Here is a 114969-nt window from a genome sequence, read left to right as displayed (position 1 = left end):
TTACAAGTGTAATATAAGCATACTTGCATGACATTTCAATCTGTCATAGATAACAATAACGTGAAAAAGAAAAAAAAAAGGAAAGAAAATAATCAAACATATAAAAATTTTGAAAACAAAGTCATGCTGGTAGTAACCAAATAAATGCAAGTTAGTTTGATTGAGAACTTTGGAGTCAGGTTGGACCTGTCCCAATTGGTCTTTTACCCGGGCAAAAAAAAGAGCTAATTAAAAATAAAGCTTCTGACTTGCGTCTGCCGGGAGTCGAACCCGGGTCTATTGCTTGGAAGGCAATTATCCTAACCGTTGGACTACAAACGCTTCGTATTGGTGATGCAACTAGTAAATATACATTTCTAGATTCTTTGAAGTTGATGCACCTTATGAGCTTCTGAGCTTGAACTTTTACATGTTTGTGGCTCCCCTCATCATGGCACATAGAATGGCACTAAAACTACCTCCCAGCTATTTCCTAGGAGAGGAAATAATTAGGTGGGCCTGGCTCTGCAAATGATAGGTACATGCATGCTTTGTTAGCTATCATCATAGATATTAATGATACTTATCTTCTAACTTTAGGTACAATATCATGGTATGAATTAAATATAAATTATAGACAACTCTATGGGCATGTTTGGCTTGGGGAAGTTGGGCTTTGGAATGAGAATGAAAATGAGTAACTTCCGTTCCAACTATTTGGTTGGAGAAAATCCTATTTCGATTCTAATTCCATGGGGAATCAGTATGCCCCAATTCTCAAAACCCAACCAAACTCTCCTCTTTTATTCAATTCCGATTCTGGTTTTCATTCCAATTCTTTCTAATTCTAATTCCAATCAATAACCAAATGGATCCTAAATCTTATTGATGCGAAAGTGAATCAAGCTGATAGGAACAATCTTCACTTAGAGCCAACCGTACTTCAAGTTAAAACAAAACAACAGGGTTCCAAATGCGACATAAATTTAGACTATGTCAGAGACGAACAGATCTAAATGGACTCATCTAAACCCAATAAAAATACCCAAAATCTACCTTTAAAGGCAAATTAAAAATAGCCAACCTATAAAAAGAGAATGATCGGATCTTCAATCACATCAGAGCCAAATTGGTCTCAGCACCAGCGCAACTCATTTGCAATTTCACATGCATTGCATGCATAGCATATGAACAAAGTTCTTGTCATAATCAATAAACAGTACATTAGGCTAAAAATTTGAAAAACTTTCATCTTGATCTAAATTTTAACCTACAAATGTGTCTATCATGGCCCTTCAAGGATGCAAACGTATCATTCATTCACCGACACGCAAAGCAGCGAATAATTTACTTCCCATCGAGCAATCGAACGGCATAACACAGCTAGAAACATACTCAACAATGATCTTTCCACCTCTTTAATATTGATCCATGGATCATCATCTTAGTGGCATCAATTAGTAGGGAAATTTTTCTAGTTGTGCGTTCATATCTTCATTAAAGAGTGCCATATGGTCACACTTGGAAGAGATGCCAAAGTGTAGTCTTGGAATTATTCTCTGATTCACATGGGCATCGTCGTATAATATCCGGCGCCACCCGTAGTTGACGATTCCTACTCCGACAAACCCACCACTTGTCTTTAGCTTGAGTTCCACAAGACCCCTTCAACACAAGCTGGATATTGATGACTAACTTGGCCATTTCCACAATTTTAGTGCTCCACAACACCTAACTCCTACCTTTTTTTTCTCTTTTCCACACGCCATGGCAGCTACCTCCGCATTCTTAGTATACCTAACTTTTTTGGATGGACATTATCTTCCATTCCAACTATTTGGTTGGAGAAAGTTAGGTTTCTATTTCAATTCCAAACAGGAATGGAAATGCTTCAATTCTTCAAATTCAATTCCTACTCTTCTTCAATATTCTATTCAGAACTATTCTGATTCTCGTTCTAATTTATTTTGATTTCGATTTCAGCTGCAAATTAGATGTGCTTTAAATTTTCTGATCAGTCAATTGGAGCAAGGATTGGATTGCGATACACAAACAATTAAGATTTTCATATGAAGCATTTCCATTTCAATTCCAAACAAAAATGGAAATGCTTCAATTCTTCAAATTCAATTCATACCCTTCTTTAATATTCAAATTTTATTCTACTGAGAATACGACTATTCTGATTTTCATTCTAATTTATTTTGATTTCGATTTCAGTTGCAAATTAGATGTGTTTTAAAATTTCTGATCGGTCAATTGGAACAATGATTGGATTGCGACATACACAAATAATTAAGATTTTCAATTGGATTGTGGGATAATGCAAGTAAAATCATTCATGTGGTTACCTACTTCTACTATTTGAAGTAACTACTGGAGGCCTCCTCCCTCTGCAAATGAATGCCGGAAACTGTTCAGAAAAGACACTAGATACCAAATGGATCCCAAAGGCCAGCTATTTGTGTACCAAAAAAAAGAAAAAAAAGGCCAGCTATTTGTGTACCAAAAAAAAGAAAAAAGAAGGCCAGCTATTCTGCTTGTACTACTTTTGGGTAATTATTGGGACTCTTGGCTCGGCATCCATCGCGTGTAGTGATGCGGGTCATACCTTCCACCTTTAATGTTAAAGAAGTGGCATAAGTAATGCTACTAAAATGAAAAGAATGTGGCATAAGTAAACACTTGTTGATGAAATAATATAGTTATGTATTTATCCATATAAAGCTCTCTCATGCCGACATTAAAGTTGAAGAGGAATAACGAAGGAAGAGAATTATATTTCTATCTAGGTTTACAATGTACATGAGCAGTCTTTATATAGAATAGGAGGCCGATGAAATTTAGTAAGGCCAACTAAGTTTGGCACAATGTTCTACAATGATTCTAACAATTAACATCATTCTTGTATGATTAGATGGTTGCAACTAAATAGCCATCTAGAAATTATCTATTGAGCCAACCTGATCAAGTATAGTTTAAGTTCTTAATCTTAAAATTTATAATATATATCATTGTAAATATAATTTATTGCATTTTTATACATTGAAAATTATCCTATTTGCATGTATACTTCTCAAATCATTTTATTCTTGCATGAATACTGCTTCCATTATATTTTGATAGATGGTGTTAATGAATTGCTATTTTAAATATTACATAATTTCATTATGTTTGCATTAATATACTTGATAAAATCATATAAAATACAGCACACACTTTTTAGTATAAATTGAATGTTAAATTTTTCATAGGCATGATGCAAAAGGGTAATAATGCAAATGGAACTCAAAATAATTATTTGTAAGACCGCTGGCCAAAAAACTAATAGTAGAAGCATTTGTGCAAAAATAGGATGAATTTAAGGTATATATGCATAAATATGTGATAAGCTATATTTGTAAGATTATATATACCAAAAGAAAAAAAAAACTCAAGAATACCATGTAATATGGACATCTTTTATTGCTTTATTTTTGAAGTAATAATGTAGAATTTTAGTTATTTTTATTTTAGTATAGTCTCTTATCAACTCTCTAAAGGGAGAGAAGGGGAGATCATGTGACTGGTAAGGCCAACATTATAACATTTCTAATATAGCATCTTATTTATTTATTTAAACATGGGCATGTAGCAAGTGGTCATCAAATTATAGTAGCCATGCAAAGGTTAATATTTAGCAGTATTATGTAATAAACCATCTTTACATGAGACATGAATATGACATCTAATTGTAAAATTTAGGTATATCTATTAATTCGGTCATATGTTAGAACCATGAATTTTTATATTTGCAAGCTGGATATAAACAATTGTGAAATTAGATGTTTAGTAGGTATTTGCAAGTTTTTTCCTATATATAATCAACTAAGGCAGATGCTTCTGATGCCCTCATGAAAAATAAGCCTTGGCTATTGGATATGTCTCTATTGATATAAAATTGTTTCTTTTTTATGAAAAAAAGATCATGTTGTGGCAAGAACCTTAACTAAGCTACAACTAAGTTCAAACTCTCCTACAATGTTCTTGGATGTCCATCAACCAAAAATTGACATCCCCAGGAATAAGTCCTTTCTTAAATTTTAGTCCATTCTCCAATAAATTTATTTCCTTAAGAGGCTAGGATGATGTTGAATATTATGAGCTTTGTGCCTTTTCTATCCTATAAATATTTTCCTCGCAGAATATTGTTCATAAATGGAATCTATATTTATTCCTAACACTAATATTTATTTCTAATTTTACCTAATATTAATTGGAGTACTAAAAATAGATGACCTATTAAAAAGAAATTAAGTTGTATGCCGTTGTTGTTTGTTTATACTCAATAAAAATTTGGCTACACGAAGTCCTCTTGTATTGATATTTGCATCCAAAATGATCCTCTAATTTTCTGTGGAATCACTAAAGGGCTCATTTGGTTCGCGGGAAAAGAAGGGGGAAAAGTGTGGTTAACGGGAAGATAATGGGATGCCTCTTGTTTGGTTGGAGTTTTCAAAGGAGAGAGAAAGGAAAGTTATATTCCCATGGGAATATGATTCCTACATTTCATAGGAAAAACTTTCTCATGAGAAACATGGGAAAAGGCGAGAATCACTCCATTTTTATTTTTTCCCAAAAAGTCCCTTCAGTATTAAAGAAGCATTAAAGAGGCATTAAAAATCTAATTTTTATTAAGAATATAATAGGAATTATACATAACTTTCTTAGAAAAGTGGATGGCCAACCAAACATAAGCAATTTGAAAAATTGTCACTTCCTCATGGTCAACCAAACATGCCAAAAGTACTTTTCTAGGCATCCTTTTCCTAAGAATTTGTTTTCCAGGAATCATATTCGTAGGACGAAAAATGTTTTCCGCGAACCAAATGAGTCCTAAGTAAATGTAACTTATTTTTTATTTTAGAAAATGATTTAACATTCTTAATTCCCTAAAGTTATTTATTTTAATAATGATAATCTGGGACCTTAGTTATTTTTATTCTAGTTTCTTGTCAGCTTCCACCGGGAGAGAGTAGTATCCAATGGCTTTTAAGCCCAATATTATTACATTCTAAAACGTACCATGAAAGTAAGACAATGTTTACTTTCTTCAAAGATTTACAAGTAGAAGTTGGCCACCAAGCTGTAGAAGCCATGCCTTGCGTTCCACAAGGCTTTATCTTTGCTTAGCCAATGCGAGAAAACCAGCTTCAAATGTGATAAGAACGTGACGTGCAGTCATCACTCACTTCGACAAATTTGAGCTATTCTATTAACTAGAGCCAAATTAATTACTCTAACTTTCCTTCGAGCTTTGAGCCATGAATTTTCATAAGGACTGAGCCATGAATTTTTAAGTCTGCAAGTTGGACGTGAGCACACGTCTCGAGTTATGAGAGTATAAAAGTCTGGTAGATACTAATAAGTTTTTTCCTGTATACTTGATTAAGTGATGTAAATGCTTTAAGTGCTTTGGATATGCCTCCCTTGATATAAAATTTGTTTCAGAATATATAAATTATGTACTTATTTCAAAAAAGATAATAATTAGATATTGATTTGATTTATGATAGCACAAACTTAATCAACGTAGGACTAAATCTTGAGCACTCACCAAACTCTTGGAAGTCTATGAAACAAAATTTGGCGTGACATATTCATACCTAAGTGCTAGTGCGTCCATTAAAAAAAGATTTCTCGAAAGAAAGATACTTGACCTTCTTGCTGTTATTTCTTGTACATGTTATCCATGAATGGAATTTGTATCTATTATTAGCATTAATTTTTTTTTCTTTGCAAGTTTTCTAGTATCAGTGCTTGAAATAGATGGTCTATGAAAGAGGAATCAAGTTGAAAGGTAAAAATTATGGCTCTTTTAGCAGTTGGGTTATATATTGGAAGCTTGAGGAGAATAAGTTGCCTTAGAAGCATTAGATTACAATTATGGCTCTTTTCTAAATAGTATGAAAGAAGCATGGGATGTTTCCAATGGGGTGATTTATTGCCCTTTTCTTATCTTTGTGGGTCGCTATTAAGTAGGAGGACTACATTTTCCATCTCTTTCATCCAATCTCGGCGTATTAAATTATCTTCTAGTGCAATGATTCTATTTCTACACTATGAAGGAAACTTTCAAAGTAATTCTATATATACAAGCTATCTTTATGTCAAAAGAAGCATAATCATTTGTCTGGTCAAAAGAAAATCTTAGAGAGAAAAATTGATTTTTTCCGCGAAAAGAAAAATATTTTTTCAGCAAGTAGAACAAACTTTTCAAAATAAATTTTTATTGAATGAACAAATAAATAAAAGAAATTATCTAAGTGGAAATACAAGTTTTCTAAGCAGATGGATCCTTAATACAATCCTAAGTCAAGTATACCTCTATGTATTTGAAGTTATCATGTTTTGAAGTATATAAACATGAAAATTGCACTCTTTCTACCAATCATCTCAAGTACTCTTTTCCCTAGATTATGTCTTGAAAAGAATAAACAAAAGAAATGCTTCCAGTAAAAACCGAACAAAAATCATCCCCTCCCTTTCTGTTGAGCTAATCATACACATCTCATTTATCTGATGTTTAGTCACAACTACATTGCATGGGCTTATAGTTTTCTAGATTATTAAAAGGATGTTGGCGAAGAATAAGTCATTCCCATAGAAATTGGTTGTCACATTCTCTTACGTTTAATCTTAAATTATTTCAAATTACTTGACTTCAAACCAACCAGTCGTGCAACATTCGAAAAGGTCCATTAAAATTAAAATCGAACCCTAAGTTCCTCCAATAATAAAAGTCTCCCAAATGTAAGTTTAGATGTCAAAAGTTAATGCATAATATTTAAGTAATGCACTATTCCCAATAAGATGAGATTGTATCATACACATCCAAAAAAAATTTAACTTTCTTCGCAAAAATCCATCTTTAAATTGCCCAACAGCCACTTCGAGATCTATGCAAATAATTAAAAAAATAATTAAATTGCTTTAAGATTTGTATGGAACACGATTCAATAGTTTATGTTGTGGAAAAAGAAAAGATCAACCGCTCTTTCGCACGAAAGATTCAATCGAAAGCCATCCAAATGTGCCTAAAAATTAGTTTTTTTAATCCTAATTTAAGTTTTAAAAAAAATGTTAGTTCCCTGCTTGAAGTCAAATAATAATAAAAAAAAAACATGTAACAAACGTCAAGCGACTTGGTCCTCGTCAAACTCCAACCCGTGTGGAAACAAGCCTCGCCTTTCTCTCTCCCAAAACCATACCACTAGCAAGACTCTTTCTATTCGCTGCGGATCTATCAAATGGACGTTTCAGATTAAAAAGCCAAATCTAACATTATATCACTACCGTCCATCATCGAGAAATAACTCATGGTATCTACTTTTGGAGCTCATCCGATCCCCGGGTCGGCAGGATATTAAAGAAAAAAAAAAAAAGCAGTTGTCATAACGTTTTTGGACACCACGTGTCCCTTCTTCATTTTAACTAGTGGCATCTGTCAACGTAAGGTGGGTCCCACGTGAAATCCGTGTTCAAAATTGGGTGCCCGGGTGCCCAGGAAGCGAGAATTTGGACTCGGGAGTCCTGGATCACAACCAATGCCTAGCGGACCATCAGTTTCCCGACACATCACTAGTCGTCCATTACGTGATGTACGAGGGACATCGCACCGAACCATCGAACACTCCGTTAAGCGCGTTCAAGGAACCCAGCTCATTCCAGCGAAAATTTTTTTTGGCGCACGTGTAAGGATACTAAAGTAGAAGTACGGAATAAGATTTAAATGGTTCCTTGCAGCGAATCCCGGGAGTCCCTCGGTCCCACCCCGCCAAATCTCCAACGCGGTGGTCTTGCCTCCCCAAGTTCTTAGATCTAGTGACCCACCCCGCTTCGCCTTTCACTTGTTCTCCGCCTCTTCTTATCCCCCCCGTCTGCTTCGCTTCCGATCCCATCAGGGTTTCGATCTGACCCAAGGAGCCGATCCGATCCGATCCCTAGATCGATCGACAGAGAAACAGCGGCTGCGGCCGGAGGAGCTAGCGTCGGCGGCGGCGGCGGAGGAGAAATGGGACGGGAGGGCGGCGGCGGCGGCGGCGGCGGAGGAGGAGGAGGAGGAGGGATGAGCGAGGGGCTGGTGAGGAAGGTCCTCCTCTCCTACTTCTACGTCGCGGTCTGGATCTTCCTCAGCTTTACCGTGATCGTCTTCAACAAGTATATCCTCGATCCGAAGATGTACAACTGGCCCTTCCCCATCTCCCTCACCATGGTCCATATGGCCTTCTGCTCCACCCTCGCCATCATCCTCGTCCGCGGCCTCCGCCTCGTGGAGCCACCCACCTCCCCTGCCATGACCCGCGACCTCTACGTCGGCTCCGTCGTCCCCATCGGTGCCCTCTACGCCTTCTCCCTCTGGTTCTCCAACTCCGCCTACATCTACCTCTCCGTCTCCTTCATCCAGATGCTCAAAGCCCTCATGCCCGTCGCCGTCTATTCGATCGGAGTCCTCTTCAAGAAAGAGAACTTTAAGAGCGACACCCTGCTCAACATGCTCTCCATCTCCTTCGGCGTCGCCATCGCCGCCTACGGCGAGGCCCGCTTCAACGCCTGGGGCGTCATGCTCCAGCTCGCCGCCGTCGCCTTCGAAGCTACCCGCCTCGTCCTCATCCAGATCCTCCTCACCTCCAAAGGCATCTCTTTGAACCCCATCACCTCCCTCTACTACGTCGCCCCCTGCTGCCTCGGCTTCCTCCTCATCCCCTGGTTCGTCGTCGAGTTCCCCGTCCTCCGCGCCACCTCCTCCTTCCGCCCCGACTTCCTCATCTTCGGTAGCAACTCCTTCTGCGCCTTCGCGCTCAACCTCGCCGTCTTCCTCCTCGTCGGCAAGACCTCCGCCCTCACCATGAACGTCGCCGGCGTAGTCAAGGACTGGCTCCTCATCGCCTTTTCGTGGTCGGTCATTCGAGACACCGTCACCACCGTCAACCTCATCGGCTACGGCATTGCCTTCCTTGGAGTCGCGTACTACAACCACGTCAAGCTGCAGGCGCTCAAGGCCAAGGAGGCCCAGAAGAAGATCACGCAGGCTGACGAAGAGAACGCCCAGCTCCTCGTGGAGAGGGATGGCGACCGGAAGAACGACTCCCAGGCTTGATCTCTCTGCTTTCGTCCTCGGTTTCTCTCAATTCTCCATCAATCTGATCTCATCTGATTTCTTCCATAGCTTGCTTATCTCTCTGTTTAGGTTACAGAGGGGAAGAATTATTTCTTGAAAAAAAGCTAAAAAAAAATAGCCTTTTTTGCGTTCCTTTTTTTTTTATATTTATATGCGGGATGAATTGGATTAGGGCTTCGAATCTGCTTGATCTGTTGGAGATTGATGCAGATGGAGGATTGCTGATCTGTGTATGTCTAGATCTATCATCTTGATCACATGGATTCGATACGGAGCTGGAATGTATGGTTTGGACGCTGCTTTTGCAATTGGAAGGGGAGATGATGGATTATCATTGAACTCTGTTCTTTAGTTGCATTTTTATTATCCGTCTTTTTTTCCCTTTTTTATGGAAATTTATTTGTTGGGCCATCGTAGGAGCTTTCCTCTTCCTTTTAGAGGAAATTAAAACTTGATGTTTTAATTAGTGGTACAACGATATATATTTAGTTCAGATTCTTATCTACCTGTGTTTGTTTCGAATGCTATTCTTTTATCTGATTGATGTTGATCATATTTGAATCGAAGTTGGATCTATCTTTCTATGGTACATGTGTATGCTAATGCACTGTCGACTTCACATTTGATATGTAGTATACTTTGTCACAGGTGCAGTTTATACTATGCTATGTTTTTGTGTTCCAAAATGATTATATTTGAATGAGTTTGTGACAAATGTTGCATAGTTTACATGCAAATTGCTTCCACTGGTTACAGACGTGAAGGAATCATTTTCTTCTCTCAGAATTTGAAACGTTCCGTTCTCCGCTATAAAAAAAAAATGTATGAGGAATTTAATATTTGTTCCATATGATATTTTGCCTCTTGCAGCTGATATTCAGTTTGTTTAGTTTACTCTCCGTTTCTCTCATTTGCTTTTCTTCGTTTATATTGTCTTTCTGAGACATGGCATTGGCAATTTTGGATATTTGTTGTTGAAGGTGAAAGTGATGTGTATGGTGTAAAATATATGCATGATGTTTGTAGATTTTGCGTGATGATACAACCAAAAACTTATGGCTGAACAGATATTCATATCAGAAGATTATGCTGCACATGAGAACTCCAGCATTATAAAAAATTAGTCCACCTTAAAAGAAATATTGTGTAGGCAAGTTCGGGTTGTATATTTCCTGCTGTTGACCATTGGATCACTTCCTACGTAGATCTCAAAAAGTACTCCGGATATCTTCATATATTCTCTTACATAGATCTCAAAGCAACTATTGCATGATCCAATGGTAGATTTGTGCGGAGGAAGGTGAATTTTTTTTCATGCTAAAGATACAACCCTTGCCTATCTCTCAATTAGGAAGATTAGTTATGAGTAACACAAGTATTGTACACTTGATGTGCATGTGAGAGCTAGAGACGGGTAAAGGGGTTCATGAGTCATGTGGCAGACCTCAAGAAAATCGGTCTATTGCGAGAATTGAGTTGATATATATAGTATGAACTGAAAAAAAATGTTGAGCAACAACTGTAGTCTAAATTGAGAGTGATCTAGGTGAATGATTGTGGTCTGACAATGGGAGGCAAAAAAATAATGAGGTGGACCAATGTTACATCACCTGACATCTGTTTTTGTTTCCTCCGAATGATTTCTCTCTCTCTCTCTCTCTCTTCGGGATTGCAAAATATGGTATGCCATGCCGGTCTGAATCGGACGGCATGATGCGTATCATACTGGTTTGGTATCGGAATCTGATATGGTTGGCGTACCGATATTCAGTACATCAAAAAAATTTTGTACCATACTGTACTGTATTGATACTGTGCTAGTATGGCACTGGTATGGCTTCGGTACCGAAATGGTAAATCTTGTTGCAAAGTAAGGACATATTTGGTCAATAAAATGTACAAGGGCTTGGCGTGGGGCTGTGGTTTTAAGTAAATGCGTGCAGTTGTAAACCATGATTGCTCTATGGGGGAGGACTTGTTCCAAATGATGGTAGAGTAAATTGACACTATTGATGCATTTGATGCATGCCAAGTAAGCACTAGATCTTAAGATTGCCTTTTTATTTTTCGAACAATAAAGGTCAGCAAGTAACAGTTTCAGTTCACCAAAATGCACATACTGGTGTGGGTCTCCACCATTTGTTGCATTTGTGACCAGTATTCTGACACAAATGCACAAGGACCAGTGGCAAAACTTGATGCCCCCATATCTTGGATCCATTTGAAAGGACTCTTTAGTGAACTACTTCCCATCACTTATATTTTCTTCCACAACATAATGAAAAATTGCTCCTCAGAAATCTACTGATAAGATTGTACTACAATATGCATTTGAACTCTCCTATTTATGTGGCAATAATGGTCACAGGGTTAAAAGGGGTGTATGCATGGCATGGCCCTAAGGTCAACTAATAGGCAACCTCATTCTATGCCAATGATGATCTAATTTTTTTGGGTCTAAATTGCCTTCATATTCATAATCTTGTCATTATTTTTCCTATCTATTATATCATACTATCAAATTGGGAATGGTAGCGGTACGCAGGAGGGGTAAAATTTCCATGCTATTTGTCAAAGAACAATATCACGTATTTCTTTGTATGTGCTTTCTCAGATTTAGATTAGAATTCAATCCCACATATTGTTAGGGGAAAAAAAAAAGAAGTTGCCCAAGCAGTTGCAAAAAAAAAATATATATATGTTGATACTTGTATGTAAGGAGCGAGACTTAAGCCATTTTCCATGCATTACATGTGGGCATTTCTGTCGAGGAAAGGAAAAGGGCTCTTAATCACTTAACTATCATCTTTTCAACCAAATGCCAGTTAAAGTTGTGCAGGGTGGCTGCTCTTTAGCATCCAAACACAATCCAAAAATATATTTTTGTTTTGCTTCTTCTCTTAAATTAAATATTTTCTGACAAAAAAAATGATGAATTAAATTTTCTAGCTTCTTCAAAGTTATGTATAGATTAGATTATTTATAACAACTCTTGATAACTTTATCAATTGCACCATCGACACTCTCCACATTTTGTTTTTATAAAAACAGTTCCTGAATACTTTTACCAAATACTTGTTTTTATTTAACAAGTATGTCCATTTAAAAGCAAAGTAATTTTTTTTAAGTGGCACTAAACATATCCTAATAATCAAAGTAATTAGAAAGCGACTCAAGGTGTGATTTAGATCTATACCAAAATAAAAAATTTATTTCTTCTCGATAAAAATTTTATTTACAATATAGTCTTGCCTATAATACATGATGGATGTTTTTTTTTACTGAAGCAGATGCATCATATATATCGAATACGAATACATCTAAAAAAAAATAAAAAATAATAAATTTTGGAGTACACCGGATAATCTCCTCTTCTCTAACCATAGATCCTCGTGGCTACCAATTGCATGCAAATACACAATGTTTTGATGTGAAAATTCAGTTTTGAGTACTTCAGTTTTGTGATCAAATCGACGGTCAGGATTAGTTGCGTGACGCCGATCGGACGGTTCCTGTCAGCGCGGGCCAAATAAAAGCTATCCGCGAGAAGAACGGACCCAAGGGGTCAGTGTTCTCTCAAATGGCTCTGGCGGGCTTCTCCCGCTTCCATCGTCCTCCTCCTCCTCCTCCTCTCCATCTCCGACGTCCTTCGGCCTCCGCTCGTGCTTCCGCTCCCTCTGTCTCTCCCCTTCCAAGGGCCCTAATCGAGATTGAGAGATCCCGGGTCATCGCGTGCCTCCGCGCCTCAGAGTAACGACAATTCTCCCCTCTATTCTTTTCCTCTTTTTTTTCCGGTTTTTGAGAGGAGGAATCCAAGGTTAAGTTCTCTGCACTTAAATTGATGTGTGAAACGAAATCACGTTAAAATTACTGGTACCAAATCTGATTTCCTCCCTTTTCCAATGAAAGCCATTAGTTTTGGGATCCAAGATTTAAGTTTTGGTTTGTTCTCATCGAATTTTGATGTCATTTTCTCTTTTTTGTGACTTGATGTGGGAAATTAAATTACTCTGTGATTATTGTTAAAAAATTTTCTTTACAATGAAGCTTTAGAGAGCTAATTTTATATGCGACCTTTGTCATACACGGTGAACACAAAATTTATGCCAGTTGAGTTATTTTGTAGTGGCAAGCTGGCAATGGAAGCTGCTTGTGCTGCCCTGAGCGGTGGCATCTCTGTTGTGAGTCTCATTGCACAATTTGTTTATTTTTCGATACAAAAAAGTTTCTTTTTTTCTTATTTTGGTCAGAGATTTTTGGGATTACTAATATGCCTGTCGTTTTTAAATGTGTAGCTGGAGATTGTGATGAGCACTCCAGGTGTGTTGGAGGTTGGTCCATGCAGTTGATGTCGATGCAGTGCTTCTAATTGGCAACCAGCCCGTGATCTCATGTGTTTTCTTCTTGCAGGTGATAAAGGGACTTCAGAAAGATCATCCTTCATCAGTTATAGGAGTAGGTACCTCAATCATTGAGACATTTCAAGTGTCCTCGTCACAGAATATGTCCATCTTATTTTTTATGTTATCTTGTTTATAACCTGATCGGAACCATACATGATGAAAGTAAATATATGTCTATAATATCTCAGTCCTTATCCGGAAAGTACTTATTTGCAGGGTGTATAGGACAAGAAAGTGAATTCATTGAATAGCCATTTAGTGGGAAAAATGAATTCATCTGCCAAATGTGTGCGTGTTTTTTTTAACTCTTTTCTACATGTTATTTTTGCTTTCTGTCTGTTAAAACACCTCATGATACCGTACAATTTATCTGTTTATTGGCCTTGTTGAACCTAATTAAGTTTGATATTCTTCGGCATCTATTGGGTAATGATGGATCTTCCAAAAAAGGATAGCTAGTTTTATACCATTATATGTTTTTCTTTTAAATGTTGGAACTTAGGAGCTGGAAACTCTTACATACGGTGCCACACCTACTTTGGAATCTCTCCTGAACTAACTTCGGCACTTGCTTCCTAAGAACTTCCTTCATATAACATTTTTTTGAGAGATCCACCTACATGCATCAATACCCTTCCACTCCTCCACGTGCTTTCAGTTTGATTACCTAATGTTTGGAAAACAACTGGTACTTTTTTATGCTTACATGATATACAATCACTCATAAAATGATTCATTTTCTTAGATAAGAAATTTGTCCTATTGTAGTTGCCTTATTGTTCTTGATGTGCTGCTCATTAGAAGTTGGTTCCTGAAGGGTGTTAGATGTAAGTTGCCAAAGGGACTAGTATCAAGTCTTGGAAGGACTTATGATGGATGACTTTTGCTTGTTCAATATATTATCTAGCTTCGCTACGTTGGCTAGAATGATTTCGACTTTCTAGTCATAAGTAGATAAATAATAATTGAAAATATGTTTTATCCATGCATTGAAGCAAAGTTTACTAGAGGATGAGATTAGTAAGTTGTTTAATTTCTTTAATGGGGAAAGAGGACATATGATTTCCATGCAAAGGAGCCTTTTGAGGGCAGGCCTTGGTGCAACAATGAGGTTCCTCCATCGTAACTTTGGTTTCACGGATTCGAAATACGGAAACAGTCCTTCTGCATGCAAGAGTAAGGCTGCATACATTTGACCCTTCCTAGACCTGCAGTGGCAGAAGCCTTATGCATTGCGTCGCCCTTTCTTTATGCAAAGGAGTTTTCTTTGTGACATGTGCACTCTTTTACCAAGAATTAAAGATGTCATCTAGCACAGAAGAGTGTGTGATACTTGTTCATATTTGATTGTACCAATTGTGCCAGCTGCATGTTGGTGCCTGCAATAGCATTTGCATGTGCAATAGCATGTATCGGCTAGTGACTGGTGTAGATATTGTCTCTAGCTTTTAAAAACTTGCTTTGCACACAGGAATGTAAAGCCATAACCCACTATGAGTTTTGCCACTCCAATAAACCTTTTCTTGGAGGTTAGCTTTAAAAATCTATCTCAGTTCCTATCTTGTGAGATACTAGGTCAAACAATTTATTGAAGCTAATAGGTGTTACTTTTAATGCATATATACAACTACTAGTAGCACCACACATATTTGTTCTATTGTGCTACACTTATTGTCATTATGACCACTAAAGTGCATGCATATGGACACAAGCTATAGATACGATGCTATAGGATAGACTGAAGATGGAAAATCTTGAAAAGCATTATACGAATATACAATTTTGTTAGCATATGATTATGAACATATATATTTATTATATTGATATCACAAGCTCCAAACAAATCATTCATCATTAATAGGTCAACATTCATACAAAAAGTAAAAAAGAAAGCCCTTCCTCTCATCCTTAAAAGTATCGAGGAAGTAGCTCTGGTTTATTTGGGAAGTTTCTTTTTTTTTTTTTAAAGAAAAAAGAAAATTAAGATACTTCAGAAATAAATCAAAACATGTCTTCTAGAAGTATCTGACAAGTGTTGTTACCTATTATTAGATACAACATGCAATTTGAAGTATTGTACTTATTAAGTGCACCACTATAGTATGCGTACATGTATTTGGCTATTGTTTATACTATAAGATGCTATAGCATTCTTCTTCCAAACTATTACTCTCATGAAAGCATAGTACTAGAGCCTGTCACAAGACAAATGACAGAATTTTAAATGTTCTCTTAGATATTCATCACATTTTTTTTATGCTCTCACCAAAACACAGCTAGAGTTTATTGGCATAAGCATCACTGGTGTCAAATATTTTCCAGAATTCCAGAGAAACCTTGAGTCACTTGTAGACCATGTTCAAGGAAGCCCAATTGGTCAAGAAAGCTTTTTTAGTTGGTAATTTGAAACCATCCCCAGAGGTTCTTTTCACCTTATCACCCATTTCTTGTGAAGTTTTTATTTCTTTTTAAATAATACATTTGGAAAGTTTTTCGTTCATCTTTTTCATCAATTTTTATAAGCCTTGTCTTGAGCTTCTTTTTGATCATTTTTAAGTGCTACTCCAAGCTAGTTTACATGGTTCTATATTTATTTTCAATTCCTTAGTTGCTTCCCAAGCTTTTTCGAGGACATCAAAGCTTGTTGATATCTATCTGAAGAATCTTTGAAACTGTCATTTTGGTCTATACAAGGTATGATGTACCAGCCTGAACTAGGTTGTACGAGTGTACGGGGCATACCGTACCGGTTCGGTACCGGTATCCGGTACGGGTGGCGTATCGACACTCGATATCCCAAAAAAATTTCGTGCCATACCGAACCGGCACTATGCTAGTGTGGCACCGGTACAGGGCCCGGTACCGAGATGAGGAACATTGGGTGTATGTCTCTAAAGCTTGCAAGGATACTATCTTATTTACCTAGTTTGGGGTAAGGTGGTGGAATGGGGAAGCAGAGATCCCTGCATATACAGAAGATCTTGAAACAAATATTCTGTTGGAAAACTGAAGCAAGATTCTGTTGTGATCCTGATTGTGGGTGCAAGATTCTGTTGGAAATCTGAAGCAAGTTTGGACCATATGCAGAATATTTTCAGAACAAAGCACAGTGTGTAATGTCCGGGCCCAATACAGACCGGGCCCAATACTGTAGGGGGATTGGGCCAGAGTGAGGGGTTAACAGCCTTGCAGGCCCAGGAAGAACAGAATGCCATCTTCCCCGATGGCTGAAAAGACAGGACCACCAGATGGCCAACGAAGAGACCCCCACAAGCATGCACAACCAGAGCCCGCCGCCTCCTCCTCCTTGGCAGCTGAACCCTGAGCTGGCCTGAAGGGAGGGGCAGATGGTGGCTCCCGGGGCACTGAGGAAGGAGAGAATGCCACCTCTCCTTGGGGTCAAATCCTAAGCCAAGCTTTTATAGCCCAAAGCCTGCAAACCCCTCCGAAACCTTGCATCTACCCTCCCTAACCTCTAACCCCCTGGAATTGCTGTACCAGGAAGCTAGGCCCAGGAGCTGGAGGTAGAAGGTACCCGCAGCCCCAGGAGAGGAAGGAGGGACTGTGAACCGAGGTGATACCCCACAGCTTCAACCGACCACAAAAAGGTAAGGCTCAGTAAGTAGGTCTCTAGGCAAGGACAGGGTGGAGGTACCCCTCTGTGGGGTATTCTCTCCTCTGTTTCACTGATGAAACAGAGGGGAGGAGACCGGCACAGAGAGGAGGAGACCGGCACGGGAGAGAGAGACAGGAGGAGGGCCGCGGGCCGGACCCACGGGCTGCGGGCTGGACCTACAGGCCGCGGGCCGGCCTGAGAACGGCCCAAGCCGAGCCCAACGCCACCCGGGCCGAGCCCAGCCGGACTCGGCCTGCAGGTGACAGGCCCCGGCCATGGCTGCCCTAGGGCTGAGGGGCAGCCAAGGGCCGCCGGGTCTGCCGTGCCGGCGACCAACGCGGCCTCAAGGCCGCCAGCCAAGGCCGAGCCCCACCTCTCCGCCGACCGAGAGGTGGTGGCGCGACTTCCACAAGAAAAAGGGGAAAAAGGGAGAAGAAGAAAACAGAAGAGGAAGAAGAAAAAAAAAAAAATAAGTACTTACCCCGGACCACGGCCTTACCTAGCCGTGGTCGGAACCGGTGAAGACCCCCGGAGAAGGCCCGGCCTCGACATCACCTCCCGGCCTTCCCCCTCTTCTCCGGCATCACTTCGGAGAAGGGGAGAAAGGAGACCGGCCTCCCGCCGCCGCTGCCCCGAGGGAGGAGCCCCGCTTCGGCCGGTGGATCGGAGGGCCCGCCATCTCTCCGACCGCCGGCGAAGGAAGGGGGTGAGCCGGAAGACCAAAGGGAACCGGGGGAAAGGGAGATCGGGATGATGGAGACCGGAGAGAGGAGAAGGGGGGGGGGCGAACGAAGAGGCCGAAGCCTCTGGAAGCCCCCAGAAGGACCCTTAACGGGTCTGCCTAGCGGGTCGGATCCGAGTCCGGGTCCGAAACCCGTTAGGCCCAAATGGTTCAAATCGATTGGGTGAGCCCAAATGAAGGGTCGATCCAAGCCCAATCAGATTGAATGGGTCAATTAGGCCTAATTGGTGTTGGGTCTGAATCCGACCAAGCCTGAATGAACCCAAATTAAGCAAATTGGGCTAAATCCGAACCCAATTAAACCCAATTCAGCTGGGTCCGAACCATGTTCATAACATGTTGACCCCAGCAAGCCCAATTAGCCCTAAATCAAGCCCATACCAGGCCCAATTAAATTGGCAGAAGGCCAAATTGGCTAGGAAAAGTGGACTTAACCACAAATCAGGCCCAACCTTTCCCTTAGAGGCCCAATTAGGCCTGGTAGACTCAAATTTACTTTAATTGGGCTAAAATTTATGATAAATAGAGGATAATGTGAGTCTTATAAAATGGTTCTAGGAATTAAAGACTCGTCGTCCAGACTCAAAGAATTGATAATAACTTATCATAAGTAATCTGTTCTAATCCTACGTTGGATCATGTCATGATATTAATATTTTTTTCTAAGTGTTATTCAAGTACATACTTCATGAATGTTATGTTATGAAAAATAAGTAATCTAATTTAATCTTATTACGAATCATATGAGTACTATGTTTGTTAAGTTTTTAAAGTGTTATTCATGCATGATATGTTATGATGGATAAGTAACTTGCCTGATCTAATAAACTATGGCCATGTATGCACCATGATTATGCTGATATTTTAATCATGCAAGCAAGTTAGTATAACGAAATACTATCTAGCCAAGAGGCACTATAATGGGCTCAAAGATGCTACTGAGAGTGACTGAGCCTGCCCCGCCAGTGGCTGAATAGTAACTGAGCCTGCCCCGCCAGTGGCTGAATAATAACTGAGCTAGCCCCGCCAGTGGCCGAGACTGACTTCGCAGTAGCATCCGAGAGAATGGACCACGGCATGCCGGGGGCACGGTTTCATATGCATATCTTATGAAAATTTTTGTGACTTGCACTACTGCTTTGTTTAATTTGCATACATATTATGCCATGATGATTATTAGATAAATATGCATGTCAGCTTCTCAAACCCTGATATACATGTTTAGCCTACTAGTTGATCCGGTAGGATTATGCAGGATTACTTACTGAGCCGTGTAGCTCACGTCTGTTTATGCTTCGTTTTTTTTCAGATCTTCACCAGTGATCGCCATCAGATATATTTTTATTTTGTTACAGAGCTTCGTTATTTTTGGAGAAGCTTATATACTTTTGTACATTTGAATAGCATAGAAGTTCTGTATTTTTGGTATCGAACTTCAAGGTTGTACTGCAAATATTTTAATATATGAAAGTTTGAATCCTTTTGGCTACCTGTTACCCCTGTATGAGGCTGCGTGCTACTGTGGGCGATAGTCGGCAATAGCACGGCCGTGTCACGGATCCGGGTCCGGGGCGTGACATCTTGTGGTATCAGAGCCTTAGGGTAAACAATAGAATAACCATAAAATGCCTGAGGAAAGGGGTAGTTAAGAATGTCACCGTCATGGAAAATGTTATAATATGCTAGTTTATCATAATCTCACTTCAAAAATTTTGACTGCTAGGCAATCATTTGAAAGACATGGACGACGACAGGAGACCACCCTCCCCGGAGCCCAGCGAGCAGTCAGTTCCCCCGGATACTCCACGGTCTGCAGCAGGTCAGGCAGGCCTAGCCGGAGTATATCAGCTTATGGCACAAGTGCTGCAACAGCAACAGATGATGCAGCTGGCCGCTATGCCATCAGCAGACTCCTGCTATGAGAGGTTCCGCCGACTGAACCCCCCAACCTTTGAGGGTGGGCCTGACCCCATGGCGGCAGAGACATGGATCCGGGAGATGGAGAAGATGTTCCGAGCCCTCCATTTTCCTGATGAGGTGACAGTCCGACTGGCGACCTCTATGCTGACAGGGAACGCCGAGTACTGGTGGACGGCCATGGAGACGGCTTATGCCGTTGACGGACTCACCTGGAGGGACTTCAAGAGGCTGTTTTACAACCAATATTTTCCGGACTCAGTCCACCAGGCGAAGCAGAATGAATTCTTGACGCTGACCCAAACCGACCAGATGTCCGTTCTGGAGTACGCTAATAAATTCAACGAGCTGGGACGATTCTGCCCCCAGTTCATGGAGGAGGAGAGAAGTAAGGTAAACAGGTTCGAGCAGGGGTTGAGGTACAGAATTCGGTCCCGAATATCCTCCCATCTGTTCTCAAGCTACAAGGATGTACTGGACCGAGCCTTGAAGGTTGAGGCTGACCTGATACGGTCCGGGAGAGAGAGGGAGGACCTGAAGAGGACTCGGTCGTCGGGAGCATGGAGCAGTGGGTCCGGAGGCAGCAAGGGGTCTGTGTCCAAGAAGAGACAGAGCAGAGGCTGCCCCACCTGTAGCGGAAACCACAATGGTACCTGCTTGAAGAAGACCGGGGGTTGTTATTCTTGCGGGCAGACAGGACACATTGCCCGCGACTGCCCTAGCCGAAAAAGGGATGAGCCCAGGCATACTGCACCGGAGGACCAGAGGTCGAGGGGTAACCCTCGGGTTTTCGCACTGACCCATCAGGATGCCAGTGCTAGCGATCAGGTGGTGACAGGTACACTTCCAGTCAACTCGGCCCCTGCCCTCATTCTATTTGATTCTGGTTCTACGCATTCTTTCGTGTCAGTTAGCTTTTCCAGACAATTACATAGCACATCTGAGAAATTAGTGGAACCATGGCATGTTGCTACACCCCTTCAGAAAACCGTAATTGTTGACACTAAATATAGAGATTGCATAATTCAGATAGGAAAAAAAGAATTAGAGACAAATCTTCTACAGCTTGACATGCAAGACTTTGATATTATCTTGGGCATGGACTGGATGTCACAGTATCACGCCCACATTGATTGTTACCATAAAAGGGTGGTATTTCGGATACCTGGGGAGCAAGAATTTTTCTTTCAGGGCGACATACCCCTTCAGGGTGCTCCTACACTGCACTTCATTTCCGCTTTAAAAGCTGGAAAGGCTCTGAAAAAGGGGTGTATGGCCTATCTGGCCTGTGTAACGAATACTCAAAAAGAGATCAAACTGGAAGATATTCCAGTAGTCAGAGAATATTCGGATGTCTTTCCGGAGGAATTACCGGGATTACCCCCAGACCGAGAGATTGAATTCACTATCGACCTTGCACCAGGAGAGGGACCAGTCTCCAAGGCTCCTTATCGGATGGCCCCTGCTGAGTTAAGAGAATTGAAGATACAACTACAAGAACTCCTGGACAAAAAATTCATCCAGCCCAGTGCGTCGCCATGGGGAGCTCCTGTCCTGTTTGTGAAAAAGAAAGACGGGAGTATGCGGCTATGCATCGATTACCGGGAATTGAACAAGATAACCATAAAGAACAAATATCCCCTACACCGGATCGATGACCTGTTTGATCAGCTGCAGGGCGCCCAAGTCTTCTCCAAGATAGATTTGCGGTCTGGTTACCATCAGTTGAAGATTAAAGCTAATGATGTGCCAAAAACTGCATTTCGAACCAGGTATGGGCACTATGAATTTCTGGTTATGCCTTTTGGACTGACCAATGCTCCGGCTGCATTTATGGACTTGATGAATAGAGTCTTTAGGCAATACTTGGATCAGTTTGTGATAGTTTTTATCGACAACATCCTAATCTACTCAAGGAGCAGAAAGGAGCATGAAGACCATTTGAGGGTGGTGCTACAAACCCTTCGAGAGAAAAGGCTGTACGCCAAGCTGAACAAATGTGAGTTCTGGCTGGATAGTGTGGCGTTTCTCGGCCATGTGGTCTCCAAGGAAGGAGTATCAGTGGACCTCAAGAAGATAGAAGCGGTGGTGGATTGGCCTCGTCCTACCAACGCCAAAGAAATTAGAAGCTTTTTGGGATTAGCCGGGTATTACCGGCGATTTGTAGAAGGATTCTCCAAAATAGCTACTCCCTTGACCCAATTGACTAAGAAACGGGCCAAGTTTATCTGGGACGACAAGTGTGAGAGAAGCTTTCAGGAGCTTAAACAAAGGTTAGTTTCTGCCCCAATTTTAACATTGCTGTCCTTAACTGGAGAATTTACCATCTATAGTGATGCTTCCAAGAACGGGCTAGGCTGTGTGCTGATGCAAGATGGCAAGGTGGTAGCCTATGCCTCAAGACAGCTGAAACCCTATGAACAGAATTACCCGGCACATGACTTGGAGCTGGCCGCAGTGGTGTTCGCCTTGAAGCTTTGGAGACATTATTTGTATGGCGAACACTGTGAGGTGTACACGGACCACAAGAGCCTAAAGTATATATTCACCCAGAAGGAATTGAATATGAGGCAAAGAAGGTGGTTGGAACTCCTGAAGGATTATGACCTGAGTATTAAGTACCACCCAGGAAAGGCCAACGTGGTGGCTGATGCCCTAAGTAGGAAGTCAGTAGTGGGCTCCGCCGCATTACTCACCACTCAACCACAGATTCGGAAGGATCTCGATAAACTGCAGGTTGAGGTGGTTACTCGAACTGCAAGAAGTCTACTGGCCACTTTGAGTATACAACCCACATTGATTGACAGAATAAAAGTTGCCCAGCAGTCTGATGAGCATACCTGTCAGCTTAAGGATAAAGTGGAGAAGGGGTTACGACCCGAGCTCCAAATCCACCTAGATGGCACCCTGAGGTTTGGCCACCGATTGTGTGTTCCGGCAGATGTTGACCTAAAAAGGGAAATCATGGAAGAGGCCCACCAATCCCGTTTCTCTATTCACCCAGGCAGTACTAAAATGTACCGGGACCTTCGAGAACATTACTGGTGGAAGGGGATGAAGAGAGAGATAGCTGAGTTTGTGGCCCGATGTTTGACCTGTCAGCTAGTAAAAGCAGAGCACCAGAGGCCAGCAGGGCTACTGGAACCAATAGAAATCCCAGAATGGAAGTGGGAGCACATCACGATGGATTTTGTTACAGGACTCCCCAAAACGGTAAGAAAGAATGATGCAGTATGGGTGATTGTTGATCGCCTCACAAAATCGGCTCATTTCCTACCTTTCAGAATTGGAACCCCTTTGGACAAGCTGGCCAAATTATACATCGACGAGATTGTACGCCTGCACGGAGTGCCAGTGAGCATCATCTCCGATCGCGACCCCCGATTCGTATCCAGATTCTGGGGAAGCTTTCAGAAGGCTATGGGTACCGGACTGAGGCTCAGTACAGCATACCACCCCCAGACTGACGGCCAATCAGAGCGGACAATCCAAACTCTGGAAGACATGTTGAGGGCATGCACTGTGGACTTAGGTGGAAATTGGGATAGTCATATACCACTGGTGGAATTTGCTTATAACAATAGTTACCATTCCAGCATCCAGATGGCTCCATATGAAGCTCTCTATGGGAGAAAATGCCGATCCCCCTTACATTGGGATGATGTCGGGGAGCGAAAAATGTTGGGCCCCGAACTGGTCCAACACACTAGAGACAAAGTGCTCCTGATTAAGCAAAGGCTTCAGGCTGCCCAAGACAGACAGAAAAGATGGGCTGACAGAGGAAGAAGGGCCTTGAAATTTTTGGAGGGAAACTTTGTCTTCCTAAAAATTTCTCCATCGAAGGGTATCACCCGATTCGGAAGACACAGCAAGCTAAGTCCTCGCTACATCGGCCCATTCGAGATTCTTGCCAGGATAGGCAACGTTGCCTACAAATTGGCCCTACCCCCGAAGCTATCAGGCGTACACGACGTCTTCCATGTCTCACTACTGCGGAGGTACGTCCCGGATCTTAGCCATGTGGTGCCACATGAGCCTCTGCAATTAAATAAAGATTTAACCTATGAGGAGACTCCCCTGCGCATCATAGACAGAAAAGAGCAAATCCTCCGAAGGCGCACCATTCCCTACGTTAAAGCCCAGTGGACCAACCACACTGAAAGGGAAGCTACCTGGGAATTGGAGGAAGAGATGCGACAATGCTACCCTCAGCTCTTCGAGAATCGAGGTATGCTTAATTTCGAGGACGAAATTTATTTAAGGGGGGAAGGATGTAATGTCCGGACCCAATACAGACCGAGCCCAATACTGTAGGGCCCAGTTGAAGGGATTGGGCCAGGGTGAGGGGTTAACAGCCTTACAGGCCCAGGAAGAACAGAATGCCATCTTCCCCGATGGCTGAAAAGACAGGACCACCAGATGGCCAACGAAGAGACCCCCACAAGCATGCACAACCAGAGCCCGCCACCTCCTCCTCCTCGGCAGCTGAACCCTTAGCTGGCCTGAAGGGAGGGGCAGATGGTGGCTCCCGGGGCACTGAGGAAGGAGAGAATGCCACCTCTCCTTGGGGTCAAATCCTAAGCCAAGCTTTTATAGCCCAAAGCCTGCAAACCCCCCCGAAATCTTGCATCTACCCTCCCTAACCTCTAACCCCCTGGAATTGCTGTACCAGGAAGCTAGGCCCAGGAGCTGGAGGTAGAAGGTACCCGCAGCCCCAGGAGAGGAAGGAGGGACTGTGAACCGAGGTGATACCCCACAGCTTCAACCGACCACAAAAAGGTAAGGCTCAGTAAGTAGGTCTCTAGGCAAGGACAGGATGGAGGTACCCCTCTGTGGGGTATTCTCCCCTCTGTTTCACTGATGAAACAGAGGGGAGGAGACCGGCACGGGAGAGAGAGATAGGAGGAGGGCCGTGGGCCGGACCCACGGGCTGCGGGCTGGACCTACAGGCCGCAGGCCGGCCTGAGAACGGCCTAAGCCGAGCCCAACGCCACCCGGGCCGAGCCCAGCCGGACTCGGCCTGCAGGTGACAGGCCCCGACCATGGCTGCCCTAGGGCTGAGGGGCAGCCAAGGGCCGCCGGGTCTGCCGTGCCGGCGACCAACGCGGCCTCAAGGCCGCCAGCCAAGGCCGAGCCCCACCTCTCCGCCGACCGAGAGGTGGTGGCGCGACTTCCACAAGAAAAAGGGGAAAAAGGAAGAAGAAGAAAACAGAAGAGGAAGAAGAAAAAAAAATTAAGTACTTACCCCGGACCACGGCCTTACCTAGCCGTGGTCGGAACCGGTGAAGACCCCCGGAGAAGGCCCGGCCTCGACATCACCTCCCGGCCTTCCCCCTCTTCTCCGGCATCACTTCGGAGAAGGGAAGAAAGGAGACCGGCCTCCCGCCGCCGCTGCCCCGAGGGAGGAGCCCTGCTTCGGCCGGTGGATCGGAGGGCCCTCCATCTCTCCGACCGCCGGCGAAGGAAGGGGGTGAGCCGGAAGACCAAAGGGAACCGGGGGAAAGGGAGATCGGGATGATGGAGACCGGAGAGAGGAGAAGGGGGGGTCGAACGAAGAGGCCGAAGCCTCTGGAAGCCCCCAGAAGGACCCTTAATGGGTCTGCCTAGCGGGTCGGATCCGAGTCCGGGTCCGAAACCCGTTAGGCCCAAATGGTTCAAATCGATTGGGTGAGCCCAAATGAAGGGTCGATCCAAGCCCAATCAGATTGAATGGGTCAATTAGGCCTAATTGGTGTTGGGTCTGAATCCGACCAAGCCTGAATGAACCCAAATTAAGCAAATTGGGCTAAATCCGAACCCAATTAAACCCAATTCAGCTGGGTCCGAACCATGTTCATAACATGTTGACCCCAGCAAGCCCAATTAGCCCTAAATCAAGCCCATACCAGGCCCAATTAAATTGGCAGAAGGCCAAATTGGCTAGAAAAAGTGGACTTAACCACAAATCAGGCCCAACCTTTCCCTTAGAGGCCCAATTAGGCCTGGTAGACTCAAATTTACTTTAATTGGGCTAAAATTTATGATAAATAGAGGATAATGTGAGTCTTATAAAATGGTTCTAGGAATTAAAGACTCGTCGTCCGGACTCAAAGAATTGATAACAACTTATCGTAAGTAACCTGTTCTAATCCTACGTTGGATCATGTCATGATATTAATATTTTTTTTCTAAGTGTTATTCAAGTACATACTTCATGAATGTTATGTTATGAAAAATAAGTAATCTAATTTAATCTTATTACGAATCATATGAGTACTATGTTTGTTAAGTTTTTAAAGTGTTATTCATGCATGATATGTTATGATGGATAAGTAACTTGCCTGATCTAATAAACTATGGCCATGTATGCACCATGATTATGCTGATATTTTAATCATGCAAGCAAGTTAGTATAACGAAATACTATCTAGCCAAGAGGCACTATAATGGGCTCAAAGATGCTACTGAGAGTGACTGAGCCTGCCCCGCCAGTGGCTGAATAGTAACTGAGCCTGCCCCGCCAGTGGCTGAATAATAACTGAGCTGGCCCCGCCAGTGGCCGAGACTGACTTCGCAGTAGCATCCGAGAGAATGGACCACGGCATGCCGGGGGCACGGTTTCATATGCATATCTTATGAAAATTTTTGTGACTTGCACTACTGCTTTGTTTAATTTGCATACATGTTATGCCATGATGATTATTAGATAAATATGCATGTCAGCTTCTCAAACCCTGATATACATGTTTAGCCTACTAGTTGATCCGGTAGGATTATGCAGGATTACTTACTGAGCCGTGTAGCTCACGTCTGTTTATGCTTCGTTTTCTTTCAGATCCTCACCAGTGATCGCCATCAGATATATTTTTATTTTGTTACAGAGCTTCGTTATTTTTGGAGAAGCTTATATACTTTTGTACATTTGAATAGCATAGAAGTTCTGTATTTTTGGTATCGAACTTCAAGGTTGTACTGCAAATATTTTAATATATGAAAGTTTGAATCCTTTTGGCTACCTGTTACCCCTGTATGAGGCTGCGTGCTACTGTGGGCGATAGTCGGCAATAGCACGGCCGTGTCACGGATCCGGGTCCGGGGCGTGACACAGTGTGTGTAGATATATTGATAAATATGATATTAACCAACCTTCTAGGAATGAGGAGCCTTAGGGAGTATCCAGATCTGATGTAATGCAAGACACAGGGTTGATAAGAGAGGCCAGCACAGGAATACTGAATTGATTGCATCATTCTTGTAAATAAGCCACTTATTACAACCAAAAAGGTTGAATTTGACAACCTGAGCAAGTGTCCACATAATTTATAGAACATTACCTGAGTTAACCAATGACCCACTGATCAAGCTTGATGAATATCCTAGCGAGCCTATGTCGCCAATCCATTTGCAAAGCAGATAACTTGCCAATTGGGACTGAGAAAATCCCAAATCTTACCTAAGGAACATTAATCTCCTCGGCAATGGAATATTGATAGCCTCTTGGTATATTTATTGTTTAAGAAAGGACTGGATGGCAGCAGAAAGCAAAGGAATCTCATAAAGACTATGTGTGAGTGGTAATCGTGAAAAATGGTACCTTTCGAGTTCATGGTGATCAATGATCAAGATGGGCAATTGGAAGAATTTTCCTTTTTAAAGAAGCAAAAGAAAATAAGGGGAGATGGGTCCAAGAATACATATCCATAAAACATATTAGCGCTACAGCACCAACAGAGTTCTAAAAGGTGTTCAAGTGTTCAAAGCAAAATTGAAGCTTAAGCATCAAAATAAATGAAAAGGCACGAAGCTCATGAGAACCCACGCCAACATTTTGTGGAAAGCTTTCCAGGAATTTCTTTTTAATGATGTGAAACTCAGAAGTCTCAAAACCCATGAGACCTTATGAAGATGTAGTATTGGTATGATCAAATATCAGTTCTTTGATAAATATTTTTTTCTTAGAAGATCTAATATTACTTATCATTAATATCTGGGAAAGGATTGCGTTGATTATTAGTTTGTCTTCCATGTAGCCAACTCATATTGGAAACAGAATGCAGTCAGATACTTTTATTACCAATATATATGTGTGCATGTATACTTATCTCTATATGAATGTATGTAATGTATGTATATAGTAGATCAGATGTTAAGGTTATTATGTAGCATCTTTTTAAATGTTTTTAAATGTTCATCCAACTGCACAAATGATTATGTAGGTTGGGACCGTCTTAAATGCTGAGGATGCTAGAAAAGCAGCAAAAGCTGGAGCCCAGTTTCTCATGAGTCCTTGTACAGTCATGGTGAGTTTAAAGTGCTTAAGATTTTATTGTTTTTCTCCTTTACAAAACCATTTAATGCCCAATTTCTCGTGAGTCCTTGTACAGTCAGGGTGAGTTCAAAGTGCTTTAGATTTTATTGTTTTTCCCCTTTACAAAACCATTTAATCTTTTTGTATTGAATTTATTTATATGTCCTTTCACTATAAAAAGGTCCTCTTATAAATTCATATGAATCTTCTGTACCCCTTGTAGAAGTGATGCAGTCACTGTTTTGCTTAGTGTCATGAGTCATCTTTTTTTTTTGCTGTTTCCAATAAACTGGAGAATTATGCCTCCTTACTTGGCTAAATTTAATTAAACACTATAAGGAAACTAGGATTGTCACTAAGACCTACAAAACCATACCTAATTTGGACTTGACGTGGACTTAATCTGAACAATAATAGGACTTCTGACCGTTTTGAAACCCTGTAAATAGTTAATAGTGCAGCAAGAAATAATTTCATTGGCATGGAAGTACTTCAAGGGCACCCGTAATTGCTTCCAGCAATGAGAGGGGCTCAAATAAATGCCGTTAGCTCCTTTGTTTTGCACATAGTAAGAACCTGTTTCAGTGACCATTGACTAAAACGGGAAATTGGGTCCATACCCAAGCCTTTGGTACAAACCGAGGTGCAGCAAAGCTCCAAATAGGGAAGCTTTTTTTTGGAAGTTCACGGTTCATGCTACAGTAACAGTGACCAGTGTGTGCTTATTTTTCTTGTTTTCTGAAGTCCTAATTGGATTCATATGGTTAATCTTATAGTTGGTTATTAATCTATATAAGTGAGCTATTGCTGGCAGTTTTCGAAGTTCTTTGTGTTGTTTCTCAATAGAAAATAAAGCTGAGGCCTGGTACTGCTGTTTTCTTATTTCTCTGCTATTTCTTCTTCTCCTCTCCCTCTCTCTCCCTCCTTCTCCCCCCCTCCCTCCCTCCCTCTCCCTCCTTCTCCCCATTTTCCTCTTTTTCTTTGTCATTTACTGCTACATTTCTCTATAACTGCTGGAATTATTGCATTACGCCCTTAATTTATGATAGATACATTAATGTTCTTCAGTCTGAAAAATCTGTGTAGAAACCTTTAAAACTTTAATACCAATCATGTTATATTTCAACGATTAAAACTTTGGAGAGCTAATCCTCCTCTCCTTTTCCCTTTAATAGGAAAGAGTTCAGATCTGTCATCTTTCCTGTTCAGGATGGCAAACACCTACTTTCAATAAAGTCCTATCAGATCCTCCTTCCTTTGGCCTACCATTTCTTACACACAGCCCTAAACTCGAGGGTGCTGCATCACAAAGAGCATCCAAGTTTCTCAGATTTGGTTTCAGGAACTTCGTGCATCTTTCTTTGTTCCATCCTCATCCTACAATGTGAAGGATTAAGCAGCCTAGTCTGTAGTTTGACTTTTTTTTTTTTTTTGATAAGTGGTACTAGCAAGTATATGAAGCTGTGGCATAAGTCAGCATTTACCTATGTGATCTGGTGCTTGGTAGCACTAGAGGAGCTGCTTATGTTTCTTTTTTTGTTTTGTTTTCTTTGTTGGGTAAACAGAGGAGCTACTGTTTCAAATTAGCAAACAAATCAGCTCCCACTCTCTCGCTTCAGAATAGCTGAATGAGACCTTGTGAATTTGTGACTAAGCAGTGGGCTGAGCATGGCCCTGCAATGACTAAGAATATAATTATATGCTGGACAACTAGATGCATCAGTACTGAATTTTGATGGCACTCTGTTATAGTCTGAATACTAAACATACAAGATTCCCTGGCAGATATCATCTGGCTTCTCTGGGCAGATGTCAATTATGACGAAAAGGAGTGCAGCAGAACACAACTTTAGGATCTTAATGTTATAACGGATGTCTTCCTTGGAACCAGATATCAGATAATTAAGATCTGTTCTCGATACTGTGCAAACTTCCTACCTTGCCACTTAACATGGTCTCTCACGGGGTTCACTATTCTATTTTGACTTTCTTCAAAGGTGTCTTATACTAGATTATGGACATTTGATATCTAACCAATTGAATGACAGCTCTCTGTGCAACCAATGGTAACATTTAAGGATGGACTGCATTAAATAAGTAAACAAAATGTTCCACTTGTTTTTGCCATATAGTTGATATTATTATATATGGTTGTTTAAAAGAAAATTTGAACTTTTGGCATCAACATGATGCTGCAGATTGCATTAAAAACTTGGGTGGATAAAAACCAAATTAGCCCAATATAATGTATAGTATAAATGGTACCTAGTAGTCCATCTTGACTTTATTATTCACGAACAGTTCAGTTTTGTTCATGCTTATTGTGTCAGCTTTGGCTTTGGATATAGGATTTAAGTTCTTGTTGATTTAAATTTGACATGATCAGATTTGAACCTGGTAATCAATAAAAGAGAAAAATATTTAACAAGCATATAATGAAGTATTATGCAATAATATATAAGATGCTATATGGAATGGAAGTAGAGAGTGGCATAAGAGTATAGTAATAGAAAGCAGGAAGAGGATAAGAAAGAAATGTGTCCTTTGTTCAGTTGCATTATTTCCTTTTTCATTCTGCTGCATCCATTTCCAGTATTAGTGATTAAAAATGTTTCATCAATTTTGATTTTCTATTGGCTGAAGAGAATTGTGTTAAGTTTCTCTTTCATAAAAAAGGAAATGCATTTTCAACAGTTTCTAAGACAGGATTTAGGCCTAACTCAGTGCTGATGGCCTTATCACACTTTATATGAACTATTTGTGGTAGCACATTAGTTTTTTATTTCAATAGCAATTAGAGCGAACTAACCTGTATGTTTAATAATTTAATCGTATACCAGTAATAGTTCTAAGGCGTATTGCCCAGGCAAAGTGTACAAATTACTTTTTTTAAATAATAATCGTTTATAGATTGTTGCAATGACAATAAATTGTAATGGCTTGTTTTCTAGGAAATATTAGTTGATATTCAAGATAATGAAGTTCTTTATATTCCAGGAGTCATGACACCAACAGAAGTAAGTATATTTTTCATGTTAATATAACCATGCATGGTCTCCAACAATTTTTTGTTCTCGATATAAATGGTGGTTTTGTCCAGATCATTTTCTTTTAATTTTTTGTGTCTATTTAACCTGAACTCTTTTCTTTTCACATGTTTATCGCAGTTGTTTTGAAACTATCCACATCTCCAAGTTTTAGAACGTTTTATTTTCATTCTCTCTCTGGAAGCTGATCCCTCATTTTATACAGTGAATTATATAAATCCTGTTACAACTTGCAGGTGTTGTTTGCATATAATGCTGGTGCAAGAATTGTCAAGGTTAGCCTCATAACTTACTTTTAGTATGCCAAATAATACACTAGTGTCCAAAGACTCCAAACAAAATGTATGTGCATGTGCTTACATATATATATGTGTACACACACGCACACACAAATAAACACCCTCCCCCGGAAAAAACAAACAAACTGAAAAATTCAATTTTAACCACCTTGTGGTATATTTATTTCCATTTTCATTTTGCACCAGATTCTAGAATTTTTTCTGCATCAGTGTATCTATATTCCACCATTCAAATATAGCTTGGTGTTCTTATTTATAATTCCTTGAACTAATGACAAGCCATTATGACACGAGCCACTAAAAGTTTCTTTTCTCTTTTTGTTTCTTTCTTCAATTTTCTATTGATAATCTGATGTTACTCTTCATAGTAATGAGTTACTAAGCAATTAATTTTGGTACCATAAGATTTATTTGTTTCAATTCTTGTTTCTCCAATCTTTCTTCTGATAATTTCTAATTGATGAAAAGCACCAAGGTTCTAATTTTCATTAATAGAAACGGTAGTTTTGTTTCTCTAACATAAAATGGTTGTAGAAAATATATGTTTTCCTACTCCAAATAATGGAAGGGAAAACTATCTCAGTCTCTTATTGGAGCACAAATGAATAGATGAGGCTTGCCTGCGGAGAAATCAACCTTTTCCCTGCTTTTTCCCCTCTTCATTAAGCTTTAGGAGGCTACCTTAAAGAGGGAGAAAGGACAAGAATAGCCCTCTAAAGCTAATCCCCTCTCCTCTGATGGCTTCCCAAATTCAAACCCTGAATCTATTTTGCACATAAATTTTATGGATGTTATAATCGATGCATCTTAAGTGCATGTGGAGTGTAGACAGATAGATTGTTTACCTGTCTCTGGGATGAATTTGGGTTTAATTTGTATGGTTGGGTTGAAACATGCTATTCTTCTTTGTTACTAAATCTATTATGTACCACTGATGTTGACTGGCATTTTCTCCTGGATCACATACTAAATGATTGAAGGCTCCTTTATAATCTATATTGGTGCAACTAATGTGATGTATGATGACATTTTGCATTTATAGGTGTGCACGAATTGAAATCTGGTTTAAAATATATGCAGTTTTTCAGCAGTCCATATCAGCTGATTCATATTTTAGTTTTGTAGGTTTATCCAGTCTCGATGTTAGGCGGATATAAATACATATCAGCTCTCAAAAAACCATTTCCTCATATTCCAATGGTTGCTTCCCAAGGCATTGCAACAGGTTGACAACTTTAACTGCATGGACTTACTCTAAATTTCTAATATTCATTATATTGGAAAGTTACATCAAAATCAATCATCCATTTATAAGCAAACTTTTATCAGCGTGGAAATTTGTTGACTACTTTCAAGGCCTTCTATTTTCTGGTCATTTAACCTTAGTAGAAGCTAACTTTAAGTGCTCCAAATAACAGGCCAATATCTGAAGCCACCTTTTATTCAAACCCAAAAACTAAGGAGAAAAAGGCTGAATACCTCTGACTAAGGCATATTTTGTATCAGTAATTTTGATTGTAGTTCTGAAGCTTAGGTGCTCATCCTCTAGATGTATGGGTGATGTTGCATTTTCATTTTTTAAAGAAGTTATTCTGCATGCCTTTAATTTCTCAATTACAAGTATTAGGTTGACTTTGAAACCAGATATCTGACATATGCTCATATTTATGGTTTCATCCAACCATATAATGCATGCATGGTAGTCATAGTTAACACAGCTACTGCTTGAAAATGACAAAACCAGAAGCATACGAAGCTAAAGCCCACAGGCTGCATAGTCTCATGGTAGTCATTCTTAAATCTATATTACAATTTGTTTTGCTGTATATACTTATTAATGTGAGGTTATCCAATTCCTACTATGATATGCATCTATGGGCAGACATTATTTCCACAGGGAACACTCACATAATTATTAGCTCTTTTAGTGTATTGTTCAATTGTATTTGGAATATAGCCAACTTCTACTATCATGCAATGTATCTAAAAGAAAACTTTGCAGTTTTAATGTGGAATATGCTGTAGCTAATTTAGCTTATTTCTTCATATGTTAAATTGCACTTTGCTCATTTACAGATTCAATAGAGGGATACATTGGAGGAGGGGCTTCAGCAGTGGTACTATCGGATGCTATATTTGAAAAAGAGGCAATGAGACAAAGGAATTTTGATGAAATACAAAGACTTGCGTATCTTGCCACTTTGCTTGCTGATCGAGCTAGAAGACCACGAGGACAAGGTGATTCTTTTTCCCCCATAGTTGAATATACAATTTAATCTCAATACGCTGCCAAAAAAAATTGATTCATGCTCTGGAGTTGCTATATGGAGTAATGCCATCATTAGTCTTTATTGTGATTTTACTCTTTATGCTAATGATCTGCTTCTGTGCAGGTTATATAGCTTGATTTCATTAAATAAGCATAAGCTACAAATGGTCAGGATGTATACTTGAGTTCACTGAGGCATCTTTTGGGTCTTCATAAATAGAGGAACCTCCAAAGAGCTTGAGGTAAAACATTGCCCTTTCTTATTGTTTATTTGATACATTTATTAATGTTTACATTGTATTCACTCAGCATTTCTTTTTATGACCTGTTCGACTGCTCCAAGTGGTTCCAATGACAGTCTAAAGTACATGCTGCCCGAAGTACATCAGAATTCACTAAATCATCATTTTACCTTATAGATAGACATGCTCATCACTGTTAATCTACTCTTTGAGCATCCTGAAGGATGCTCGGTGCATGATCCAGCAGGCCAACAGTTGAGCTGTATTAATGGTCAGAGAAAATCAAGAGACACTGCTTGCTAGACAACAAAACTTTTGGACATTTCTTTTAAAGGTCTTGCGCTGATTAAATTTCTTCTGTGGTAGTTTTTTTTGAACAATTTTTCATCTTTCTATGAATTAATGCTCTTGTAGCATAACCCACGTTAAACCACAAGCAGAAAAAAATGCACTATCTTTCTGCTCCATATCGTTTTTTCAGAAAATTGCTACTCCATATCTTAATTACTAAATTATAAAATTTCATTGGTGGAGGTTTTAAGGATAGCTGACAGCTACATGTATGATCATACTGTTGAAGAAATTTGTTAAGATTTTTTGCTTATATACCTGTGTAAATATAGCTTATTACATATTCAATATTTACATTCTATTAATTTCCCTTGTCTTTTTTTTTTTTTTTTTTTTTTTTTTTGCGGTACAACCCGTCTATTGGTTTACGTTATCTGCATGTGCATGCACTGTAAAGGAAATTTTTCAGACATGCAAGTGATAATAGAATTGTAGGCTTGATCTTTGATTAACTTAAATTCTTTCTTAAACATATTGTGCACGTTTTTCACTAATCATGATTAAAAACTTGACAAATTTGGGCATTTAATCTTTAGACACTTAAATATGGAGTAGAGAGGTGTGTTCTACTGGTGTGTATATGTTTAACGTGGGAAGAACTTTTGGGGCACCAACCCTGCTTTCTTTAGGGGGATCAAGAGGATTGTTTGCTAATTTAGTGTTTGTACATAAAATATTGGCAGGAGAAGAATTGTGACAGGGCATCGTGGTGCTCCAGCCTCCACTTGGCAGAGGAAACTCATCTCATGACATTAAAAAGTCATCATCGACCAAAGCAAGAGTTAGACACATTGCAAAGAGGTGCTAAAATTTAGGACTTTATCCAAAATGGCTAGCTGGAAGATATTATTTGGATTATTTGATCCTGTATAAGTATCTAAAATCTATTCTGCAAATAATCGATATGAGATTAAATACACACCTATCCAGGTCATCACATACTTTCCCAAAAGTCACCATTGACCAGAGCAGGAGTTGGCACATCGCAAAGAGTGCTAATAATTTAGGATTTTATCCAAAATGGCTAGCCAAAAGGTATTTTTTGGATTTCTTGATTCTGTATAAGTGCTTAAGATTTATTCAGCGAATAATCGATATGAAACTAAATACACACTGCACCGGTCATCACATACTCCTCCGTTTAAGCTCTGGCATTCTTGTCAGGCTAAGAATCCAAATCCATTCAAATTCAATCACAAACATCACGATCAACTTGTGGTCAGTTTAAATATATCCATACTACAATATTCTTTAATCCATATAAGTCATGGATATGATTCGCTCTTAGATCATTTGTAACAATCTATGAAGTAGCTAGTCAAAAAATATTATTTAATTTTTTTAATTTTATATAAGTATTTATTCAACAAATAATTAATATAGAACTAGATATACGTGGTTACGGGTGGCTGGGGATGATGTCCGCCCCATCCATATCCATAACGTTGCGGTCCTCGGATCTCGATTCTTATGCGCAGAGAGCAAAACTTCTCAACTAACTATTTGTACTGGCCGAGTTACAGATTCGAACTCCTTATGGTTTAAAACACCTGCTTCCATAAATGCTCGTGCATGGCCCCGGGTTACATTGGAGAGCAGAGGATGTGCAGACATGGAATTTCAGATGTAATCATGGATGGTGAATTGGGGATGCCTTTGCAAATGATGAGCACCATCTTAGCCTTGCAAAGGTGACGAAGTCGGACCCTCTTGTAGAGCACAAGGCATGTAGGTGATCAGTTACGATTAAGACTAGATTAATTCTAAATGTTTTGCTAAGTTTTGCAAGACTTTCCCCCTCTCAACATCCGGACAACCACCATCTACTCTCTTTGGTTACAATCGAATACATCCAGGAGTAATATGTATGAGCGTGTGCAAAGCTTGCTTCTACATATAGCTATTGTATGTACAGGTAAGTAGAATTAAATAACTTTATTTTCTGTTTTATCTTTATTAGCAGCTCAATTTGTTGCTTGTCTATACTTCTTGTTCAGAATTTTACAGCTCAAAAACTTCAGATTACTCTAAGACAAGCATGGTCAATGGTTTAAAATTGCCACAGGCTCTTCAGCATGTCAACAAGAGCAGAGCAACTATGATGGTTTGTTCCATGGCTTCTCCTTCTTGCAAAAAGGAGGCACAAGTTTTGGTTTATTCCTTTTCTCTGCAAGACATCAGCTGATATTTTCGATTATGCCCAGAACCAAATCAAAGGAAATCAGAAAACATACTTCTGATTCCAGTCCGGTAAATGCTAGAAGCCATTAGACAGCTACAATCAGTTGAAATCTAGCAAACAAATGGGAGGTGGTTGAAATGCCAGGTACTTTTATCAAGGGGCAACAGTTGATTTCTCAAAAACTTCACAGTAGTTAAACAGTTGCAGATTCCAGTTTCTCAGCCGTGCCTATGCATCCAGACTTACATGAAGCAGACCCCCGTATTAACAAAAGAAGAATGTATTCTTCTGAAAAAACAAAAGGATAATGTATGTTTGACCGTCTGAAGGAATTGTAATGTATATTTAATACAGGCCTACTTCAGTTTTTATCAAAGAGTTAGAATGAATAATTCCTTATTATCTTTCATTGTTAAAGATGCAGGCTCTTTCTTCACTAATGATCTCTATGGCACATCAAATTAAGCTTAAACTATGTTTTTCTCGGTTATGAATAGGAGTTAAATATGTTTCTGAGAAAAATGGGCATACCATAAGGCAGCTGAACAAATTAAAAAATAACTTTGTAAGTTGGCATAGAAATTTGGAGTTCAAAAATATTATTTTGTTCAGTTGGAGAGTGAAAATGTTAAATAGCAGTTGTCTTTCTCATACTATAATGTTTTTTATAGCTTAATAATGGCTAAACATGCAATGGACATCAATTAATCCCCAATTATAACATTAATATATATGTACATTACATGAAAGCAAAGACTCCATAACTTTTATCCAATGTCAGTTCTGGTTTTCAACGTTAACACAACTCTGCTGAAATTTAAGAAGGGGTCTAATATTCAACAACTATAAAAGAAGAAACATCAATCAATAACCAGAACATTCACATATGAAAATAAACATATATTCCAAAAATCTATCTATTCTAATACTAAATGAAAACACCGAACTTTGCATGTTATTTCCTTTCCATGTTATTTCCTGAGAAACTAAACCATTGCTAGTTGGGTCGCTGGCGTGCTGGATCGAGCAATCAGTCAATGAGTTCGGTCTTTTCAGGAGACAGGATTTGACTCTACCTCAACTTGAGGACTTCACGATATCTGATACATGATGTGAAATATATACCGATAAAAGCAAGAAGGAAAGTATTAACTCACAAGTAAGAGAAACAATCAATAGGATTGATTAAAATTAAGTATAAACAAGGTGTTCTCCAGGAAGGAATGGTCATCACGCTAAAGAACTGGTATGCAGATGGTTCGTTGATGCTTATATGGAGGCTCGATGCTGATAACAAAATATAATTGCTGGATGTATTGAAAGTGTCTTTGGTTGTGGCTCCGACTCTTCTTTGAAAGATCATCTCCAGCCGCGCAATTCGTCCATTGTACATGCCCAATATTAGTAGTATTAAATGTTGCTATGCCGGTAATCTCAAAATCTAAACGATGGTCCTCGAAAAAAGAAAAAGAAAAAAAAGATTGTTGCAATGCTTTGAAGGCTATTATTAGGGGCTCCAAGTTTTGCTCATAATGAAAATTCAAATAATAATCATTATATGGTTGCCATCCCATTGTGATGCTTGTGCGCTAAAATAAGATAATATGTTAAGACTCAAAATGTTTGTACACAAGGTTTGAAAAGGATTGGTGGACAATAATTTTGGCAAATAATATTGCAATTTTTGAGGTACGGATTGTTATTCTTGTTATAATAATCATAACGGTAACAATCATTACATTTATTCTCAGATAATTCATTGATCACTAACCAGTCCAAAGCAGACCTGGTCAAATAATTACCTTTGCGAGCATTAAACGGTCAATAACGGTTTAACCGGGAGGCCTCATAACGGCAGGGATTACGGCGCCCGCCTGCTGACCAAATAAACTCAGGTGTCCATCGCGACCGTTATATCCGTTTAAATAAAAAAAGAAAAAAACCACGTCTCCGGCGACCATATTTATCTCCGGCCCTGCTTAAACACCCCGACTGGCCGGCGGTGTGATTAGAGGAAGGAGGAGGAGGAGGAGATGATCGCTACCTCGAGCCTCGACCGTGTGGTCGAGGCGATGGCGCCACTCTACGCCGCCATGACCCTTGGCTACGCCGCCGCCCGGTGGTGGCACGCCCTCACCCCCGACCAATGCGCCGGCATAAACCGCTTTGTCTCCGTCTTCGCCATCCCGCTCCTCACCTTCCAACTCCTCTCCTCCAACGACCCCTACGCCATGAACCCCCGCTTCCTCGCCGCCGACTCCTTCCAAAAGCTTCTCCTCCTCACCATCCTCTTCATCTGGGCCCGCCTCCGCCGCCGCCCCGCCTCCGGCGGCTCCTCCTCCTCCCTCCCCTGGGTCATCACCATCTTCTCCCTCGCCACGCTCCCTAACACTGTCATCATGGGCATCCCCCTCCTCCGCGGCATGTATGGACCTCAGACCGATTCCCTCATGGTTCAGATCGTCGTCCTCCAAGCCGCCGTATGGTACAATCTTGTCATCTTCCTTTACGAGTACATGGCCGCCCGCTGCGCTGCAACGGAAGGATGCCAAACGAATGCTTCGGTCCCGACGACCCTACCGGTCTCGGAGAAAGAGGCTGCTATTGCTGCCGCCAATGGGTCGGTGGAAGGAGGAGAAGGGGAGACGAAGCCGCCACCATCCCCGCCGTCGATGTGGCGTATCCTTACGGTGGCTGGGAGGAAGCTTTGTAGGATCCCAAACACTCACGCCAGCTTTCTTGGCCTCATCTGGTCTTTCATCGCTTTCGGGTATGCGAATGTAACTCATCAACTTTGATGCTCATCCTGAAAATTTTGAATCTTATTTTCTTCTAGTTTACAATCTTTTTTCTTGTTTTTTTTTTTTTTTTTTGGCTGTAGGTTTGGAATCAGAATGCCTAAAATTATTCATGACTCGGTAACAATACTATCTAGCACGGCCATCGGATTGAGCATGTTCAGCATCGGTATGTATCCTCATGACCATTCTTGCCATGAATGTCTAATAACTTTTTTTCTCCCTTTTTTTTTGTTAATAAACATTTCAATTCAGCCATTCATGCTGATACTGGAGATGCATTTTATGTTCATTTTGTTTGCTCTTCTCTCGAAATGAGTTTCTAAGCAGCTTTTGGTTGAATTGATTTAGGAAGTTCATTGGAATATTTTTGCGATACCGATTGAATTGACTCATGAACATTCACTAAATAATTATTTCATTTCAATTCAAATAGACTAGCAGCATGGATTGCATCTGTATAACAAGTATAGAATGGGGAAGCTCCATCGTCCGAACTGAATGTTATGTTTTCTAACTTATATTTCTTCTACAAAGTTGCCTAAATGCGCTTACACTATGGTGATGATCATTTACATAAAAATAATTTAAAAATTTAACACAGAATTCTTGTGGATATACAGGCACATTTATGGCTAGACAGACAAGATTTATATCATGTGGCTATTCTGTTGCAGCCTTTGCCATGGTTGTCAAATTCCTTGTTGGTCCTTCTATCATGATTGCAACTTCACTTTCTGTTGGACTACAAGGTCTGCTTCTACGAGTAGCTATTATCCAGGTATTTAGATTAAGTACTTTTATCGACAATTCCTCCGTTAACATCCTATATTTTTGCTTCCCTAGCTTTCTCTGGCCAAAAATTTTATAATTTAATGGTAAAAGATGCCTTAGGCATGCAATTTTGGCTTGGGGCAAATGAACATGTATTCTGAAACTGCTAAAGGACAAATTTTTTGGCAACTTGTTATGGAACACTATTGGATTCCATAGTCTGGTGTCATGAGAACTCAATAACTCATGAATGATTGACAGCATGCATGTTTTGATGTTCTTGCTTGACTTGTATGTGTATAATATTGTGCATTCTTAAGATATGGTCTTTTTCTGATTTTGTGTCCTTAAAATTACAGGCTGCTCTTCCCCTTGCAGTTCTTTCATTTGTTTACGCCAAGGAGTACAATGTGCATCCAGAAGTCATGAGCACTGCGTTGGAGCTTGAAACTCTTAGCTTCATAGTTCATTGTTATCATTGTCCTACACTTGCAATTTATAATTTTCTGTTTCATAATGCAGGGTTATTCTCGGGATATTATCATCTGTTCCTATCACAATCCTCTATTACATGATATTAGGGTTATGGAAGTGAAGAGAGAGAAACTCATCACCACCTTGCAACAATCCTGAGGTTAATTTTGGTGTTTCTTAGAGTCAAGACATGACCCATTAATTTTTTCTTATTTAAAACTCTTATCTAGATTCGAGATCTTTTGTTAGGGTTATATTGGTTGTTAAAAGGATATAAAGAAAAATAAAAGGTTTTGATGATAATCTAGGGAAAATTATAAGCATGAACATTGTACTTATAGTAAGTTTTATCTTTTATTTCATTTCATAAATCTATTGTATTATTACAACATACACAATATACTTTTTTATGTATTTTTTTTTAAAAAAAATAATTTTTTGAGTAGTATGTGAAGTCCCAAAGTATAATGAGGCATGGTTATGTACAATTGTTACATTTCTCTTGGCTATGAAAAACTTGTTAAATCCTGTGTCTAAATCATGGTTCACTGATAATATCTTATATGAGAGTCCAACATATAGATGCCTCCACCTTTTATGGATGCAGGAAGTGTGACAGTGCGGTATTCAGGCTATCTATCCATTCAGTTCTGATTTGAGACGCTCCTTTTCTGTTATTCTGGTTTTTTCTCATCTTACTCATCAATTAACAACCAAACATGGTTATGTTCTTGTGATGTTGGCTAGGAATTTATTACCAGTGGTTTATTCAAGAACTCGATCTCAGTCATGCTTCAAAATTCCATATACCTTCTTTAGTTTGTGGATTGTCCATACCATGGTGAAAGGTTGAGTTTTTAAAGCTTTAATTTCAATCAGTTCGAACGTTTGTAATTGCAGATATCAGTTTCTCAAATCAAATCTAGATTGCAGTTGGCGCCCTCAAATAACATCTTACTTTTATTCGCTATCCACGGGGTAAAAGATTTTGCATAGCTTATAATGCAGGCTCTTGCTTCACTTTTGGTAGATCAATGACATGTTAGCCGATTAAGTGCCAATTAACATATATGAATTGAAGGACTATAGTTGTGAATGGAAAACCACGGAAGATTGAATAATTTTGAATTTTGGTTTGAATGAATCTATGCCACTAATTTGTTTCACTCGTATAATTCGAAAAGCAACAATTATTCTAGAGGAGTTTGAATTTAATCTTCTACGCTATTCCACTGTCAAGGACTCCCTAATTGCGAATTCGCATGAGTAATAAATTTAGATTTTCATATTGTTTCCTTTGATGAATTCTATTGTCATATCTGATACAAGCATGGACTGGTTAACAAGTGTAATAACTTTGGGCTCGTTTGATTCGCGGAAAAAGAAGGGGGAAAATGTGGTCAACGGTGAAGTAATAATATGGCTCTTGTTTGGTTGGAGTTTTCAAAGGAAAGGGACGGAAAAGTTGTATTCTCATGGAAATATAATTCCCATATTTCATGGGAAAGACTTTCTCATGAGAAACATAAAAAAGTTACTTTCCATGAGACGGGAATCACTCCATTTTTTATTTTTTCCAAAAAAACCCTTCAGCATTAAAGAAGCATTAAAGAGGCATTAAAGACCTAATTTTTATTAAGGGTATAATAGAAATTATGCATAACTTTTTCAAAAAAGTGGATGGTCAACCAAATATAACCACTTTTAAAATTTGTCACTTTTCTATGATTAACCAAATATGCCAAAAATACTTTTCTAGGTATGCTCTTTCTAAAAATTTGTTTTCCATAAATTATATTTTTAGAAGAAAAAATACTTTCTGCGAACCAAACGAGCCCAAAGTGTTTTTCAGCCGAAAGGATTTATGTTTCTTCTGTTTAGATTCAACTTAGCCAACAATTGTTAGCCCACTTGCCCTTAAATGTCTAGGATTCAACACCCAAAACATTACTCTAAATAAACAAACAAATAAAGGGAAAGGACACCTTTGAAATGGCTTTATCGTATCAGAATGTCTGCTAGATATTTTGCAATTTAGTGCATGCAGGCCTTTTCTTTTTCTCAATGCTCATCATGACCTCTGTGTGTCATATATTACAGGGAACTGAAAGTCCTTTTTAAACCGTTGAAGTGACGTTAACTTAGCTCACAGTAAGAGTAGAATTTTTTTCACACACAGTAGTTTATAAGTAGAGTGTACCTTTGATGAAATTTTTGGTTGGACCAGCCCACCAACTCGGCGGTGCACCATATACCACAAACGACACGCACAGGACGCCTAAATGTGACGCGTGTTGCTTTTTTTTTTTTCCTTCCTCTATCCGTTTGTGGATGGGCTGGTCCACTGCTGAGCTGGTGGACCTGGTTTAACCATAAATTATGTTTTGCCCATAAATTCTTGGACGTCACCGTCAACCGGTAAAATCTAAAGGACTTTGAAGTAAACGCGGCCCAAAATAATATCAAACCCCCACCAACGCTACTCTTTCACCCTTTCTCTGTTCCCGATCCCCGAGATGGCGGCGAAGGCGGAGGAAATCCTGCCACCCCTCGCCGCCGTCGCAGGCGGCGCCTCCGAGGGGCCCCCTCTGGAGGAGGCTGAGAATAGAGAAGGAGCTCGGCTGGCGAAGAGGCGGCGGACTTTCTCGGCGACTCTGGAGACGCTGTCTTCTCCGGCCGCGGAGGGCGAGGAATTAGGGGAATCGGAGCGAGGGGGGTTCTCGTTCTCCTTCGACGCGAGGAGCGTGGCGCCGATCGAGACGACCCCCAAGTTCGGGTCTTTCCGCCGCTTGGCTTCGGATCTGGGGTCGGGGGAGTCTTCTCTGAAGGCGAAGAGGCGGCGAACGTCCCCGCCGGCTCTGGAGACGCGGTCCTCCCCGGCAGCTGCGGAGGAGGACGACGACGACGAGGAGGAGGAGGAGGAATCAGGCGGGTCGGCGCTAGGGGGGTTCTCGTTCTCCTTCGACGCGAGGAGCGTGGGAACGGCCGAGGCGAACCCCAAGTTCGGATCTTTCCGGTGCGCGGCGGCGGATCTGGGGTCGGGAAAGGCGGAGGAGGTGGAGGAGGGTGGAGCGGATGGCGGCGGCGGTAAGGGCAAAATCGGAATTTCAGATTTTTCTTGATTCAGGCTTCTTAGCCCCTTTTCTGTGTTTTTTTTTTTAATTTCTCGTAGTTGTAAGCTTAAGTAAGAAAATAAGAGTGATCAATGGTGACCACTTGTGAATTAACTGCCGGAATTTTCTTTTTTTTGCCTGTTTGTTTCTTTTTGGATCGACCATTGTCCATGACGGCGGGTTCAAGCATTCGAGAAAATCTAATTAGATTCTGGTGGCCTGGGAAGCATACTCCGACAAATACTGCCATGGACTTGGTCGTCGGTGGGCATATCTTAGCTAGCTTGGGGTTGTATCTTTCGCGGGAAAGAAAGATTCACCTCCCTTATCTCGTTTGGAGTGCTTTGAGATCTGTTTAAGGTGCGATCCAAGGGACGATGTCGCGAAAGAAAATCCATCGCTTTCGCGCCAAATACACAACCCGAGCTGGGTATTTTATACGTTGATCTACGCGGTTTGCGTTGTACGTGCTCGCTTGGACTTCCCATGGTTTCCTTGTGGTTTCTCTGATTCTTCCGGATGTTTACATGATTATTCTCTGTGTATTGCTTTCTTTCGCCATACAGTAACATGCAACCTTGTATATAAAATTTTTTACAGATTGGTCGCCCCTACATCATGTGGGGCTAAATGCTAGTTGCTGGATATAATGCAACTTATGTTGGATTCTTTGGTGCAGCTTAAAACTTAAATTAAAAAAAAAAAAAAAAAAATCGTGTGCACTCCAAAAAGAGAAAAAAAAAGAAAAAAGAAAAGAAGGAGACTAATATATATGATCTATCTTATTTGTTTGTCAAGTGTTAGGTTGTATTTTTTGTATAAAAGAATAATTCATCTTCTTTCATAATATTACTGTTACATTGCACCCCGCATATATCGCAAAGCAGTCCAAACATGTTTCATCCGTCTGCATAGATTTTGAAGCGACTATTGCTTTTGTATAAAGAGGAATTCTTCTTTCGCACCAAAGATACAACCTTTGTCGGTTTGTTAATTGTTTTTCAATTTATAGATATTGAGTGATTGCACAGAATATCTTTAGTGGTTAAAGAGGATCCAATTTCAATTTTTAGCACCATTTTACATTAACTTTGAGGCAACTTTTTCCAATCCAAATTTGGTTTGTTTAAACTCAAATTGAGCTTAATTTGAGCTCTTCATAAGCTGAGCTCGAGCAGCTTAGTTCATTTGACACCCAACCAATAGTCCATTTAAACTTTTTGCTTGTCAATATACGTAATTAGAAAAAAAAAAAAGAGCAAAATATGCATGCTAAGATCAATCATAATAAATTAAAATTTTAAAATACATAATAGTTATAAACTATTTAATAATAAAACTAGTAGAATTATAACTCAAATCCCAAAACTTTGTGGCCCATCTTTTCTGTCACTCTTTATAATTTTTTTAATGAATCGAAACACAAAAAGTTCATGGAACGGCAAACTGCTCTCCATTAAATCCCGTTCCATCCCAATATATTGGATGTCATCTACCTCCCCATGTCAAGATGCAATAGACCGAATTGATAAAAAAACGACATGAGTTCTAATGGACAGGAGATAAATACTCCACCAGAGCCTATTGTTTGATAACCGATTGCCCAGCCTAACAGACTCAAAACATCTCAAGTTCACATCAGTAGCATGGAAAATCACTGCAAAGGTAACTTAAATCTATTACGAGCACAGTAAATTTTGAAGACAAACCTGATGTATTGAAATGGAAATGGGATTCTAAAAACTCCTCAGTTCGGAATTGCTATCTTTTCCTAAAGGACGGAGGAATCACTTCAGAATTCACTAGGTTTGTACCAAAGCCTGTAAAACACAAACCGTAGGGCGTGGTTCTAATACTTCTTTCACTTCAGTTTATATACAATTACCACATCGAAACAATATGAATATATTTAATCCATACCTAGCCAATCTTGAATTGTCTATGGTAAATATCAAAGCTGCATGAGAGGAAGCACAAGAGGGAGGGAGGGATAGGCGCAGGAGTTGTATCAACGTTTCAGTGGCAATATTACACGAAAACGAGAAGCATATCTGCTGCATGATGTTTTATTATTATTATTATTTAAGGGGCGAGAAAAGAAAATAGCTCTCTTGCATTCATTCATTTCTTAATGACATCCCCATGACCATACATTCAAAGGTGTCAAACTTGTGGGTAATAACATATCTTAAATTCTCTCTATTCAAATTCAATTTTTAAATTTAAATTTAATTTTTGAATTCAAACTATTATTGTAATTTTCTCATTATTTCTTTTCTATTTTCTCTCTATTCAAATTCAAATTCAATTACTGTATTTTTTTCTAATTTTTCTCCTATAATCACTCTTGTATATTCTATATATATTCAATACAAACTCAAAAAAAAACCAACTAATCAAGTTAGATTTTAGCCATCATATTCTGTTTCTTTCCTGGTATCAGAACCCATCATGGCATCACTATCTTCCTCCTGCAAACCCAGTCCTTCTTCTCATATTAGAAATTTTCATCCCAACAATGTCAGCAATATTACATTCTTCACCCGAACTTGAATCCTCACTAGCTACATCCCTTGTAATCTCCAATATCTCAAATCTAGTCCCAATCAAGCTTGATGGCAGCAACTATCTCGTTTGGAAATCTCTCTTTGAACCAATTTTACGAGGATACAAGCTTATGTCCTTCATTGACGGCTTTTTTTCACCATCTTCTCCAATGCATCCAACCTATACTTCATGGTATGAACGTAATTAGATGCTGCTTTCTTGGATCAATGCTACATTATCTGAATCAGCGCTTCCTTATATAGTTAGCATCACCTCAACTAAGCAAGCTTGGGATGCTCTCTCTCGCCACTTTGCCTTTCTTGCTCTTTCTCATATCATGACTATGAAACAGCAGCTTCATCATATTAAAAAGAGATCATCCTCAATGCAAAATTATCTCCAGCAATTCAAAATTCTTGCTGACAAACTAGTTGCATGTGGATCGCCAGTAAGTGATGATGATTTGCTCGTCTACATCCTAGATGGACTTCCTCCATCTTATGGCCCATTTTCTTCTTCAATTCGAGTTCGTGCTTATACCTATCCTCTTTCTCTTGAACTCCATACCTTATTAATCTGTGAGGAAATTAGTCTTACGGAAGAAGCCTCCATACATTCTACTACTGCATTTATTGCCTCAAGACCTACCAAAACATTCAATTTAGGTTGTGGTTCTACTCACTGTAAGAATAATCGGCATCATACCAAACGCCAACGTTCCAATATCCTTCAAGTGATGGCATCCTCCCCTCTACTGATAAGCCTACTCATTTCTTTTCTTCATATGGTCGTTCTTCTCAATCTACTCACCCAACCTATCAATTCTGCAATAAGGTTGGACATATTGCCATCGATTGCAATCATCATATGAACTATGCCTATCAAGATCGCCATTCTCTAGAGAAACTTGCAACTATGGCGACCGCTCCCTCACTCACTGACGACATTACTTGGTATTCTGACACTGGTGCTACTCACTATATCACTGTCGGCCTTAACAAGTTATCTCTCATCAAAATATGACGATTCTAACAGTGTCCAAGTTGCAACAGACAAGATTTGTCTATCTCTCATGTTGGTTCAGCTTCTATAACTAGCCATAAAACTAAATTTCACTTGTCTAATATTCTTCATTGTCCTAAAGCCTCAATAAATCTCTTATTTGTAAATCATTTCTCTCATGATAATAACTGTTATTTCATGTTTGATGAATCTAGTTTTGTTGTCAAGGACCAGGATACGAGAGCGACATTGTACTGCGGGATGACTGAGAATGGACTTTATTATTTTTATTTCTTAACAAAAGATATACATGATCACTCACTAATACTCACTAATAGCCCATGTGAGCCGTCACATCTCCACTGATCTCTGGCATCATCTTCTCAGCTATCCATTTCATGTTATCTAATTCTCTATTTTTTTTCTCTCTTTTAATTTCAAATAAACCAAGACAAACTCTATGTTCATCTTGCCAATTAGGAAAAAAACAGAAAATTGTCATTTTTATTATCTATTTTAGCTTCTCAGTGTCCTCTAGAAATAATACATTGTCATGTTTGGGGACCTTCCCCTACTCTTTCATGCTCAAACTTTTCTTATTATGTGTTATTTGTTGATGTTTTTTCACATTATTCATGATTGTTTCCCATGTATTACAAATCTGATTTCTTTGAAATTTTTTTCTCTTTTAAAACACAAGTTGAAAAGTTGTTTAATACTAAAATTAAAATCTTCCATTTCGATGAGAATGGTGAATTCAAAAGCAACATTCTTAAGCATTTTTTGTCTTTACATGGCATAATGCACCAATTTTCTTATCCCTACACTCTGGAACAAAATGGTGTTGTCGAAAGAAAACATTGTCACGTTGTTAAAACCAGACTTACACTTCTTACTCATGCATCTCTTCCTTCAAAATTCTGGTTAGAAACATTTTCTGCTATAGTATATGTAATAAATCGAATGCCTATAATTTCTCATCGCAAAATTTTGCCATGCGAGATTTTTTTAAAAATCTTCGAACTATTCCAATTTACGAGCTTTCGGTTGTTTATGTTTTCCTTGGCTTCGACCATATAAGTCCAATAAACTAGAATATCGATCCACTAAATGTTGTTTCTTAGGATATAGGACTATTCACAAAGGATATGGATGTCTTGATTTAGGACTATTCTCCTGAAGCGGGAAAAGTTCTCATGTCATGTCACTTTTGATGAACATATCTTTCCTTTTTCAACTATATCACCATCTCAATCAACCTCTCACAATTCCACTACTCTTGTCTCCCTTTCTACGTGGTTACCTTAACTCCCTACTTTTACCGACATTATTTGGACTACTAATAACTATACATTCTCAAATTACTCTGTAGGTATAGTATGTCAATCTTAGAATTCTCTCGTGGCAACAACATCCAACTCAACCACTACAGCACATGACAACATAAGCATCCCAATTGAACCCATTCCACCACCTCAATATAAGATCACCTCTCACCTTCCCTCCTCCAAATCTCCTCCACCGCCACTACCCCCCCCCCCCCCCCCCAACCAAACTTTCCTTTTATACTAACCAACCAACCAACCCACTACAACATACCCATCCCATGACATCCCGATCTCAATCAGGTATATCCAAATGCAAAATATTATCCCATACCCGCCACCTTCTCCTAACCGCTCTTACTATGCCCTATCCTATTGAACCAATATGTTACACACAAGCCTCAAAAAGTCCGGAGTGGAGACATGCTATGGATCTCGAATTTACATCTCTTCATAATCAGTAAACTTGGACTCTTGTTCCTTTTCAGCCCAATACAAACATTGTTAGTTGCAAGTGGGTGTTTCAAATTAAATGCAACCTAGATAGATCCATCAATAAATACAAAGCTCGCTTGATTGCCAAAGACTTTCACCAACAACCTGAAGTTAATTTTATTGAGACATTCAGTCTCGTTGTTGAGCATACTACAGTCAGAATTATTCTCACAATAGCTTTGACTCATAATTGGCCACTCCATCAACTTGACGTAGAGTGTGCCTTTTTACACGGTGACTTTCAAGAAACGATATTTATGTGTCAACCTCCTGATTATATTGATCTATCAAAATCCACTCATGTTTGTCATATGCGCAAATCATATTATGGACTCTAAAAAGCTCTTTATACTTGGTATGCAAAGTTTGCCTCAAAACTTATGAAGTTGGGATTTATTATTTCACAATTAGATCCTTTATTATTTATATATCATTATGGCAGCATTACATTATATTTTCTCTTTTACGTTAATGATATCATCCTCACTAACAATAATAATATTGCTCTTCGCAAGCTCATTATTGAACTTACTAATTCATTTAAGATGAAGGATATAGGCTCATGATCATACTTTCTTGGCATTCAAGTAGATTGGTCGAGTGATGGAATTTTTCTGCATCAATCCAAATACATCCTAAACTTGTTACAATGCACCAACATGCTTGAATGCAAACCATGCTCAAGTCCTTCCTCTATTGAAAAGTTGGGCCGCATGGATGGCCCTCCTCTTGATGATCCTTCATTTTATAGGATTGTTTGAGCTCTCCAATATGTAACCTTAACATGACGAGATATTGCTTTCTCCGTCAATCAGATCTGTTAATTTTTACAACATCCAATGAAGGCTCATACGGTAGTAATCAAACACATACTTCGATTTCTCACAAGCGCCATCACTTTTGGGCTTCAACTACAACCAGGTCCATTAAATCTTGTTGCTTACTTGGATACAGATTGGGCTAGCAACCCTATTGATAGATGCTCTACAAGTGGGTTTTGTGTTTTTTTCAGACCCAACCCTATTTCTCAAAGTTCTAATAAGCAAACTGAAGAGGAATATCGATGCCTTGCCCAAACTGCTGCTGAACAACAATGGTTATGTTCTCTCATGCATGAATTACATATTCCTCTCCACTCTGTTCCTTTAATATGATGTGATAATATTTCTGTCATCTCTCTCATCTTCAATCCAATTTTCTATGCAAGAACTGAATATCTCTAAATCGACTATCACTATATTCAAGAATTGGTAGGTCATAAACTTTTGAATGTCAAATTCATCTCTTCTACATACCAAGTTGCTGACATTTTCACCAAAGATCTTCACTCCAACTGCGTTCAATTTTTATGATCCAAGCTTCACATTCAACCGAATGCTCAGCTTGAGGAGAAATAATAACATACTTTAAATTCTCTCCATTCAAATTCAATTTTTGAATTTAAATTCAATTTTTGAATATAAATTCAATTTTTGAATTCAAACTATTGTTGTAATCTTCTCATTATTTCTTTTCTATTTTCTCTCTACTCAAATTCAAATTTTAAATTTAAATTGCTGCTATAATTTTCTCCTAATTTTTCTCCTATAATCACTTTTGTATATCTTATATATATTCAATACAAACTTAAAGAAAAACCAACTAATCAAGTTGGATCTTAGCCATCACATTCTGTTTCTTTTAGCAGGTTCTTAGACCACTGAATGAGGCATAAAAGAGATCTTGTTATAATCCTCTATGAAGCATCTTGACAGCATCTCTGGTACATAAAGTTGCAGAGTTCACAAAAATTTGCAGCTGAGCAATGGTTGGGGGAGAAAAGGTGCACAAGTTTAATAACTACTCAACGGATGCAGCTCCAGAGGGTAAATCTGTACCAAAAGAAGCTGTTGATGAAGTGGGTGCAGTATACCACTGGCTCTCTTGACGGGTGAGGAAGCAAGCCTCTGCAATGAATCATAGAAAGATGCCGAAAGATTCAGACATGCATGTAGAACAATTAATTCATGTGAAAGATTAGCTCCAAGATGATTGGTGCATCACACAAGAAGTGGCTATGGTGCTAGAAGCTTAGCAAATACTGTGGAGTGACTATGGAGTATGGCAGCGTAGGTTAAGACCTCAATGGAAAAAAAATTAACTAAAGACATTGACTTACTAAATAAGCAACCATAACTAGGACAAGGCTAAAAGGTAGGCATGGCAGGTTGGTCATGTACCTGATACAAACACATCGTTGTAATCATCGTCATCATAGATAAAAGATGGAGGCTCGGGCGAACCAACACCAACAATGGTGCTTCCACTGCATGAAATAACCATAAAACATCATCAATTATTGCAGCAGTAATGAAAAAGAAGATATAATATATTGATATAAGGATTGAGGTTGGATATACATTCTTGGATCTTAAAAACATACATGGATATAATTATTTAATGCCTGCATTGACAATTTAACATCATAGTAAGTTTTTCCACAAAACCAGACCAAAGGAAAACCAAAACGGAGGTCTTGAAATCTGATCCCACAAAAGCCAGGCTACCCTGGAAGGTTGGTGGTACAAGTTACTCAAGCCTCTTTGGGCTCTAGAAGTGGCATTAGCCACAACCTAAGACGATGGTGAATCAGATGCTTCTTCACTAAAAAGAGCTAAATTAATGGTTCCTGAAAAATGTAAAATCCTGCTTGTCCTGTAGATAAGAAAACCTGTTCTGAGTTGATATAAAGAATCTATCAGGTAAGGATTTTCTAATTAAAATGTTAGATATTGAAAAGACTCATAGAACCATCCCTCTCCTAATTGAAGTTGATTTTGGCAGAAAGAAGATGACAAGACCAGCGTCCAGTAGAGATCCCTTGGTGTACAGATTTTAACATTTGATAGTTAGGTAATTTGGGGAAAGAACTACGATCAAATGCCGTCGAATCAACAATCTTGTTTCAAGTCCTTGGCTGTCATGGGCTCATGGCAACCATGGGAACATGTGTAACCCACTGGCTTCGCTCTTGCAGCCTAGAGTCGCAAACACATGATAATTCCCTTTACTGCCCAACAATAAGGGGAATTTAGATTTGTTGGTAAGCAAACCAATATAGACATGCATTGTACGGTGCTTCATCCCCAAAGACCTTAACCAGTTTCAGCTAAGGTTATTGAGGAAATTAAAAGTAAGAGACAAAGAAACTACCAATAATATCATTTACAACAACTAGGAAAGGGACAGTCATCAAAGAATTGGAGAAGGTAAAGGATGCTTTGTCGATAATTTTGAGGGCATCGTCATTAGGCACTTCATCAAGCTCTTTTCTTGACAAGCCTCAATTTTGCCATCAAGTTAGGACACCAGAAAATAGTTATATTCTCCAAGCTGTCTTTGATGCATTTTGATAATTTGCATTTTAATGATTTAAATTTTTATCTATGTGTAATTAATCATTCCAACAATCAGAAAAATAGGCTTTTGAATCCACTTCTTGCATTCTTTATCAATATAATTCGAAAAAAGGAAAAAAAATATCATCCAAGATAAAGAATTATGAAAATTTGCTTTTTTAATCTGAATGTTTGAATGATGATTCTTAACTTCATCAATCTCAAGTTTTTATTGATCCATTCAATGTCTCATATAACAGCACTTGAGGTCTTCCTTTTGTTAAGGCAAAATTTAATATTTTATCCAATCATTGGTATATACAGACATCATCTTTGCAAGTCCATATACCTGTTGATGCTGGTCGCAGTCTTATGGAGACTGCTTTGTCTTCGGTGTGTCCTTGTACCTATGTCACCCGTTTGTCTTTAACAATCCCTGAAGTACCATCTGTTGGCAAACCGTAAGGCCATATCACCTTCCTTATCTTTCGAATGTTCTATTTATGGCAACCAATGAAGTTATACACCACCTGAAATTTGGGAGACTAGATCCTTATTGGTAGTCTCCAATCCCAAGACATACTATCTTCCATTTTCTTTGTGGTTGTATCCTTCCACTTCTGCATAATGGCTTTCAAGGTCATTCACTCCAGGTTTGACTTCTTTGTTTATTCTGTAGTTATCAATGATGTCACTCCTCACAACCTTTGATTCTAAGTCGGTTATTATCCTCAAGAAAATATATCTTTGTTCAATGAGGCAATTCATAAATTTCATGCTTTTCATCCTTTTCTAACTCAAGGACTCTTCTCACCATATTCCACTCAAAATTTGTAGATAGATTGTTATTTACCTTGTAATGCCTGCAACTTCTTTTCCTTTTTTGGGTTAGAAAAAAATAGATCTAGAAATACATCTAATCAAAAGAATCATCTTTAAGTATTTAAATTCAAATATCATAAATCTAGGCAAAGCTCAATATGGTTTTTGCCAAAAGCTTGATCCTGCTGATGATCACTTTGAACAGGGGATAAAAGCTTCTCTGATCACCAAAAGTTTCATCCTGCTGATGATCACTGTGAACAGGGGATAAAAAATTATCATGAACTAGTCGGGTTAAATCTGGGAGATGCTGACATTTCAAAACCACCTTCCTCTTGAAGAGGCTATACAAAAAAAATAATAATCTTGTAACTTTCTTTTGCACAAGATAGATAAACTGTTAAATTGTTTGCCTTCAATTATGGCCAGATGCGTGAATGACCAAGCCAGTAGTCAGAAAAGTAATGTAACCATTATATGCATTTGAGAAAGTTCCAAGGAAGAACAAATCTAGAACACTTTATTGGTTGAGATCACTGATATCAATATGAGAACTGACCAAGTTAGGATCCATTTTAAACTTTTTCTATTGAATATCAACTATAAGAGTGAGGATGATAATACAAATTGGACAAGTCCTCACAAGTGAATCTTGAAGAAAGACCAACTCTTAACAACAAATATCAATGTCTGACAAGCTTATTGACCCCATTGCAATTCAGCTAAGCTTTGTCATAAGGTTAGAACAGCAGGAGATATTTTAAAAGACTGCCTTCAAAACTTTAACAAGAAGGTATTTACATGATAATGCACTTAGGCCTAAAGATGCTGACATAACTATTTTTTGAACAATGGTGGTCATCATCAGGATATTATGCAACAATTACAAAATGACCATGTCAACAGCACTAGTGCTAAATCAAGATTCAGAAATAGCTATGTCAAGAATCCCAATAGAGTACTGCTACATTTCATGCATCAAGATTCAGAAATAGCTATGTCAAGAATTCCAATAGAGTACTGCTGCATTTCATGAATCAAGATTCAGAAATAGCTATGTCAAGAATTCCAATAGAGTACTGCTGCATTTCATGAATGCAATGTGAATGTATATATTATATTATATTATATATATATATGTGTATGTATGTATGTATGTATGTATATCACTCTTGTGTCTCCTCTACCAAATCCTTGTTTCTCATTCATAAAATGGTATCTACATAGACTTGTCCATATTCATAATATCAAAGGCTTAACATATTGCTTACTTCTAATTTCCTTTCACCATGCCCACAACCAGGATTTTATCAACATAAACTGCAAGTATTGTAACCCTTGACCAGTGACTTTTGATGAATATCATCATATGATCAATATGGGACTGGCAATACCCATTCTTCATAGTAATTGACCTAAACTCGTAGAATTAGACACGCACTGACTGTTTGAGGCCATTATTAGTTTTTCAAATTTCCAACTTGTAAATGTGAGGATCCCAACCTTGATATCTGAATGCATATATCTTGTAACAGAAGTAATCGTGGTAAAGACTATAAACGTAAAAAAGTTTGTCAAGACTATAAACTGACCCTCCCCTTGTTGTTGAAGCTAATATTAGCTTGTGAAGGAAGATCCTACATCTTCCAGACTTGGACTCTCCACACAAAGAATTCATTCCTAATAGGAGTCTATAGTACTTTTGGTTTTAATATGTTTCTGTATTTTGCTCATCTTTTGTACAACTCTGACATGCCCCACATGGAAAACAAATAATCCGATAAGCTGATCCCCAATGACAGATTTGTAAAATCCTGAAAAATTGGTAGATATGTATAATGATATTTTCCTGTAACGTTCTTCAACAATGGTTTGTAGATACTCTCTTGTTTTAGCAAAAAAAAAGCCTGTTGTTCCATTGACGTCTTTAGAAAAACTTAGTAGCTAAGAATCATGAAATAATTATGGCCAGAATGCAACTAGTTGGTTCTAAACTTAGTAGCTGGAATCTTATACCTAAGGTGATGGACTGCTTTGGAACTTTCTAGGAATCTTGAACCGGAACCCCCTTCCTAAGCACTTCATAAAATCATACTATCACTGCTTTCTTAACTAGTTTAGCTTATCTAGTGGTTCAGATGTTAATTTTTATCCTTATTCTGCACAATTTCTATTTTAAATTTCTATAAAGTGATCCTAGTGTCAAGGATGCACCAGTAGACTGCACAGTAACTTGAACAGGCACGTACCAAAATAATAGTAAGTATGATTTTCAACCTTCAACATAGGTAGCATTGGTATTTTATATGAGATAAGTAATAAATAGGGATCTAGGCCATCCAAATAATTAATCAGCTCTAGGAGAACTTTCTACAACACTTTGACTTGAACTGAACTTTGAGGACATAAATCTGAAAAGTAGGTTCAAAAATTTACGTAGAAACCACTGAAACCAACTCCTACAGCTCTGAGATAACCGTTTAAATCATAACTCAGTCACATTTGATTCTTGATGCCTTCTGATGTTTGATCTAACATAGGGTCTGCCGTACCGCCTGTACCATCCGGTACGGGACGTACCGTACCATACTGGAGGAAAACTAATACAAAACTTACCTTCAAGTCAATACAAGCTCCGTACAGCCATGCTGAGGTGTATCGCCCCGTACCGAGATGTACTAACCTGTATCGAGACATACTGAGGTGCGTACCGGTCCGTACCGAGACATACCGAAACAAAAACTGAGAAAAATGGTTAGAGAGCTATTTCGATACAGAGGTGTCTTGCATCGTACCGTACCGAACCGATAAGATACCGATATGATACCCAGTACCGAGATTGCGGATCTTGATCTAACATTATTCGAATATGAAATAGTTGGATAGCCTATTGATTACATTGTAGATAACAATATCGAGGCATGAAAGATGGACCTTACATTTCCATCACTATCATGCCTTAAAGGACCAATAGATAGATCCAAGCACGCTCATCTCATATTTGATGAAGAGAAAAATCTAGTGAAACAATAAACCTATATAAAGAAAGGAAGGGTTTGATCTTCAATAAGATCTCTTCACTTGCTCTGACACCAACCTATAACTAAAGAATATGGTTCATCACATGGTCAGCCGTACCGGTACGTACCGGTGCGGCCTGAGACCGGTACCGGATCAACATGGAATCCGGTACCGGTAGTTTATTGTTGAAGAACCGGTTTGGATCGGTACGGACCGATTCGGACCGGTATGGGACCGGTACGTACCGATCCAGGCCGCTACCGGTACGCCGACCGGTACCGGTACGGCGGACCTTGGTTCATTATAAGATCATTTAAAGGCAAAAGTTTTAGCATTCAACATACTGAAGAATAGGGAAATTTAGAAAGAAAAAGATAGATGTAAGATGAAAAATAAAGAGGTGGAAAGGTGACATATGTATGTAGTAAAAAGAAAAGGAGAACGAAGATGATAAAAGGAATGCAAACCTCTATTATGCGCAAACCAATTCTATTATAATTATAGGGTAATCATTTAATGGGGACAAATGATAATTTTGCCCAACGAGTTAATCACATTATTTGCTAAATTTAAGCTTTAAAATGTCAGCCTATCACAATTATGGTTCAATAAATGGAAAAAGGTACTGAATGGTGACCATGGACCCAAAAGTAAGGATCTACTATAATAACGGTTTTCTCTATTCCACTATAACATCTTAAAAGTTCCAACAATATAAACTAGGGACAAAGTTAACATGAACAACTTAAAAACTATGAGGATTTCTCTCAACCAATGGCCAATATCCAATTCTATAAAATCATAATTCAGAAAGCATAGAGTTTGAAGCTCTCTCCTAGGAATCAAAACTCAATATTATATGTTGAGTTCAAGACATGATTGTGCTTACAACTGCCATGAGTTATAAAGGCTTTTATTGTTGGAGAAGAGAAACAAATCCTTTATATTAGAAGAGCAAGATGCTAATCAAGAAGGCCCTTATGCAAATTCTTTGCCGCCCCATTTCTCATTAAGGGTGCCACTTAGTTGGTATGATAAGCATATATGACAAAAAAGTTGTAAATTCCACAACTAAAAATTTAACGAGAAGTTTGTATGCACGAGCATGTACAGATGTACATTTTCTCAACAAGAAGTATTTGCATATTTGCATACATTCCGTATAATTGAAATATGAATGTGGAAGCTGGCATGGTAATCTTTTTACCTTCCTGACATGAAAACAGCACGATACTCTCCACAACCAGCTGCAAGCACTCGTTTTTTCAACTTTTTAAGAGATGGCAGGACTTCAAATGCAGGAGGCTCTGAGAAGTATAAACAAATAAAAATATTGATTGACTGATAAATCATCAAACATCACCAAAAAGTGAAAAATGAAAACATTTATATCTCTCTAAAATGCTGAGGAATACCTAGATCATTTATACAAACATCTTGACATATGCCATTCTGGGTGACTTCCCTAAGCAATGTCAATGGATCAACTGAACTAGTTTGGTCTAGCCGAAGTCGCTGCACCAATTGAAATTGGAGCTTGGTAGGAAGAACTTTATGCAAATACAGATAAGAAGATAGTGATTACTTAGTTGAAACTGCTCTCTATTACCTTATAAACTTCAGCAGTTGAGCACGCTTCCTGCGGCTTTATAAGAACCATAGGCAAGTCCGAGGGCAATGGATTTGGAATATCTTGAACAACCTGACAAGAGATAAAATTCCAAAGAGGATCAAAATTCTACTTTTGAGAGTAAACTCTCATTCTCTCATAGTCAATATAAAAATAATGCATCTGCATTTACCTTTTTCCAAATGGAAAAAAGTGAAAACAAGTTGAAGAGCTCTGGATTTAGATGCAAGTAACAACATATGCATTGGTGGATGTCATAATTTTCACATAAAAGAATACATATCATCATGTGTGACTAAAAGCTAAAGGAAATAATTTATCAATGCTACTTCTTCAATCCACTTGTATGCTAATATGAATATGTGATTGAACTATTGCCATGGTACTACAGTCAAAACCTACTAAAAGGATCTGCTGTCACAAAGACCCACTAAAATAGCACACCACTTTGCGGGTTATTTTAAATTACGGAACATAAAGTTTTCATAGATCAATAGGGTAAGTTTTTTTTTTCTTTGTTAACTTTAATACAGATGCAGATATCTAGCATCTGAATGTTTGATAGTACATCCAATAAGCAATACACACCTAATCTGGAGGGAGAGTTTCCCTGTCTAGAGGTATCTAGAATTGCTAAAGAGCCTCTGGCACAAAAATTGTAAAATATTAGTATCAACTCTGCATTTAAGGAGTGCATCATGAAAAAGGTTATTGACATGAATCTTAAAGCAGTATTTTTAACAACAACTGGGATTATATGTAAGGAGATGCATTCGAGGTTTTATTCCATAATAAGTGAACAATCTGTCATGGTTGGACTAGCTCTATCTGCAATGCTCTGGCATGTGTTAAGAGAAGAAAAGAAAGAGTTTTCCATAATTGATGGTAATGCTAGTCACAACAAAGACATTTTAAAAGGTATGAGTATTGGAAGGACTACCAAGAATGAAAAGTTAAAGGAGTGGGATGCATGGAAAACATGAAATCAGGTATATTTGCAGTTTGATTGACATTTGACACAGCAGAAAATGAAACACACCAAGGAAATCATGCACAGAAGAAAACATTATCTAATTGAAATTAAGGCATCTAATGTTAATCATATACTCTCTTTTTTCAAGTATCACAACAAACTGGTTGAACAACCACAACAATAAAGATTAAAATAGCATATTTGGTATTTCAAAAGCATTGTTTTCACAAAAAAAAAAGAAGAAAGAGAGAGATTGTCCACCATTGACTGATTTAAGGCACTGGACATTGCGAGTGAAGCAGAACATTTGGAAAAATGAAATGACCCTTTTAAATGTGCTTTGTCATAAGCCTACCTCACCCCGACCAGTACAGTATGCTGCTCCATTTGAGAAAAAGAAAGGAACATCTGAGCCAATTTCACCAGACCATTCTTGAAGCTCCTTTTCAGTAGCAACACAACCACTAAATTGATTGGCTGCCCATAGTGCAGTTGCAGCATTACTGCTTCCACCACCAAGACCAGCACCAGTTGGAACCTTTTTATCGAGATGAATCTACATGCATAGTACAAAGAGACACCAAACCTGAATGCCATCTGATTGCAAATTTATATTTGTGTAGAGCATTTTATCTAATAAAAACTTACCCAGAAGAAGTTATCGGTGCCGGTTTTCTTTCTGTAAAGGTTAAGTGCTTTGATTATCTGCAAAGTGTAAGATAAAGAGCCTATGTAAGAAGTAGAATGTTTTACATTTCCATCAAGAAACACTAAATAAAAAAAGGAGGTCCAAACAAAGAAGCAGTGAAACCAGACCAACAGTATTATACACCATACATGAGAAGTAAGCAAAGCAAACAACATTTGCTATCTGACATACCAAATTCTTGTCATCAAGCGGAACACCAGGCACATTAGTTGACAGCCGATCTCTGGTCTTAGTCGGAGATAACGAGAACTTGATTGTATCTCCTAAACTAATTACCTGAATGTTGGGCATGCAACATGAGATAAGTAGGAAAAGGTACATCATAATAACAACAAGAAAGAAACATAAGCAAAAAAATTAAAGCCAAAACCAGATGGCCGCCAAGACCTAGAGCCGATTTCCTAATAACCCGAGAAATTATAGGGCATCATTATGTACCGAGAACTTCACTAGGTAAACACAGGTTTGGTTTTTCGCCACCTACAACCTAGAACCATGATATTATGGTCAACTGCAGGCATTGACATGGTACTCTCTGAGGACAGTGGACAAGCACTAAACATACCAATTATTATATTGCAGTTTTGCAAGTAAGGAACCAATTGATTACGCAAAACTAAAATTCACAGTTTGCTTGTGATCACAAAAAAAAAGGCAGTCCAGCGCATACGCAGCCTTAACCCCACTTGCAGAGAGGTTGTTTCCGTGTTTTGAATCCATGACCTCCAGAGCTCAGGATGGAGCAACATTAGGCTCACCCTCTTTGCTCGTGATCACAGCTACCACAAGTTAAAGTTCAAGCAAAATCCAGCTACTATTTCCATTAAGACCTCCAAAATTCTATTCCTATCCACCATGAACATCAGATAAACTTACATGAAATAGAGATGCCAATTCATGAAACCCGTCTTCTCTCTTCCCAGTTATCCTCAAAAACACGTTAACCTGCGCCCCATAAACCACAGTAATCAGCTCAAATTTCAACTAAAAAACAAATCTTTGCCTTCTGAAAGATAATTAATTACCTTACAAGGCGAAAAGAGAGAGAGCCTTGAGAGGCCGGCGTTCTTATCCACCTCATCGGCCAATTTATTTACCCTCTCATCAGGATCATATACAATCTAAAATCCAAACAACCCACCGAAAAAATACTACACCGATTAAACGAGAAAAAAAAATGATGAAGAAAACTTGGAGGACAGCTATTAATTTTGTTACCTCCATTTGTCTCCTGCCAGATGTTGGACCCGAAGCCTTGATTCTATGAGATGATGGGCTTCCCCTGAAGGCGGTCTTTGGGTGGAAGTAGCATGGCCCGTTCTTGGAGAGTTTTGGGGGTTTAAATCCATTGGCGTGAGAGAGCCAGAAATGGTGGGCGAGGAGGTGGGAAGAAGCCATCATTGGAAAAGAGGAGTTGTTGGGGTCTTTGGAACGGAAGCAGATGGAAGCATGGGGGTGCGCGGAGGAAGGGCTTGGGAATTAGAAGGCTGGGGTGTCCAAATTCAGACGCATCCTTTGAAAAAACTTCCTTCTTTGAGTGTGGGGAAAATATATATATTATTTTACAGACGGTAGCTGACTACCCTGCCCGGTCTACCGTAGCATGTTTTGAAACAATCCTGTCGGCGAATTTCGTCAGAGCTGCATGAAAACGGACCGCATTCGTCTCGAGAGAAATTCAGCTACGGTAGCCGAATAAATATAAAATTAAAAATACGCTGCTAAGTTGTACATAAAGATAAATGGTATTGTCGACTGAAATATCTTTTTTTACTGTCCATCACTTTGCGAGATTTATATGGTTGGATCATGCTTCCATGCCTGAGCTATTATGTGCTTTTTTTTATTTTTTGATTTTTTAGGCCGCATTCATATATGAGCCGCTATTGTACCTAAAAAAAAACAATATTATAATAATCTGGAAAAGGATTTATTATGCTATTATATATCAATTATGGACATTCAATAAAAAATATTTTAAAAATCAAATTTTGTGACAGCAAGAATAATTTTCAATAAATAGTTGAAAATTTTGGCAGATTGTAGTTCCTGGAAATATTAATGTTATTTTACAGTGATTCAAATGGTTATATTCTACCATGTGCATTACATATGTTTGTTTACTGAAAGATAAATAATAAATATTCTAAGATATAATAAATATAATTATTTTTTAAAAATATTTTAACAAAAATAATGACAAGTGTTATAGAAAGAGCTTGAATTGAAACAAAAATTGTTGAAATGCAGAGAAAATAAAAAATGCTTAAAACTTTGACGAGCATGCATACTTTATATGTACACCTCATGCAAGGGTATATCACAGAGATCGGTATTATATTGTAAAATAGGTTTTAAATCTAGATAATTTTTATCATTGTAATTTATATAATTGACTACCATTATCAATTATCATCGTTGTATAATGATCAATGACAAGGAGAAATAGAGGGTAAGTAGTGAGGAGAATGATGTTAACTACTGTAGTAGATCAAGTTGCTCTAAGTATACGTGCTTGGGCAATTTAAGTTAAAGTCACCGAGGCATGTTTGACATTGTCGCCTTAGTGAAATACTACATGTAGATTGACGTTAAAGATTGCACTCATACAAAAATATTTGTTATTCCTTTCTTTTATTTTTGCTCTTTTTGTTGCTATCAGAAACTTTATAGATTGTACAGGCAATTTGAAAAACAGGATTGTTTCGTCGTACATATTGTTTAACCTAGTTTATTTTCTTCTTGGATTTTTGAAAATAAAAAATAGAAAACAATACCAATGCCATACAAGTTCTTCGGAAGGCGAACCAAGCTACTGACTGGATTGCCTCCTTCACTGCGCACCACTTCGGAAGTTTTTTTAGACTCAGCAGTCATATATTTCTTTTGCTTTGCGTTGCTTACTTGATTCTGATGTAGCTAGCTGTGCTTGTGCTAGGGTAGTGTGAGCAGCCAATTCCCTAAGAAAAAAAATTATAAGCAATAATAAAAGTTGAAACAACAAATTCAAAAGTCCTATAATACATGCAATTATTAATAATGCATACGGCTGAGTTATGTACAACGAAGGGTGCCCTTCTGGTTGTCAAGTCCATGCTTGCTTGAGAGCTAGCATTTTATTGGGGTTGCCGAGTAATTATATGCTTAAGCTAACATAGAGCTTGATTATTGGCCAGACTTAAGCAGACAATTTTTTAAGTTTAGTAGCCTAGCCCCACTTAGAAAGGCTATATAATTATTTATGCATGTTTTTAGAAGTCTTCCATGGCTCAGGCAAACTGAATCCATGTGATTAGATATGTTTATTGTGTGTCAAGAGGTCTCATAGAGCTTACTTGGTGTATTGGTTCTTTTCTTTACAACTTTCTGTCTATTATCCACAGCCTGGCATAGCATCCTTCAAAACAAATTCACTGAGTTTTGCCATGGTGCTTTTATATTATTTTTTAATAGAAATTAAGTAAGGATCCTAACTAGTGATTGATAAAGGGTATATTGCAAGGCAAAGTGGCAACCAGTCATGCCCTAGTGCATTACTGCTCTGTCCCCTTTTCACTAGCTGCGGTGGTGGAAGTTTGAGAAGTAAGGCTAGACTAAGGTGGTGATGGTGGAAGGAGAATTCAGCAATGGCGGCGGCGGCAACGTAACTTCCTTTATGGTAGCTTTCTTAGTCCTTCATCCAGGAGCACAAAGACGCCATCTTTGTCGACATTGAGACACCTGATGCTAGGCCTCCCGACCCCCCGACGACCTCCAGGGAATTCTTCACCGGTATTGCCGGTAGATGGAATTTTGTCGGATTCTAGCAATTCATGGTGTCCTACCATAAAGACCTTGCCATCCTTTTGAATCAATGGTGGGCACTGTGATAGACTTCTTGGACAGATGACCAGCGGTGGTGCGTCCATTGGCACGATCGGAGGCATAATAGAGCGGAGGGGTCAGAGAAGAGATAAATTTGGTTTAATTACAAAACCCCTGATTTTGGTCACCTATACTATAGGTTGTTATCTAGTCATCCATTTTAGACCCTTCGTTCTTGAATCTATGATCAAGATTGTGTGTTTATAGGGAAACTTAAAAAGGATAGCAGCAAAACCCAAATTCAATTTATAGTAAATGTTAATTATGCTATATTTGAAGAGACCAATGAACCCAGTGTTACTATAATCATGCGAAACAGCGTGGAAGGCTTAAATGTCACCATATATCCAAAAAATTTGGAATATTATATTGGCAGATCATGCGCAGGTATTGGCTTTTCAGGATTGGAGCTTGTTTGACTGAAAATTGGGCCAGATGCAAAAATGTTATATCTTCAATAGTTTCCCAAAATTAAATTTAAAAAAGGGTCATCACCTAAGTTTCTAAAAGCTCCTGCCCTTAATATTTATCATGACCTATGAATCACCAGTGATGAGTTTGATATTATGTAACTACCTTGTCCATTTTAATTTTTCAGTAAATGAAGCGGGAGAAATCACTTTTTTCTCCCAAAAGAAAAAGAACATACTCCACCCTTTGCTGCTTCTCCTGTTTGAGATAGAATATTAAGTTTTCAATTCAACCATTAAAGTTTTTGGAAGATAGGCAAGCCTAATATTTTTGTGGCAAGTGGAGGCCAAGCGAAGAAAGCCTTCACTAATATGGATTTAGCTCATGAGACCCGAGAGTCGAGACTAGCTCACACCACCTTTACATGTGGGTTCCAAAAATGGTCCGAACCACCCAATCTACCATCGGCTTGACCTGACCCAATCTGGTTCGCACTTCCAGGTCCGCTCTAATTCTCACTCCCTGAACCGGCTCATCCTTCAGTCCAAATACTATGGGCTCGTTTATTTCACGGGAAGCATTTTCCCTCCTAGAAAAAGAATGTTTAGGAAAGTACTTTTGGCATGTTTGGTTGACTATGGAAAAGTGATAAATTTCGAAAGTGCTTATGTTTGGTTGGCCATCCACTTTTCTAGAAAAGTTATGTATAATTTCTATTATGCCCTTAATAAAAATTAGGTTTTTAATGTCTTTTTAATGCTTCTTTAATGCTGAAGGACTTTTTTGGGAAAAAATAAAAATAGAGTGATTTCTGTCTCATGGAAAAGTAACTTTCCCATGTTTCTCATGGAAAAGACTTTCCAATGAAATATAGGAATTATATTCTCATGAAAATACAACTTTTTCGTTACTTTTTTTTTTTAAAAACTTCAATTAAACAAAAAAATATTTTATTATTTTTTTATTGACCACACTTTTTTTTCCTCTTTTCCTCGCGAACCAAACGGTTCCGGTGTAAAAGATTCCACCCTGTCGCTCTAAATAACCTCCTGTTTTCCTTAACAATCCCGCTTCCTTATCCATATTTACATCTCTACCCACGTCCTAAAGCTCTACCGAAACAAACGAGGACCCCCTCAGCAATCGCGTAGAGGCACTTATGTAAAACAACGGATGATTGTGGGGGTATAGATGGTAGTTACTATTTTCAATATATACATCCGATGATTTCATACGTTACCATTTCTTCTCTGAAGTTACAGTATCGCTCACCGCCGTCTTCTAATGTTGGTTTCCAGCCCTTTCGTTTCGATCCTTCGCCATTGTTGCGTCTCGGAGATCTAGGGTTAGGGGTTTTCTCCTCTTTTCCTCCCCCGAAAACCGAAACCTATCGTTTCGTTCTCGAAGAATCTGGGGTTAGGGTTTGCTTCCTGGTTTCCGCGCTGCCGATTTCGCCGCTCGCCGCCGGGTCTTAGGGCTGCGATTTTTCTCGTTTTCCGGTCTCCAGAGACCCTAAATCCGTTCCTCCTCGCTCGCAAAATCTAGGGAACCGTGGGGGTGGGGGTTGTTCTATATAATCCCTGGGCTCTTCGGCACGACTTCCTGATACGCCTTCGTTGTTCTCGTGGCCTAGGGTTAGGGATTCAGATCAAAGTTTCTTCTTTTTTTGCAGCTCCTCTTCGAGATGGGTGGAAGAGCGATCGTCTCCGACGACGAAGGTTGCGAATTTTTGCTCGTTTTGTTTATTTTTCCTCTCGATTTGAAGTTTGTTCTCTTCTTTTCAAATAATTTCTCATTTTCTGAATTTTTGTAGAGGAGGTCGAAGAGGAAGAGGATTCACGAGCTTTGGACAGGGATGACGATGGTATCAATGAGAGGGACGACGACGATGAGGAAGAGGAGGAAGGTAGGGTTTCCGCTAAGTTTGTTTGCGTGACATTAAGGTTTTATGGTTTGGTACTCTAGGGCGAGATAGTTACTGCTGTTTTATTGGGTCCAATGGCATCCTATTGTGAGCAGAAGAGGGTCAGGATGAGTACGAGAAAGATGGTTTCATAGTGGATGATGCCGAGGAGGAGGAGGAAGAAGAAGAGGAAGAGAAGCAAGAGAGTGATGAGGAAAGGCACAGGAAGAAGAAAAAGAGGAAGAGAAGGTAAACACAGATTAATCTTTTTCCTGTTATTGTATTGTAAAAAATTACGAGTTTTTGCAGAAAACTTGAGGTTTTGAATGTGTCCTATTTGCAATTCAGAGAGTCAGAGAGAGGAGGCTATGTGCTTGATGAGGATGACTACGAGTTGATTCAGGAAAGTAACATCACTGGCTTCCGTCGGCCCAAGCCTGTATGCTTTCTGAGCTTGCTGTTCCCTCTATTCATAGTTTTTCCCCACTTATTTTGATGGAAAATAAGTCGAACTTTTGCTAGTTGCGCACTTGAATTGCAGTTCTGATACTTGCGATTGATTATGGGTTTCTTTCCTCATGCTTTTTCACTGCTTGAAAACATTATCAGGATACATCATATAGGCGCTTAAGGAAGGCAGGAAGGGATACCAAGGTGGAGGAGCTGTCTGGGTTTTCGGATGAAGAAGAATCTGATAGAAATAGTCGAGGCGGCCGGACTGCTGAGGAAAAACTTAAGCAGAAATTGTTTGGTGATGATGATGGTAAGTATCTCGTTTCTTCTCAATCAGGACCTTGGATATAACATCAGTCACTAAGTTTTAACTGGAATTTTTCCAGCGGCACGCCTGGAGGATATTGTGGAAGAAGAGGAGCAACCGGAAGAGGAGGAAGATGCAGATGTCATTGGTGAGGAAGATGAAATGGCTGATTTCATTGTCGATGAGGATGAAGTTGATGAGACTGGTGCCCCTGTAAAGTATGCTATTGTCTCTTTTACATCTGTAATTTTGGTTTTCTTGGCAGTTTCATCAATTCCTCATCCTCTATTTTCCATTAGTAATGGTAATGTGTTTCTTGTAGAAGGAAGCAGCTGAAGAAAAAGAGGCCGAGACAGGCATTGGGTGTTTCATCATCTGCTTTACAGGAAGCTCATGAGATATTTGGGGATGTTGATGAGCTGTTGATGCTTCGAAAACAAGGCCTTGCAAGGGGTGCTGGTGAGTCTGCTGGGTGGGGTGAAAAGAGGTTAGAAGATGAATTTGAGCCATTTATTATTTCAGAAAAATATATGACAGCAAAGGATGACATTATACGAGAAACTGACATTCCTGAGAGGATTCAGGTAACGATAGATTGCCTGCTTTCATCTGCAGAATTTGATTTGGCAAAACATGCCACAAACCTCTTGGTTGATTTTAGAATAGAACTTAATGTTGCGGGGTGCTTTTCTCTTTCAGCTATCTGAGGATATTACAGGGCCGCCTCCTACAGATGATAAGAGTATAGAGGAAGAGAGTGCCTGGATATATAACCAGCTTACTGGTGATGGTATTTCACAATTAGCTGGGGAGGATCAAGTAGTCAAGGAAATTTCTAAGGAGGACATTGGGAATGTCTTGACAATGATGCACGTGCAAAAACTTGATGTAAGAATCTCTATAGCATATAATACAAATCCATTAATATGGCAATTGAATGTAAATTCTTGAAGGGCATCTGATTACCAAAATTTCTGCAATTGCTGGTTCAGATTCCTTTCATTGCTATGTACCGGAAGGAGTTATGTGGTAGTCTATTGAAAGATTCTGATGCAAACACGCAAGATGGTGAAGAAGCACCACACAGAATGAGGTGGCATAAGGTAGTCAGATATCTATTCATGGGCAAACTCAATAATTGAATATTTGAATGAACATCATCAGCGGCTTGCTTCTATATCAAGTTGCTAAAGGGGCCCTTCCATTTCATTTTCAGGTTCTCTGGGCTGTTCATAACTTGGACAAAAAGTGGTTACTTCTTCAGAAGCGGAAGAGTGCTCTTCAGACATATTATAGTAAACGCTTTGAAGAGGAAAAAAGAAGAGTTTATGATATGACGAGGCTGGAATTGAATGATCAACTTTATAAATCAGTCACTGACGCGCTTAATGATGCACAATCGGAGAGAGAGGTTGATGATGTTGATGCAAAGTTTAATTTGCATTTTCCTCCTGGGGAAGTTGATATTGAGGAAGGACAATTTAAAAGGCCAAAAAGGAAATCTTTATATAGCATTTGTTATAAGGCTGGCCTCTGGGAGGTCGCAAACAAGTTTGGTGTTAAATCCGAGCAGTTTGGATTGCTTCTGTCACGAGAAGAAGTGGTTTGTATTTTTTTTCTTTGACTGTTTTTGGATAGACTGTATAAGGGATATAAAGGGGTGGTGATGTGCTTTTCCAAAATTGTCTATAGATTCTTTAGGCATGCACTCTACCTCTTGCTATATTACTGACACTGTGTATCACTGGGGCCTGTGTGCGATCTTCCAATCCTGTAACTGCAGCATGTCCTGAATATATATATGTTCTTATTTAATGATAAGTAATTTTATGTATATTTTCTCTTTGCTGTAGGGCTTACCAGAACTGGAAGATGGAAAGCAAACTCCTGAAGAGATAGCTGCAAATTTTACATGTGCAATGTTTGAAACTCCACAAGATGTACTGAAAGGTGCAAGGCACATGGTATGCATCTGTTTTTATGTTCTTAGAGTTAAGATGCCCCCCTTTCTACATAGATATACATCGTGATCCATATTCTGCAAATTATTTGTTTTCCCTGGATGATGGCTTTTGAGCTTGCTTTTCTTCACTAATTTCTTTTATTATTATTATAATATATATATATATTTATATATATATATTTATGCAGGCAGCAGTTGAGATTAGCTGTGAACCTATCGTGAGGAAGCATGTCCGCACTACTTTTATGGATAAGGCTGTTGTCTCAACAAGCCCTACACCTGAAGGAAATGTCACTATCGATCCCTATCACCAACTTTCAGGTGTAAAGTGGCTGCGAAACAAGCCATTATCAAAGTTTGTGGATGCACAGTGGCTTCTTATTCAGAAAGCTGAAGAAGAGAAGCTCCTTCAAGTTACAATAAAATTATCAGAAGATGTACAGAAAAAATTATTGAATGATGCTAAAGAAGTTTATCTAAGTGAATGTGTCAGCAGGTCTGCTCAGCTTTGGAATGAGCAACGCAAAATGATTTTGGAAGACTCATTCTTTACCTATATTCTTCCTTCACTGGAAAAGGAAGCTAGATCATTGCTGGCTGCAAGAGCTAAGAATTGGCTTCTTATGGAATATGGAAAGCAATTGTGGAATAAAGTCTCTGTTGCACCTTTTAAGCGCAAGGATGCTGACAATGATTCTGAGGATGAATCTGAGTTAAGAGTTATGGCTTGCTGTTGGGGGCCTGGAAAACCAGCAACTACTTTTGTTATGTTGGATTCAGCAGGAGAAATGGTGGATGTGCTATATGCTGGTTCCATTAGTTCTCGGTCCCAGGCGGTCGCTGAGCAACAACGCAAGAAAAATGACCAGCAACGAGTCTTGAAGTTTATGACTGACCACCAGCCTCATGCTGTCTGTGTTGGAGCGGCAAACTTGTCCTGTAGGCAGCTTAAGGATGACATCTACGAGGTACTCTAGATATAACTGGTTTAGTTCCTATCTGAAGCAGTTTCCTGTTGAGTTGATTATTGCGTTGGTATATGGATTCTATACTCTGCTGCGAATATATACTCTATGTTGGTGTCCGCGTATAGAACTCTGTTGCTTTTTAGCGTAGCCTACTAACATACCAATCCTGTTTTTTTTTTTTAAATTTTTTGTCACATGAGCTCCTATGATTTTTTTTCTTAATAAGAGAATAATTTTGTTACATGTTTGAGGTTCTTCTATGGTTAACTGCTTATTATGGTTAACGAGGTAGCTAGAGTTTCTTCACGAGACTAATTATTTAAGTTGGGAAGTCCTCAATAGATCAATTCTATAGTAGATGCTGAATCGGTTCCAAGCTCAGTAGTTTAAAATTGCCAATAATGGAGGTTTTACCACCCAAAATTGGCACTACTCCTGCATTAGTGCTGTTTGGATTTCAAATATAATTTTTAAATGCATAATTATATTGGATGCATCAACCATTTCGTTATTTGCTTATCCGTTGTAGTGACCAAAAAAAATCTGCATCGACTACTTTACCTGTCTTATTTAAATGGTGTGTGTTGGGATTAGGGTTAGGTTTTTTGTTGGCTTCACCTGTGGAGCTGATGAAGATCTTGGGATGACTTCTCTGAGTTTAGTTTTTCAGTTGAATGGACTGCAAGAAGTGCATCATGTTCTCCAATTGGAACATTTTGCTCCGATGATCATGAACTGGTTGGTTACATCTCATGAGTAGTTGTCAGGTCTGATAAAATGGTGGCATTGCTATACTTGCATGAAGTAACTTGTTGATCAGTTTCAGTTAACTAGATCGTATCAAAGTTGGTTTGCTAGGCATTATTGTCTTTGCATTTGTTCCTTAACTTTTCAACTGTACTTTGTGAATTTACCTGCAGACTGGTGGGTCTATGCTAATTGGATAATTATATGCCTAAAACTATGTGGGGATGATGGATTAGTTAAAGAGAATGGACTGTGAGAATAGGTTGTATTATTCTGCTATTTTGGAAGAATTATGTTCTTAGAATCTTGGTAACCGTATGTTACCATTGTCTGACTTATATTAATATAAATGCTACGGAAATTTTGTCAAAAGAAACACTTTTTCCTTACTGTAAGGCATACAATGTGGTTCTTCTTCGCTACCTCCAATTGAATCAGGTTAATTTGTTACTTGATGCCAAGGTTTGTTGTACCGGTCAGTATCATACTGTACCAAACATATCATATCGTACCGGTATCGAACCAGTATGCTTTACCATCATGTACTGATATTTGGTACGCTGAACTGTACTGTACCTAACTACGTACCGACATTGTAATAGAATGGTACCGATATGAGGTCCGGCATCGAGACGGTAAACTTTGCTTGATGTTGTATTATTTTTTATGTTGAGGACATCTATGTTCACAGTCAACATATTCTGGAGTTAATATGAAATCCAAAGTTAGTCAATGCCTGTTATATTTATTATTATGGGTTTAGATTATCATTTCAACAGTGTCTAGACTCTAGATGATTCTTCTATATTTGCTAGCACTTATCGTTTACGTGTTTTATGGTTTGCCAATTAGGTTATTTTCAAAATAGTGGAAGATCATCCGAGGGATGTTAGTGGAGAAATAGAAAATTTTCATATTGTTTTTGGTGATGAATCTCTGCCTCGCCTATATGAGAACTCTCGGGTTTCTTCAGATCAACTACCTGGGCAGCCAGGTAAGATCAGCTCTATCATGAATTGTTGATTCAGTGACATTTTTCTTTTTCCTAATATATACCTATATTCTTTCAGGTATTGTGAAACGTGCTGTGGCTCTTGGGCGTTACCTTCAAAATCCTTTGGCAATGGTTGCAACGCTTTGTGGACCAGGAAAAGAGATTTTGTCATGGAAACTTTGTCTGCTAGAACATTTTCTTACTTCTGATGAGAAGTATGAGGTGGTTGAACAGGTAATGGTAGATGCAACCAACCAAGTGGGTATTGATGTAAATTTAGCTGCAAGCCATGAATGGCTTTTTGCTCCTCTACAATTTGTTTCTGGCCTTGGACCACGGAAAGCTTCTGCTCTACAGAGAGCATTTGTAAGGGCTGGGTCCATTTTCAACCGCAAAGAGATTCCAATGGGGAAAATCCTGAGAAAGAAGGTTTTCATTAATGCTGTAGGATTTTTGCGTGTACGCCGGAGTGGGGCAGCTGCTGCTAGTAGTCATATTATGGACCTCTTGGATGACACTAGAATTCATCCAGAGTCATATGATCTGGCAAAAAATTTGGCTAAGGATGTTTATGCTGAGGATGCTCCGCAGGAACCACATGAGATGGATGATGATGTACAGGAGATGGCAATTGAACATGTAAGGGAAAGGCCACATATGCTTAAAGTGCTTGACATTGATGAATATGCGAATAGCTTTTTCAGGCAGTATGGTACTAGGAAAAGAGAAACCCTTTATGATATAAAGATGGAGTTGCTAAATGGATTTCAAGACTGGCGGATGCCTTACACGGATCCAAATCCTGAGGAGGAGTTTACCATGCTTTCTGGTGAAACAGAAGATACAATTTCAGAAGGAAGAATTGTTCAGGTAACCATTCGCCATATACAAGACAACCGGATTATTTGTGCATTTGATTCTGGTTTGAAAGGGTTGATTATGGCAGATGACATCTCTGATGATGGATATGATCCTGAGAGGTTGCAAATACAGGAAGGTGACATACTTACCTGCAAGATTAAGAATGTAAACAAAAATAGATTTGTGGTATACTTGACCTGCAAATCCAGTGAGCTACGGAAAAGACTGTACTTTATACGTAACCGTGATCCTTATTATTATGAAGATGAGATTAGTTTACGTAGCGACCAAGACAAGGCCCGCAAGGAAAAGGAACTTGCGAAGAAGCATTTTAAGCCAAGAATGATTGTTCATCCCCGTTTTCAAAATTTGACAGCTGATGAAGCAATGGAGGTATGTTTGTTATGCCATTAGATATGTAATTCCATGTATCACTTTATGTTTTTATATGTCACATGTAATGTGCTGTAATACGTTACCAAAGCTAAGCACTCAATTATGCATTGGAACAGTATCTCTCTGACAAGGAAGCTGGCGAGGGCATTATCCGCCCAAGCTCTAAAGGGCCATCATTTTTGACTTTGACTTTGAAAATATTTGATGGAGTCTATGCTCACAAAGATATTGTTGAAGGTGGAAAAGATCACAAGGACATCACAAGCTTGCTTCGTTTGGGGAAAACGTTAACGATTGATAAAGACACTTTTGAAGATCTTGATGAGGTTAGTATGACATGGACTAGAGATTACTCCAGTAATGCTATACTAAGATTGTGAAACCTGATTTTTAAGTTAATACCATCTATGGATAATTGAATAAGAAGGCTAGTTATCTTGGTTAGTACAGATTTGTCTTAAGTTTATTAGATTTCCTTTTTTGCTATGAAAGTTGAATTCTGCCACCAGTAGATTAAGCAACCATTTTATTTTTGATAGAAAATTCCAAATCTGTAATATTTTGTTTTGAATTGCATGATTGGACCAACTTTATTTTTCTTAAAGATGATGTTTTGTTGACATATATAAATGTCAGTTGGACTTGCATGGAGAAAAATGCTGGCTTTATGCACTGCAGTTGCAGAAGGCTAGCTATATTCTTAAATGGAACCTAAGAAACTGCATCATTAGCATCATTAAGATTGAGACAGGTTAAGAGAAAAAAAATATAATGTGGCTTATTGTAACAGCATGGTTTCGGTGGTTGATAGACATTCCTTTATTTGTTCCTGGTCACCATTTAAGAAGTAGAGGCAATTGAACTCTTGATGCCAAGGGAACAACTTCATTATTTTTCCTTTTTTACACTGGAAATATATGAGATACTGGAAAAAAAATAATTAAGCAAGGATAAGTGAATATTTCATTTGAATCTTCTGATAAGGGGGAAAAATATAAATGCTGGCAAGAAACCGTCATTGCGTGCATCAAAAGTGTACATCTTAAAGAAAATTACTGAAGTGACCTACTTTACTGATGTTGAGGTAAATATTATACTGTGGCAGTGGCAGATACTACCACACCTAAGCTTAACATTTGGGTGTATATACATCATGTGAAACTATAGTCTAGACCAGTCTTCTCCTGTTAAAAGTGGAAAATATTGGATTCTAATGTCTTTAATTCCCATAAGAGGGATAACATAATGTGCAAACTGTGTCATCATCCAAGACGTATTTTGTTTGTGGAAATTTGGCTGCAAGTGTCAAGGTGCTCTGAATTTCCTCCTCTGAGACATGAGGTGAGGCAAATCTTGGATACCTTCTTTCTGTAGTGGTCCTAGTGCTTTTAATGCCTGTTCTATTTTCTTAATTAATGACTCTTCAGCTTTGAGTATAGATGGAAAGTTATTATACTTGCTTTTTATAGTTGATCATTTGTTCCTTTATTTTTTTTCATCTGTGTTGTGGGTGTAGATGCATTTTATCTGTTAGATTCATCTGTTCTTTTTCTTACATTTGATTGCTGATCTGTTTCCAGGTGATGGATAGATATGTTGATCCATTGGTAAATCACTTGAAAAATATGCTTGCATATCGCAAATTCAGGAGGGGCACAAAAGCAGAAATTGATGAGCTGCTAAAGGCAGAAAAAGCAGAGAACCCAATGAGGATTGTTTATTGTTTTGGCATTTCTCATGAGCATCCAGGAACTTTTATTTTGTCCTACATAAGGAGTTCAAATCCACATCATGAATATATTGGGTTGTATCCCAAGGGCTTTAGGTTTCGGAAGAGAGATTTCGATGACATTGATCGCCTAGTGGCATATTTCCAGAAAAACATAGACAAACCACCACCTGATGCTGGACTGTCTCTCCGAACAGTTGCTGCAATGGTACCAATGAAAAGCCCTTCCTGGGTTGGAAGTGGATCTGCAGGGAGTGGTTCAGCAGGCAGTAATGATGGCTGGAGAGGCCAAACAAGTTCAGACAGGGAAAGGTCTTCTAACCCAGGAACAAGAATAGGTGAGTAGAAACCATGATTTGGTGCATATTAACTTTCATGAAAGTAACAAAGGAAGCTATTTATGCATTGATACTTGAAAAATGTAATGCTCTGATGGCTAGTTCTGTATGCATGATTGAGTGGCATCCCTGTGGAAGTCTGTCTCATCCCAGAAACTAAATTTTCAACCTGGTGAATTTTAATGCTCTTGGGTTTATGCATGATCACTGATATCTGATTTCAAGTGTAAAATAATTTGATGTTTGTTACCTGAAATTATCAGCATAGTTTCGATTAATTATGATTCTTGCTTTGGTTCTTTGTATGGTGTCTGCCAACTACTTATATGAGTGCCCAAATTTTTTCCATCCATGGAGGTCTCATGATTATGAGAGTATTCAATCCTACATAGGATATGAGTTAGGCACAGGTATGATGTGCTATCATTCAAAAAGTTTTTATCCAGTTTGGGTGTAACAAATCACCTGACTTGCAATTTGAATCCAGCACTTCTTGACATTTGGTTGACATTTCGAAGCCTACCGTACTCTAAAATTTTCGACCCAAATACAATATAGGCTGGGTCAAGTTGAGTCAGTCCACCCAAGAAAATTTTGAGCTGGTTGGGACTTTAGTTGTAGAAATATTAGTGAAGTTTGTTTTTTTTGATCAGGTCAGGAGCTTTACGTAGAGTCAGACTTGGGCATGGTGTGCTACCATTAGAAACTTGGGTTTGGTTGGGTGTTGTCAGTTCACCGATGCTCTCAACCTAAACCTGACTAGACTTGAGATTTGGTTGACATTATTGCACCCAAGTCCAACTTAAGTTAGGTATCTGTTGGCGTAACCCAGTCCAAAATACCGGTTTGAGTTAATCCAACCTAAGTAGCTTTCACCATATAGGTTTCTTTTGGTTTCTGGCGTATCGTGGAACCTTCGTAGTTAGTTGCCTCTAAATCACTGCCATAATACTAAACAGTCAGTGTCAACTATCAAGCAACTATTATCTGTTAAACTATCTGTTGCTATCAACTGTTTACTATTATATATAAAACACAATAATGGTAATCTATCTAGCGGATTTCAAGTTAGAACATGCTGGTTGTTACTCTTCTATAAACATACTCAGAATGTAGGATACATCACAAAAATTTGAATATCATTCTCATGTGAGAAGTGCATTGCTAAGGACTATACTAGTGATGCAGCTTAACAAAATCTAAGCAATGATTAATATTATCATGTCATTATGAGACAAATATACTATATCGAGCTGATGCCTATGTTCTTTCTTATAATTGCCAGAATAAACTTATTGAAGCTCAACTGACAGAATTTTCATAGTTAGTATTTTGGCATGAAATTTACGAGCTTATTTTTATAAGCCAAATTTGACTTTTGGCTCGGCCGAGACTGAACCGAAAGTGAACCCCAGTTTCGGGTGCCAGTCATGTTTTGACGGAAAGTCTGAAACTGACTAGTTTTGGTGTTTTCCACTCGTTTGAGCTGAAATTCACCAAAACAGCCCATAAATGTGTTTCCTGGTCATTTTTTTGGTGCCTAATGTTATGTTCTGGTGGGTTTTTAAAATATTTTAGTACATAGACCATTAAATATCAACTTTCAATGATTTCAAAGATGGAGAACATAATCCTTGATGGGTTGATACCTCTGAGAAGGCCCCTTAATATATTACTTTATAAATAATAGAGAACTAAATGCAAGATGTTTCATAGCCATAATATATTTTTTATATAAAAGAAAAAAACACTATAATTACATGCATTTGATTAAGTAGCCACTTAACCTAAAAAATATGCAAGAAATATCAAAGTTTAATATACTTGTGAATTTTTTTTAGGTGAAGAAAGTGAAAAGCTTCATAAGTAATATTTTTTGAACAATTAAAGTTCAAGAAGCAAATGATAATTATTCACAGTACAGAATACAGCATATTTAATGAATTCACTTATAAGTAATGCATATTATCTACATGTATATATATATTGTGAAATAGGATGGAAAAGCTTCTGGCCGAAATCAGGGTGAGGGTAGGACTTGAACCCAGGTCCTTGGTGCCAACCTCCTAAGACTTACCAAGTGCACTAGATGGCACCATCTCACTTATAGGTAATACTAGCTTTAGCTTAAAATTGGCAAAACTACACAAATAAAGAATACTTAAATGTTGTGCATTAATTTTTCTTGGTTTTTTTTATTCTTTTCCTTTTTTTAAAACTTTAAAAAATGAAGACTCTGAAACTAGGAGCAAAACTTCTGAAACCGTCAAAATTGCTGAAACCAACACTCCACGAACCCAATCGAAATTGAAAGCTAAACCATGTTTTTGAACATTGTTATGAGCTATTCCTCAATTGACCTCATGTATTTGTACCTCTCAATCTGCTTGTCCAAATGAGCCATTTGTTCCCATCCATTATCAATGTCTTTAAGCCTAAGTTGTCTTGTAGTTATGCACGTCAAGGTCAAATGCGGAATTTACTGCAGCATTGCAACCGTCACAATCATCATAATGGGGTACCTTAACCTGCTAAGCATGTCTACCCTATGCCCTTTCCAATCTTAAAATGGCTGGTGCCATCATGACTGAGCCCGGCCCTCTCATTTGCATACCTTGTTGTAGTAACTTATCTAACCACTTGTTGTATGTTGATTAGTAGTTTAATCTTTTATCTTGATCCATTCTCAATGGATCTTCATCATGAAAGACATGCTTAAGTGAATCACTAAGGTGATGCAGATGGCTTTGCAAAGTCATGAGCGACCTAAATTCCCAGTGTGAAAAATACTCTGTTGAATTCTGTCCTGTTGCAGAAAAGGGGACAAAATGTAAATGGACTACACTTAACCATGAAGTTCAAGAAAGATGACATGGATGATCAAAAAATTATGCATTTTGATGAATAGCTAGTTTGGAAAGGATAGACCTTAGTTGCAGAATCGACTGGAGGTGAGGGGGCAGGGAAGTGGATGTTTTAGAAGCACTTTTAGTAAGGAAGCGTTTAGGAAACAGGTGCCTGTTCTAATGTTACTTGGACACTCATGTCTAGCTCTAATCTGTGTTGGATACGTATCTCAATTGAATATGCGTTGGATACTTGGATGCTTGGAAGTTTTTTGGTAGCCATTTTTGAAGATTGATGAGAGTTGAACTCTTCCAACAATGTGTCAGTTGTACCCTTCCAGAGTAGTAATTCTTTTTCAAGATTCTGAACCAGATGCATGGCCCTGGGTAGAAGATTTCTGCTACTAAGAGTTAGGCACCAATGGAAGGATGAGGGATCCTATTTTTGTTGCATTGTGATATAACAACTGGTTTGACTCGAGACCAAAGCTGTGGTTTTTGCTAGATTAGAGAGCTACAACAGATAATGGTTTATAAATTTGTAAACAGTGGTAATGACTAGCAACTATAAATAAGATTATTTGGAGTGTTCTCACTTTTGACAATAACTTTGGCAATGCCTAGATTATGAACTTCAATCTACTAATCTCTACCATCTCCCCTTGCCCCTCCCCCTTTTAAAAAAAAAGGAAAAAGGAAAACTCTCTCTCTCTCTCTCTCTCTCTCTCTCTCTCTCTTACACACACACAGACACAGAGAGAGAGAGAGGTTTGGGTTTCAGCAAATTCAGATACCGAGTTGCATTATACCTTCTATTTAGTGATGCTTGCTAAGCAGTCTCTAAATAGAATTTTAGCTGGAGTTCTTTGACCGCTATGTTGCTTTATCTTTTTAATGTTGACTCAATTGTCAATGATATAATACTGATTGAGGAATTTGGTAGGTGAACTCATTTCTGAGTTTTAGAGGACCTACCTTGAGATCCTTTTAGGCATATCGTTCATCGAAGGATGTTGTCCAAGCTTTGGTTTTGCACAAAAGTGTGGTAGAATAGGATGATGTTGTAAATTCCGCTGTATCTGTCTTTCATTCTGTAGAACTTTACTGGTAGTGCGAATTATCTGCTGTAGCTTCTATGGGTTTTACTAGCATAAAGGTTTTTTTTTCATGACAGTGATCATATGATTGCATAGTGGTTCAACAATGCAAATGTCTATATTTCTTTTCCTCAAAAGTGGCTCAACATGCAATTAGATGTCTAATTATATTTTCTTTATCTCAAAAAAGGTGGCAGGTTTGATTCCAGAAACAATAGTGGTGTTCGAGATGGCCATCCTAGTGGGCTTCCTCGGCCAGGGCGTGGCCGTGGGCGTGGAAGAGGTAACAATTTTGCTGGCAGTTCTGATTTTGGTTCTGCAAAATGGGGCTCAGGTTCAAAGGATGAAGATGATGGCTTGAACAGCTTTCCTGGTGCCAAAGTTCAAAATTCACCTGGGAGGGAAAGGTTCCCTGGCGGTTGGGGAGGTGGAGGCAGTGGTGGTTCAGGTGGATGGGGCGGTAATAACCGCACTGGTAGCGATGCTGATGGGTGGGGAAGCAATAGCGGCGCTGGTAGTGGTGGAGGTAGTGGGTGGAATGGTGGTGGAAGAGATGGTGGCACTGGTGGTTGGGGTGGGGTTGGTAGCGGTGGTGGAGAATGGAGTGAGGGTGGGAACACTGGCAGCGGTGGAGGCAGTGTCTGGGGAGGAGGCGGCCGTGGTGGTGGTAGTGGCAATAGTGGTGGCAGCCCCAGCAATGGCTGGGGTGCTGCTGGGAATGGTGGCAGTGGTGGCGGTGGCAGCTGGGCGACATCTGGGAATAGCAGTGGTGGCGGTGGCGGCGGTGCTGGGTGGGGTTCTGGTGGTAGTGGCAGTTTTAGTGGTGGTGGCGGTAGTGGTGCCAGTGGGAGAGGTGGCTGGGGTGGTGATGCAGCAGCCTCTAAAGGTCCAGGTGGGTCAGACTCTGGTTTTGGTGGGGGTGACTCGAAAAGAGTGGTTCCTCCACAGGCAGATGCTACAAGTGGGTGGTCCGGGGGGAGCGGGGGCTGGTAAGGGAGCATCTATGGAGCGAGAAAGGAAGATTAGGCTCCTTCTCCATTTTTATAATCTGGCTGTTGTGGATGCAGAAAAAAGCTGCCTTGTTCTACATGCCCTTTTTATCCTTGCACTCCATTTGTCCTCTAATTTTTGGGTTTGTATAGTCTAACTGGGGTTGTATGCCTATTATCAGTTTCTTGTTGAAACTGGATATTACCTATAGAGGTAGATAACTTGGTTAGAACATTTGTCTTGTCCAGAATGTCCACCTGTATTTCGAACCAGATACATGGCAAGAGTATTCTTATGGAGCAAGTTATTAACCCAACAGCAATATACCAGCAATGGTGTTCAGTGTGGTTTTCAGTTTCAATTTCACTGCATAAGCTCTGGAAGTGGAAGTAATAAATAGCAGCACAGAAAAGACGTGTGATGGGATTGCTGCACCATGCACGCGTTTGAAGAAACTTGCTGTACTTTTGGGATTCTGAAAATTAATATCTGAATCGAGTAGACTTTGAGGCAGCCGTATCTTTGCAATGCCAAGTTACATGCGCATGCACATATCCAGGGTTTGGATGTTGGGATGCATTTTATGTTTAATTTCTCACAAGTTTGGCCTGTTTCTGGTATATAACTAAGCATAGAATTATACTTTGTCATGCACGCTTAACAGTTTACACCGTGTGCACCAGCGAGGGATGACGCGCACAAACAATCTTGCATTTTCATGCCTTGAAACATTTTTTTATATAAAATGGTTAATATGTTCTATTAACAAATCAATAGCAGTCAATTTGAGGGGTGGATGGACCGTAATTACTCTTAAAAAAGGTCATCTTTTAGTAATATTACTACACATCACTCTTCAATTCCTATTTTTTGCTTTGCAGTTCTTATTCGGCATTTGGGAATGGTGCAATAGAGAACCATGAAACGAGGGGGTTATAAAGACCCAAAACCAGTCGCACTTTCCTCTCAAGCTTTGCAGCTTCATAGCAACTCACAGATGAATAACCAAAGCTGTGAGAGCTTGGAAGAGCAAACAAATCGGATGCCTAGTCACAGCACAAGGAATTGACCTCCCCGCAAGATTTTTGTTCATGCACCAAGGGCAAAACCTGGTGCAGAGCCTCAAAGAGCAAAATATACCACAGCAACACAAATCTGTACTTCTGTTAAATCAGTAGCTCACAATTGGACAAAAAAAAACATCGGCAAGAAGGACACAAACATAGCTTATTGCAGAGTTATCATCACATTTAGGTCAAACCAACCATGAATAAGAAACAACTTTAATTGTAGGTAAAAGGGAAAGCCTATCATCCACCTAAGATGTGCTCCCATTCTCCATCCAGAATATATGATTGAGATGGTGAGCATGATCAACCTGCATCTTTACCATATCCGCAATGACATGGGATGACGAATCATTCAAAAAGAATGAAAGAATGTTCAGGGTCATAACATGCATTAACAACCATTATGAGAAATTGAGATTCTAGTCGAACCATAAATCAAATGTTATGTGGAGGATTTTAACTTTTTAAACAGCTTAAATAGCATAAAGGAGAGACTTGGGAAACTCCAACTAGCCAGTTCTTGCATCAACAAGAGCTGTAGCAAATCCACCAGAACACAAGATGTTAGAATGAAAATTGCCAGAACTTGGGTATGTGGCAGATTTTGATAGGCCTGACAAACATCCGCAGCCCATCACCCAATTGTATCAGAGACAAGCCAAGTCACACAAAATAAAGAACTGCCACATACATGAATTATAAAAAATATAAATTTCCTACAGCCAAGGTTGTACAAGATTTGCAGTCAAAAATAACCCATGTTGGCACACGATTGAAATGGAATCACTGCTCTAATCACCTGTAGAATAACGGTAAATTCAAATTATTCCTGAGTGGTAAACATTCATTTGCTAGACTATAAAGCTATAAGGGTTGGATCACAGAATCAAGTTTGATAAAATCCATCAAAGTTTATGAAAGAAATAGAAATGAAAGATGAGAGATTTTGCATAGAATCTTCATTTTAATGCAAAAGCTGTACACTCACTGTATTGGAATGCCATATGGGAAGATAAACCAAATAAATTTGTATGCGTACGAATGCTGGCATGAATCCACCATACTTGTGCAGAAAATAAAAGAGGTAAATTGCAACCTAAGTGACCCGTCTGCAGCCGACCAAAATAGTGAAAGGCATCGGAAACCCCACAACCAAAATAAAAAGATCTACTTGTTCTTTGGAGAAGGGTTAGCCCCAGTGGCAAAGACAAAGGCCTTGGTATAAAGAAGCATCCAGAGAACTAATTAATACATCCACAAACTAGAAAGGTGAAGGCTTGTTAGCCGTCATTATTGATATTGATCCCCTCTTTGTTATGGTCTTTACTGGCTCCGCAAATTCTTATTAGAGAACAAGCAATCTGGAAGATGCAGAACATTCAAACCTATTATTTGTTGCATCAAGCGGGCTGTCTCAGCACAGTGGACTAGGAATGAGAGAAAAACGAGAATAGGAAGAATCACTTGAACTAATCTCATAATAAAACTATGTTAAAAAGCCAAGGAATGCATCTTTCACTGGCTTTTAGACTTCCACAAGGGATAGCAAAGTCCAGCAAGATCATCTGGCAGAACCAATCACTTGTGAAAGGAACATATTGCAAAAATCATTTCAGAAAGAAGCCTTAATTCATTAAGAAAATCCATCTTTAACTTGAAAGCACTCTAAATATTATAAATTAGCTTCCTATTCATGATTGAAAAAATCATAATTCCGCCCAAGTTGCCCGGGTTCGAAACGCACGGGCGTCGATTAAATTAGGGGACCGGATGCCCCACGCTCGGCTGGCTTGTTGGCGGTTATGCTTTCCTTCCACTTGTACCAAGGTGGCACTGGGGTGACGTACCCACACGTGAGGCGGTGAATCCAGTGGGGTGAGCCCACGGGTCGGGGAAGGCACGCGAAACCTGCGACCTGTATCGAACATTTCCTAGTGGAAGGGGGGCTCAGTAATGGGGCTGCTACGCGGGTGGGCTGGTCCCTCCTCCTCCCCTCCTATTTTTAACCAAAAAAAAAAAAAAAAATCATAATTCAATAAGTAGTAGAAAGGCACTGGTTAACCCATATATTGGAGTCTGCAAAATATGCTGCATCTAGTCCTAATATGCACTGTGTTGATAATGCAAATCTCAGTCTTTCAATTTGCCTGGACTTGTAATGGGCCACAAGCGCTTATTGATGAAAAAAAAGCACAAATACGTGGGCAAGATACAACACCTGTTTGCATTGCATCAAAAACAAAGGAAGAAAAGGAGCAATAATGAATGGCACAAACAAGAATACCTTCTTTTGCAACTCCTCCAGGAAAAATCACTACAGGTACACACAGAGAAGCAACAACTAAACATAAGAAGATTATTAGGCTTTTTCCTTGTTACATGTATAAACATCATAGCTAAGGCTCTCATGAACCAACTAGACATCCAAAAGGAAAATAAGGTAAACAAAGGTATACTTATGCACCACATTTCATGGAACCAAGGCAATAAGAAGCAAATGCAGAAGAGAAAAACAAAGCCACCATTTACACTTAAGACAGATATGCCATCAAAGACCTTTAAAGTTTTTCATTACCATAGAACAAGGGTTTCATATGAAAACGTCAATTCCATGTCACAGTGAAAATAGTAGAATCTAGCTGAAAACAGACCATGAAACTGCAGAAGTATACTATGATCGTTGACAGGACAATTACCATAAAACCAGCTGAAGATAGATTTCAATAATCAAAGGGCCACCCAGAATAACTCATCTGGTTAACATCTTCATGAACAGAAGCAGAACTGCTTCCTCCTGATTCATTCCGGTGAGAACTAGAACTAGAGTTCGAGTAGCGAAAAGGCCACAGAAAGGAGAACGGGTTTCGCCTCCCTTGACTTTCTCCACCATTCTCCCTACTTGCAGAATAACTGTTATTCTCAATGTCTCTAGCACCAGTGCTTGGATTTTGATTTTGACTGCTTGAACGACGGTGAATGTTACCACCAGAGCCCTGTGGTGGCAACTCATGGCGACAAACAGGGCAGGAATTGTGCTGGATCAACCACGGAACGATGCAATCTGAGTGATATAAATGCTGACATGGCATTTCCCTTACTTCAGATCCCAACTCAAATATGTCCTTACATACTGGACAGTGTGAATCACCACGAAGATGCCTCTGGTTTATCTTCACAGTAGGCATGGCATCAATTGCTGACTGTGAAGCAGGTGGCGGGCCATGCCGATCATTCCGAGCAAGCTGTTCAATCAGCTCATCCAGACCTGCACCAACAAAGTAATCCCCCATATTGGCACGCCTCAACCCAATCGCTGGGGCCCCATTAAGGAGGACCTCAATACCTCCATTCTCAGAAACACGAACAGGAAGCTGGCCATGGAAGATCAGCCAGGGACCTGAGCCAAATCTCATCCCATGTTCTGCAATCGTACCAGGCCTACCACGAACATCAACGCCACCATTCCTTGATGACATCCGTTGCCTCATCAAGTTAGACAGGACCTCCATAATTCCAAACTGACGGCCATGGTGTTCATTGGTTTCCAGTCCAAAGAAATCAAAAGGGCTGGGGACACCCCCATCTATATCATTCAGCTCCTGCACAAAGCCTCCATCACAGTAAGGGCAAATCATGTCCTGCCCATAAGGACGGACTGCTTGCCTGCAAGCATAACACCAATGTGTGTTTCCACTTGACATTTTCCACGTTCTCTTTGTCAACGCTCACCCTGCAGAGCCCCCAAAACAAAGTTCTCCAGTCAAATTTCGTCTCCTGCTCCTTCCAAACAAAAATTCTGCAGCAACAAGGTAATTTTTAAAAATCCCACAATGAGTAACTAGAGGGGCGAAGTCAGTATTAGACTATCAATTAACATTTGCAGCATGATAAAGAAAATGCCCAAAATCAATTGTATAGTATTATGTTTTTAGCTGACCACAAGCATCAAGCAGTCTGCATGATAGGACATCTTAGATATTGACTGGACTGGACTGTGTCAAAAATGCAGACAGATGAGGTACATGGATGCAGTTTTGGATTAAGAAACATGCTCAGCCTTATTACAGAACCACTTATCAAGAAGGCACAAGGATTTTAAGAGAAAGGAATAAGCAATTTAGAGCCAAAAGATTAAAAGGTGGAAGACTGTTCCGAACATGTATTTAGGCTTCTGCATGAGAAAAAGAATTTCCCTAGTCCAAATTCAATTAAATATCATCTTAAAAGAACAAAGAAAATGAAAGCACAAATTCAACCAACACCTCTGCCAAAAACACAAATATAATCTCTCACCAGCTTACAGGGAAAATACAACAAACCCACACATTCGACTATAACAACAATATCTAGTAACGGAAAATTGTGCAAGTTCACAAGGAGCCCGACTACAAGTTGCAATTTAGCACATTTGCAAGACTGTAAGCATTAGAACTTAGCAGCTAAAAGGCAACACAGACATCAATTTTGCGTTTTTTGTAAACGTGAAGGATGATGTTATCAAGACTCAAAATGCCAATGCTACCATCTTCTGTATCCAGAAATGAAATCTGAAACTTTTATGTTTAATCTTGTTCCTCCTAGCTAGTACAACCCATTCTTTTATACTGCTACTGCAAAAACCAAATTCATATGTTTCAGAACAACAGAAATAAAATATAGAACTAGTTCGCAAAGACGCTAACGGATTCAGCATCTCAAGAATCAGGAATCCACAACCGAGAAAGAAACCCCAAAATTCACACATGCTGTCTCACCTACTTACCCAAAAATCCAAGATAAATTCATCAGAAATGAGAAACAAGAGCATCAAGACCTTCAGAAACTCGAGAAAAAAGGAATCAATACCACATAAAATGTACTCAACGGATAGAGAAATTCACTGAGACCACACTTAGAAAGCACGCACCCAGTGCTAAATTCTCAAAGATCAGTGCACAAGGAAGGCGTTTTACCACCCAAAAGACCCGCTTCCACGGGGAGCCGTGGAGGATCGGGGTAGAGGAGCGCGGCTCCAAACCCTATCAAAGGGTTTGGATTAGGGTTGGGAGGAGATAAAGGGGTGGAAATTGGGGGAAGAAAGAATAATAATGAGGTTGGGGATGGTCAGATGGGAATTGAGACGAAGCATCGAGAAGGACTACGAGACCTTTTTGCTCTCCAGTGTCCACCTGTGGACACACTGTGCTGACCCGCTGGGCCCCTTTTTGTCTCCCTCTGTGGAGTGCAGTGTCGCCCTCGATCAATTAATGACCGTCTGATCCGGTGGAACATCTCAGTTTTCTCATTTAATTTTTATTAAAGAAATAAATCTTATCCATAGCTATACCACACAGGTGAGTGTCCGGTACCGATACAAACTAATACAATATCGTAGCCGATATGGTATCAATGTAAGGATGCAGAGTTCCTAATTGATTGTCTTAGAATTCATATAATTTTTTTTGATATAAAATTATATTCCTAATTCTGTTGATATGGTAATTAATTTTTGCCTTTCATCAGAAATTATGAAAAGTGTAGAATCTTTCTCATTTTATCCAAGTGTTCCAATTATCTCGCTCTTACTCGTAATCTCAAGTACTATTTGAAATAACATTTGCTACAATGTTTCTAAAGGATCCATCTTGTCTGTTCTTCTATTGGTATAATTATGCAACTTCATGCAATGTCGCTTATATCTATCTGTTTATACGATTGTATGGTGGATTGTTGCTGCTTATTACCTTTTCTTCTATTGGTTATGTGCTTGTATAGTTATTAGATTCATGCTATCATTTATTCAAAATATTTTGTAGGTGTGTATGTTGAAGGGATTCTGAGTTCATATTTATCATGGGATACTTAGTGATGTGCATGCTCGGACCGCCTACGATAGGAAGAAGTCTTGCATTTGAGTTCTAGTGGATTTCTAGATTTTATTAGATATTTCTAGAATTTGGTACATTTATGATGCAGTTAAATATTTATACTTTGGCAAGCTGTCTATTTTGGATGTGGATGGTGGTTGTGTTTGAATTAGGTTAAGATGAAGACTTATTGCCTTACGTTAAAGACCTTTTCTTGTTATCTTATTCTAAAGAGAAAAAAATACTTTGCTTTACATTATGTTCGATTTTGTTAGGTGGTTGTATAGATTGAGAGGCCTTGTATATTTTATAAGGCCATGGCATGTGGGACACCGGACATGCAACCTTGCCCAGTTTTTCAATACAGGCACTTACGGTCTCCGATTTTGCATCTCTATCTCTATAAATTTATATTTTGCATCAATACCATTTCAAATACAAAATAACAAATAATGCAGAAACTTCTTCAGATATTTTTTTTTATTTGGTTATCTTTTCGTATTACAGTAAAACTTATGAATTGATTTGGTTTGAACTAATTTACAATTTGCATATGTTGTTGGCAAATTAGATTATTATATCTTTTCATTTGGCTGATTAAAGGCTCCAATCCAAAATTAAGGCCTGAAATTTGGGCAGAATCTGTCTTTGCAAGCTTATCCATCAGTGTGCCATACCACTACAAGGGGCGGTTTCACTTCGTTAGCCACCACGGAGAGCTCGTATGGCTCAACAGTCCCCCTGCCGGCAACAAATCTAATCCAATGCTGAGATGGACATTGAAGGGCCTTCTATCTATCAGTATATACGGGGAGACGGCATATTTATCACACAGTAGATATCATTGATATTCGCATGTATAACGTACCTGTAAGAGCCATTTGAAATCTGTAAATTCTTAAATTTCAGCAGAATGATGTGAAGAATTGGATGATTAACTTTTCATATCATTGTTACCTTGAAAAGATTTAGGATCAGCAATGTTGGATCTATGACAGGCAGAGGTATGAATGACATGAGAAGCTCCACATGCATGATTTCCATATTTCTAAAGAGCCAATTTTCCTAGCAACTCCTGTGAGTCTGCAAATTGCTTTGGTGTACAGGAATTTTCTGAAAGTCACATATGCGAGGGTGTTACAATAATTTGAAGAGAGAAGCTCATCTTTTAACCAAAAAGAAGTAGAAGTCATAGCTCAACTATCATTACAGCAATGCTCTTCTTGCTGCTACCTGCTGATATTACTTATCGATTTCCTTTTTAAAAAATAATTATTGCCAGTTAATAAAACAAAGCTCCAGGACGGTGTTCTTGAACCGTCCTACTTCCATCTTCCATTCCATTGTGAACTACTCAATTGGTCAAACATCATTGTACTCATAACATTACCTTATCCAAAAGTGAACTTATAGCTTACAATAAGAGAAGAAAGTTGGTTGCAACCATATGCCAACTAGTGGCATCTAAAGATATTACATAACAAACATGGGTAGTACAGGAAGTGGCTTGAATGTGTGCGTGCATGTTACTTCTCAACATGACGAAATGCACAATTCAGGAATTTCTCTGAACACATGATTAGTGGTGATCATGATTAGAAGATTGTACAAGGTTGCAAACAACATAGTCAACCAAGTAATGACTCCACCTCTAATCAAAAAAATAAAAGTAATGGATCCATCCACAATCCAAATAATTGACAGATTAAAAAATTATAAATTATCTTATCTTTCGTTAGTCAAACCAAATAAAAAATAATTGACCTAATTAATCACCAATATCCAAAAACTTACATATTTTGTGAATTATCCATCAGCTAAATGTGGCTCAGGTATCATGGGTTATTGGTTAATGATGTTCTGATGTCGGTTAGTTCAGATGAGCAAGTTGGTTTCGCAGCCTGACATCAAAGTTTTGCATCCTAATTAAACTTGGAGCTACTTGCATAGGTATCTTAAAAGATTCCTATCACAAGCCCCTGGCAAATTCAACGGACTTGTAACTATTATAGCAAAAGACCAAATATGGAAATGTCCTCTACTTCTATAAGATGGATAAGAAAATGACAACCTCCAAGCCTGATTCTGCTGTATATTCACAGTCCCTTTTATGTCCAGTTATTTGGCCCTCATCAATGCTTCCCAGATGATCACAAATCCCTGTACCAGTAGTTCACACTTTTGTCCTCTACTTCTATAAGATGGATAAGAAAATGACAACCTCCAAGCCTGATTCTGTTGTATATTCATAGTCCCTTTTATGTCCAGTTATTTGGCCCTCATCAATGCTTCCCAGATGATCACAAATCCCTGTACCAGTAGTTCACACTTTTGCTGGTAGGCCATTCATTCTCCAACTGAGACTATTTAATGATGCATCAGTATTGGACTTGAGTTAGCCTTGATGGCGGGAATACCAATTAAATTGTAAGCATAGTCTCCCTATCTTGACATTACTCCTACGCTCTTCCCAATAAACTCTTCCTGTGTTTTATTATCATCCCAAATCTTCCTGCTGGAAAAACCTTCCTATCCTTGGCCAGTCACACCCTACATAAGCAACAACCAAAAATTGGAGCTCGAACCATTTAAGTAAGATTGATATGTTTTATGAAGACGTTGATGAAGAATAGATGTGAATCTTTGAGTAAGTTCTTGTGACACTTTTTCTATTTTTTTAGCAATTGTGTTAGTTACAACTTAAATTGACTGTTCAACTCTGCAAAACTCAATGAAAATCTTTGAAGTTTTCTATATTCCATGTACACAATGGCAAATATCATTGTTATGTCTTCTTTTACTGTGTTTTGTGCACTCCTTCCACAGTGCCACCATCATGCTCATATATGCAGAACCATAATTAAGAAAGGTGGATTAATAAATATAAAAAGAAAAGCTATCAATATACTCAATCAAGCGTATCAAAATAAAGATGTGAGCACTATTAATGAGATTGAAAGAGAAGTTGGATGAAGTCTTCCCATGCAAGCGGAGCCATTTTATAAATATTAGTTGCTTAACATGCATATTGCTGACTGTGAGAAAGTATACTGTTGCTTCCCACAAACAGTAGCAGGTTGATTTTTCTCATAAAAATGACCTTGAGAAAATCCTTCCTGATGAGGACAGAAGTTCCCATTTCCAATGCTCTAGAAATGATTTTGACAGAAAGAGTTGGTGGAAGGAAAATTGAATGGTAACTACACAAATTGTTATTACTTTTGATCATTTGCAAATATACCTCTTCATGTGTAGGAAGTGTCTTGGTTGGAAGAATTCGAGAGTAAAAACTGGCATGGACCAATGTTGATCTACATGAACCAGTACTGACCAACATATTAGACATATAATAATGGTCAGCTAAATAATATTAAAAGTCAAATTATCAATAAATAGATGGACCAACTTCATTAGAAAAAGGGATAGTAAGCTTATTAGGCCTGAGCTTTCATTAGCTTAGTTCTCAGATCTTCTGCATGAATCATGTTACAGATTCAGTCTAGCTTCTATTAATAACTGCCTGAACAAAGTTTTTGAAATCAGTTCTAGATTTGTTCTTGGAGGATGATAAAATTCAATACGAATATACAGGTTAGTAGCTCAATTTTCATAATGATACTTAAGGATACTCCAGTTAATGCTTAACATTTATCTTCCCTCCCTGTTTGCATGTTTTTTGACCATATAAAAAGAATATGGAGAGTCAATGAAAGTTTTAGTTCTGATCTCACATAACTCAATCATTATCTTTATGAAGAAAATTCAGCAGCGCATGCATTCACAATAGAAGCATGAAATGAGTCACAAATTATCAAAGTACATTGTGCTTCAAAGAAATTCAGTGCATAAAAAGAAAGAATGTCCAGAATATAGGACAGTAAGTGAGAATGATTAAAGTTAAGGAAGAAGAGTTATTGAGAAGTTTATAAACGAGTGAAACAGCATGAGAAATGCAAACCATAATGAAGTTCCTGGAAATGATGTACGAAATCAGAAGGTGTTTGACATAATAACTTTTGACATCTCGAACCTCAACATACCATATGGCTCCGGCTAGAGGCTCGCAACCGATGGCGATTGTTCCCCTTCTCTTTCTGAATTACAACTCACATGTCCCCATGAACTTCATCCATGAATCGAGCAAAACAAAAACAACTTTTTTCCCCTTCGGATAGAATTTTTTCTTCAATGCATCCTTTTTATCTTCTTAGAATGATCATTTGGGATTACTAAAGAATCTTCAAATAACCAATCCAGAGACAAAAAAAAGAGGGACCCTCATGAGCAAAAAATTGCGCCAGCAGCTTGCTTCAGAACTTATTTCCAAAGTCGCGTTAATCAATCCAAGATGTTCGACATTTTTTTTTAGAAGTTTTCATCTACGATTCCTCAACTCCGATCTTGCTGCAGTATACATCCCTCACTTCCGGAGCCTCTCTGCTGTATCTGATCACATACTTCTCCAAGAACTCGTTCTCGTTACAAGCAAACAACCATGGCCCCAACTTATTCCTCTTACTATTCCCATCTTTCTTAAGCAGTCCCTTGGATTCCAGCAGACGATATACCCTGAACCTCGGCAAGAGCCTTTTCTCCAGCCCATACATCAGCAGCTTCGGTTGCCGGGCGAGAACCTTGGGCGTCAACCCGACCTCGTTCACAAAGAACCTCACCATCTTTCTCATCTTCTCCTGCGACACGAGCACGAACAGCGGGGCGCGGCGGAACGCGATGGCGATCTCCTTGTCGGACCAGGCGAGGGAGCGGCGGAGGAAGGCGAGCCGGGCGTCCCAGGTGGAATGCCGCATGGCATTGAGCGCGCGGACGGCGTGGACGAACATGGCGGTCTCGGGGCGGACGCCGAAGCGGGCAGCGGAGTCGACGGCGGCGGCGAAGCGGGCAGGGGGGAGGGTGAGGGCGCGGGGTTGGGCGGCGAGGAGGGCGGAGATGTGGGGGGCGGGGACGCCGCGGGAGAGGAGGAGGTCGACGTTGGGGGCGACGGTGGAGGGGAAGTTGGAGGAGAGGAGGCGGGGGAAGCGGCGGACGGCGAGGAGGAGGGAGTCGGGGGAGGGGAGGAAGAGGCGGAGGAGGGAGAAGGCGGGGATGATGTGGGATTGGAGGCTGCAGGAGAGGAGGGAGGGAGAGGAGGAGAGGAGGAGGGGTAGATGGGAGGGGGGGAGGGAGGAGGAGAGGAAGGAGAGCTTGGGGGAGAGGGTGAGGTCGGGACGGGATCGGAGGAGGGAGGGGCGGACGGAGACGATGCGGGCGATGTGGGAGGGGGAGAGGCCGTGGGAGCGGAGGAGGGAGAGGACTGCGAGGGAGTTGGCGGCGGAGGAAGGATCGAGGTGGAGGCGGCGGGCGGCGGAGAGGGCGGAGGTTAAGGAGAGGCCGCAGGAGGAGACCAGGAATTGGACGGTGAAGGAGGAGGGGGAAGGGGGAGGGTCGGTGGAGAGAGATTTGCTGAAGAATCTGGAGAATATGGTTGGAGCGGAGTAATGGAAGGAGAGGATTCGTTTGAAGAAGAGAGAAGACATCTGAGAAATGGGAGATATAGAAAAGGAGGAGGAGAAGAAGGGTGTTTTGAGGATTCTCAGTGCGAAGTGGGAGGCTCAGGGAAGAATTTAAGTATCCAAATGGGTCTGTTTTTAATTTGGATATGAGGATTGGGTTGGGTTGGGTCTGAAATGGAGCTATTTGAACCCAATCCGTAGACTAACAAGGTCAAAAATTAGTCAAAATATTAAGATGATTCCATAATCTAGTCCAGCCCAACTCAACCCAAATGTCATGATTTACAAATCATGACCCATGAAAGTCATCATTATTTAGATCATATCATAAGTAAATTTAGAAACGACATAATTTGTTGGGTGGAAATTTTATTTTATCTCTTATTTATTTTATCAGTACAACTTCAATGCCGAACGATATATGAAAATAAATTGTGTCCTCCACCCACTTTATTTGATAAGATCTTCTCTCAAGCCTTGCTCACCCCTTCAATTAGGAGAATTTGGAGTGTGGCATGCGTGACACACTTGTATTTTTATTTAAAAAAAGAGACCCCCATCCATATAAATTATAGATGCTAAAGACATGCAGCACCTTTTGTTTTCAATTTTTCTAAATTCTTTATGATGTGCTGCACCAAGGATGTATATTAATCTACTAATATTACTTATAACAAAAATAGCCATGGTAGAATACAATTCACCATTAAATATGATTTTATAATTCCTTATGAACATTGTTTGCTTTATGTTATTGTGGACCCAAAACCTGGTAGCTGGGTTTCAAGGTTAGATATCTCACTAACATAAAACTTGGAAACCTTTAAGATCTTCAAACGGTCGGTAGGGCGACATAGTTCTACATGCAATTTGGAAGTATCATGATCTAAATATCTGCTTTACAAGATGATGGTTTCACAATTACTGTTTTCTGAATGCTCCTTTCAGTGATTGCATTGGTTTATCAAGTAAATCAAGGATTATTCAAGATTAATAATAGTACGTTGCTAAACAAATATTCCATTTTCACAGCAGAAACTTTTTCTCAGCAACTCTTAGAATATGGAAGAGCTGATAAAACATGCATTGCAAGCAGAATGTGTTCTTGGTGATGTGCATCTCTATCCATACAGCAGTTGAGGACTGCAGTGAGACAACAAGGTATTGATGTCATGCCCGTAATTTTAGGCATGTAACGCACCTACTAATTTTGCTTCATCAAGAATAAACAATACACAATCAGGAAGAAAATTTTCAGTGGCTTAAAGAGCATGATGAGATGTTCTATCTGGGATTGATTTGAAAATTTGCAACACTGGACTTCAGAAAAGAGCCTATCAGGTTCCAAACAGAAATTTTTGATCCAAAAAACCGTACTTGAACTGATCGTCGTGATCCTTCTCTGACATACTCCAGTTCTCCAGAGATACCATCTTGAACATAATCAGGTTCTTCAAGAAGAGGCAATGCAATAGAGCCTTGGGACTCGAGGTTCTTAATCCACCCACGCAACAAAAAGTTTACAACCTGTTGGCCACAAAAGAATCATCCTCCTCATACCATCTTCTTTCCCATGAATTAGATACTCAAGTTTATAAAGTATCGAATAAACACTTGAGTACACTGAAACTACGTTATTGCACAAATGCAAAAATACCAAAGTAGATGAGCACTTTCAGCTCATTTGGCAGAACCAGGCATAAAGAAAGAGCAGATATTCTAGCATTTATTGGATGTGAACAAATAGAAGTAATTTCAATTTAGAGAGAGTGGTGCTCAAAGTAAAGTTTATGTAGTGACGTCAAGGACTAAAAATCAAATTATGGACACAAGTCATCAGATTGTACAACACACACAATATGGAGATGGTAAGGATTGGCACAGGTCAGCACCTGCCAGTTCAAATAAGTCAAAAAAAAAAAAAAGAAAAAGTTTACCAAGTAATACTGGGCAGTACAAGGTTGGTACAAGGTGATACAGGTCGGTTAGGGTAGTATAGGTCGGACAACCTAAAAATGTCATAGAAGTCTAATGTCCTAGATAGTAGAACTTACATCTGTTGATACAGGTCGGTTAGTGTAATACAGGTCGGACAACCTAAAAATGTCATGGAAGTCTAATGTCCTAGATAGTAGAACTTACGTCTTCGTAGTGAGCGCCTTCATATGCTAATTTATTAGAAATTAGCTTTGTGCAAGTGAACTTTTAGTGCTCCAGCTGTTACTTACTACAAATCATGTTCCTGCAATATGTATTATGAATCTTCAACAACTATATTTTTTGTTAAATGAGAGCATTACAATGCGAAGGTAAGAACAGGTTTGCTTACCAATCTTTAAACAAAATATGCAATATCTTTTCCAATCCACATAACAATGACTTCATCATGAGAACTCCAATGCTGTGATCATTCAATCTACTGAGTACGCATATGTGCAGCATAAGAGTCTCTTGCGGTAAATAATACCCTACTACCTAGCAGCTACGGTCAATATCCATTTTCAAGGCCCTATCTGATGGCAGAGCAAGAGTACACTAGTAAGTTAATCGGTAGGCCATAACTGTGAATGTTTTTCGATAAGAACTCTCATGTAACTGTTAGATATGCCCAGAAATGCAGCTTGAATGTGCTTGTCGGGTTTATCCGATGATTTCATTAGCAATACCAAAAAAATTTCAAGAATAAAGCCCAACTGTACTGCAGTTATGAGAGTTGGTGATTGTTTTATTTCTTTGCTTCTCATGAACAAGATGACAGCCTGTCTATAACCGGCTCCCAGTAGTTATCATGGACCAGTCTGATATAGCATGCACACAGTGCAACAAACAGCTTCACCAAGCCTAGATAAACCCTCTCTCTCTCTCTCTCACACACACACACAAAAAAAAGAAAAGGTCCTACAATGGATTCCAACTGTTTTTTATCTAACCTTCAAATTGAAGTTCACTAAATTTTGGAAACATTGATCAAAGCTTCTGATTTAAATTGGCAGCAGCATATAGGAGAAGATTGTCAACCTTTGTGACACATGAGTTTGCATAACAAACATCTTCCAGCATTTTCACCAAATTCTCCTTCTCATCATGTTCTTTTATGATTGCTACCAAAAAACATGTTGCATAAGAAAGGGGGACATTAGGAGCACATGTGGTGATATGCAAAGCATTTTCATCTTTCATTACCCATCAAAAAAAAAAAACTGCAAACCCCCCCAAGATGAAGAAGAGCTTAAGTTACCGTTAAGATGGAATCATGGAAGACAAGTTATTTTCCTGACAAGGAGCTCAGCGTAGAACATTCCTGGTGCCTATCAGATTGTAGGTCTATTGGACATGTTTTGGCTACATACTACAGACAAGAGCATAGAAAATTTAGCTTGTCATTCTAATCTTGATGAATGTTATCTTGTACACTCAGAGGATTTGTTTCAGATCACTGGAGTGCCAGATGCATGTATTTATGAGTCTAAAAAGATTGCTACTTATAAGATATTATTGAAAATGAAAACTTATGATTTCTAAGTACACGAATGGAAATGTGATGTAGGCTTTCATCTATAACAGTAGTCCTAAGTAGATTTCCAGTCTGAATCAACAACTTCTGTATTTGAATTGTTGACAATCTGCTATCCAGATGAACTTTCAATAACATATAGAATCTATCTAATTTGTTGTAAATGTAATCCCTTGTTTCTCATTTCTTTTTTTCTTTGAAATTTCTCTATTCTATACTTCTTGCATGCCCCTTAGTTTCCTACTGCTTCAGAAGAGTAAGATGTTATGGCAACAAAAAGAACACCAAGGATGAAACTGGACTTTCACCAAATGAGTAACAATAGTTTTAACTGCGACCAATATTATATACTAACATACTCTCCAACATCAGTGAATGTGTAACAACATTGGAAACAATAGAAAGAAAAAGACGGTTCAAATCATGTTGTCACCAATGCCAACAATAAAATCACATCGCAAATCACAAAAATAACAACCCCAATCTATTTGGAAATCACTAGAAGATTAGTGCAAGTTGTAATAGTACTAAAATAATAATATCCTAGGACATTCTTGCAGGACTTCAGTTCTTGTGCTCCGTTTGACTACTAGCTAAAGAAAAATCTTCTTACAAGGCATAGCAGATCACTTTCTCAGTCAAATAAATTATGGTTAGGTTACACCACATAAAGTTTTTATTCATTATCAAAAGTATTTAAACCAGACATCCAGATAGAACAGTAGAATTGGGGGCTGACTTGCTACTGCAATGTTCCTAAACTTGTAAAAAGATGAATTATGAAATCTCTCTAAACATCACGCTTCCTTCAGTTGAATTTTGATTTAGTGGGGTATCCAATAATTCTAGCTAGATTTAGTTGATTTCAGGTGTTAAATAGTGGCTAGCTATGGGCTATTACTGTAACACGTATTCAGCAGGATCCAGAAAATGTTGCAGGTTTAGCAATGTGACTTTGAAGGTATAAGGTAGTTTTTTGGACTAACCTTTGCCATTTGTCACTCAAGAAGCATATCAAATTCGCAAGATAATCAATCAAATTACAAATTTCTGTGCAGTCAACCCAAATTAAAAAGTTCCAGATCTAAAATCAAAAATGATAAATGGTACATACCTCAGGAACCTCGTCATGGGGGCAGTGACCTGCCGGGCTAATCTCATAATATGGTACTTCTGGCAATTGTTTTTTCACTTTAAGGCCCCAAACAGGCCTAACCCAGGGGTCTTCTTTGCCATACATGAGACAGATGGGAATGTCTTGCATTTGGCACCTACATTCAGAAGAAAAAATTAGAGACAAAACAGTAAGCAACTTGTGTATGTTAAGGGCATAAAGGTTACAAGCTTTGAACAATTCTTCTGCATGGATATGGAAGATTTTGACTTGCATCTAATAGTTTGGTTCCACTGATACCTCGACAAGGCCTCCTGGAAGGATAGCTGTCCCTTGGGAGCAAACATTATTGAGGCAAATGATGCAGCTGCTGCAGGATGTTGTGTTGTTTCAACTATGCGAGAGAAGACTTTGTCGACCTTTGTAGAACGGTCAACGTAAACTTGCTTTATTAGCTCCAGTATGCTACTGGGTTCACTTATCTTCTGCCATCTAAATCATAGAAAAGACCATCTCACCTCATTCTTATTTAAATATAAAAAGAATGGAAATATTTAAGCTTATAAGTTCTCCTATGTATATGACTTGATGATTAGAAAACATCAAATAAAAGCATAGAAAATGAATTTTGCTTTTACCCTAAACTGACAGTAATCATATTTGTAAGATTGCAAAAGTTGCAAAATATTTGGGTTTCCACCGGAGTCCAGAAAAATATAGACCCAAAATGGTGTGCTGATCCAATGGTTGGATATGGATCTATTATCAAACCATCCATGGAATCAGGAACGATGTCAAGATGACCCACTTGGGGCCCAGATAGCTGGAGTACACCAAATGGTTCCTCTAATTGACTTGACCAACTTAATCCATACTACAAATGATTGAGACCATTTTCCAGAATTGTTTCTTAAGCAAGTCAGGCAGGAAAAAAAATCCCTGGTCAAACCTGAGTCATTAGAGAACCCAGAGCATAATAAATTGTTCAAAAAATTTATGTTATATACTTCATTAGAAAATTATTCTAATATGGAACTGACCACAACCATCTGTGGAGAAATCAACTCATGTTGATACATACATATGCAGAAAAAACAGAAACTTGCAATGATTTGCAGTCATAAAATGATGAAAAGATCATAGTAAGTTACTAATACCTACACGAACTCAGTGAGCTTTCTCACACTTGAAGGTAGAGGAAATGTCCCAGCCCATGGAAACAATTTGGACAGCCTAGGTGATCTAGTGGGGTTAGGGAGGAATCCCCAAAATGGTGTTGCATTGAGCAATGTAACTCCTCTTACTAGCTCTGGGTTGTTTGCTGCAAAGTACATAGCAACAAAGCCTCCTAGAGAGTTCCCAACAACATAAACTGGTTCACCAATAACCTGTAAAATGATATCAAATATAAAGCTTGATTTCAACCATGAAGTCGATTAACTACATATATGAGTGATACAGAATCAGTTATAAGTGGCTTCAAGTCCGTGTTATTGCACGTTTAATATCAGTATGCAACTCCACTAACCAGACATGTAAGGACCAAAGATAATGAGTTCAGTGGTACAGTATAGAGCTTTCATGATGGCGAAATTGGTTACTTTGCAAACTAGGTATTTGCGGACGTGAAGATATAAAAGGTTAAATAAATATTCTAAAAAAAAGTTCTTGAATTTTCTAATATTAGCTCTTAATTAATGGAGGAATGAGAGCTAGCAAGTTAAGTAACAATTCCTTATGCATTTATCGAGAAAAGTTAAAGATCATCTGGCACGATCTAGCTAAGAGCTTTTTTAACTAAAGAAAAGACCCTCAAAATAGTTTGTTCTAAGTAAGTTAAATAAAAAATTTAGAACCTGCATAAATAGAGAGTCTAGCAAGTATACCTGTTCAATGAAATGCTTAACTTGGTCTTGCCAAAGATCAACAGAGTAGACTAGGTTTTGCGCCCAAGGCTTGGAAGCCTCTCCAAAACCCCACACTGCATTGCTCTCTTCAGAATTCTCTCTTGGCTTGTCAGAAGGAGCTGGATCTTCGGTCGGCAATGACAGGCCTTGTCCTAGGAAATCCAATGCCCACACTCTATAATCACGGCCCAGATCTCTCAACTGCTTCTCATAGTGAAAAGACCCAACCCCAAAACCAGGAAGAAAGAGCACGTTTGGCGCATTAACATTCTCCAACCCAGATTTCTCATAATGCACCGATAATTTTGGCTTCCATTCCCAAAAACAACTACTGATTGGAGAACCAGGATTGCCCTCAGATTCATCAGGTAAACTTGGAATTAAAACCTTCTTGACCTCGTCGACCTTCCTGGGAATGTCCCTCAGACCAACTTTTCCATCCGTCACATAATAATTATAAGTTTCAGTTGTATTCTCAGCAACGGCACAATTCCGGAGGCCTTCGAGCAGACTTAACAATCTAGTCTCTTCTTTTTGATAGAGATTCTCAACCTTATTACTGTCCTTGTGAGAACTCCCTAAACCCCAAGAGCGTTTGGTTGCAACACAGAAAATTCCAGTTTTTCTATGGGGAAAGAGCTTGGAATTCTTCAAACTTCGGCTATTATCTACAACTTTCCAGTTCAGAGTAGCAGAGTGATGGCACGGCACAGAGGTGCAGCTAATAGAAAGCAATTCCATCTCTCGAAGGCTACTTGCCCTGCCAGAATCAACTTACCCTTTCAACCAACAAGGACCCAAACTCATATTAAACTAAGATGATTAAACTGGCAAATAGAATCAAAGAACTATGTGCCGCAAATAGGATCTTAAAATTTACAGAAAAGGCAAGTTAGTCGTATGAATCCACTAAGCCCGAAACAATACAAACAAATCTAAAGCCTCAGAAGAATAAAATATATGCCCGATTCTTGAGTAATAGTAACACGGCTCCTTGGAATTCTAATTAGAACTTTAGAATACAAGAAAAAGATAAGAACTTGTTGGAAAAAAACGGATTTTGAGCATGTCGTCCAAAAAAAAAAAGGAAAAAAAAAGAAAAACACGAACTTTTTTTCCTTAAACAACCACTAGGTAGTAAGAAATTATTTTGGAACGAATTTAAAAGAGGGTTTCAGTTATACCTCTAGTTCTTAGGTCGACGGATCGATCAAACTCGATTTATTCGTTAATCTTCTTCTCCTCCTTCTAAAGTTTCCACCTTCGCTTCCAAAGAAAGAGGGAAAAGCCACCCCCGAGGGGACAAGAGCAGCTCGGAGAATTTAAAGAGAATAAAAAAAAAGAAAAACATATACAAAACATGATGGAACGTTGTGGAGAGCGAGGAAGCGGCTAGAGAGATAGAGAGAGGTGTAGTTTCAGTGGGACCCACATGTCAGAGGCTTCTGATTTGTCTGATAGTATGTTTGCTGTTTTAACCATTACATGCGGCTGAGAACAGGTGGGGCAGTTTTAATCGTGCACGTTGCGTGCAGCCAAGACAACGGGAGGAGGGAGATTTCTTTGCGTGCACCCGCGAGCGGTTGATTTTTTCCCGCGCCCATTTGTCTGTTTGCGAACAGGCTTTGGCGGAATGGTCGGCCAGGGACTGGGCCCGGCTCTGTAATATTTAAATTAAATACTCAACCGAATCTTAGCGTCCACATTTCTCTAGCTATTGGGTCGTAGGTTCCTAAAAAAATTGGATCTGGATAATTAGCATCTGGAGTTATTTTTTTGGATTTTTTTTGCATAAATATTTTTTTAAAAAATTTAAATTTATGTGAATACTCTCTTAAAATTTATATTTATTTTTGTAATCTTATAAAATATTGTTTTTTATACAAATATCCCTAATATAACGATTCTTCTAATACCGTTAATAAAAAATATTTATTTTATTAAAAATAAATAGAACTTTAAAATTACTTTTGTTTTCCATCATGATCGCCTTATAAATATTTTTTTTTTTTGCATATCTACTCATTAAAAATATTTTAATCATTTTAATTTGAAATCGTTAATTTTTTAACGACGTTGGATGGTGTGAATACATATGCAAAAACAAGAATAAAAAAAATAGAATAGTAAAACAAGTATTTTATAAGGGTATATATGCAAATATCAATTTCGGAAGGATATTCATGCAAAATTAGAGATTAGGTGGGTATTCATGCCAAAAAAAAAAATTCTTTACTAAAAAAAATTTATTTGAATAAGAGCAATGTAAACCATACTGTTCAAAATCTTAGTATTTATTTTTATTTTCTAGAAAAAGTTAGACTTCACTGCTCCATTTTATGCAAAACATTTAATTAGTGTTTTCGGAGGTGAGTAGGCTTATATTAGGTGAGTTTAATTATTTGGATAGTTATTTGAAAGTAATATTAATATTTGGTAAATTTAGTTTGAATAGCATCTTTTTTTTTCAAATAAATACAGTTATCTCAAATAATAATTGTGGTTTTGCTGTTATGCTATTTTGATGCCATCTAAGGATAAAAATGTTGTTAGAATATTGTATGAGTATAATACATAAAAAGATGGTTTTTCTAGAAATTGACAAGTTCGTTCATCCAATATTAGTGTACAATAATATATTGAAAATAATGCTAACATATAAACAAGAAAAAATGAATAATATTGATATACTAATATTTATATATATTGAAGGAAGAAAAGATCAAGCATGAAAAATGATTACATTAATTAATCTTTTATTTAAGAAAAAAAGAGGAAAACCTGCAACTTTTGGTTGCTAACCAGGGCAGTATGACAACTAGGGCACAGGGCCTGTTATCAGATTAGGTTTAATCAAGATTATAATAAACTTATATCTAGATCTACTAACATTTTGGGTCTAAATTTTGTTTCAGACCAAACCATTGAAGGATCAAGTCATGTCAGGATTCAAGTAATAAAATATCACAAGATCATTCATGTCTTTGGCTTGGGTTTGAGTATGTCAAGATAAGTAGGAATGCAAGCCAAGAACGCACTACCCTGTGGTATCTTGATATTGAACCATATCATACCAAATTCAGTGACGATTGGCTTTATTAGAGATAGGTCAGCTATCATCAAGAAGGAGAGAGATACTATGGAGGCATCGAGAATTATGTTGGAGCAAGACCGACAAGAATCCTTGGATGACCTCCGAACCTATCCAATTCTTGAAAGAGGAAGTACACTAGGTGAAACTTGACTCAGAAGTGTCTGATATGGATAACTTTTATAAAAATTGGGCAATACTAAGTTAAGTCGTAGTACTAGATATAGATATATACACATTAACCAAAAGATATTTTTATCTTGGTTAGCACAGATTTAATATGAAGCTCAAATGACTTTCATGTTCATCATCGAGTTATCCCACAATACACCTTGAATCACCTTAATAAGAGCTCAAATAAAGAAGTTATGGTCATTTTACAAGAGACCTATCATGATTGCTGATACATTTTAAGACAATTATAAGAATATCATAGCACAATATATTATTTTAGCGATGAATTTTCTAATATTTATAGTCAAATTTTTATGTCTTTCTTCTATAAATACTTGTTAGAGTCCTAGTTAATGCTCTTAAGGTAAGATTTAGCCGTAGAAACTTTGCTTCACAAGTTCGTCGAGTTTGAATTGAGTTTTGAGAAATCCTAACTTTTATTTAGTATAAAGCCCTGGAATCTACAAATACCCCCTTTATATACGCAGTTTCATACAACCAATGAAATCTTTTCTCTCTTGAGTACATGTTAAATTATAGTTGCTCCATTTTTTTCTTTTTTGTTTTGTGTCGTGGATCTTGCACAAGCTCAAGTGGATTCTAGGGAGTAACAATATAGCTAGTTGGAGTCCCTCGAGCCTCCAAGGTATTAGCTGGTAGAATCATTGGTAATAAAGAGGCCCTTTAGTAGTGATACTATAAAGCAACTAGTTATCCTTAACTTAGGCATCTCATATCTAGTTTAGATTTTGAAATTTTATTTTCTTTCTTTTAATCCTAAATATCTATATCTTCTGGTCTAGTTAGAACTATTTTGGTTTTGCCAATCATCCGCTAAGGTGCCGCTTAGCGGTGCCGCCCTAACACTGCTTGCGTTAGTATGGTATTAGAGTAAGTTCTTTCATAGTCAAAACTTGTGATGCATGCGTGCTACGCTTAAAATTTGAGTCTCAAATAGTTTACAATTTACTATTCTTATTTGATTAATAAATTCTTTTAACTTTAGCCTCTTTCGAATTCCTAGCTATTTCAAATTTCTTCTATTTTCAAAATACAAATCGTATTCAAACTCCTAAGTATTAAAGTATAATTGTTATTTTCTTTTATATTTGAGTAAGTTGCAAGTGCCTTAGAACCCTATGTCATATTCGAAGTAGAGAATAGCCGAGCTTGAGCACCCCATGGTCTCATATTTACACAATCTATGAAAGCTTTTCTCTCTTCATTACATATTAACTCGTGATTGCTCTTTTTTTTTTTAACTAGGTGAATTCTATGCAAGCCTTGATAGAGCTTGTAGAGTCCTATGGAACTTCTCGAAGATGTCAGTTGATAGAGCCCTTGGCAAGTTGGCAGTAGTAGGATGAGAAAGTTACTAGTTGTTCTTAGTTAGGCATCTTATATTCAATGCTAGTTTAGATTTTAAAATCTTATTTGCATTGAAAAGTTTACAAATGAAATACTAATTTACATGCTCCTCCAAAAGATTAAATCATCAACAATAACCACTTTATAGTTAACCATCTAAAAATAATAATTAAATTGAAAAAAATATGCTTAATTTAAGTCAAATCAAATATCCAAATATGTTCTAAATATGTGATTATTTTTAAAATCAAAGAGGTGTGGGTGGAGTCTGAGAGCAGGGTGGGAGTCGGCAGCTGGGGAGAGGAGACGAGGAGGAATGTAAAGAAAAGGGAAGGTGGAGTTAGAGGGAGTTGGGAGGGGAGGGACGAGGAGGAGGGGAGGGGTTTGGGTAGGAGGAAGATGGTGGACAAAAGCCTTTCATTTCCAATTCTTTATTCCACATCATTTCCATCTCATTATTGTTATTTTACATGCCATTTCCACGGAGGCACTTTAATAGCAAAATGAGATGCCAGTTGATGGCAAGCTAATATTGCAACACTTTATAAAGTACCCATACTCAATTGCAAAAATTGAAAATTGAAACAGATGCTTAAGTATAGAATTTTTTTCAGTAATTAAGCCTTATTTTTATCATAACCACTTTAAACATCTATATAGTAATTGTGTTATATCAAGTCAAACATGATACTTCATTAATAAAACACTTTGAACATACAATGTTTGTGTTATTTTTATTATAACCGCTTTAAACACCCATACGTTAATTGTATTATTTTAAGTCACCGATCGTATTTTATTATAGGATTTTGAATATGTATGTAAGTATGTTATTCCTCTTGCTACTTTCAGTTTCTACGCCAAGGGAGGTGGAGGTTAAGTGGCGACGGTGGTGGCTGGCTTTGACAGAAACAAACTAGTTCTTTCTCCAGCATCGTTACATATTTTTCAGCATCAGATGACAAGGGATGAGATGAGATGCTACCATTCACAGAATCAAAGGCATGCCTACAACTGCTTGTGTTACAACATAATCATATCGATGCCAGGAACAAAAAAACATATGAATAGATGAAAATAGTACTCGAACTACCATATACCATCAAGATTCATTTTCTATACAAGAATCGTAGTCCGGATGTTTTCAAAAAAAAGGAACTATGGAGACATAGTGAGATGAGGGGAAATTAGTTGAACTCAAACAGAGCGAAGAAATGGAAGATCTGAAATGATATGCGAAAGCGGTTTGCGCTCATAAAGAGAATTTGTCAGCAGTAATCATAAACTGGGCTTCTTCACAAGTTGTAATCAAGGCATGCAGCTCACCAGGATCCATAAATAAACATAATATGTTATATATTTAATGGGATCTGACCAAGAAAGTAGAGCTTCTATATCCTTTAAATCATCATTAGGTATTAGTTCAGTCAGTTGAAGCTCCAAACTGTGCAAGTTAGTACAAGGACAATGTGAAGTGTGACATTGCAGAGCCAAGTTGCGGTATCTTGTAATTTAAGTGACATGGAGTGTTATAAAAATGTGCAAGTGGCTTAGATATGCCTGTTGTTGTTTGTCAGCAGACAAGATCTCTCAGAACTAAAGGGTTACCTAATATTCAATCAGTCTATTTATCTTTTTTAACAGAAGAAACTATTACTTCCATCACATTACAACTACACGGTCTGGCCTCATTTCTCTGGTTATATCAATGGCATATACATACTTTTATGCATATTTGATTGGCATTATGGTATTAAATATTCACAACAAAACAAATAAAGTTAAATTGTTTATTCACTTTAGCACATATTACCTTTACATAGTTTCCTCTTGCTACCTGAACAAAGATATAGCAGATTGATGTAACAAAAAAAAGAAAAAAAAAGAACAAAGATACAGCAGATTGACACTTCTATCATGAAGAGAATCTGATCAATTTCTTTTGCCTGAATTCAGTTTCCATATACAGATAATTTAATGTTTTATACAGACACAGGGTAACGGATATTCTTTATATAATAGTAACCGTATAGTTTGTGACAGTATCAGATCAAATTATTTTTGATGGTACTATTGATTTAGATAAATTCACAGTCTTAGCTTGGTCTAGCATACATTCTAATTTATATAACTTACCAGTGAGTAAAATGCGAACAATAATAACTATTTGCATAGTAATACTGATTTGACAACAAAAATTGTCAGATTGGATGTCTCCAAATATGAGGAACTGAACGAGAGCAGTCCTGGAAGTGTTCTTTTATTACAATTCAGGATCTCATACATATAGGGAACCCTGACAATTGACTAATTGACCAATACCTCCCAATGCTTAGGGGAAATACATCTTGAACATTCCTATAGATATATAATAATCTTACAGTGATAGCAAGAGCAAATATAATTTCACTATAGTCCATGAGCAATGCTAAATCTTGGGCCACTTTTATTGAGCATGCTTATAAGCTTGTATCAATTTTTACAGACAAAAAAACTATTATTGAAAAGAATTAGAGCTGATATTTCCTTTTTCTTCCATTCTTCTGTTCTAGTACTCTGCACTCTGTTGTTGAAAAGGTTGAGAGATCATGGTCACAAATCCAGCCACGAAATCGTTCAATTCTTACCAATAAGCCCACTTGTGATGTCAAGAATAAATCTAACATCCTCCAGTCTCTGTCTATTACTACCAGATCTTCCACAACAGATTGCCGTATATTAGTACAAATCTTTGGACAAATCTTTAGTCGATTTATGGTAACAAAAAAAAGCTGTTTGTTGCCAAATTAATCCAAATATTCTGTGTTGCTTTGAAACATCTTTTAAGCAGAGTTTGCATGATCACTTGCTTCTAGTTCAATACCCACTCCCCCTCCTCGAGTGCTTTTAGCACTTAATACCCATGAAAGGGACTTTGCTTCAGTTCAAGGTGATTCCTAGAACCTGGAACAGTAAATTAACCTACACCACACACTAACCATCTGGAAACCAAAAGATATTCTGTTTCCTTCCTTGCCTACCAGGATAGAGCAGTAACACAATTCTAAATAATGCTGGAGAAAAAAAATTCTGAAGTATTTAATAGCTTGCTCCCATGATGACCTAAATTATTGCATAAGACAATATAATAACATAATTCTAAAATAACGCTTGAGAAAGAATTTCTAAAGTATTTAATAGCTTGCTCACAGGATGACTTAAATTATTGTTTCAAGTTAATAACCCCTTCAGCAACCTCCACGCCATCTAGTTAAGCCAAGAGTGTGCCCTGAAAAGCATTTGAAGATTCTGCCAAACAAATGACATACAACCATTGTAAACTCCATGGTGTAAGTTACGTTCCCAGACATCGCCTAACACTAGAGACTTCAACTAAAAAGCATGTTATTCTCTTCCAAAAGGGGGGAAAATCTATAGAATTAGATCCCAATCTTGGATTCTATATGACCTATAAGTTGGAAAAGTTCTTCAAAGCAAAATATTGTATTATGTTAGAAGCAATCATCTTGGGACATACAGGGATGTCTTTTGCAAGCCAAAATTATGAACAGAGATTTCTAGCTACAAAAGAGGATTGCATAATATATAGCTCAGATATTAAACAGATCCAATATTATGTCTCAGTATTTCCCCTGTAGTTGATAAACATAATAGGGATTTCCGCCACTTGAAATGAAAAATAATATCTCATATAGCCTCTAAGATAATAGAAAATATCAATACAGTTCTATAAGATATAACAAGTTGGCAATTTATATTTGAAGAACTAAAAAGTCCAAAAAAGTTAAACATATGATAATACCACTGAACAACTCAGGCAATCAGAATTTCTAAAAAACAGATTTTATTACACGACTACCATGTACATCGATCCCAAAAAAAGACATTAGATTATTATGTACATAGAAAGCTTCCAATTCACATTACAGGCAGGAAGCATGCGCCTTCTGTGGAACATTATTCTTATAACAAGTCTGTCATCATTTCTTATACTTAGTATCGAAAAATCTTCACTCCGGATGCTATTAACACCAGTGACAAAGCAGTTCAAAAGATAGCTCAGAAATTATATGAGAACCAAGGAAATAACAAGATGCTGAGGAGCTCAAACCTTGCAAGTTCAGCTAAGCAATTCACTCAGATTGGGAAGCAGATGATACCAAACTCCCCACAACACCCATCGAATTCACAGCTTCAGAAATCTCCAAGTTCTGCCTGATATCCCCATTTGGATTGATCTGACAATCCACAACTGCAGGTCCGCAGCTCCCTTCCCAACCAGCCACCTCCCCATTCCCACCAAAACATCGTGCGGCATTATTGCACCTTAAATCAACACCACTGCATTGCTTCTGGAAAGGGAAGGTACCCAATTCAGCATCAATCTTTGCTCGGAGATCCACGAGAAGGCTTCTCAATCTAACCACTTCAGCCTCAAGCGCTGCTTGCCCCTGCAATCTCCTCAAGAGTTGCTGGTTCGCATGGCGCAATTTCTTAACCTCCTCCTCCAAATAAGCTGCTTGGGCCTTCTTCTTTTCCCGATACTTCCGAACAGCCTCTCTGTTCCCCAATGGCTTCCGTGATGTCTTCAGCTCTTCTTCTCCTCCCCTCTCTCCATCAGTGGTGGCAAAAACCTGCATATGCGTGTGGTAGCATGTATGGGTATGCATGGCAGCTGCAGGTCCTGGAGGGTTACAGGTGTGGGTGTGGGTGCATGTCCTACTGTTCCTCAAGTACTCGTCAAAGCTGTTAGTCATCTCAGGGTTTGGCAACAGGAGGTGGCTTGAAAGGTCTACTTCTCCATCATCCATCCTTACTGCATATGTTGCTTGATTGAAAAGAAAACTAAATTTATCTTGGCAACTCTTTCCACTCTTTTTTTGAAGAATTATACCAAACAGTTGCCTTGCAAATTTAAGTGAGCCCAGAACCCCCCCCAAAAAAACCCACCTTTTCTCAAACAGAGATTCACCGTATGAGAAAACTATGAAAATCCAAACGAAATATCTCCATGAAACCACAAATATTAAATCAAAGTGCAAACGAAAGAGTCTCGTATCAATCAAGAAGTCCCGCAAGACGATCCCTTTCCTGTCATTATTAATTCATCCAAATTAGAGGCCTAACTAAAACCCAGCTTCACAACTACAAATACCAAATTTATGGAATTCAGAACTATAGATTCAGAAACAAATAGATAGAAAAGTTGGTCCGACTCAACTCAACTCCAACTAGGCCTTAATCCAAAAATAGATAGAAAGGTCTACTCACTAGGATTAAAACAAACTGCAACCAGAGGAACAGAACCCTAATTTCATCACAGTATTACTGGTTCCACAACATCTAAACGAAAATAATGGATCTGTGAGATTGGAGAGATAATCAGATGGGGATTCTCCCTGAAGAGACGAAATCAAGTATCAAAATGAGACCTTGGCGCAAAAATTTATCGACTGGCTCAGAATAGGGGCACCATCAAGAGCTTCCAAGTGGAGGGCAATATCACAGAGGAGACAAAAGAGTCAACTTTTTCTCCTCATCTGTCTTTCTATTGCTCTTAGGGAACAGAATCTGTTAAAGAGGAGATGAGAGGTGGAGGTCGGAGGCTTGATTTGATTGAAGTGGAAAAGGGAAAGGAGGATTCGGAGGAGATGAAGTTCCGCACCTGTCAATACTATATTTGTAGCTTCTTAGGGATAGATTTCAAGCAAACATGTCTGTACTAAATCTAGTATCATTAGGTCGGATTTTGTAATTTATATTATCGCTGTTTAGATTGCATACACGTCAAAGCTTTTGCATCTAATTCCCTTTCTAGCATTATGAAAGCGATAAAATGACCAACATGCCCAATGCCAATTGCCATGGACTAAGAGGTGGTGAAGGATAAAAAGGTCAGTTTGCTTCTCTAAGTATTGGGATCATCAAAAGGGCTATACTATAGTAGTAGCTCAGAAGGCTGACCCCGAAAAGTTGGCCAATTTGCAGCTTTCCATTGCTGCTTTTTTTTCCCCCCTCTTTTACAAAGTGTTTTGGTTGAGGAAGACCGATGGTTGGAATAGCAACAGTTACCCCCATCGGAAGCTATTGGAAAATGCTTTCGAGTTGAGGTCAAAACCTGCAACCAAGAAAAGATTTCTTTTTTTGAGAAGTGGAAACAAGAAAAAAATTTATGGCCATGTATCATATGTAAAAATTCCAGATTGAAACTAATCCCCTTTGTAAATATTGACAGCAATGGCGTTGCCATGTCGACGGTGGATGTGGAAATGGCGGCGACGATAGAAGGAGACGGTCGTAAAAATATGAGTTTATTATTTTTGAAAATAGTGACAGAATTTTTTATATTTTATAGAAAGAATTGTTAAAAATAGAAAATAAAGATAATAGCTCTAAATAAAATTTAATTTTGTGATTTATTTTTTAAAAATAAAGACTAAAAATAAATGAGCAATACCAAACAAACCCTAACATCAAGTTTTTAATAAAGGTTTAAGTATTCAAATTAATGGTGGACTATTCAAAATGCAAGTCTAAACTGTTAAATATGATTTAGACAACCAAAAAATCTACAAATAAAATTATAAAATGCTTTGGTGGTCATGAAATTGTATAAAATGGCTGCCAAAAAAAGAGAGTTTTTAATTTAATCTTATACTTTGCTAGATAAGTTTGTTCTTGTCTTAGTGATGGCACCTCTTTTCTTTGCAACCATATATTTTGGGTTCGAATCTTAATTCCCCAAGTATTTGGACTTGGGTAATTAAAGTATGGGATGGTCTCCTTGCTTTCTCTTAGAAAATCTTTTACTTTGCTAGGATCTACTAACAAAATCTGCTGATTTCAAATTTAATGTTTTTAGAACTAGTAGATTATAATTAACAAAGTATATTTTTAGTTTTCAATTATATACTTTAGTAATTAAATAACATGATTGGAGTATAAAGAAAAGGCTTTGCATTAATTGTCAAATTCATTAACTAGAGTAGCAAAATGAAATCTTTTTTTGTTTTCTTTTTTTTTTTCTTTGGATGGAAATGAGATCTCGATTGTTGAATATGATCTATATAGTTTAAAATGTTTACAGACAAAAATAATGCATTTTGGAAAATTCTTGCATAAACATCAAAATTGTCCGAAAACAAATTACACATTATATATGTTAGAATGCACGATCCTAGTCTTACATCAAAGGAATATTATGATCAGTATTTGTATAAAATATTATGAATACTATGATTGGTACTTGTATAAAATGTTGTTTTTAGTTATGTTGGTTGAGACAGAATAATATTAACTTGAGATATCCATGGATACGATATTAGAATGAATGAAACTTCTATTCTTTCCTTTTCTTTTCACAAGAATTATTAAAACTGAAATATTAGTCATTTAGGTTGGTGATAGATGTCAAGATGAACAAAGATCTAGACTTATATGGGTAGAAAGACGTAGAAGTTAGAAAAGAATAGACACATAAATATTAAAACCAATATTAGTTACTATTATTTACTAATTTTAAATCAGTTAGTAAAAAGCTCAGTTAAGATTGTAAAAGAAAGAAGAAAGGTCCGAACTAATATACTGATCAAGTTTTAACTGATACCATGAGATATTTTGCTAAAAAAAAAAGGGTCAAAACTTTTAATATCTCATTTTTAGTTTCTTAAACCATTGATTTCAATTTTGATACAATAATCAGAACATCTTGGTTATGTTCGTGACTCCTCAACCTAGATGTGAATCATGGCGTTGAACCCACATAGAATCAAGAAAAAATTAAATTAAAATTTTTTGTTTCAAAACACGTGGCACTGCCACTTTTTTTAAGACTTTAAAAGTAAAAATAAATTAAGTTTTAAATTTTAAAATTTAAACATTTTTTTTTAAAGTTTTCGAAAAAAAAATGCTCACAACGGTTGGCTGTACGTCGATGGTTTAAAATAATTATTCCTTTTATTTTGTTCTTTTATTTTGAAAATATCCAACAGTCAACATCCAGAAAGATGATGTAGACCTGTCCATGATAGAAATATTCAACATTCAGCACTAGGATCAGAGCCCAGGATGTCTGAAGACTTCGGAAGGGGCCCCATGGTGACTTACTGTGCTCGTTGGACCATTAACCGACCTCATAGAGATGGACGGTCCTTGCATAAATATAATGGCTTAAGGTCTACAATAACCTCTAGGTAGTTTCCCTGGTGCTCAGAGGCTGGTTGACCAAAGCGCACTTTGCGATGCAAAGTATGTGCCTGTATGACTCAGTGGATAAAGGGCCATTGGTCGGAAATGATGCAAAGGAAAAGAATTCCATGATGAATTTTTGCTTAAGATCAATTTTGATCATAGTGTGAAGAACAAAGGAGCAAAAGGAGGAGTAGCTTTTGTCATTAGAGGCTTGGAATTCATCGGTGCACGTAGCTGCCACCTGTACGATGTCTTAGTCCTTGGGGAAGAGTTGAGAGGAGCCTCGAAGGACTTGAGGTTTGCCATGACAATACTTCGGGACTCATTCTAGAGGGAAATTCATTCCCTGTTATTGGATGGGTGTCTAAGCCGGAGACATATGGAGGATGATTAAAAATTTTGACAGCTTCCAAACAGTCCATGTTTACCGGAAAACGAACAACGCAACTGATTAAGCAACTTCATTTAGGGCAGAACACACAGAAAATATTGGATGGGTGATCAAGAGGACTATTCTAGTGCAATTACAGGGTTCTATGTATTCTGACAATATTGGATGTATCCATACTAGATTTGTATGAGTTGTCCATTCCAATAACTTAAAATAAAATATTGTCAAATTTTCAGCAATATTTTAAATAAATAATTCAAATAATTATATTTTTTTTATCCATTCGTTAGTCATTTATGACCCACTTACATAAAAGCTATCAGTATAGCAAAATATATTTATATAAATTAATAAATTACTTTTAAATAAATTATTAGAACATATATTTTTTATTATAAATAAATTGTAATAGTCTCAATTTCTTGTTAAGTAAATATATTTAAACACAATGACACCATTAATTGATTAGTTTGGAGGAAATTAAATTATTATATAAGAAACAAAAATTTGGATTTAGCATATTTGTACATTAAGATATGAAAAGAGTGGAAATATTTCCATCAAGCAACAACGATTTCCGATTATCTTCACTCAATAATTTAATGTGGAAACAAAAATACTATCCTTCTAGTAATATTAAACTTCATAGAATCTATCATTTATTTTACCATTTTACCCATCCTCTTTTCGTACCAAATATAATAATCTAATATAAAATTTATTTTTTTTTAATTAGATTATCTTCAACCAAACGAACGTATAGGAATAAATCACTTGGTTGGTTGGGGCATGCTAATGGTTTTTCTGTTCTAGTTAAGCTGTACAATTTTCTTATGCATAGCGTCAAGTACTCCACCGATGTGACAGTCAGAAATTGATATGGTACATAGGAAGATCTTTGTGGACTGAGGAGGAGAGAAAATTACCAGCTTAATTTATCATTTTGGTAAAGAAAAATTGCTAAAGATTATTATCCAGATCTCCACTCAATTCACAGGTGATTGGATAAATAATAGAACAGAAAAACCAAACCCTTCAAAATCTTGCACATGCTAAAGATTTATGTAAGCTTATTATTATGTCAACATTAATTGCAAACCAAACCCTTCAAAATTTTGTACATTTTCCATTATATCAATATTTATTATTCATCAGAGTCACAAAGTAGTAGAGTTTTATATTAAAGTTGCTACCTCATCTAAAATTTATGTCTCTTCATCAATATACTGCCGATTCTTTTCTTTCTTGTATTCTTATGTGGTGTGATTGCTCGCTGAGACTTGTAGCATAGGGGTAGAAAGTGAAGCAACAGGCAAGTCAAGATCACTAGCGCAAGCATAAGCCTATAATATGATGGCCTAACATTCGCACAAAGTTTTCGACGCCATACACAAGTCCCAAGCAAGCCTTAAACAGGATCTTACAGAAATTAATAAAACTATAAATTTAAATATTGAGTAAGATATCTAACGATTCAAAATCAATTTGAAAGACCAAGGTAGGGTAACAACCTAGACCGGGCAAATTTGCAGTGCATTTGTTTCACACGAGACCTAAAAATTTTACCGAACATAACAACATAAAATCGAAGGGTGTACAATGAAATGTTTTCACAAGGCCTTGGCCGGAGATTTCGATGAAGATCCTTCGATGATTAAATTAGCCAAATTTTTGGAGAGGTTTTTAAGTATTTTGAATTTCTTCTAATGGCTTACCGAGGACCTTTTCCTATCCTCTTTTTATAGGATGAGGATCTCGGCCGTTACCTAAAGTCTCGGGCCGATTTATGATCAACTAGCGGCATGAATCATGGAAATCCATCTCGCGGGCGGAGGATACGAGAGATATTTTTTCAGATTTATTCTGAAGATCCATCACGTCATTCCAAGTGAAAGTGGTTGAGGGAGCTCTTCAATGCGTTGCGGACACGTTCCCTCTTGAGGCGTTATCTGATGGTACGCGAGGAGCCAATCATCAATGCCCCGCCCTCCGAGGCGGCCATCATCATAATGATGGGCCTTTAACACCGCGATCCAAAAAAATCTGCTGAAGAAACTTCTAGATCTCCCACGTGGCATGATCTAGCCGCTCGGCCATCTGAGCAGGCCGATCAGAGCGGTTGAGACAGGCTATACAAGGCCTTGGGGAGGAACCATTGCTTTTGTTCTGGGGATCTACAGAATCTTCAACAGGGTCAAGGTTGGCAGGACCGAGATCAGCTCGGCCTTTGGCGAGGGCGAAGTTGCCCGGACTCTTAGCGGGACCGAGATCTAGTCTACTCGGCTCTGAATTCTGCTCGGCCGAAATTATGTAGCTCAATGCTGGAGTAGGACGATCCATTTTGCCTCCTATCACATATTATTTTAGCTCATGTGAAATCACAATTCATGCAGTCCAAGCCTTAGTCTATCTTGAAAGAAACTGTGCCTCTGGAATAGCACGCAACAATTTAACAGAAAAACAGAAAAGATGGCTCTCATTTCGTATTTATTTTGATTATAACATATTTTGAATAATAATATTTTAGCATGATTTTTTTTTATAAATGTTATCTTCTCCATCCCTTCTCACCTACATCCAAGACGAGAGACAACCTTTTAACCGTCGCACAAAAGCATCAAAGAACCAAAAATAACAAATTTGACATTATCAACTTGAATCACACAACAATGGTTGGTGGTCAACATAGAAATTCTGATAGCCGAAACGGCGGATTCACCAAATACATTAAAATACCTCTCCATAGCATCAGCATGGAAAGAGAGATGTGAATGGTTGCTACAGAATAATTCCTTCAAGATCTAACAAGACAGTTTTGAACTTTGAATGGTGCATATTTCAGTTCAGCCAAGAAATCTTGAATCAAATGCGACCCTCTTGTTTGCAAATCTAATGCTTAAAAATTCAAAGCTTGAGATGCATAAATTATCAGTGACAGATATTACTAATATCAGACTTTAATAACTCAAGTATTTCATTTAGTGTCCAACAAAAGCTGCAAAATTATTTTTATGAGGGACCAATGATGCAAAACACCACAAAAATTCTATTAAAACTAAAATATGACAAATTATTGCTATCAAACTTCAATAACTAATATTAGACTTAAACAAATTATCATTAGCCCCCTCCACTTTTTGTCATCCGGGCTGGGGACCGGCATTGGCAGTGTTAAGCTATAAAAATAACGTACATTAAAGACATACAAAACTATAGCACATAAATAAATGTCCAGTAGCCATAAAAAACATTGAAACAGTACGCATAAAAGCAGGATGACGCCTAAGTCAAACGTTCTTTTCAACGTCTGTGAAAAACTACCCACTATTAACCTACACTTTTAGAACTGGTAACACAAAGAATGATGCCAGAA

General features: G+C 38.5%; 10 protein-coding genes and 1 non-coding gene across 25 annotated transcripts; 5 read left to right on the top strand and 6 right to left on the bottom strand.

Moving 5' to 3' along the window:
• Positions 1-249: 249 nt before the first annotated feature.
• On the bottom strand, positions 250-321 carry TRNAG-UCC. The gene has a single exon. It is a non-coding gene; the product is annotated as a tRNA-Gly (tRNA).
• Positions 322-7857: 7536 nt separating this feature from the next.
• LOC103706286 (probable sugar phosphate/phosphate translocator At5g25400) lies at positions 7858-9661 on the top strand. Its single transcript, XM_008790347.4, has one exon. It carries the CDS (start codon positions 8033-8035, stop codon positions 9116-9118), a length of 1086 nt encoding a protein of 361 aa, XP_008788569.1. The 5' UTR covers positions 7858-8032; the 3' UTR covers positions 9119-9661.
• Positions 9662-12537: 2876 nt separating this feature from the next.
• LOC103706287 (KHG/KDPG aldolase-like) lies at positions 12538-36894 on the top strand. 7 transcript variants are annotated; one of them, XM_039124723.1, is made up of 14 exons: positions 12546-12889; positions 13266-13320; positions 13435-13470; positions 13550-13594; positions 28013-28096; positions 31056-31121; positions 31388-31426; positions 32576-32675; positions 33527-33688; positions 33844-33961; positions 34056-34295; positions 34996-36227; positions 36310-36416; positions 36517-36894. In XM_039124723.1, exons 1-10 carry the CDS (start codon positions 12720-12722, stop codon positions 33855-33857), a joined length of 771 nt encoding a protein of 256 aa, XP_038980651.1. In that variant the 5' UTR covers positions 12546-12719; the 3' UTR covers positions 33858-33961; positions 34056-34295; positions 34996-36227; positions 36310-36416; positions 36517-36894. The 7 variants fall into 7 exon arrangements, with proteins under 7 accessions (XP_026660165.1, XP_038980652.1, XP_038980653.1 ...); XM_039124722.1 differs by having other exon boundaries at positions 36378-36894; XM_026804363.2 differs by having other exon boundaries at positions 36310-36894.
• Positions 36895-38430: 1536 nt separating this feature from the next.
• Positions 38431-41487, top strand: LOC103706330 (probable auxin efflux carrier component 1d). 3 transcript variants are annotated; one of them, XM_026804365.2, is made up of 6 exons: positions 38436-39264; positions 39376-39461; positions 39916-40073; positions 40426-40502; positions 40589-40700; positions 41148-41487. In XM_026804365.2, the coding sequence occupies exons 1-5, from the start codon at positions 38528-38530 to the stop codon at positions 40659-40661; spliced, it is 1131 nt and encodes a 376-aa protein (XP_026660166.1). In that variant the 5' UTR covers positions 38436-38527; the 3' UTR covers positions 40662-40700; positions 41148-41487. The 3 variants fall into 3 exon arrangements, 2 of the variants coding, with proteins under 2 accessions (XP_008788611.1, XP_026660166.1); XR_003385537.2 differs by having other exon boundaries at positions 38432-39264; positions 40426-40700; XM_008790389.3 differs by lacking the exon at positions 41148-41487 and having other exon boundaries at positions 38431-39264; positions 40426-40971.
• A 1490-nt stretch (positions 41488-42977) lies between these two features.
• On the top strand, positions 42978-44289 carry LOC103706288. The gene has a single exon (XM_008790350.4). The coding sequence runs from the start codon at positions 43057-43059 to the stop codon at positions 43660-43662; it is 606 nt and encodes a 201-aa protein (XP_008788572.1). The 5' UTR covers positions 42978-43056; the 3' UTR covers positions 43663-44289.
• A 6359-nt stretch (positions 44290-50648) lies between these two features.
• On the bottom strand, positions 50649-61165 carry LOC103706289 (4-diphosphocytidyl-2-C-methyl-D-erythritol kinase, chloroplastic). Its single transcript, XM_008790351.4, has 11 exons — positions 60773-61165; positions 60580-60675; positions 60431-60499; positions 59726-59830; positions 59494-59550; positions 59201-59401; positions 57852-57944; positions 57658-57757; positions 57450-57549; positions 51242-51327; positions 50649-50968 (listed from the first exon to the last, which is right to left on the bottom strand). Exons 1-11 carry the CDS (start codon positions 60953-60955, stop codon positions 50862-50864), a joined length of 1197 nt encoding a protein of 398 aa, XP_008788573.1. The 5' UTR covers positions 60956-61165; the 3' UTR covers positions 50649-50861.
• Positions 61166-65068: 3903 nt separating this feature from the next.
• Positions 65069-79782, top strand: LOC103706290 (transcription elongation factor SPT6 homolog). The gene is made up of 17 exons (XM_008790352.4): positions 65069-65547; positions 65643-65735; positions 65849-65981; positions 66081-66171; positions 66342-66495; positions 66572-66710; positions 66815-67076; positions 67192-67380; positions 67485-67595; positions 67709-68095; positions 68346-68456; positions 68644-69423; positions 71023-71164; positions 71241-72418; positions 72538-72747; positions 74002-74488; positions 78622-79782. Exons 1-17 carry the CDS (start codon positions 65514-65516, stop codon positions 79422-79424), a joined length of 5304 nt encoding a protein of 1767 aa, XP_008788574.1. The 5' UTR covers positions 65069-65513; the 3' UTR covers positions 79425-79782.
• Positions 79783-82993: 3211 nt separating this feature from the next.
• On the bottom strand, positions 82994-85629 carry LOC103706291 (probable E3 ubiquitin-protein ligase RHC1A). Of its 4 annotated transcripts, none has more exons than XM_039124721.1 (2): positions 85398-85629; positions 82994-84221 (listed from the first exon to the last, which is right to left on the bottom strand). In XM_039124721.1, exon 2 carries the CDS (start codon positions 84190-84192, stop codon positions 83212-83214), a length of 981 nt encoding a protein of 326 aa, XP_038980649.1. In that variant the 5' UTR covers positions 84193-84221; positions 85398-85629; the 3' UTR covers positions 82994-83211. The 4 variants fall into 4 exon arrangements, with proteins under 4 accessions (XP_038980649.1, XP_008788577.1, XP_008788578.1 ...); XM_008790355.3 differs by having other exon boundaries at positions 82994-84287; positions 85337-85628; XM_008790356.3 differs by having other exon boundaries at positions 82994-84287; positions 85444-85627.
• Positions 85630-86787: 1158 nt separating this feature from the next.
• LOC103706331 lies at positions 86788-92782 on the bottom strand. The gene is made up of 3 exons (XM_039124720.1): positions 90378-92782; positions 87295-87450; positions 86788-87205 (listed from the first exon to the last, which is right to left on the bottom strand). The coding sequence occupies exon 1, from the start codon at positions 91869-91871 to the stop codon at positions 90717-90719; it is 1155 nt and encodes a 384-aa protein (XP_038980648.1). The 5' UTR covers positions 91872-92782; the 3' UTR covers positions 86788-87205; positions 87295-87450; positions 90378-90716.
• Positions 92783-92908: 126 nt separating this feature from the next.
• LOC103706293 (pheophytinase, chloroplastic) lies at positions 92909-99711 on the bottom strand. 2 transcript variants are annotated; one of them, XM_008790357.3, is made up of 6 exons: positions 99567-99711; positions 98362-99142; positions 97637-97863; positions 96776-96967; positions 96476-96632; positions 92909-93374 (listed from the first exon to the last, which is right to left on the bottom strand). In XM_008790357.3, exons 2-6 carry the CDS (start codon positions 99121-99123, stop codon positions 93132-93134), a joined length of 1581 nt encoding a protein of 526 aa, XP_008788579.1. In that variant the 5' UTR covers positions 99124-99142; positions 99567-99711; the 3' UTR covers positions 92909-93131. The 2 variants fall into 2 exon arrangements, with proteins under 2 accessions (XP_008788579.1, XP_008788580.1); XM_008790358.3 differs by having other exon boundaries at positions 98362-99161; positions 99567-99703.
• A 7131-nt stretch (positions 99712-106842) lies between these two features.
• Positions 106843-108767, bottom strand: LOC103706294 (basic leucine zipper 23-like). Of its 3 annotated transcripts, none has more exons than XM_008790361.4 (2): positions 108287-108767; positions 106843-108106 (listed from the first exon to the last, which is right to left on the bottom strand). In XM_008790361.4, exon 2 carries the CDS (start codon positions 107824-107826, stop codon positions 107149-107151), a length of 678 nt encoding a protein of 225 aa, XP_008788583.1. In that variant the 5' UTR covers positions 107827-108106; positions 108287-108767; the 3' UTR covers positions 106843-107148. The 3 variants fall into 3 exon arrangements, with proteins under 3 accessions (XP_008788583.1, XP_017698050.1, XP_038980647.1); XM_017842561.3 differs by having other exon boundaries at positions 108448-108767; XM_039124719.1 differs by having other exon boundaries at positions 108681-108760.
• Between the last annotated feature and the right edge of the window lie 6202 nt (positions 108768-114969).

Source organism: Phoenix dactylifera, chromosome 3 (genome assembly GCF_009389715.1).
Source record: "Phoenix dactylifera cultivar Barhee BC4 chromosome 3, palm_55x_up_171113_PBpolish2nd_filt_p, whole genome shotgun sequence".
In the NCBI taxonomy this organism is placed as follows: Eukaryota; Viridiplantae; Streptophyta; class Magnoliopsida; order Arecales; family Arecaceae; genus Phoenix; species Phoenix dactylifera.
The sequence above is the reverse complement of the archived record's forward strand: the minus strand, read 5'-3'. Positions and strand labels throughout refer to the sequence as shown.

Bases quoted from the DNA above. Each gene is read 5' to 3' on its own strand.
- LOC103706289 (XM_008790351.4), bottom strand. From the start codon at position 60,955: ATGATGGCTTCTTCCCACCTCCTCGCCCACCATTTCTGGCTCTCTCAC. The intron at 60,676-60,772 runs GTAACAAAATTA...TTTGGATTTTAG, and splicing joins CTGGCAGGAGACAAATGGAG to ATTGTATATGATCCTGATGA. The intron at 59,402-59,493 runs GTAAGTTTTTAT...CTATGCATGTAG, and splicing joins GCACCGATAACTTCTTCTGG to ATTCATCTCGATAAAAAGGT.
- LOC103706331 (XM_039124720.1), bottom strand. From the start codon at position 91,871: ATGTCTTCTCTCTTCTTCAAACGAATCCTCTCCTTCCATTACTCCGCT.
- LOC103706290 (XM_008790352.4), top strand. From the start codon at position 65,514: ATGGGTGGAAGAGCGATCGTCTCCGACGACGAAG. The intron at 65,548-65,642 runs GTTGCGAATTTT...GAATTTTTGTAG, and splicing joins GATCGTCTCCGACGACGAAG to AGGAGGTCGAAGAGGAAGAG. The intron at 66,172-66,341 runs GTATGCTTTCTG...AAACATTATCAG, and splicing joins GCTTCCGTCGGCCCAAGCCT to GATACATCATATAGGCGCTT.
- LOC103706294 (XM_008790361.4), bottom strand. From the start codon at position 107,826: ATGGATGATGGAGAAGTAGACCTTTCAAGCCACCTCCTGTTGCCAAAC.
- LOC103706293 (XM_008790357.3), bottom strand. From the start codon at position 99,123: ATGGAATTGCTTTCTATTAGCTGCACCTCTGTGCCGTGCCATCACTCT. The intron at 96,968-97,636 runs GTAGGTATTAGT...TCTATGATTTAG, and splicing joins AGAAAGCTCACTGAGTTCGT to ATGGCAGAAGATAAGTGAAC. The intron at 96,633-96,775 runs GTATCAGTGGAA...TTCTGAATGTAG, and splicing joins TTCCAGGAGGCCTTGTCGAG to GTGCCAAATGCAAGACATTC.
- LOC103706288 (XM_008790350.4), top strand. From the start codon at position 43,057: ATGGCGGCGAAGGCGGAGGAAATCCTGCCACCCCTCGCCGCCGTCGCA.
- LOC103706330 (XM_008790389.3), top strand. From the start codon at position 38,528: ATGATCGCTACCTCGAGCCTCGACCGTGTGGTCGAGGCGATGGCGCCA. The intron at 39,265-39,375 runs GTATGCGAATGT...TTTTGGCTGTAG, and splicing joins TGGTCTTTCATCGCTTTCGG to GTTTGGAATCAGAATGCCTA. The intron at 39,462-39,915 runs GTATGTATCCTC...GTGGATATACAG, and splicing joins ATTGAGCATGTTCAGCATCG to GCACATTTATGGCTAGACAG.
- LOC103706291 (XM_039124721.1), bottom strand. From the start codon at position 84,192: ATGTCAAGTGGAAACACACATTGGTGTTATGCTTGCAGGCAAGCAGTC.
- LOC103706287 (XM_039124724.1), top strand. From the start codon at position 12,720: ATGGCTCTGGCGGGCTTCTCCCGCTTCCATCGTCCTCCTCCTCCTCCT. The intron at 13,595-28,012 runs GTAGGTACCTCA...ATGATTATGTAG, and splicing joins ATCCTTCATCAGTTATAGGA to GTTGGGACCGTCTTAAATGC. The intron at 28,097-31,055 runs GTGAGTTTAAAG...CTTGTTTTCTAG, and splicing joins TGAGTCCTTGTACAGTCATG to GAAATATTAGTTGATATTCA.
- LOC103706286 (XM_008790347.4), top strand. From the start codon at position 8,033: ATGGGACGGGAGGGCGGCGGCGGCGGCGGCGGCGGAGGAGGAGGAGGA.